The following is a 125,020-nucleotide window of genomic DNA, read 5'->3' as shown; positions in this document are numbered from 1 at the left end:
TTTCCAATACTGAATATCTTATGCAGTTATTAAGTAAAGGCGGAAATTTAATTTAAATAAAGAAGTATATTTCTTAGTCACGTAAATTCCTAGATATTTAAATTTTTCAGTGACTATTTTAAAGGGAGATTGTTGCAATGTATGTCGGTTAAGTTCTGTTATTGGCATAATTTCACTTTTGTTCCAATTAATTCTATATCCCGAAAATGAGCCAAATTGAGTATAAGATTTAACTAGTTTGGAATGCTGGTTTCTGGATTTGTATGTATAGTAATACATCATCTGCATATAAGACATTTATTAACTGTATCTTTAGTATTATACCCATATATTTCTGGGTGGACTCTACCATTTTCTGCCAGTGGTTCAATAGCCAGGGTGAATAATAACGGAGATAACGGGCATCCTTGTCTACAACCTCTAGATAAATTAAATTTAGGTGATAACATTTGGTTTGTCAATATTCTAGCTGTGGGTTAGTATATAAAAGCTTAACCCATGTGCAGAACTTCTCGCCCAGTTGAAAATTTTCCATTCACCGAAAATAAATAGGGCCATTCCACCTGATCAAATGCTTTTTCAGCATCTAACGAGATGACTGCTAAATCTACATTTGCTATTCTATTTGAATATATAATGTTAAATAATCGTCTCAAATTATAAAATTAATAAAGTTTTGGAATAAAACCTAAACTTAATCTATGGGCTAAAATTTTAGTTAATATTTTCTGATCAGTGTTTAAGAGAGTAATTGCTCTATATGAACCTGGATCCTCAAGGTCCTTATCTGTTTTTGTATAAGTGTTTGTTGATTCGTTTAAAGTTTCTGGCAGTTTCTGTTGAGTAAAGGCATAATTGGTGTAGGCGTGGAGAAATCAGGTCATCAATTTTTTAATAAAATTCAGTGTTTAGAGCCATCAGGGCCTGCGGCCTTTCAGTTTTTTAAAGATTTAATAGCTCTTCAATATATTTTACTGATATTTCAGCACCCAATAATTCCCTCTCTTTCAGATAAAAACCTGTAAGATTACATTTCTGTAGAAATGATTCCATTCTTGCAGAACGCTGTTGTTTTGGTTGAATAAAGTGTTTGATAATATGGTAGAAATCTGTCATTGATATCCTTGGGTAGTGTTAGTATTTCTCCCATATCTGATCTAATTTTATAAATTGTTTTTTCCCCATCCATTTTTCGGAGTTGACGAGTAATGGTTTTTGAGGTTTATCACCGAATTCAAAGTGTATTTGTTTTGTATGTTGATAAAGTTTTATGATTTGATCTGAATATATTTGGTTTAACTTATATTTAAGTGCAGCAATTTTATTGTGTTTTATCATAGAGGGCGCGGCAGCATTCTCTATATCTAATTGCCCTATTTCCATTTCCAATACCTGTTGTTTAGGCCAATTCTCTTTATTATGAAAGACTTGTGAGGAGATTAACGCTCCTCGTACAAATGCTTTGAATGTTTCCCAGAGAAGGGAGGCAGATGTTCCAGGGTGGTCATTGGACTCGAAAAACATATTGATCTGTGTAATAAGATATTTGTGACATGCTTTGTCATTTAAAATTGGGAGGTTAAGTCTCCATTGTGTCTGCTTCTCGATCATTCCATTTAGTTTAATCATGAATGTTAAAGGTGCATGATCCGAGAATTATGATATTTCGAATTATAAGTGAAATGGTATAAGTTTAGAGTCTACTAAAAAGTAGTCTATTCTTGAATAGGTTTTGTGTACCGGTGAGTAAATGAATATTCTCATCCGGATGGGTTTTCGATTCTCCAGACATCTTTGATATTAGTAGTATTAATGTATGAATTTAGTAATTCACTTGTCTTAGATTTTATTTTCCTTTGTCTTGATGATCTGTCTAATAGGAATCCAATGTTCAATTTAAATCTCCACCAATTATTAAATTATGTTGTGTAATTTCTGGGATAGTATTAAGTATTTTCTTGAAAAACAAAGGGCTGACAAAATTTGGTCCATAAACGTTAAGAAGAATCCCTTTTTAAAAATAAAACTCACCCACTAATATAATATCTACCATCGATATCCACGATAGTTGATATATGTTTAAAAGGTATACCTTTACGGATTAGAATTGCAACCCCTCTGGACTATGAGAGAATGAGGAGTGATACGTTTTGGCAATCCATTTTGCTTTCAATCTATGTTGCGCTTCATTTTTAAGGTGAGTTTCTTGAAGAAATATTATATCTGCTTTGAGTGATTTTAAATGTGCTAATACTTTACCTCTCTTGATGGTTCATTAATTACCCTTAACGTTCCAACTACAAAATGTAATTCCTTCACCCCAATTTCATATTAACATCTTGCATCTTATGGGTAGGGTGGTCTATAAAAGAGCAGATGGTTCAACACACTAAACCCGACATTCCACCCGAACACAAGATAGATGAATTTTAGATCTAATAAGTCTTCCTCCGGACATATCTCCTTAAATAAAACTTATAATTCAATTCAATATTAAGTTATAATTAAGTAAAAAATAAAGAAAGTAAAAAAATAATGATTAGTAAGTGCAAGAGAAAGAAAAAAAAACGACATCTACAATCAGTGTAGTTAGTGATAGCCACACTAACGTGGCTAACCATCTAAAGACTTCCGTAGCCTTAAAAAAAAAATTATTACTAGTTCCATGCTTTTAGTAAAAAATAAAATTATCAATAAAAACAATTTATAGGGGGAGGTGAAAAAACAGTTTTAGAGGTCCAAAGGATTTGTAATCCAGTAATGAAATATTATTATTCTCCTGAAAAAATATTAATCAATATTAGTCAATGTACAAAAAACAAACCATTTTAATAATAAAGTACCTAAATTAAACCTTATTTACAGTTCATATTTTTAACTAATTCTAAGTAAATTTAATTAATAATAATTAGTAATAATAGTGGTAATTAGTGCTAAAATATAAAGAGAGTATGTCAATAGCAAGAAAACTTGCTCAACTATCCATTATCAGGTTTCATTAGTCCATAAGTATACAATTTAAAGTTCAGTTTGTTTCTCTGCAAGATGATGACATCATGTGAATATTGCTCAGATCATCAGTCGAATTCTCAATGTCCTGGGCGAACTCCATGCTTCCTTGTAATCGGTGAAACATGTTCCTTCTGCTTGTAGGTGACTCTCAGTATTGCAGGATACAATCAGTCCATATCTCAGGTTCGTATCTTCTTAAGGATTCCTCTTGTCTCACGGAAAAAGCGCTCTCTCCTGGTCGACCTCTACAGGGATAATCTCTAAATATACTAATCTGTCTCCTTCAATAGAGATTTCTGTTGCCAGCGATTTTTTTCATAATGTCAGTCCAAAACATGGTCATATTGCACCTTCACTATCAGTTGTCTTGGGGGGGGCGACTCGCACTCGGGCGACGTCTCAGTGCTCTGTGTGCCCGCCTAGTAGAGGCTTTTGATCTAAATTTAAGACTTTTTTTAATAAGTCTGCAGCAAAATCCGGAGGTCTTTATTTCCCTCTGTTGCCTTCTTGAACACCACATTCTTAAATTCTGGCGTCTCTGACGTCCCTCCAAGTCAATACATTTTTCATTATTTCATTCAATAACTCTGCTAAAACGCATTCTCAGAGAGTTGTCTTTTTGGTAAGTTCAGGCATTTGTTTCGGCAATTGACTCTAATTCAATTATGGCTGCAGTACAGGTGCACAGACACTTTTCGTAATTCAGAAATTTGTCGGCCTTCGGAATGGAAATTTTTAGCGTAGAGTTTAATGGCTGGCTCAGTGGTAGAGTGCTCGGCTCATATCGCAAGGTCGCGAGTTTGCGCCTTGATCCCGGCAGTAAACTCGGTCGCGAGTTTGAGTCTTCAATGTAGTTTTTTCTTGCAGAATAAATGTTTAATGAAATGCAGTGTAGGAGAGGTGTACTGACTGTGTGGGCAGAACTTTGGAAGTGATTGCCCACCAGTCTAAAAAAGCCGCTGTGTCTCCCTGTCCCTGGGATAGCAGGGGGCGATCAAACAGCACAATACCCCCATCCCCCTCCAACTCCAGAGGAATCCGCTCCCCGATGGGCCGCTACGGCGACAAGTGGCAGTTTGCCCACAGCCCGAGCTGCGCCCCCTCATCCGCCACCCCAGAACAAGACGTACCTTGCACACCATCAGCTTCTGCCCCTACTGTGTTCCTCTGGAGTTGGAGCGGGGCTGGGCTGGAGTTGCTGCTGGCTGTGGGTCTCTGGGATCTCCGTGCTTGCAGTGGGCCTGGGGGTCGGTGTCCCGTTGGTCCTGACGTCTCCGGCCACCCCCCTGGACTGGAGCTGAGACTGGAACTGTACCGCCCTTGCCCCCTCCCTCTGCAACTGCAAACAACCCCACTCTCCTGCAAGGGCGGTACAGTTCCCGGAGGATGGCAGGTGGCCGGAGACGTCAGGACCAACAGGAACCCGCTCCCCGATGGGCCCCTACGACGCCCCGAGCTGCGCCCCGTCATCCGCAACCCAGGTTCCTCTGTAGTTGGAGCGGGGCTGGGCTGGGCTGCTGTTGGCTGTGGGTCTCTGGGATCTCCGTGCTTGCAGTGGGCCTGGGGTCGGTGTCCCGTTGGTCCTGACGTCTCCGGTGACTGGCACGGTCCCTGCTGGCATCGCCGACGTGAAGACAGTGCAAAGCCCCCGCGCCGGTGCAATGGGCGGGGAGCTGGAGAGGGGAGGGAAGGGGTCACACACATGGCCGGGGAAGCAGAGGGGTGTAGGTGGGGTGAAACTGAAGGAGCGACAATCTGCTGCTGCCTGCCCGCTGAGTTAAAAAGTTCCCACGCAAGACTCACGATACACTGTGTATCGTGAGTCTACCGTGGGAACTTTTTAACTCAGCGGGCAGGCAGCAGCATATTGTCAATTATTAACCCTCCCGCGCAATATACCCTCACCTTCTCTTTTATGAATGGGGATTTAGTTCCCCTTTCTTCGAGGACCGACCGGAGGTTCCGCTGTCACCTCTGCGGGCCGCCCTCGGTGAACGTTTTCAAGGACCTTTCTTCAAGGACCGAAAAAATGTCCGCTATTCGGAGGTTTTCGTTATTTGGATCTTCGGATAAAAGGTTGTGCACCTGTATGTTGAATTACTGTATCGATGATGGGATCCAACCTAGAGTTAAAGTAGTATTCCATCATTTACCTCTTCGATTTGTTGATTAAGATTTTCAGACATTTCTTCTTTCCAGATTCTTCACAAACAGAACAGTGATTTCTTCTTTAAAAACTTTAAAATTTCTTCTTTAAAAAATTTTCAGTTCTTCTTAAAGTTAATTTCTTCTTTAAAGTTTTTCAGTTCTTCCTCTTATACTTGCAGTTTTTTTGTAGATAAAAAATAACGAAGTTCCCTCCATTTCAGTTTTTTAGACTTGTCTTCTGGACTGTCTTCCTGGGACTACTTTAAAAATTGACCGGAGGCTTCAGTCGGGCCTACTTCTTCTCACCGGTGGCTTAATCTACCGGGTTTCTTTTGCCTTTCCTTTTGGGGGAGTATGTCGCACCGACATTGAACCACCGGAGTCGCGGTCTGATGGCGTCACTCACCCTCAATACAGGCTGCCGGTGCGATCTCTGCAGGTCAGTCCCGTTTTTAGTCGGGTTTTAGCATGGAGCTAGCTGGCGTTTGCCTCTACTCCACCATTGCGCCACCGGAAGTCGGGGCACATGTGCTTTGATCGGGCAGGAGTGCTGTACTTGGATTCCAGATGATTCGGAGAATATCACCAATCTCGTTGACCACATCCAGGAAACTGTGGAGAAGATTCGAAGGGTCAGGAGAACAGTACCACGATTACAACCCCCCCGGGAGGATGGTGGCCTTTTGGGATGGTTGGAGGCTGGGTGGACAACAGTGGTGCACTGGGGATTGACCATCGGGACAATCTTGTTGGCAATTTATATTAGTGCGGTTGTATTGCGGATTGGCATCACGACCGCGTGGACTTTACTAAGCCTGTGGGCCGATGTACGAGGTACACTTGCGGGCCGGATGTAACGAGGTAACGCCTGCGGGTCCGGATGTGACGGTAAACTAGACTGTTCGAGGGATGAATGTTATGCGAGAATTTTGCCCGAACAGTCTGTGACACATAGCACTAGGTTTAAAGCCCATAGCGCTGCTGCCTGTAGCGTTATATTTATAACCCATAGTGCTGCAAGCCGACAGGGCTGTTTAAATTCCCACGTGCTAAGCTCACAGCGCTGTTTCAAACTTTGAGCCCCAAACCGGCAGCGCCGTATTACCTTTATGCGCCAATCTGTAGCTGTGTATTACTTTACACACCCCTGATAGCACTTTGTTCCCAAATGGGCGGGGGGGGGGCCTTGCGCGGATGCAGTCCCCTGCCATTGGTTGTCGTTTGAATTTGGCAGCAGTGCTATTGGCCAGGACTTACAGGCAGTCATTTCAATAACTGATTTCTGCCTGTATAAAGCCATAAGTAATTCTTGATGAGGGGTTCACCCGACGGGTTAAGTTGCAATTAGCGCTGCAGACGGAGACCGAGAAGGAGGTGTGCTGCTGTAAGACGAGCCCTCGAGCAAACCGAGATAAGCATTTCTCGTGCCAATAAAACTGATTTGTAACTTAATGGACGTGTGTCTTTTTCTGTTCTATTAGTCAGATCCTTGAACCTGTTCCCTTGTAACCGGGCCCTCTATCAGGACTGATAGAGGGAGGATGTCGTGAAGATCAAGGACAGATGACTGGCATCTCTTAAATCTTTTCCACTATTTTACAATGAGTTCAAAGCCCAATGCTCATCAATATATATTTTAAATTTCATATGCGAATATAGCCTTTCATTTAAAAGAAAACACAGAACAAGCATGACATAATGTTTGATGTTCCTTTATTGAATTTAATGCAATAGAAATCGTGGCGTTTCTCAGTTCAAGCATGCTTCCCCCAGAGATCAATGGGATAAAACACCCTAGAAATTGATAGCATAATCATGGCAGTTCTGTTAGATATCATTTCTGCAGGGCTGTTTGCTTTATTGAAAAAGGGGCTTTGTACCCCTGCCTGCCGAATTGTATTGAGTTCCGAGTCGGTCTATCGGACTTGTACAGCATAGAACCAGCCTCTTTGGCCTACCTTCTTGTCCATTTATATTAATACTATTTGTCTGCATTAAGTCAATTCTGATAAGCAATCCTATCAGAATTAGTGGAGACAAAGAACAGCAGTCTTGGAATCTTCAGCAAAAATTAAAGTGCTGGAGGAACTCAGCGGGCCAGGCAGCATCTGTGGAGGAATAGGGACAGAGGTCCGTTTGGATCGGGACCCTTCTTCAATCTGATTGAAGTAGGGAGAAAGAAAGCTGGAAAGAGGTGGGTTTGGGATCATGTTAAAGCCCGCCACTTATAACATCATCCTGTCCCTATCTCCTTTCCATAGAGACCACGCCCTCCACAGCTCCTTGCCTCATTCATTCCTTTCCACCCAACCCCTGCACATGGCATTTTCCCTTCCAACCACAGGAGATGTAACACCTGCAGTTACACATCGTCTTTCACTTCCATCCAGGGACCCAAGCAGTCTTTCCAGGCGAGACAGAGGCTCCCATTCTGTCTGCCAACTGCTGGATTGCCCAACTACTAACTATTTTCATTTCTTTCCCATACTAACCTTTCTGTCCTTGGTTTCATTTGCCAGTGTGGTCAAACGCAAACTGGAAAAACATACTCATTTTACTTGGGTACCTTACAATCCAATGGTATGAACATTGAATTCACCTACAGTGGCTTGCAAAAGTTTTCATACCCCTTGAACTTTTCCACATTTTGTCACGTTACAACCACAAACGTAAATGTATTTTATTGGGATTTTATGTGATAGACCAACACAAAGTGGTGCATAATTGTGAAGTGGAAGGAAAATGATACATGGTTTTCAGATTTTTTTACAAATAAAAAAACTGAAAAGTGTGGCGTGCAAAAGTATTCAGCCCCCTGAGTCAATACTTTGTAGAACCACCTTTCGCTGCAATTACAGCTGCAAGTCTTTTGGGGTATGTCTCTACCAGATTTGCACATCTAGAGACTGAAATGTTTGCCCATTCTTCTTTGCAAAATAGCTCAAGTTTAGTCTGATTGGAGTCTTGCCAGATTTAGGTCTGGACTTTGACTGGGCCATTCTAACACATGAATATGCTTTGATCTAAACCATTCCATTGTAGCTCTGGCTGTATGTTTAGGGTCGTTGTCCTGCTGAAAGGTGAACCTCCGCCCCAGTCTCAAGTCTTTTGCAGACTCTAACAGGTTTTTCTTCCAAGATTGCCCTGCATTTGGCTCCATCCATCTTCCCATCAACTCTGACCAGCTTCCCTGTCCCTGCTGAAGAAAAGCATCCCCACAGCATGATGCTGCCACCACCATGTTTCACAGTGAAGATGGTGTGTCAGGGTGATGTGCAGTTTTCCGCCACACATAGCGTTTTGCATTTAGGCCAAAAACTTCAATTTTGGTCTCATCTGACCAGAGCACCTTCCTCCACATGTTTGCTGTGTCCCCCACATGGCTTGTGGCAAACTGCAAACGGGACTTCTTATGGCTTTTTTTTCCAACAATGGTTTTCTTCTTGCCACTCTTCCGTAAAGGCCCGATTTGTGGAGTGCACGACTAATAGTTGTCCTGTGGACAGATTCTCCCACCTGAGCTGTGGATCTCTGCAGTTCCTCCAGAGTTACCATGGGCCTCTTGGCTGCTTCTCTGCTCAATGCTCTCCTTGCCCGGCCTGTCAGTTTAGGTGGACGGCCATGTCTTGGTAGGTTTGCACTTGTGGCATACTCTTTCCATTTTCGGATGACGGATTGAACAGTGCTCCGTGAGATGTTCAAAGCTTGGGATATTTTTTTTATAACCTAACCCTGCTTTAAACTTCTCCACAACTTTATCCCTGACCTGTCTGGTGTGTTCCTTGGGCTTCATGATGCTGTTTGTTCACTCATGTTCTCTAACAAACCTCTGAGGCCTTCACAGAACAGCTGTATTTATACTGAGATTAGATTACACACAAGTGGACTCTATTTACTAATTAGGTGACTTCTGAAGGCAATTGGTTGCACTGGATTTTATTTAGGTGTATCAGAGTAAAGGGGGCTGAATACTTTTGCACGCCACACTTTTCAGTTTATTTGTAAAAAAAATTGAAAACCATGTATCATTTTCCTTCCACTTCACAATTATGCGCCACTTTGTGTTGGTCTATCACATAAAATCCCAATAAAATACATTTACGTTTGTGGTTGTAACGTGACAAAATGTGGAAAAGTTCAAGGGGTATGAATACTTTTGCAAGCCACTGTATTTCAAATAACAGCACCTCTATCACCACTACACTCACACTTTTCTTCCACCACACCAGGCATCCTGTTTTCTCCTCCTTTGTACACTCAACTCCTTCACTCGAATGTAGTCAAGCTCAGCCTATCACTCTCCCCACAACCTGATAAGTCTCCTCTATTCATTTCAGCACAATCATATCCTTCCTACAATTCCAGCAACCAGAATTATACACATATTCCAAGTGTGATTGAATTAGTGCTTTGAGACAATATCTCAACTCTTATATTTTATGCCAAGACCTCTGAAGGAAAGCATGAGATATGTCTACACCATCATATCCAACTGTGTTGCCAGATTTGGGAAACCATTGACTCCTAGAACACTCTGCTCATCACCTCACACCCGCTTTGCCATCTGATTCTTATCCCGCTCCAACCTATTAGAGCTCTTTCCTCCGTGTCCACACCAGAACCTATTTTTGTGTCATCTACAAACTTACTAAATCATACCTCCTACATTGACATCCAAGTCAAAAACTTTAAATTCCTGGGTGTGCATATTTCCTGCGATCTTTCCTAGACCCAACACACTGATGCAATCATAAAGAAAGCACATCAGCACCTCTACTTCCTGAGAAAATTACGGAGATTCGGTATGTCAGAGGATTCTCTTGAACTTGTACAGGTGCACAGTAGAGAGCATACTGACTGGTTGCATCGTGGCCTGGTTCGGCAACTTGAACATCCAGGAGCGGGAAAAGACTGCAAAAAGTTGTAAACACTGCCCAGGCCATTACTGGCTTTGACCTCCCCACTATCAAAGGGATCTATTGTCGTCGCTGCCTCAAAAAGGCAGCCAACATCATCAAAGACCCACACCATCCTGGCCACACACTCATCACACCACTGCCGTCGGGAAGAAGGTACAGGAGCCTGAAAACAGTAATGTCCAGGTTCAGGAACAGCTTGTTGTTAAACCCTACAATCTCATAAGCTATGAACTACAATAGACTATTATTATTATTGCACTGTTATTGTTTGTTCTTTTTTTCTGTTTTTGTTATATTATTTATTATGATTACATATTCTGTTGTGCTGCTGCAGCAAGTAAGAATTTCATTGCTCTATCTGGGACATGACAATAAAACACTCTTGACTTTAAGTTATTAATAAATCACAAATAGCTGAGAAAATAGTGTTATTATAGTGCAACTATTCTCATCTGTCCACAGACCAGTTCTTCCTTTGGTTATCCAAAGTTCTTCTATACCTTCCTCCTCCTCCTCCTCCTCCTCAATAAGAGCTAAGTATTCAACGGTTTTTCCTTAACTCCACTTTCTTATAGCATGAAATGAATTGCCCTTACTTCGATCCTTTATAATCAATCACATTACCCTAATTGTTTTCTCTTACTGTTCTCTAACCCATTCGTTCCCATTAAAGTAGCCAGCTTTTTGTGGACAAATTTGACATGTGGATATAAATCAATTTTATTTTCTGGATGTATATAAAGCAGAAATAGAATTGTTCACAAAATAGAAAAACAAATAAATTCTTAAACTCAAATGCCATATTGGAAATTTAATGTAAATACCATTTTGTAATAAATGAAGCATGGATTTTACTTTACAATGAAGCTGTCAATCGAAGAATCTGTAACTTGTGCATGACCTTCAAAGTTAGGAAATGGAATTCACAGAAGAGTATTAGATGTTCATTTTTACTATTGTTTATCCATAACTACTTTGGAATGAAGCAAAACACAAGCACATTCATGCCTAGACATCTCAAAAGCCACTGCAGATAGTAGGATATGAAATGCAATGGTAGAATTTAAAAAATCACAACTGTAACACAAAATATATTAGAAATGTGTGCAGTTTCCATTATATTTCTACATTGATGATCATTCATCACAGAAGTGCATAATACTATAATTATGCAAGTCAAGACTAAGTATTCTACAAAATGTTACATTTTAATCGAATACTAATCTGCATATCAATATTTGTTTTGGATATTAAAAATCTTAACTTTTTTTGGAAACTGCAATTTATAATATCTTCAGCTGAATAAATAAACTGCACCCAACATAAACATAAGTGCTTTAAAAGATTCAAATGCTGAAGTAACTCTGCGGGACAGACAGCATCTCTGGAGAGAAGGAATGGGTGATGTTTCGGGAAGAAGGGTCTCGACCCGAAACATTACCCACTCCATCTCTCCAGAGATGCTGCCTCTCCCACTGAGTTACTCCAACGTTTTGTATCTCTCTTTGATTTAAATTAGCATCTGCAGTTCTTTCCTACATGCTTGAAAAGATTGATGGCTCAAGATCAATTCATGAAGTACATAGATTCTGCTTTGTGACAGTAAAACTAAACATCCCAATTATACTTTTTGAGCAACACTTCACTTACCTTAGCACCACATCCCTCAAAACATTCTTTACTCCGAGTAAAACATAAATCTGAAAGCTTAGATACAAAGCCTGAAATAAAAGATTTTGTCCTAAATGTTGACAAGAGTTTTGGTAACAGCATTTCCGCAGTAGAATCAACAGCATTAATGAATTTTAAAGAAGTCTTAATCCAGTTTACTAACACTAATTATTACTTGAATCTTCTTTCCACAAAATACATATCAAATCTAGTTGTCAGGTCAGTTCAAGTACAGGTAAAGGACTATTTACACAAAAGGTTTTACAAATTAACTATTGCAGTAAGTTGTATGTATATTGGATCCCCTTGAAGATTCTGGTCCTTCAAAATTTTCTCTCCTTTACTAATTTGCTTGCATCAGCTGTCTGGCAGTTGTGCAGAAATTTAACATTGTGAACACCAGCTCAGGAAGATCATATTCATGCTTCCATCCCCAATCTTGCCGAGCATTATGGTCATCAAATTCCATTGGCCAGCTATCAGCTAAGAGGAGAAACAAATGTTAATATTTCTAACTCTTCATGCTATTAACCAATAAAAATAGGTAATTCGTCTCTTGCTTAGGCAAATGCAAATTAATAAAATATTTTTAGCAACCATTAAAGGCACTGAATCCCCAAAGGACAAGAAATTTGCCTCAACTTATCGCACACTACTTATAACTAGTAGTAAACTAAACAGAACGGAGTTGGTGCAAACATAAAAAGACAACCAATTTGGTGCAAGTCACTGAACCACAACAAATGGTAATAGTAAATATTGACTCAGATTTAAAATAAAAAATGATGCTGAAAGCATTTACTATGGAGTAAATCAAGTGCAATTTCCATCATGGGTAAAAGCATAGTTGAATACCAAAATGTAAGGTTATTTTGCAACACCAGTCTATGCTATAATCAGTCTGAAGAAGGGTCTTGACCCGAAATGTCACCCATTCCTTCTCTCCAGAGATGCTGCCTGTCCCACTGAGTTACTCCAGCATTGTGTCTTACCTATGCTATAATGGTCCTGCCGATAGACTTACCAATATCCTGACGTATTTTATCAACTTTGTAAGTGACCTTAAGGTCAGACAGGTGCTTTTGGACTTCAGTCACCAGCTCTTCAGGAGTAAAACTCATAGCACTTATATTATAGGTTCTCAGTTTAAGCTGCTCTGTTGGTGCTTCCAAGATTTCCAGCGTTGCACGCAGACAGTCATCAATGTACATCATGGGGAGCTTTGTGTCAGGCCTCAAATAACATTCAAATTTCCCTGTTTTTACAGCATCGTGGAAAATTTGAACTGCATAGTCTGAAACACAAAACAAACATCTAATAATTGAACAAAGCCAGCAAGCTTTCATACCTCAGTTAATCTGCAAAACATTTACACTTATATCCTATTATTATCGCATTTGATCTTCGCAAACTGCTGCTGATTACAAATGATCAGTCTAAAAATTTCAACAACCTTTTGATGAAGATAAATCCCCAACATTTCAAAATAGCTCTAAGGTTGAACTAGAGTTGTACAGCTCAGGTACAGGGCTTTTGGTGCACCATGTCCCAACTGACATCAAGTATCCATCTATACAAATCCCAGTTTCCAGTAGCTTTCTAACGCCTTGGTGATTACACAGAAACATAGAAAATAGGTGCAGGAGGCGGCCATTCGATCCAGCACCGCCATTCATTGTGATCACGGCTGATCGTCCCCTATCAATAACCCGTGCCTGCCTTCTCCCCATAACCCTCGCCTCCACTAGCCCCTAGAGCTCTATCTAACTCTCTCTTAAATCCATCCAGTGACTTGGCCTCCACTGCCCTCTGTGGCAGGGAATTTCATAAATTCACAACTCTCTGGGTGAAAAAGTTTTTTCTCACCTCAGTCTTAAATGACCTCCCCTTTATTCTAAGACTGTGGCCCCTGGTTCTGGACTCGCCCAAAATTGGGAACATTTTTCCTGCATCTAGCTTGTCCAGTCCTTTTATAATTGTATATGTTTCTATAAGATTCCCCCTCATCCTTCTAAACTCCAGTGAATACAAGCCTAGTCTTTTCAATCTTTCCTCATATGACAGTCCCGCCATCCCAGGGATCAATCTTGTGAACCTACGCTGCACTGCCTCAATCACAAGGATGTCCTTCCTCAAATTAGTAGACCAAAACTGTACACAATACTCCAGATGTGGTCTCACCAGAGCCCTATACAACTGCAGAAGAACATCTTTACTCCTATACTGAAATCCTCTTGTTATGAAGGCCAACATTCCATTAGCTTTCTTCACTGCCTGCTGTACCTGCACGCCAACTTTCAGTGACCGGTGTACAAGGACACCCAGGTCTCGCTGTACCTCCCCCTTACCTAACCTAACCCCATTGAGATAATAATCTGCCCCCTTGTTTTTGCCGCCAAAGTGGATCTCACATTTATCTATATTATACTGCATCTGCCCACTCACTCAACCTGTCCAGGTCACCCTGCAACCTCCTAACATCCTCTTCACAGTTCACACTGCCACCCAGCTTTGTGTCATCCGCAAACTTGCTAGTGTTGCTCCCAATTCCCTCTTCCAAATTATTAATATATCTCGTAAACAGTTGTGGCCCCAACACCGAGCCTTGCGGGACTCCACTCGTCACTGCCTGCCTTTCTGAAAAGGACCCGTTCACTCCTACTCTTTTCTTCCGGTCTGCCAACCAATTTTCTATCCATGTCAACACACTACCCCCAATACCACGTGCTCTAATTTTAGTCACCAGTCTCCCGTGCGGGACCTTATCAAAGGCTTTCTGAAAGTCTAGATACACTACATCCACTGGCTTCCCTTCATCCATTTTACTAGTCACATCCTCAAAAAATTCCAGATTAGTCAAGCGTGATTTCCCTTTCATAAATCCATGTTGACTTCGACTAATCATTTTACTGCTATCCAAATCCCCCATTATTCCCTCTTTAATAATTGACTCCAGCATCTTTCCCACCACCGAAGTCAGGCTAACTGGTCTGTAATTCCCCGTTTTCTCTCTCGCTCCTTTCTTGAAAAGTGGGATAACATTAGCTATCCTCCAATCTCCAGAACTGATCCTGAATCTATTGAACATTGGAAATGAACACCAATGCGTCCACTATTTCTAGAGCCACCTCCCTGAGGACCCTGGGATGCAGAACACAGACCCAGGGGATTTATTATCCTTCAGTCCCATTAGCCTACCCAATACTATTTCTCACCTAATTAAAATTTATTTCAGTTCCTTTACCCCCTAAGATCCTCTGTCCTCCAGTACATCTGGGAGATTGTTTGTGTCTTCCTTAGTGAAGACAGATCCAAAGTACCTATTCAATTCTTCTGCCATTTCCTTGTTGCCCATAATAATTTCACCTGTGTCTGCCTTCAAGGGACCCACATTTGACTTTGCTACTCTTTTTCCCTTAACATATCTAAAGAAGCTTTTACTGTCCTTCTTTATATTCCTGGCCAGCTTCCCCTCGTACTTCATCTTTTCAGCCCGTATTGCCCGTTTTGTTGCCTACTGTTGTCCTATGAAAGTTTCCCAATCCTCTGGCTTACGGCTACTCTTTGCTGTTATACATCTTTTCTTTTAGTTTTATTCTATCCCTAACTTCTCTTGTCAGCCACGGTTGCCTCCTACTCCCCTTAGAATCTTTCTTCCTTTTTGGAATGAAATGATCCTGCGTCTCCCGGATTATGCCCAGAAATTCCTGCCATTGCTGTTCCACCGTCATTCCTGCTAGGATCCCTTTCCAGTCTACTTTGGCCAGCTCCCCTCTCATGCCTTCATAGTCCCCTTTGTTCAACTGCATCACTGCCACTTCCGATTTAACATTCTCCTTCTCAAATTGCAGATTAAAACTAATCATATTATGATCACTACCTCCAAGCGGTTCCTTTACCTCGAGTTCTCTTATTATATCTGGTTCATTGGACAACACTAAATCCAGAATTGCCATTTCCCTGGTCGGCTCCATTACAAGCTGCTCCAAGAATCCATCTCGGAGGCACTCCACAAACTCTCCCTCTTGGGGTCCTGAACCAACCTGATCTTCCCAGTCCACCTGCATATTGAAATCCCCCATCACCTAAGCGGCATTACCTTTGTTAAATGCCAGTTTTAACTCCTGCTGCAACCTACACCCTACATCCGGGCTACTATTTGGGGTCTGTAAACAACACCAATTAGTGTCTTCTTGCCCTTACAATTCCTCAACTCAATCCACAGTGGCTCCACCTCGTCAATCCCTATGTCTTCCCTAGCCAGGGACCGAATTCCATCCCTCACCAGCAGAGCCACCCCCACTCCTCTGCCCACCCGCCTTTTATAGGATGTACAACCCTGAATATTAAGTTCCCAGGCCCGATCCTCCTGCAGCCACGTCTCAGTAATCCCCACAATGTCATATTTACCAACCTCTAACTGAGCCTCAAGCTCATCTACTTTACTTCTTATACTTCGCGCATTCATATACAATACTTTTAATTCCTTACACATCTCACTTTTTACATCGATCCCTATTACACTTGGCCATACTCTCCTATCCCTTTGTGAGCTTCCTTTCCCGTTAATTCTGGGGTAATTAACCATCCCTTTACTCTCTTTCCCTTTAACTCCATCCTTGACTATCCCATTTGAATCCATCAAATGCCTCTTTAGATACTAAAGAATTGTGGGAGTACCTGCCTTTACATCCAATTCCCCTCAGGCAGAGTGACCTGAATTCCGACCACCCTCTGCTTTAAAAATAAATTTCCTCGGATACCCTCTAAAACTCACTCCTTCAATGTTTTATAAAGTGGTATTACAACTACCTTCCTTTATATTTGAAGCCCTGGAAAATGAAGGCAAATAGCTTTTTTTTTTTTTTTAATAATGTGATCACATTATTCATCTTTGCTACATTCAATAGATAATAGGTGCAGGAGTAGGCCATTCAGCCCTTCGAGCCAGCACCGCCATTCAATGTGATCATGGCTGATCATCCCCAATCAGTACCCCGTTCCTGCCTTCTCCCCATATCCCCTGACTGCTATTTTTACGAGCCCTATCGAGCTCTCTCTTGAAAGAATCCAGAGAACCTGCCTCCACCACACTCCACGGAGAATTCCACAGACTCACCACTCTCTGTGAGAAATAGTGTTTCCTCGTCTCCGATCTAAATGGCTTACTCCTTATTCTTAAACTGTGGCCCCTGGTTCTGGACTCCCCCAATATCGGGAACATGTTTCCTGCCTCTAGCGTGTCCAAACCCTTAACAATCTTCAATGATATACCCTCTCGTCCTTCTAAAATCCAGTGTACAAGCCCAGCTGCTCCATTCTCTCAGCATATGACAGTCCCGCCATCCCGGGACAAATTTATTTTTGTACAGCAAGCACTTAATGCACCAAACTTATTACATTTTTCCTCAGAAATGTAACTCGGAAGAGTCCTGGATACTGCCACAAAACAATATCCAATAGTACAATTGGGTTCTATAATTGGTGTAAAATAGAATTAAAAAGTAAAAATGAAGCTGAAAGCAAGTGGTTTTATTAAAATGATTTAATACTCAATATAATTTCACATGTTGTAAAATCTTTTGAGGAATCCCAGGACACGTCCAAACTTCACGAAGAATCATGAGGCACAACAGATAACGTTTTTACAAACAGGATGTTTTGTAATGGACCTGTCCCACTTAGGAGACCTCCAGCGCAATCTCTGGCGACCTTAAGCGACTTAAAAAAAAAAAAAAAAAAAAAAAAAAAAAAGGTCGCGGTGACCTACGACCTCCCACAACTATGTGTACGACCTCCTACAACCATGTTGAAGACCTCCCTCGACTATGAAGAAGACTGGCTTCGACCATGTATGTTTTACTCGAGGATGGTCTCTGACAAATCATTCTGAACCGTGCAAGCAAGGAAGGAACTAGTTTGGAGGATGTTAGTAAAAATACAAAGACTGCTGTTTGCAGTAGCCCTTTTGCTTCAGCAGCCTTTTAAGAAAAGCAGAAGGGGAAGAGCAAAAGACGGAACTTTAAGCACACATGTGGGGATACTGGAACCATTCCTCAAGGTCCCCCTCCTGCTGCCTGGTGAAGGTGTAGGGCATAACCTTCCTCCAGCCCTCCCTCACCACCAATGGGGTATCTGCCTCTGATGCTGTGTCAGACACAGGAGAAAGGGCTGCTTTGCTGCTTTCAAATAAGGCAGTGAAGGTTGGGGTGGTGGCGGGGGCATATACTACCACCTTGGACTGCTCCTCCAGGGGTCTCTCATGCAGGGCTACCTCCTCCAGCACTATCATCTCCTGTGGCATCACCTCCTGCCACTCCTCCTCCTGGGTGCGTAACACCTGCATCGCAGGCTTTTTTTTTAGGGTTGTGCCCTTCCCCTGCGCTGCTGCCTTTTTGGTGCCATCTCTAAAACACAAGTCTCCTCTCCAGCTATGAATGAACATGCCCTGGAGTGACAGAGGTGACATGCTGCTGTTTAAATTACCATTTTTTTTCCAACTGACCTGTTTTTCACCCCGTAGCTATTACCTTAGACTAGCATCACGACCTACTAAGACCGACCTCGACTAAAAAAAATATTGATTTTTCCCACGGCGACCTATTTTTAGTCGCGGTCAATATTTAACATCTTGAAAAGTACGCCACGACCTAGCTAAAGCCTCGACTACGCGCAGACCACTTTCGACCATGAAGGAGCATCAATATGTCCATCCTCAAATATACAACCCACCAAGTGGCTACCGAAGACAAGACCGAAACATTTGTACCAATTTGCCTAGTGTCAAATGGCAATCCAGCTCAGCTTCGTCCCAAGGTCCTCACTTCTAATAAGCAAATTAAATTTGTTCTTCTAAACAAATGAGAACATTGGATACAGAAACAGCAACATGGTGGCTGTGGTGCTATAACTTACACTACGAAAGCAGCTGGCATCCAAACATGGAAATTTGCTAGGATATACCCGGTCTACAAAAATTAGTACTAATCCAATCGGATTAATAACTGCTGTTCGATTTTCAAAGCAGAAGCAATAGAAAGGGTTATTAACAGTGCTATCAGTGAGACCACACTGGTTATCAACAGTATTAACAGTGAGACCACACCTGGAGTATTGCGTACAGTTTTGGTCTCCTAATCTGAGGAAAGACATTCTTGCCATAGAGGGAGTACAGAGAAGGTTCAACAGGCTGATTCCTGGGATGTCACGACTTTCATATGAAGAAAGACTGGATAGACTCGGTTTGTACTCGCTAGAATTTAGAAGATTGAGGGGGGATCTTATAGAAACTTACAAAATTCTTAAGGGGTTGGACAGGCTAGTTGCAGGAAGATTGTTCCCGATGTTGGGGAAGTCCAGAACAAGGGGTCACAGTTTAAGGATAAGGGGGAAATCTTTTAGGACCGAGATGATGAAAACTTTTTTCACACAGAGAGTGGTGAATCTCTGGAATTCTCTGCCGCAGAAGGTAGTTGAGGCCAGTTCATTGGCTATATTTAAGAGGGAGTTAGATGTGGCCCTTGTGACTAAAGGGATCAGGGGGTATGGAGAGAAGGCAGGTACAGGATACTGAGTTGGATGATCAGCCATGATCATATTGAATGGCGGTGCAGGCTCGAAGGGCCGAATGGCCTACTCCTGCACCTATTTTCTATGTTTCTATGCTATCAAATGGCACTGACTGACCATAACCTGCATATCAAGTCTCAATTTGGCTATTCCAGGATCACTCAGTTCCAAACTTCCACTAACTGATTTAGCTAAACTTCCTGATGTTCTGAAATACAAGTGAACTCAAGCTCTTGAGTCAGGTCTTACTGTAATGATGTTGCCCAATTTCCCTTAATCAAGCAACAAAACACTGTAGATGACTGGACGATTGTTTTGATGAACACTTTCACTCAGTCCACCTGGGTTTACCTGATCTCCCGGTTGCCAAACACTAATTCCCCTTCCTATTCCCACACTGACCTTTCTGTCCTTGGCCTTCTCCACTTCTCCATTGTCAGAGTAAGGTCAAACGCAAATTGGAGGAACAGCACATCATATTTCACTTGGGCAGCTTACAACCCAGCAGTATGTATATTGGTTTCTCGAACTTCAAGTAACCCTTTCATCCCTTCTCTCTCCGTCCCTTCCCCACCTGTCATTGTATGGTTCAGTCGTCTTGAGTCTTATTGTCTGTAACTCATTTTCACCTTGCCCACAGCGAACAATGCCCATTTCCTTTATCATCATTACTTTTTTTGCATATCTTTCATTAATTTGTTCTATATCTCTCTATATCACCGTCTATATCTCTCGTTTCCCTTTTCCTCTGACTCTTAGTCTGAAGCAGGGTCTCAACCCAAAACGTCACCTATTCCTTTTCTCTAGTGATGCCATCTGTCCTGTGGAGTTACTCCAGCTTTTTGTCTAAAACACAGTAGATTATACAAATTTATAAAAAAACAGAAAATACTGGAAATACTTAGCAAGTCAGTAGTAGTTGTGAAGAGAGAAACAGTGAAAGTATATCACAGAAACATAGAAAATAGGTGCAGGAGTGGGCCATTCGGCCCTTCGAGCCTGCACCGCCATTCAATATGATCATGGCCGATCATCCAACTCAGTATCCTGTACCTGCCTTCTCTCCATACCCCCTGATCCCTTTAGCCACAAGGGCCACATCTAACTCCCTCTTAAATATAGCCAATGAACTGGCCTCAACTACATTCTGTGGCAGAGAATTCCAGAGATTCACCATTCTCTGTGTAAAAAATGTTTTTCTCATCTCAGTCCTAAAAGATTTCCCCTTTATCCTTAAACTGTGACCACTTGTTCTGGACTTCCCCAACATCGGGAACAATCTTCCTGCATCTAGCCTGTCCAACCCCTTAAGAATTTTGTAAGTTTCTATAAGATCCCCCCTCAATCTTCTAGCGAGTACAAGCCGAGTCTATCCAGTCTTTCTTCATATGAAAGTCCTGACATCCCAGGAATCAGTCTGGTGAACCTTCTCTGTACTCCCTCTATGGCAAGAATGTCCTTCCTCAGATTAGGAGACCAAAACTGTACGCAATACTCCAGGTGTGGTCTCACCAAGACCCTGTACAACTGCAGTAGAAACTCCCTGCTCCTATACTCAAATCCTTTTGCTATGAATGCTAACATACCATTCGCTTTCTTCACTGCCTGCTGCACCTGCATGCCTGCTTTCAATGACTGGTGTACCATGACACCCAGGTCTCATTGCATCTCCCCTTTTCCTAATCCGCCACCATTCAGATAATAGTCTACTTTCCTGTTTTTGCCACCAAAGTGGATAACCTCACATTTATCCACATTATATTGCATCTGCCATGCATTTGCCCACACCCAGCCTATCCAAGTCACCTTGCAGCCTCCTAGCATCCTCCTCACAGCTAACACTGCCCCCCAGCTTTGTGTCATCCGCAAACTTGGCGATGTTGCATTCAATTCCCTCATCCAGCATTTTGTTTTTAAATTTCACCTCACATAAGCCAATTTTAACTTCTGGTGCATGGCTTCGGCCTTGACACTTTAGAATTTAGTACTCTGTAAATAACAAAATTAACAAACCTGTTGTACCCCCACCGGGCTGGGTGTCTGCCGAAATTATGCCTGGGTACCTCAGACATCTGAAGTCCATGCCATACTTGTGGTGGTAGTACTAATGAGCAAATATATAACACATAAAATCAGTCTATACTCAAGTACAAAGGAAAATGGTTAAACAAATATCAGAACTATTTCATTTAAAGAAGCATAATTAGTTAAGTGCCCAGAATTTTGGTCCATTTGACCAAAGCTTCTTAAAACATAGTAAAAAGGCTGTATTTTCAGGCAATATGTAGGTGATTTTAGCCATCAGTAAATGTAAGAAAGGTAAATATATTGGATGAAAAGGATAAATGAAAGAATCAAGGGATTGAACATGGAGTATGGAATGGAAAAATACCATTGGGCTGTTACCTCAAGATTGTATGGATTTCAATTGGATTTTGTACAAACCTATCAAGTCCCTTCTCCTGTGCAAAAACAAACAAACTTTCAGAATTTCTATTCAACTATCATACTAAATAAGCCCTTTTCTTTTTAAACATTAGATCACATGTTCGATATAGCATACAATTCCCTTTGTATAGTCTTTTTTTTTTAAAATCAAAACAAATCAACTTGTCTACCTGTAATACAGATTCTTGTAAACCCTCCACTTTCCTTCCCTACAATTGGTATTGTGAATTACTTGCAAATTGTGGATTAGCATAGATCACAAAACTGCGGCAAGGAATTCCAAAACATACTGATTTTCAAGTAACTATTCTGCACTTCCATAAATCACTTATAAATTTCAGATAAGCAACAATACGTAAAATAGAAAAAAAAAAAATCCACGTCAGATGACTACAGTTTGACTAACAACCATAGATCAACAATGCCAGAGCACGGAGGGAGGCCACCCTCCCCATTATTTCCATGTCAACTCCAAACAAGAACAATCTAGTCAGGTATATTGATCTACCCTTTCCCCAAGCCCTGCATATTTATCCAGTTTCTTGCATAGTTAGCCTTTTTGAAAATAACAAATTAATTTGTCTCTACTACTCTAACTCCTCCAGATGCAAACTGCGCTGAATAAAAAAGTTACTTTTGCCGATCTCCTTCATTGTTTATCCACTTGTTCTTGATCTTTCCACCACTAGAAACCATTTATTTCCATCTTCTATCTACATCCTTCTTGATATTAAGTAACACAATTGGATACTCTCTCTGCTTCAAAAATAAACCTTTTTGAATCAAATAGAATAACATTTAATATATTATAACATAACAGTAAACGGTGTGTGTATATAGCTGTGAACAATATCCTGGCAGAAGGCTCATGCAACTGAATGCATTCAAAGAAAAGAGAGGATAATAATGGTAGGAAAGAATTGCAGATGCTGGTTTAAATCGAAGGTAGACACTAAATACTGGAGTAACTCAACAGGACAGGCAGCATCTCCGAAGAGAAAGAATGGGTAACATTTCGGGTCGAGACCCTTCTTCAGATAATAATGGTAGATACATTAAAAGATAGTCAATTTAGACTTTGTTAGTCCTAATTAGCAGAAAGCTTAAAAAGTATCCAGAAATTATTATTTTTTTATTTTTTTGACTAAACAAATTTGCATTCTATTAATAGAATTTTTTTTGCAATTCCACATACCTCACCCATTAACTCTGCATGAACCTTAGAGACCCCATAGATAGTCCTAGGTCGTTGTACACAGAGATCAGGAGTTGGATTTCTGGGAGAAGTTGGTCCAAATGCACCAATTGTGCTCGGAACAAACAAGCGAAGGTTATGTTCAGCTGCAATATCCAAGACATTGTGCAGACCTGCAAACAAAGGTATTAGTATTTAAAGTCTGAAAAGCACCATTGATACAAGTGTTTTTGTTATGCCAAAGTGAAGCCCAGAATTGCAAAGATAAACATGTGTACAAACACAAGTTACTTTTGATCTTAGTGACACTTTTCAGTTGAATTAAAACACTTGTTTAATGCTAATACTTAAATTCAATTAATTCAATTTTAGATGCAGATGCTTTGCAGAAACTACAATTGTCAGGTACTTCTCACCTGTTATATTGACACTGCGTGCCAAAGGTACATTTGCTTCTCCTACAGCACTCAGCAAGGCACTGTAGTGAATCAGCCATGTAATACGATTATTGACAACTATTTCACGCAGATTTTTGAAGTCCAAAATATCAGAATATATAAATGGCCCTGAATGGGGAAGACAGAAAATTTGTAAGAGTCTACATTATCTTTTCTATGCTGAAAGGCAAGCAATGTATCAATTATTTAGTGCTTACCACTGTGAAACACATCATCTGTGGGTTTTCTGATGTCAGAGAGTATTACATTGTTCTTACCAAAATGTTTCCTGTAGGAAAAAACATTCTGATAAATGCAGCAAAAACATATTTAATTTATTAAATTGAAGTTTATACTTCCCTCTACCGACACTAAAATAATCTGGACTGAAAACAATTTATCATCTGCAAGATCATACTTGTTTGAATTTAAAACAAAATGTTTACAAGCTCAAGCTGTACTTTGTGAAACAAGCAGTTGTACTGTACACATCATGAAAACACTTTGTTTATACAAGAAACTTCTGTATGGCCCTTTCAAAACTTTAGTCACTTTATTTGTAAATTTGTAGCTTGAAACATAATGAAGTGAACCCACTGTGGTTTTGACACATTCAAATGCAATGACAGTTACATACCTTAACAATTTAGCAAGCCCTATGCCAAGCTGGCCTAATCCACCTGAAAAACAGACATATTATGAGCATCATTCTGAAATGTTGCACTGTTTCGTGTGGTGGAAGACTACTACCACAAATCCAGCTTGGTCAAGATTAATTGCAGTTTAAATAGTAAAATACCTCCGAGCAAGACAACATCAGGTGATACCAATGAGTACATGCAAATGACTTATAAACCAGTACGCATAATATGAAAGATATTAAAACATCTTTTCACCCAAGCATGCAGATAATGCAACAAAGCCAGCACGCTATATCAGAATGCCGTGGGCTGTTGTGCAACAGAACACCCATTTGTCAAATACACATGAACTATTTGAACATCAGAAGCAAATAATAACCGAGTCATGCTGTGAGCATTATTACACAATGACAATGACTAGATTTTTGTAAACAAATCCAATGTCTTTGAGACAAGGAACTGCAGATGCTGGAATCTTGCGTAGAATACAAAATGGTAGAGCAACTCAGCAGGTACAGAGCTACAGGGTCTGAAGAAGGGTTTCGGCCCGAAACGTTACCTATTTCCTTCGCTCCATAGATGCTGCTGCACCCGCTGAGTTTTTCCAGCATTTTTGTGTACCTTCGATTTTCCAGCATCTGCAGTTCTTTCTTGAACACAGAGTAACTCAGCAGTCAGGCTGCATCACTGGGACACATGGATAAGCGAAATTTCAGGTCAGGACCCTTCTTCAGACATCTGATATGTGTCTGCAGAAGGATCCTGCCCCAAATCATCACCAACCATGTCCTTCAGAGATGCTGCCTGACCTGCTAAGTTACTCCAGCATTTTGTTTTCCACTCAATACAACCTCTTTGCTCAGGAGGTAACTGCAAAGTTTTATTCAATTTGTTTTAATTTAGTCAAATGGAAATCTGGATTGTTTAGACCAAAAATACATATTAAACATATCATCACTGTAATGTAATCCAAAGCAAGTGAGCTACCATTGTTATTGTACATAATGATTTGTGCTACACTTCATGAACTGTTGCATTTAATTTAAAATATGCATTGCACAAGAACACAAGAAAATAAGACAAGCTCCCTCAAGCCTGTCCTGCTATTCAATATGATTATAGTCGATATTTAAATATAATTTCAAAAATAACTATTTTTTAAAATATTATATTGGTAGCTGTATTCTACAAGTCAGTGTTGCAAACAAAGTTACAAATATTATTGTCAGCACAAATATACAAAAACATTTAGAATTAAGTCTATACTACTTTAGCCACCTTTTGTGTGTGTTGACAGGAGATTTTATCTAATTGGCCTAAAGCGTCACTGGGAATGGCTTAAAGTATTAGCGAAGCTTTGGCCTCACTTATTCAGTGCCTCATGCCAGAAATTCCCATGTAGATAAGGCACATTAATCAAATATTCTCATAGCTACAATTAATATTTGATCACATGTTCAGAGGGTGCTTGCTATCATTTTAAGATATTTAAGTCTTTACTTGTCATATGTAATGGATATGAACTAGAACAATGAATTTCTTACTTGCTACAGCTTTACAAGCACATTAAATGGAACAAAAATAAATATACAATAAATTATCAGTTACTCTAACTAAACCAATCCATGATAGTGTAAAACCAAAAGTATGTAGGGAATATGAATACATCTCTTCTGGAGAAGAAAGTGAAAATGGACAGAAATGAACAACAAAATATAATTAAAACCTTGGGCACAATTAGTCCCATGTTCTTACATTCACATTATTTAAGATGGAAGTTTTGGTAATTTATTTCCCTACAAAGTTATGTTGATCATCATGCAAAATCATGCCTAATTAACATGGAGACATTTTACACAAACATCCAATAAGATTATCAAAAGACTGAAGATACATACCAGTGATAAGAACGCAGGGGTGATCAGATTCAGCAAAAGATGCTGAGTGAAAGCTAGCATCTGCATTTAGTTGTCTGGGGCTCCAGCTCATAAGCCTGAAAGTCACGGCAGGAAAATGGCAACTACAACCATTGCTCAACAGAGCCTGTTTGGCAATCTTGGTCAAATTCCTAAAAAGTGGCATAATCCACACCTAAGCAAGAAATCATAGAAAGATTAGCTATGGCCAATTAGGTACTATATTCCAAATATTTTCATTAAATTCTATAACAATCTTCATTTGCACAATTATATTGGAGTCTATGAGCAGATAAACACGTTTTCATGCCCATGGATTTATTTCAAGTGTTTCTGCACCACAGAAACCTTCTCCCACTCCCCTTCATCCCTATTCCAGAAGTGGCGGCGCTGCCAAGCAGCTGCGGCTCGCCTGCAGTCCATCTGTCTTTTCCTTTTTGTTGTTGTTTTCTTTTGTCTTGTTGGACGTATATTTTAGTTTATTTTTAGTTGTGTATAGAATATAGAATAGAATAGAATAGTTTCTTTATTGTCATTGTAACATGAACCATGTACAACAAAATTGTAAAATGTCAGCCAGTCAGTGCACCATTCAAACATTTCTAAAAGCTAACGATACATACAAGGTAAAATATTTAAAAAGATAAACAACTAAAATAAATATCATAAAAATAGCACGCATAAACACCCAGCCCTAGTGAGGGATGGGGGGGGAAACTTGTTTTAGTCTCGTCCTTCGGGGGGATGCGACCTTTTCTTTGTCGTATCTCTCTGTCTGCGCTGAGGCCTAATCGCAGAGCTGGCAGCCTCCAACTGGGACCAACCTCGAGGCTCCGGAAGCAGAGCCAGGACTCACCATCACAAAGCTGGCCGATTTTGGGCTGTGGTGGCGCTGCGGCCCGACTTCGGAGCCTCGGTGGCATCGGCCGCGGGCCCAGTGGACGACAACATTGGGAGCTCGCAGGCCCCAGGTTGGTGACCGATTCTCCGGAGCTCTCGCAACAACAGCTTCGTCCGCTGGACTGGAGGGTGGCAGCTTCGTCCGCCCCGGGCCGCGGAGTTTGAACTGGCCCGTTCACGGAGCTCGGACTCGGCCGCGGGACTTACCATCACCCGGCGGGGGAGGCCAACATCGAAAGCCTGGATCGCCTCAACGCAGAGGGAGAACAAGGAAGGAAGAGATAAGGACTTTAAGACTTTTGCCTTCCATCACAGTGAGGAGGTGCCTGGTAGACTCACTGTGGTGGATGTTAAACTGTTCATTGTGTGTTCTGTTATTTTATTTTCTGTCATGACGGCAAGGTACACAATTTAATTCCAACTAAAAGTTTGAATAACAATAGGGTGATTTCACTAAAGGTCACTGGAGCGTAGATCCGCACCCACGTGACCGAAAATTTTAACTGGAGTACATGCGTCACTTCCGGTACATGTTAGTGAATGGGAAAACACGCACTTTCACACCCGTTAAAAACATCGAAACCGGCCGGTTTTTGAGCTGCAATTAACTGTACCAGTCGGGGTGACCGTGAGGCACAGCTACCTAAATTTACAGTAAAAAAAAAAGATAGAAACTAAGGTAAATTCAAGAGGGAGCTGAAGGTGTCAAAACGGCGGAAGTAGATAGCGGACATTTGTCGTGGAGATTTAAAGATCTAAAATATCGGGAATTATCGCGTTTGCTCGCTGCATTTCATCAAAAGTAAGGCATTATTGGCTTTGTTATCTTTATTCATTTGTTAGATGAAAAGTATTAAAAGTTAAAAATCCGTCATTAAAATTGCAAAATCGCTCATGGTTCTCAGGTGGGTTTTAACATGCAAAATGAAAACGCTTCTGAAGCTCCATTTACCATTTAAATAATCGTAAACTATCAATGCGTTTTGAAATAAATTTTACTGAGATGCAAGCTGTCAGCTGTTAGTTGGACAAAAGCAGGATATTTTATTATTTGCCAAAATATATTTCTCAATGTTTCTTGTTTAAAGCCTGCACAATCACCCAAACTACTTATTTATTTATTTATCATCTAATAACAGACAAGCCTGCAGCATGGAATGATGTCAACAATCCTGATTGGGCACCCACTGTGAGCAGGATAGACAATGTGCACAAGAACGCCATCAACTTGCAGAGCTATAGATGCTTGAGCTGCGACCAAATCTGCTTTAATACTCTCTTCTTGTTGCACGTGCATGGCGTTCTTGTGCACATTGTCTATCCTGCTCACAGTGGGTGCCCAATCAGGATTGTTGACATCATTCCATGCTGCAGGCTTGTCTGTTATTAGATGATAAATAAATAAATAAATAAGTAGTTTGGGTGATTGTGCAGGCTTTAAACAAGAAACATTGAGAAATATATTTTGGCAAATAATAAAATGTCCTGCTTTTGTCCAACTAACAGCTGACAGCTTGCATCTCAGTAAAATTTATTTCAAAACGCATTGATAGTTTACGATTATTTAAATGGTAAATGGAGCTTCAGAAGCGTTTTCATTTTGCATGTTAAAACCCACCTGAGAACCATGGGCGATTTTGCAATTTTACTGACGGATTTTTAACTTTTAATACTTTTCATCTAACAAATGAATAAAGATAACAAAGCCAATAATGCCTTACTTTTGATGAAATGCAGCGAGCAAACGCGATAATTCCCGATATTTTCGATCTTTAAATCTCCACGACAAATGTCCGCTATCAACTTCTGCCGTTTTGACACCTTCAGCTCCCTCTTGAATTTACCTTAGTTTCTATCTTTTTTTTGGACTGTAAATTTAGGTAGCTGTTCCTCACGGTCACCCCGACCGGTACAGTTAATTGCAGCTCAAAAACCGGCCGGTTTAGATGTTTTTAACGGGTGTGAAAGTGCGTGTTTTCCCATTCACTAACATGTACCGGAAGTGACGCATGTACTCCAGTTAAAATTTTCGGTCACGTGGGTGCGGATCTACGTTCCAGTGACCTTTCGTGAAATCACCCTATAAAGGAAACTTTATACCATATACTCCCATACCTTGTCCCAACAAATATTTATCTGGCTCCTGCTCAGAAACATCTATTACTATTCACCCAAAATATTCCTTGTATGTTCTATATTCCAAGTATGTTCCATATACCAAGTACTAACTAAAAATGTTTTCCCTTTGAACTATGCTTTTAAATCCAAATTTTACTCTTAGTTGACATTAATATTATTCAAGACGTTTTGCTTTACTTCAAAAAACAATTATAAAATGTATATTATGTATATATGCATTGTTAATCAAGATGACAAAATACATTTAACGGTCTGAAAAAACATGAATGATAAAAATCAGTGCGTCATGTACATACAAATAGGAATTCAAAGTGAGAACAAGTCAATGAATGACTTATGATAAAACAGTATCGACTACACTTCACTGCCAACTGATAACACAGATGGCATCACTGCATCCACGGTAACTTAGACTCGCTCCCCCTCGCCGATTCCTCCGACATCGCCACCCGACCCCAACTACCCTACAACGCCGCCGGACCGGGGCTATCCCAACATGGCCGCCGCTACGCACCCGATTCATCTCGCCGCCGACCCGCCGACCATCCGCCCACCGGGACCACCCACGCATCGCCCGCGGACCCCGACTCAACCACCACTGGACTCCGACCATCGGGTCCGGTGACCCGCGCCGCTGGACTCCGACCATCGGGTCCGTTGACCCGCGCCACTCCACCCCCCTCCAGCAACCCACAGCCGTCGCCTTACCTGGAGCCTGGACTCTGCACTGGGCCTGCAGCCTTCACGCTGCTTACTCCCACTCTCCTCGATTTAATTCCACCGGGTCCTAGCGCCCGTCTGCCCAGCCGTGCTAACCTCAGTGGCTGCTCCACTGACCCTCCCCCATCCCCCCCCAACCATGTCACACCCGCTCTTCCCCACCCACCTCACAGCCCTCTCTCCCCCCCACCCCCTGACCACCCACCACCCCTCCAACACCCACAACCCCGTACCCAGTCTACCCACCTGCCTTCCTCTGGCCCCAACTCCCACCCCTGCCGGGTGTTCACCATCCCCCCCGACCTCCCCCTCTCCCCCACCCAACGGTCTGTCCTCAGCAGAGGTCTCACCTTTGTCCCCCTCCGTCCCCATCTCAATGAGTTCCGCGCCCACCATGACTTGGAGAGCTTCTACCGTCGTCTCCGCCTCACAGCGCACTTCCATGGGAAGGAGTCCTCGCCCCCTAATGATGACCCCTTTTCCCGTCTCCAACGCACCCCCTCCTCGTGGAACCCCCCTCAGAAAGTCCCGCCTCTGGAACTCTTCAGTCAGAACTGCCGCCGCGACGTCAACCGCCTCAACTTCTCCACTCCCCTGTCTCACTCCAATCTTTCCCCCTCTGAACGCACTGCCATCGAATCTCTCCGCAAAAACCCAGACTGGGTCATCAAACCAGCCGACAAGGGAGGTGCCGTGGTAGTCTGGCGCGTCGATCTCTACAAAGCTGAGGCCACGCGCCAACTCTCGGACACCTCCTCCTACTTACCCTTGGACCATGACCCCACTGACGAGCACCAGGCCACCATTTCTAGCACCATCACCGACTTCATCAATTCCCACGCCCTACCTGACCAAGCCTCCAAACTCATCGTTCCCCAGCCCCGCACGGCCCGTTTTTACCTTCTCCCTAAAATCCACAAACCCGGCTCTCCCGGCAGACCCATTGTCTCTGCGTGTTCGTGCCCCACCGAACTCATCTCCACATACCTTGACACCATCCTATCCCCCTTGGTCAAATCCCTCCCCACCTATGTTCTAGACACCTCAGACACTCTCCGCCGCCTCCACGCATTCCACTCTCTGGGCCCTCACCCCCTCATCTTCACCATGGATGTCCGGTCACTCTACACCTCCATCCCCCACCAGGATGGCCTCAAAGCCCTCCGGTTCTTCCTCGACCAGAGGAGCAACCTTTACCCAGCCACTGACACTCTCCTCCGCTTAGCGGAGTTGGTCCTCACCCTCAATAACTTTACATTTGACTCCTCCCATTTCCTCCAAACACAAGGCGTAGCTATGGGCACACGCATGGGCCCCAGCTACGCCTGCCTCTTTGTCGGGTACGTTGAACAATCCTTGTTCAATGCGTACCAGGGCCCCATCCCCGACCTCTACCTCCGCTACATTGACGACTGCTTTGGTGCCACCTCCTGCACCCACACACAACTGACTGACTTCATCCACTTCACCACCAACTTCCATCCGGCACTCCAATACACCTGGACGATTTCCGACACTTCCCTACCATTCCTTGACCTCACCATCTCCATCGCAGGGGACAGACTCCTGACCGACATACATTATAAACCCACTGACTCACATGGCTATCTGGACTACACGTCTTCCCACCCTGCCCCCTGTAAAGACTCCATCCCTTACTCCCAATTCCTCCGCCTACGCCGCATCTGTTCCCAGGATGAGACATTTCATACCAGGGCATCGGAAATGTCCTCGTTCTTCAGGGAACGGGGATTCCCCTCCGCCACCATAGATGAGGCTCACACCAGGGTCTCATCCATACCCCGCAACACTGCTCTCTCTCCCCATCCCCGCACACGCAACAAGGGCAGAGTCCCTCTGGTCCTCACCTTTCACCCCACCAGCCGCCAAATACAACACATAATCCTCCGCCATTTCCGCCACCTCCAACGTGACCCCACCACTCGCCACATCTTCCCATCTCCCCCCATGTCTGCCTTCCGCAAAGACCGCTCCCTCCGCAACTCCCTCGTCAATTCTTCCCTTCCCTCCCGCACCACCCCCTCCCCGGGCACTTTCCGTTGCAACCGCAAGAAATGCAACACCTGTCCCTTCACCTCCCCCCTCGACTCCATTCAAGGTCCCAAGCAGTCGTTCCAGGTGCGACAAAGATTCACCTGTATCTCCTCCAACCTCATCTACTGCATCCGCTGCTCTAGATGTCAGCTAATTTACATCGGTGAGACCAAGCGTAGGTTGGGCGACCGTTTCGCCGAACACCTCCGCTCGGTCCGCCTTAACCTACATGACCTCCCGGTGGCTCAGCACTTCAACTCCCCCTCCCATTCCCAATCCGACCTCTCTGTCCTGGGTCTCCTCCATTGCCAGAGTGAGCAACAGCGGAAATTGGAGGAACAGCACCTCATATTCCGTCTGGGGTCCTTGCGCCCCTATGGCATCAACATTGAATTCCCCCAATTTGGCTAGCCTGTGCTGTCCCCTCCCCTTCCTTCACCCTCTAGCTGTCTCCTCCCACCCTCCCATCCGCCCGCCCTCGGGCTCCTCCTCTTCCCCTTTTTCCTTCTTTCTTTCCCCACCCCCCATCAGTCTGAAGAAGGGTTTCGGCCCGAAACGTCGCCTATTTCCTTCGCTCCATAGATGCTGCTGCACCCGCTGAGTTCCTCCAGCAATTTTGTGTACCTTTGGCATCACTGCAAGTTGACACTCACTTGAAATTTTTGTATAGTCAACTTCCCAGTTGCTTCCCAGCAGTTATCAGACAACACAACGGTCCTCTCATCAGGTCGAGTGCAGTCCTGGCCTCCCATCTACCTCATTGGAGACCTTTAAGCTATCTTTAACGGGACTCTATCTTGCACTATATGTTGTACCCTTCATGATCCTTATCAGTGCATTGTGGACGGCATGTATAGCCATTTTGACTGGATAGCACGCAAAAAAAAGCTTTTCACTGCACCCTGGATATGGATAAACTAAACTAAATCAAACCATGTTAAGTACAAGTTTAAAAACACTGCAGCCCTTTATACTTAAAACAGCCCACACAACCATATGCAATGTGATCGACTGATTTTTCCCCAAACTGTTTTTCCGAGCCAAAATATGTGGGATAAAATTGGAAATGGTTGGTAACAATTTGATGACACCTTTTTCTGACATAACCATAGTAAATGGGACAATACAAAGAAGGGCAGCGCGATGGCGCAGCGGTAGAATTGCTGCCATACAACGCCAGAGACTACGGGTGCTGCTGTCTGTACGGAGTTTGTACGATCTCCCCGTGACCTGCGTGGGTTTTCTCCGAGACACTCCAAAGACGTACAAGGTGAATTGGATTGGTATAAATGTAAAGTATCCATTGTATGCGTGTAGTGTCAACGTGCGGGCATCGCAGACAGTGGACCGAAGGGCCCGTTTCCATGCTGTATCTCTAAATTATAGCCATTGGAAATGCATAAAGTCAAAATGTCCATTTTAATCTTCTACTTACAGCGGCACAATGTACTCAGACTTAAAGATCTGCAAATGAAACACCACAAAATATTTTGCGACCCGAAAATCTTTTGTAAAGTATCAGCAAGAATGCACCTGGCAGGGTAGGTATGAACTCTTGGCAATTCCACGGAATGAAGCCTCTTCTCCAAATACCTATTACTTTCAGTTAATTGAGCAAACTTCAGCAAACTTATACAAACGGAAATGAAATCGCAAAAAGGCAGAACTGTAAAACCGAAAATGCTGGAAACAATAGGTTTGACACCAACGGCGATAAGATAAACTGAGTTAAAGCGATGAGTTTTGATCGGAAAGGTTTAGTTGCGTTTCTCTTCACAAACGCTGCTGCCCTGTTGGGTATTTCCAGTAGTTTTATTCTAAAAGGCGATAGCATGGGGCGGGGAAAGGGCGACTTTGTTATCTAGTATCAAATTGCACATATAGATGTCTGCGTCACACATTTGTACCTTCCCGTGATCTTCATTCTGTTTTCTAAGTTTAGTTATGATGGAACTCGTTTAGCACAAGGTTAAGTGCATGAAGTTACTGTGAAGATTCCCTACCCCAGCTTGACTTTAACTGTGCACGTCGTTCAATTTCCCAATAATAGACGATCAAAACAGCCGGTCACTCAAATCGGAACGAAATAACGGATACCAAGAGGGCCAATAGAGAGCACAGTGACCGATAAATATCAGCAGGGAAAATAGTTTGTTTGCAGCCCCCGGGACCCGCTCTCCCCGAACCTTGCGGGAGTCGGCGCACACCGAAGATAACTCAGCGGGACAGGCAACATCTCTGGAGAAAAGGAATATTTTGGAGGACCAGGACACCAAGAACCAAGAATGGGTGATGTTTTGGGTTGAAACCCTTCTTCAGATTGAGAGTCAGGGGAGAGGGAGGCGAGAGATATGGAAGGGTAAGAACACTAAGTCGCCCAAAAGAGAGCACAGGTTATGAAGAAAGCTCATCGACCCGAGACGTAATTCTCTTCCTCTTTCCGCAGATGCTCTCCGATCTGCTAGCCACCTCCAGCTTTCCCCTCCTTTATGTCAGACTTTCCGCCTCTGCGTTTACGTATAGAGGAACTGCAGATGCAGGTTTACACCGGATAGACACAACACGCTGAAGTAACTCAGTATCTCTGGAGAGAAGCATTAGAGATTGCTGCCTGTCCCGTGGCGTTACTTCAGCGTTTTGTGTCTATCTTCGGTTTAAACCAGCATCTGCAGTTTGTTCCGACACATTTCACCCAGATCCCGGCTCGAGCCGTGTTCCCGGGGCCGCCGCCGCTTACCTGCCCAACCGTCGTGCACGCGCTGCGATTCGGATTGCGTCAGCCGCCCTCGCGAGGCTTTTATCCTGCCGCACCCAGCACCTGCCCCGCACTATCATTGGTTACCGTTGGCAACGCCTCGACGATCATTGGTTCGATTCTTTGTCCGTCTGCCAGCGACTCTTAGCTCCAAAGATCCGCTATAGGATCTTTGCTTAGCTCTGCCCGCGGTCTCCTAGCAACCGGGCGCAGGTCCCCACGTGGCGCAGCTTGACGGATGCCCAGTGTCAGATGGCACTTAACGATAATGACGCGAAGCTTTACGAGCTTCCTCTTTTATTAGCGAGTTATTTCGTTTTTGCACAACATGACGAAGCATTGAAAAATAGGTGCAGGATTAGGCCATTCAAGTCAAGTCACTTTTATTTCTATAGCACATTTAAAAAACAACTCTCGTTGACCAAAGTGCTTTACATTGGTGGAGGTACTAACGTTATACAACATTGGTTCTTAGATTAAGAATTAATTCACAATGATTATGGCTTATCATCTCAAATCAGTGTCCCGCTCCTGCTTTTCCCCCATATCCCTTGATTCCTTTAGCCCTAAGAGCTAAATCTAACTCCCTCTATATATTATACTGCATCTGCCATGCTTCTGCTCACTCACCCAACCTATCCAAATCACCCTGCAGCCTCATAGCATCCTCCTCTCAGCTCACACTGCCACCCAGCTTTGTATCATCCGCAAACTTGGAGATGTTACATTTAATTCCCTCGTCTAAATCGTTAATATATATTGTAAATATATCGTAAATAACAGGTCCCAGCACCAAGCCTTGTGGCACCCCACTAGTCACTGCCTGCCATTCTGAAAAAGACCCATCAATTCCTACTCTTTGCTTCCTGTCTGCCAACCAGTTCTCTATCCATGTCAATACCCTACCCCCATACCATGTGCTCTCAATTTGTACACTAATCTCGTGTGGGACCTTGTCAAATACTTTTTGAAAGCCGATACACCACATCCACTGGCTCTCCCTTATCCATTCTACTTGTTATATCCTCAAAAAAGTCCAGAAGATTAGTCAAGCATGATTTTCCCGTCATAAATTCCATGCTGACTTTTACCGATCCTGTCACTGCTTTCCAAATGCTCTGCTATAACATCTTTAATAATCGACTCGGGCATCTTCCCCATTACCGATGTAAGGCTAACTGATCTAATAATTCCCCATTTTCCTCACTCCCTCCTTTCTTAAAAAGTGCAATTGGATCAGTTCCTGTGGACAGGAGGGCAGCCAGAGTCGAGAGAACATTGGAAAATGATCACCAATGCATCCAAGATTTCTAGGGCCACCTCTGGGTACTCTGGGAGGCAGACCATCAGGCCCTGGGGATTTATCTGCCTTCAGTCCCAACAGTTTACCTAACACCATTTCCTGACTCACTTTTTTCGATAATTACAGTCTGTGTGTGTGTGTAGTTTTTCTGCCAAATAGTACAAATGAGCATTGCTTGGATAAAGCAAGTTAAACAAATTCATCCCTAATAAAAATGTAAAGCATTTCACCAACGTGGTTTTCTCTACACCCGGGAAACTGGTGGAAACTGCGTACTTGCAAACGACCTCAGACCAATCACCAATGGTGATCTCGATCTTCACGCAGCCAATGTCTCAATTCTCCCTTCTGCACTATACCAATAAAACTTAACAAAAGCTTGAAAAGCTCGATAGGCTCATCTTTTGGGACGACAGATGGCACAATGGGCTAAGTGTTCGGCTGGCAACCGGAAGGTAGCCGGTTCGAATCCAGCTTGGAGTGCATACTGTCGTTGTGTCCTTGGGCAAGACACTTCACCCACCTTTGCCTGTGTGTGAATGTGTGTGAGTGATTGGTGGTGGTCGGAGGGGCCGTAGGCGCAGATTGGCAGCCACGCTTCCGTCAGTCTGCCCCAGGGCAGCTGTGGCTACAGAAGTAGCTTACCACCACCGAGTGTGACTGAGGAGTGAATGAATAATGCGATGTAAAGCGCCTTGAGTATTAGAAAGGCGCTATATAAATCCCATCCATTATTATTATTATTATCTTTCAGCCAGGCATCAGGAAAAGTGTGGAAACAAAGAATTTGGGGGGAGGGGGAGCCAGATCAGAACTTGTGAGACATATGTGAGGGTCCCATCTATGACAGATGGAGGGAACCCAAGTTTCCTGAAGATTGACGACATCCCAGATGTCAGTATGGAACACTTGGGCACAGATGCAGCGGAGACTGAGGAATTGAGGGATAGGGAACAGCATCTTTACTTGAGGCATGGTGGGAAAAAATGTAATTAAAATAGTTGTGCGAGTTAGTAGGTTTGTAATGGACATATGTTGATATTCTGTCTCCTGTGATGGAGACAGTGAGATCAAAGGGAGAGAGGAATCCAAGATATCCAGGTGAATTTGAGAGCAGGGTGGAAGTTCACAGTGAAGTTAATAAAGTCTATGAATTCTGTATGGGTGCAGGAGGTCGCTCAACTGCAATCATCAATGTAGCAGAGAAAGTGTTGAGCGCCTCGACGAAGGACTATTTGATGTAACCATAAAAAGGCAGGCATAGCTGGGGGCCATGCGAGTTCCCATAGCTACACATTTGATTTGGAAAAAATGTAAGGAGTCAAAGGAGAATAAGGACAAGTTCAATGAGGAGGAGGAAAATGTTAGTTGAGGGAAATTGATTGGGTCGTTGAGGAAGAAACTGAGGTTCTTAAGGCCAATCCTTTTTTTTCTCCAGAAATGCTGCCTGACTTACTGGGTTTTATCCAGCACTTTGTGTCTATCACCAGCCAGAGTAATATCAATACGAAGATAGATCCAGTAACAAATAACCACACAAGCTTAAAGTGGGGAGTGAATGTGGGGAGCAGGTCAGACACAAGAGACTGCAGCTGCTGGAATCTTGAGCAAAAAAAATGCAAGGGTCCCAAGCCGAAATGTGATCTGCCTATTTCCCTCCACAGATGGTGCCTGAATGCTGTTCAGTGCTATGCACAACTGACAAAATTCTGGTTTGCACTCTAAAGCACAAACGAGATGTTGAATGTCTATAATTCAGCAAGAAAAGTGACATTACACAAGATGAGGTCAGTACTTTAAATAATTTGAACATGGCAAGCATTGCAATTAATTACTTTAAACTAGACATAAACCAGACTCCATGAAATCCAGAAAAAGCTAGATCAGTAGAGCTGAGAGTTTATCTATGGGCAATTCAAATGGTAGCAGAATTAACATGATGAAGGTATTTGGGTGTGGTAGGATTGGGAAGGAAAACAACTCAAAATACCACATGATTCTATGACACATGATTAAAGGAGAAAAGGGCTTTGGCACAGGGCATCCAAATTAAAGAGTCACTTAAATCACTTCAGGAATTTGGAAAGAAAAATGTGTATCAATAGTTTTGTATCTTTCACTTACAGCAGCTGAAGAAGGGTTCAGAATATAATTTCATGCCCAATGTGGTCATCTTTAAGTTGATTTAAGTTTATTATTGTCATGTTTTCAAGCTAGTGATCTCTATACCTATAAAAGTGTGTGTGTGTGTGTGTGTGTGTGTGTGTGCGCGCATTGGATCTTCCTTAAAACGCTACGTGCTAACGCTTACATTTTTACATATTCTTACTCACATTTTCCCCCTCCATGACCTCATCAGGTTCACTTCAGATTTCATGCTCTATTTCAAAAGTTATTCGTGATTAAAGTTTAAAAAAGCCAAAAACCGCTTCTCACAGAGAGCCTTTTTTCAGCAGCTTCAAATGATGATGTCACAATACCACTCATAGTGCACCAATCACAATTGGCTCTCAAGCTGCCAAGTGCCACAATGGCATCACAATGGAACGTTGCCAACAGTAACCGCAGCAGAAGGAGAGGTTCCCAAAGGCAGGGGGGGCTCATGCCTGTCTTCAAAGGGATCTTGGTTTGGGGGCCTTCAAAATTGAAATTGGCCTGGGCCTCAGTTCATCTATGAGGGGCTGGCAGGGGGAGAGAGGGAGAGCGATCCTGTTGTTTGGACACAAGTAAGGGAGTGGGGAGGGCCGATTGGGGGGGGGGGGGGGGTCTTGAAGCTTGTGTGGTTATTTGTTACTGGATCTATCATCGTATGGGGTCTCCAGCGCAAATAAATAATGTGCATCATTGTGATTGTGGAAACTATCAAAACTGATTACTAGCTTATAACCAAGTTAAAGAAAACAAACCAGTCATTCCTAAAAAACCAAATATTCTAGAATTAAAAAAGATTGGAAACACAAATCTGACAGCATCTAGAGGTTAACATTTCCGATCAACATAGTCTCATACATTCTTCTAAACCTTCATTCCTAAAAAACCAAATATTCTAGAATTAAAAAAGATTGGAAACACAAATCTGACAGCATCTAGAGGTTAACATTTCCGATCAACATAGTCTCATACATTCTTCTAAACCTATCACCAGCAGTAAAAACATTTGAAGGTTTGATTTTTATTAATGCACTCATTCAGTGTTTCAAGCAATGCAGTTTCATGATGTCTATCGAATCTCAATAAGGTCTAAAATGAGTTTATTACTGCCTCAACAAAATTACATAAAGTTTTTACCTTTGTATTGATATTTAATTGTATATGATACGTTGATCGGCTGAAACATGATGTTAACAGTAGATTGAGAAACTAGTGATAATTTGTTTTTAAATGAGTTACTGCCGGTCCATGGAATCCCAGCCTGTATCTCACATTGTTATTATGTTGCCAACACTCCAGGATTTTTTCAGAAAATTATGATGAATCGTACAAATAAATTATTTGGAGGAAATAAATCATGGGATTATTACAAGGTGATATTTACCACTCACCTAATAGGTACAACAATACTGAAAACAATTTAGTACAGGTAGTTATAATATAATGCTTCATTTAATTTTAATAGTTTCATAAAAATGTTATTAGATTGTTATAAAAATGGTACACCGTGTACTTTTATTCAAATTCATCTGGAGAATGCTGTAAATTGCAGATTATTAAGTGATTTCATTGCGGATTTGATAGATAACCAGCAAAAAAATGTTGAATTTCAAAATAACTAATTTCGCAATATGTCTGCAGTTGTTTCAGTGGTAAGTTATACTCATCTTGTGGTTTCTATTAGGCACCAGCTGCAGTCCTTCCTCTGAAGTCTTTCTTTGACAAGGCCAAGCACTGATCACACAACTTGGCTGGGAAGGTGACCTCCCTCTAAACTCCAACACAACCCAATGCGGTCCTAGGAGCAGGTTCCACCAAATGCTGACTGCCCCTCACTAGATGGAGCCCATCACTTTCCTCATACGATGACAATTATCTACCTGTAACCGGATTCACACATTGAAACTAATATGCACATTTCCTTTTTGCCTCCACTGCTGTCTCGATGTCATTTCTCTCTCTTCTTTCATGACCCGGAGGTTGGAACAGTTCAGTATGAGATGAAGAGGGAAATGTAGTTCACTTTATGAAATGCATTTTAGGAGGGGCCTAATTGAATAAATACAACTGTAACTTGCAAGCAGAATACCAAAAGTACTAATACCCCCAAAAAACAGTACGATTTATTGGAAAAATGTTAATTCAATTTATGCATAAAAATTACAAAGCTTTCAGTTAACAAGCCCTTGCATTGTCAAACCTTGAGATATTTGGTTTTACAATATGGCCTGCAGGTACATCAAAATGTTCCTATTGTTGCATTGATCGTATTGGGCAAAGTGGGTTACAGATATTACCAGACACATAAACGAAAAGATTCAAGAATATGCTCAAAACTCTCCAAAAAAAAAAGCCACATCCACACTGACTCCTGGGAATCTATGGCCAATGAATCTCAAAGTTGAGCAGCATTGGGGACAAGATTAAAAACTTTAAAACCATGTATCCAGACTCAAAGACCTCGGCATTGAAGGCTCTGCACTCAGCTGGCTCCGTTCCTACCTTTCCAACAGATCCCACTTCATCTCTCTCCACAACCACACCTCTGCTACAGCCGCAGTCACTCAAGGCGTTCCCCAAGGCTCCGTACTCGGCCCCCTCCTCTTCATCATCTACATCCTCCCCCTTGGTCAGATACTTCAATCTGGACTTCCACTGTTACGCTGATGACACCCAGATTTACCTTGGCACCAAATCCCCCCACCACCCCCCCCCCCCCTCTCCCATATCAACTCCTGTTTGTCAGCTATAAAAACCTGGATGCAACATAATTTCCTCAAACTAAACAGCGATAAGACAGAATTCCTCCTCATAGGCTCCAAAGCCACACTCAGCAAAATCAATAACCCCACTCTCACCATCGACGGCACCACTGTCTCCCCATTCCCCAGGCCCGTAACCTTGGCGTGATCTTTGATTCCACCCTCTCCCTTGAGCCTCACATCCGCCATGTCATTAAAACCTCCTTCTTTCATCTCCGCAACATCGCCAAACTCAGACCCTCTCTCACACCGCCCGCTGCTGAAAGACTCATCCATGCCTACATCTCTTCCCGACTGGACTATTGCAACTCACTTCTCCTTGGCATCAGCTCCACCTACATCAACCGACTCCAACTGGTCCAGAACGCAGCCGCCCGACTCATCACCCATACCAGATCCTGGCATCACATCACTCCAGTCCTCAAACAACTTCACTGGCTTCCCATCTCCCACCGGATCACCTACAAAATCCTGATCCTCACCTACAAAGCCCTCCACCATCTGGCCCCCCCATATCTCATTGACCTCCTCTCCCCCTACCAACCCTCACGGTCCCTCAGATCCACATCAGCCGGTCTCCTCTCCATCAACAAGTCCAACCTCCGCAGTTTTGGGGACAGAGCCTTCTCCAGGGCAGCTCCCAGGCTCTGGAACTCCGTCCCCCAACTGATCCGCAATTCCGTGTCCCTCACCATCTTCCAGTCCCACCTCAAGACCCATCTCTTCACCTCTGCCTATCCTTAGCCCCACGTCCCCGTCCCTTTTCATCTGTGCATTAATTGCCTCATACTGTGTTTTGTATTGAATTCTGTCTTTACTTTGTGTACTAGTCATGTCTCTATTTATTTCATTCCCCTTACATGTTTTTCCTCTACATGATCAATTTTTGTAAGGTGTCCTTGAGACTCTTGAAAGGCGCCCATAAATAAAAAGTATTATTATTATTATTATGTATCATAAGGGCACAGCGACCCCATGTATATCGTAGAAGCAGCAGCAGACCTCCCTCTCAAATTAACCACCTGTCCCATCAGGGGAAGAGTCTATGGCTCACACATTGGGCTCACCAGGCTTCTCAGAAACACACAAACCACAGTGGAATAATTCCTCCTTGAATCTGCGGGACAACTAAAGAGGAAGAGAGCTTATTTTGTTGTTCCAATTCTTCAAATCGTGCGTAAGGTGGCTTCAGTATAACAAGACTAATTGAATGCCACAAATTTTAAAAATTCAAATAAAAATAAAAATCTCATTTAAATTCTTTTGCAAAATGTCCTACAATATTATTCAGTCATCAACCTCAAAATTTTTTTTCACTTCAGTTGGAAAACAACTTGTATACGCTCCAAAAAATCCCATTAATCTCTGAAAAAGCTTTACAGTACAAATATTTCCATCACATTTAGCTTCTCCTAAAGGAAAAGATTTCTTCTAAACAAATAATGCTTAATAAAAGGTGCAATTTTGGTTCATTGACTCTTATGGAAGAACAAGCTGAATCAGATGTCTAAACTTTGCTTTTGTAAGTCATCATAAAACCTTAGCAGCACAAGGATGAAATTACATAATCAGATTTACAGATCTGTACAGATCTTCTAAATGCAGCGATCTAACAAAGGATGCAGTTATCTGCAATATATATAGATAATAGCCAGAACATGAGCACAATTAAATGTCTGAAAACTTGGATTTAAGATCTATACTACAAGTGCTGGGGAGTCATGAGGTCCAGAACACACTCTGTAGATAACATGGTATGCAATTAGCTTATTTAGTTACACTGATGTATCATTCATAATATTTTCAATTAACTGATTATAAATAAGATTTCAATTAAAAAAAATGCAACTTATGAACAGAATTTGTAACTTTTATTTCAAAAAGACAAATTAAAATAATGCAAAGATGATTTTGTTGAACATATGTGTGAATGAACAAAGCAGATGGGGTCATGTACTTAAAATATTTAATGTCAAAATTAACATTTCCTGTCAATGCATGCATTGCGTAATTTAGTCAGCACATAACCATCAATAACAGTTCACAGAGCATAGCTTGTTCATGAACATATTTCAACACATGATTTAAAAAAACCCCACATAAGCGAAGTAAACAATTGGCTAAATTCGGAGAAAGACAACTGAAATTATCTTTAAATATTGTATCACCTCCAACCACCTGGTTCACATAATCAGACAGATTGAAGTCAGTTGTATTCATATGCACTACATTGGCCATACAGTACGACAGAATGATTTGATAGGATTTCAGAACTTAACATAGAATGTTTTACAAATATTGACACAGCCTTTTAAGGTTTACTCGAGTTCATCAGAGATTAATTACCGAGAATAAATTGCATCCTTTTTAAAATTCCCCATTAACACTGATAAGCAAGCGATAGCTTCCGAAGCAATCTAAAAAGAACCATTCACATCATGTTTGAAAATCATGTTGTCATGTGCAAAAATTACACTCACCAGTACTTGAACACACTCATCTTTAATCGAATATAAATGGGGAACCATACATTATTTTCTAAAAGTATTAACACGACTCTTCACAAAATTGTATCAACAACAGTCACACTAACTTCAAGTTATCCAGTTGTAGACTATTTGTAACCCCCAAGCTTTAAATTGAACTCACTCCTGAAAGGAAGAGGCCTCCGTTTATCCCCTTGGGTGATGTGGTAAGATTTAACAGTGGGAAGGGGGGGGGGGGGGGTCGTGAATAAATACAAATGAGAAGTTGAAGAATATCATTAATATCTCAATTCTATTGATGAGACCACACCTTTAAAAGATTTATTCTATTTTTCTTCAACTGCTCAAACATTTATTCAATTATCCGATTCATACTTTACAAATATTAGTATATCAAGTTAGTATACTGGGAAACAATATAAAAAAAACCTCCAAGGACATTTCTAATTTCATAGCATTACCTTCCAAAATACCCAATTTTAACAAATGTAGTGTAATTAAGGCATAAATATACTTAAAGTGTGCTATGGTTATTTCATTCAATGATTAGCAAAATAAGCACCTGCACAGATAAGGATGTGTTGTGTGATTAATGTCCTATACTAATGTCACTGCTTTATCATCAACTACTTCAAAATCCTTTCAAATATTTATATAGGAGCAATGCCAACAGAATAGAAGCAGCATATGCAAGTTAAAATTTCAATTTGGATCCCTCTGTTAGAAGGATAAAGTGCTAATACAAATAATGACTGGAAATGATTGTTTGTCAGAAGTGGGCATATAGTGTATTTTCAAATTCAGATAGCCACAGTCCCTTCATCAAAATGACTGTTGAATGGTGCAACTCAGGAGTCTATACAGATTTCTACAGAAGAGCAGAGTTACCACCAGACAATGATATAACTAAAGTATATTCTTCATAAAGTGCAAACAATGGTATCTCAATTCAGAAATATATTACATCCATGTAGATATTTCTGCCCATCTGAAGTTCTTGATATTATCAAGAGGTGCCTTTTATAATATTATTGTCGTCTTTGTTCATTCAACAACTTTCCACTCTAGCGGCTAGTTTGGTCCTCTTCCATATCAAACTAAAATACGATGATCAATTCATGTTTTCATTATAGATGATAATAGTAATCAAGCAATGATAATCATTTACACTATTCACTTAAACATAAAAATATTTTCCATTCAGTAGAATTATGCTCTTCAATGCCTCCGATTTCGCCCACATATTAGTATAATAAGCATTAGGATGTGTTTCTAAGGTTTCAAATGGTAACAAATAGGTCTGCACATCTGTTAATAGCAATTTGGCAGTGTTAGCAGAAATCATTATTTGTGACATGTAGTAGGTGCAATGTTTCTACATGAGCAAATTTCAGTAGATACTGGTTGAACCGTATTTTCCAAGGAAACCCATTTTGTTCCAAAGTACAGATACATTGAGGTGCAACAACTGAAGGCAAATTAAACTAGAATTAGACTGACAAATTCCCAAAGTATTAAGCAATTCAATAAATATTTCAATAACTCAGTGATCCTTCGGATTCAATAATTTGATTATTTAACTGTTCCCACATTCAGTAATTTGTTCACACTTTATATAAGGATGAAGCCAGAAGAAGCGACAGTACAATAAGATAACGAGAAGCAAAGGCAAGGTAAGGAATTGCCTTTCAATGCTTGTGCAGTATTTGACTGATTAATCAGTCCTGAAATTAAATGGTCAGCAACTCAATCTGCAGATTTCACGTTAAAACCGTACTGAAAAATATTCCTCCTCAAAAACTGTTTTAGGGCACCTGAATTATTACCATGTAACTAATAGCTAGGGTCCTACATTTAATCTTACTGCAGAGAATCTGATGTTCAAATGTGTTTAAGAACTAACCCATGCACAGCATCATATACAAAGTGTTACTTTTTCAAGAGAGTAAATGTAATAATTAATAAATTTGCAGTAGTTTAAGGACTTTCAAGTTCTCCATCGTCTGTTTGTAGTTCAGCTAGCTGGCGTCGAAGAGCATTTACTTTTGCTTGTAAATCCTTATTGTACTCAATAATATGAATTATTTCATCCCAGGCCTCATCCAGGTATTTTGAAGAACGATTCCATCGGAGAAATACACCTACAATTAAAAATTGAATAAATTACCATCAGAATATCCCCAATCTTTACAATTTTTGGCTTAATTGTCTACAGTCTACAGCAACTATAAATCAGGAAAGTGCCCTCTATAATTGACTTAAAAGTGCAGAATCAATTTAACCAGGATAGACAATCTATTGCCTTCTTGAAGAATTTGAAAATCTATCCAGCTTTTCTCTGTGTAATGCAAATTCAAGATATGCACATTCAAGGGGGGGGGGGGGGGGGAGTTACATATAGATCAGATAAGAGTGGCAGATTTCCTTTCAAGAAGAGCATTAATAAACGAGTTGGTTTTATTCTTAGATCAGGCCGCGCCCGCAAGTTTCTGCTATTTCTGCTCTTTCTGGGGTGTTTGTTAATTTCTATTGCAAGCATCTCCATCTTTATTTCATGGCTCAGAGGGCTAAATGGCCTCCTCCTGCACCTATTTGCTATTTTCTAATTGCCCATCAGTTTAAGAACCAAAACGTAGAGTCCATGTGAGAATTAAAATTGTGTCACTGGATTGATATTCTGGATTACTCGATCAGCAATTAAGCACTAGCACCACCAATCCCAAATGAGTATTGAACCTGACATGAAATTGTATGCATTACACTTATAGATATCAGCAGCCCAAGTAAGTGAATTTAATCCCATACCCCCATATATCCAAAATAACTACAATGTCATAAAACTAACTTCAAAACAAGTGGAAGCACTGGCTTCATGAAGTAGTAAATGACCATGTTTTACCCACACAACCCCATCTCAAAAAATATAAAATAATTGCATTATATGAATTAAAAGAACATCCACTGAATGTTCCCAGGCAATCCTTGGAAATAAAAATTGAAAAAAGTCGCAATTTCAAGTTGAACAAAATCACCTTCCCAAAGCTGTAAACTTTGTGGTGCCACCGAAGGCCAGATTACCAAGCTATTCGCTTCATAGAGAGGGTTAAAGTACTTTTCCAACACTTTTGGTCTATTCGCCCAAGACCACAGTGAGACAGTCTTCTGCTGAAGCTTTAGTTTTCGTCTGGAACAACAAGGAAAATAATATTTAATTACTCTTTGTATGTATTCAAATTATACAAATATATTTTACCAGAGCTTCGCTTTAATCAGGGCACACACAACAAATGAAATTCCCACTCTTGTACATCACACTTCATATCATACATCTGAAATTGCTCTCTCCTGAACCTCTTATGCTGGTGATGCAGCATTTAAGTTACACGTAATTCAGAGGCCTGAACAAACAAACCATACAGATATACCAGAGGCAGCATCCCTCTGGCACACTGATAAAAAGGAGTAGCCTTCCAATTTGACTTGAGACTTCATGTAGTCTCACGGCATCAGATCAAATATAAGCAAGGTTACCTTCTTTTTTCTTTCTTTTTTTAAAATTTATTTATTTTAAATCTTTTTTTTTTAATTTTTAATTTTATTTAATTTATTAGTAGACATATTATAAAATGTAGTTACATATTATAGTAAAAAAACTTTTCATATACATCAGTCATACATTATTAAAATTTTCCATTATCAATTACTTCTGCTTCTAGTGTTTTTATTTTTTATAGAAAGAGAGAAAAAGAGAGGGTAGAAAGTTACAAATAAAAAAGAAAGCAAAAAAAAAAAACACAACAGAAAAACAAGGGAGGTGGAATGGGTTACCTGTAATACATCAATGGAGATAGGTTCGTAGGTTATAAAGTATAGCTTTTCATCTATTCCTGAGTTCAAGTTTCAGTTGGGTCCTCGTGCTGTGCCAATCTATCCCTTCAGATAGTTAATGAATGGAGCCCAAATTTTATGGAAAAGATCTTGTTTGTCCATTAAGACAAGTCTAATTCTTTCTAAGTATAGGGTCTCCGACATTTCCGTAATCCACATTTTAATTGTGGGGGTTGTAGGGCCTTTCCAAAATTTTAATATTAATTTTTTTCCGGTTATTATACTGTAGTTGAGGACATTTCTTTGGTTTGTTGTGAGTGTTAAGCTTTGTTCTGATATTCCAAGTATTATTAATTTTGTGTCTGGGTCCAGTTTTGTATTAATAACTTCTGAAGTTATTTCAAAAATATCAGTCCAGAAATGTTTAAGTTTTATACAGTTTGCAAACGTATGTGTTAAATTAGCCTCTAAATGTAGACATTTATCACAAATAGGAGAGATTTGTGGGAAGATTCTATTTAGTTTTATTTTAGAGAAGTGTAGTCTATGTAAGACCTTGAATTGTATTAAAGTATGTCTGGCATTTAATGAACATTGATGTATTTGTTGTAAACTTTCGTCCCACATATCTTTCGTGATAGGATGACCTATTTCATTTTCCCATTTGTATCTATATGGTTCGGTCGGTGGTACCTCGTTGTTTAGTAGGGTGTTATAAATATAAGCTATTAGTTTTTCAGTATTAGGATGCTTGTTCAGACATTCATCAAGAATTTCTGATTCCCTATTCCTGTAGACTTGTGTATTAGATTTAACATAATCTCTAATTTGTAGATATCTGAAGAAATTATTTGAGTGCAGTCCATAATTCTGTTGTAACTCTTGAAATGAAAGAAAAGTGCCTTTCCCATAAAGATGTCCTATATTTTTGATTCCATAATTTTTCCATTGTGTGAAACCTTTGTCCATAAAGGATGATTTGAATAAAGGATTATTTACAATGGGAAGGCAGAGTGGTATATTATTCAATTTTAAATCTTTTTTTATTTGTTTCCAAATTCGTATTCCACTATGTATTATGAGGTTTTCTTTATAGGTTTTATTGTGCAGTTTTGTGGGGGCAAATATGATCGGTCCAATTTCAAAAGGTAGACAGTCTTCCTTTTCCATCATTAGCCAATCTGGTTGTTGATCCATTTCTTCCAGCCAGAAATTCATGTTTTTAATATGAACTGCCCAAAAATAAAATAAGAAATTTGGCAAAGCCAGACCTCCATTTATCTTTGATTTACATAAATGTTTTTTACTTATTCTATGATTCTTATAATCCCAGACAAAACTTGTAACAATGGAATCGACTTTTTTGAAAAAGTTTTTGGGATATATATCGGAATTAGTTGAAGTAGGTACAGCAGTTGCGGTAAAAAAATCATTTTTATAGCATTAATTCTCCCAAGCATTGAAATGGGGAGTGTTTTCCAGTATTGAATATTCTTATGTAGTTTATTCAGTAAGGGTGGGAAATTTAGTTTAAATAAAGAGGTATATGTCTTAGTTACATAGATTCCTAAGTATTTAAATTTATATTTAACTATTTTAAAACGGGATTGTTGTATTGTATGTAAATTGAATTTTGTTATTGGCATGATTTCGCTTTTATTCCAATTGATTCTATATCCCGAAAACTGACCAAATTGAGTTATTAGATTTAATAGGTTTGGAATACTAGTTTCTAATTTTGTAATATATATTAGTATATCATCTGCATATAAGGAGATTTTATTCCTTGTGTCTCTAGTATTGTATCCAAATATTCCTGGATGGTTTCTAACGCTTTCTGCTAGGGGTTCGATTGCAAGAGCAAATAATAGTGGGGATAGTGAGCATCCTTGTCTACAGCCTCTAGAGAGATTAAATTTAGTTGATAACATTTTGTTTGTTAATATTCTAGCTGTTGGATTAGAATATAACAATTTAACCCATGTACAGTACTTCTCTCCTAGTTGAAATGTTTCCATCACCGAAAATAAATATGGCCATTCTACCTGGTCAAATGCTTTTTCAGCATCTAACGAGATAATTGCTAGCTCTGCGTTAGGGATTCTATTGGAGTATATAATATTAAATAATCTTCTCAGATTATAAAATGAATACCGTTTGGGGATAAACCCTGTTTGGTCGGGATGTATTAATTTGCTGATCACTAAGCTCAATCTATTAGATAGAATCTTAGTTAATATTTTCTGATCAGTATTTAAGAGGGCTATAGCTCTGTATGAACCTGGGTCTTCAAGATCCTTGTCCGTTTTTGGTATAAGTGTGATTGTAGATTCATTTAGAGTTTCTGTTGAGTATAAGCGTATTTGTACATTGTCTGTAGGCGTGGGGAAAGCAAATCATATTTTTTTTTTATAAAATTCCGAATTTAGACCATCGGGTCCTGCCGACTTTCCGTTTTTTAAGGACTTTATTGATTCTTCAATGTCTTTTATCGTAATTTCAGCCCCTAGCAATTCTCTCTCTTTCTGATCTAGACCCGCAAACTTACAATTCTGTAAAAATGTTTCCATTCCCGTTGATTGTTCTGTTATTTTAGATGAATACAATTTTTGGTAGTATTGTAGAAATCTATCATTAATATCTTTAGGCAGTGTTAATGTTTCTCCCTTGTCTGTTCTAATTTTGTATATTGTTTTTTCCCCATCCAATTTGCGAAGTTGACGCGCTAATAGTTTTTGTGGTTTGTCACCAAATTCAAAATTTAATTGTTTTGTATGTTGATAAAGTTTTATAACTTGGTCTGAATAAATCTTGTTTAATTTATATTTCAATACTGCAATTTTATTGTGTTGTATCGTGGATGGTGCTGCTGCGTTTTCTGTGTCTAATTGCTTTATTTCCATTTCCAGTTTCTGTTGATTAGCCCTATTCTCTTTATTAAAAAATGATTGGGAAGAAATTAATGCTCCTCGTACAAATGCTTTAAATGTTTCCCAAAGAAGGGAGGCAGATATTTCAGGGCTATCGTTAGCCTCAAAAAACATTTTAATCTGTTTTACTAGGTATTCATTACATGATTTATCTTTTAAGATTTGGGGATTAAATCTCCATTGTGACTGTGTCTCTGCCATTCCGTTTACTTTGATCATAAATGTTAATGGAGCGTGGTCTGAGATTATGATGTTATGATATTGTGAGTTATAGGTAAATGGGATAAGTTTTGAATCTACTAAAAAATAGTCTATCCTTGAGTAAGTTTTATGTACTGGTGAGTAAAATGAATATTCTCGGCCCGATGGATTTTCAATTCTCCAAACGTCCTTAATATTAGTAGTATTAATGTATGAATTTAAAAATTCACTTGATCGAGATTTTAGTTTTCTTTGAGTTGATGATCTATCCAAACAAGCATCCAAAGTGCAATTTAAATCTCCACCGATTATTAAGTTTTGTTGTGTACCTTCCGGGATATTGTTAAGAATTCTCTTAAAAAACAGAGGGCTATCAAAATTTGGTCCATACACATTGAGGAGAGTCACCTTTTTTAAGTATAACTCCTCTATTATTAGAATATATCTGCCTTCAATGTCTTCTATCGTTGATATATGTTTAAAGAGTATACCTTTACGAATTAATATTGCAACACCTCTTGATTTATGTGAGAATGAAGAGTGGTACGCTTTAGCAATCCATTTTGCTTTCAATCTGTGTTGTGCTTCCTTTTTAAGATGTGTCTCCTGGAGAAATATTATATCTGTTTTCATGGATTTTAAATGAGCTAACACTTTGCCTCTCTTGATAGGTTCATTAATTCCCTTAACATTCCAACTACAGAATTTAATTCCCTCACCCCCAATTTTTAAATTCATGTCTTGCATCTTGTGATTAAGTGGTAGAGCAGATGATTCAGCACACTCAACCCTACCTTATACTTGAACTTCAGGTAGATGAATTTTAGGTCACGTCTGTTTTCCATCCGAACATATCTCCTTAAATAAAATATGCAATTCCATTCCAAATACAAAATATAATATGATATAAGATAAAAAAGGTGATAGCAAATAGGGTTAGTAAAGTGTGGAAAGTAAAAAAGAAAAGCAACTACAACTACAATTAGTGCAGTTAGTGATAGCCACCCAAATGTGGCTAAGCATCTATGGACTTCCGTAGCTTTTGGTTTATAAAAATACTAGCTCCGTACTTTCCTTGAAAGGAAAGTTTCCAATTCGATGCATACAATTTGTGGGGGGGAAAGATATATTGATTATATTCCATTAATGGTATAATTAGTAGTCTCAAATTGAAATGTTAGTTTTGTATAATATAAACATTTATCAAAGAATAATCAAAAACGAAAACATCAGAGAGAGAGCCACCAAACATTTCTCATTATAAAATACCTGAATCATACTTTACTTATATTTCATACTTTTAGTTAATTCTTAAATTATCTAAATAATCTTATTATCATTAGTTAGTGTTAGTTAATATTCTTAATTATTAATAGTTGTTAGAGGTTAGTACTAGAATGTTAGTATTATATATCCGTTGCAGGAAATATACCCAATTCTTATTGCGAATTTTAGGCAGCTCTTAAATATAGTAGTTTAAAGTTTAGAGTTCCATATCTTCTCTGCGAGATAGCAGTATCCGGGTAGGTGTTAAGAGTTGAATATTTTTCAATCTTCGATCTTGTCTTCGATGTTCTTGGCAAATTCAAATGCTTCCGTGTGCTTGATGAAGAAGTATTCCTTCTTCTCGTAACTGACTCTTAGTGTTGCGGGATATAACAGTCCATATCTCAGATTATTTATGTTCTTCAATATTCTTCTTGTTTCTGTGAACAACGCTCTTTTCTTAGCAACTTCCACAGGGTAATCTCTGAATACGCTAATCTTGTCTCCTTCATATACAAGATTTCTGCTTTTGCCAATTTTCCTCATCATGTCATCCAATACATGGTCATATTGGACCTTTACTATCATTATTCTTGGTCGGTCGCCCACCTTTGGGGGACGTCTCGGCACTCTGTGCGCTCGGGCGAGTAATGGCGCCTGGTCCAGGTTCAAATTTGTTTTCAGTACTTCTGCAGCAATTTCACGGGGGTCACGAGTCCCCTCTCTGCCTTCCTGGATGCCCACGATTCTTAAGTTCTGACGACTCTGTCGTCCCTCCAAGTCTGTACATTTTTCAGTTATTTGATACAATAACTTTGATAGGCGTTGATTCTCAGTGATGAGTTGTTTTGTAGTTGCGGTGCTTGTCTCAGCAAGTTCCTCAAGTTCTTTTACAATCTTGTGGTGTTGGTTTAATGTCAGGAGAATAGGTTCAAGTTTAGAATCAAATCTGGATTCCATCTTATTCAGTTTTTCATTTACTTCTTCAACATTTTGAGTCATATTTCTTTCCATATCTAATTTCCAGTCTTCAAGGACTTCGTGTACAATCTCTGTAACATCTTCTTTAATTTGTTCTTTAATTTCTTTTTTAAAAGATGCCAGCTCCTCTTTAACCTCTTGAAAGTTCTGTCTAAGATTTTTAAGTTCCTCCTTAAGGAACGTTTTTAATTCTTCCATCTCAGTCTTTTTCTTCTTCTTTGAGATGTCTTCTCGGGATGCTGTTAAACCTGAGGCCGAGGCTTCAGTTGGGCCTACCTCTTTAGTCTTGCCGTTTTTTGTCTTGCGGGGGGGGGGGGGGAGTATGTTGAGTCGACATACAGCCGGTGTCGCGCGCCTGATGACGTCACGGGCTTAGTGCAAAACAATCGGTGCTGTTTTCTGCAGGTAGGATCTGTCTTTTCCCCCCGTTTTTTCGTTTTTTTCACGGAGCTAGTTGGCGCGAGTCTCTCCTACTCCATAGCGCCACCGGAAGTCCAGCAAGGTTACCTTCTGATTGCGAATTCTGTTCTCCTCAACTGATGAGTCAGTGCTCCATATTGCACCACACATGGAAGAGGCATCAAAAGAAGCAAAGATAGGAGACACTCAATGTCTACCATCAAGAATGATGTCATCATCACCATTGACCAGTCCTGGACAGTTTTGCAGAACAGAGACTTGGGTACATGGTGATCTAACAGTGGTGAGTCAGGTGCAGAGTATGGTGAAGGCAGCGTTTGGCACACTTGCCTTAATAAGCCAGTTCGGTATTCGGAAAAACGCAAGGAATCATGGGATTTGTCAGTCAGTCAGAATAAAAAAAGCAAACGGGGTGCCTGGTAGCGGGGGAGAGCGGGGTATAACAGCGAGAGAGAGGAGGCAGATTCGAGTGGGAGACAGGGAGAGACGGTGAGAGGTGGGGGAGAGGTTTCAGTTAGACAGACAACCACTGGTAAAGCCATGGCTCGTTGCATCTAGGAGATTTGAGAAAATTTCCTCAATCGAGAGAATGCAACTTCAGAACCCTCTCGTCTCGACCGCGATGGAGATTTCTGCGGGCGCAAGGAACAAATGACCTAAAGTTTGCGTTGAGTGAACTGAGTGTTCGTACCGTCCTCGTAGTACACCGGCATTTTGTGAGAGTGGTTGGATCCCGGGATCGAGGAGTCAGCGCCCGACAGGTGAGCGGGCCGCAGTAGCTGGTGCCTCGCCACTGAAAGAACTGACACTTCTGTTCCCCGGGTCTCCCTCGACCCCGCTGCTGCCTCGACCCCGCTACTCAGCGGCAGCCGACTAGGATTCCAGAGCATCGCTGATGCTTCATATCAGCTCCTGATCCCACGCTGCCTATCCGGATAATGTGACCGACGTTGGTTGAGCTCAAGCTGGGATCCAACCACTCTTTGTTCCTTGCAACCGTGGAAATCCCCGCTCCCATCCATCCCAACCACGGCGCAAAAGTCTAATGTGTAGGAAGTCTGAAGGAGGGTCTTCTATCCAGAGGTCCGCGGACTCGAGTGTCGGCGCACGCCCGCAGCCAGCGAGGAGGGGAGGCGCTAGCCCCAGCTCGACTCTGCTTGTCCTGCCGGCGAGATGGCTGGGGATTGGTGCTCTTTTTCCGTGCCGCCTGCGGGCCTGGGTCGCCGCTCCGGCGGAACAGGCAGAGCCGAGCTGGAGCTGGAGCCGGCGCCCCCCCCCCCCCCCCTCCGCGCTTTGCTGCTCACATCCAGCTGCCGCCCCTGGACGGGACACTCGGGAATGGACAGGGACGGCCCAGCGCCGGTTGGTTAGGGACGAGACGCAGGTCTGCACCCTTTATCCCGAGCGACCCATGACCTGTGCATGCGCAGTCGGAATACCGAACTGGCTTATTGGGAGGGGTGTCGAGTGCAAAATTTGAGACATGATGCAGCTCTACAAGTAATTGGCGAGACCTTACTTGCAATACTATGTACAGTTCCAGTCGCCCAGTTACAGGGAGAATGTCATTAAATTGCAATATGTGCAGAAGAGATTCATTAGAATTTTAAATGGGCTTGTGAGCTTGAGTTATAGGGAGATGTTGGAAAGGCTGGGCCAAGAATGCACAAGGTCATGAGGAGCATTGGGTAAAGTGAATGCTCAATATTTTTTGCAGGGCAGAGAATTCTAAAACAATAGGTCATAGGTTTGAGACGAGAGGGGAGACATTTAAGAGAAGCCTTGGGGACAACTTTTTCCACTCAGATGGTTATCTATATCTGGAATGAGCTGCCAGAGGAAGCTACAGAAGCGGATACAATTATAACTTTAAAAGTTATTTGGACAGACACATGGATAGGGAGGGTTTAGAGGGGTATGGGCCAAATGCATCTAGCCCAATATGCCAACTTGGTCAGCATGGACAAGTGGGCCGAAGTGCCTGGCTCTATGACACAAAGCCTCAAACTGAGAACATCTTCCGTTATGTTCCACTCAAAATCTACCAAAAGAAACGTTGATCAAAACTGGATATCCAAGAGACATTGTCAAATACATCAGCAATGTATACCATCATAACCATCACAGGAATGTATACCATCATAACCTGTTTACTGGGATCTGTTTTAGAGTAAGGGAGAACTGTACAAAAGGGACGGATTGCACCTTAACAGGTAGGGGACCGGCATTCTGGCAGGCAGGTTTGCCACTGCGACACAGGTGGTTTTAAACTAAATAAGGGGGGGGGGGGGGGGGGGGGGCATGGGGTGTCAAATGGGATAGTCAAGGACGGAGTTAAAGGGAAAGGGAGTAAAGAGATAGTTAATGACCCCAGAAATAACGGGAAAGAAAGCTTACAAAGGGATAGGAGCGTATGGCCAAGTGTAATAGGGATCGATGTGAATGGTGAGATGCATAAGAAATTAAAAGTTTTGTATTTGAATGCGCAAAGTATAAGAAGTAAAGTAGATGAGCTTGAGGCTCAGTTAGAGGTTGGTAGATATGACATTGTGGGGATTACCGAGACGTGACCGCAGGAGGATCGAGCCTGGGAACTTAATATTCAGGGTTATACATCCTATAGAAAGGACAGGCAGGTGGGCAGAGGAGGGGGGGGGGGGGGGGGGGGTAGTAGCTCTGCTGGTGAGGGATGGAATTCAGTCCCTTGCGAGGGAAGACATAGGGACTGACGAGTCACTGTGGATTGAGTTGAGGAATTGCAAAGGCAAGAAGACACTAATTGGCGTTATCTACAGACCCCCAAATAGTAGCCCGGATGAAGTTGCAGCAGGAGTTAAAACTGGCATGTAACAAAGGTAATGCCACTGTGGTGATGGGGGATTTCAATATGCAGGTAGACTGGGAAAATCAGGTTGGTTCAGGACCCCAAGAGGGAGAGTTTGTGGAGTGCCTCCGAGATGGATTCTTGGAGCAGCTTGTAATGGAGCCGACCAGGGAAATGGCAATTCTGGATTTAGTGTTGTCCAATGAACCAGATATAATAAGAGAACTCGAGGTAAAGGAACCGCTTGGAGGTAGTGATCATAATATGATTAGTTTTAATCTGCAATTTGAGAAGGAGAATGTTAAATTGAAAGTGGCAGTGATGCAGTTGAACAAAGGGGACTATGAAGGCATGAGAGGGGAGCTGGCCAAAGTAGACTGGAAAGGGATCCTAGCAGGAATGACGGTGGAACAGCAATGGCAGGAATTTCTGGGCATAATCCGGGAGACGCAGGATCATTTCATTCCAAAAAGGAAGAAAGATTCTAAGGGGAGTAGGAGGCAACCGTGGCTGACAAGAGAAGTTAGGGATAGAATAAAACTAAAAGAAAAGATGTATAACAGCAAAGAGTAGCCGTAAGCCAGAGGATTGGGAAACTTTCATAGGACAACAGTAGGCAACAAAATGGGCAATACGGGCTGAAAAGATGAAGTACGAGGGGAAGCTGGCCAGGAATATAAAGAAGGACAGTAAAAGTTTCTTTAGATTGTTAAGGGAAAAAGAGTAGCAAAGTCAAATGTGGGTCCCTTGAAGGCAGACACAGGTGAAATTATTATGGGCAACAAGGAAATGGCAGAAGAATTGAATAGGTACTTTGGATCTGTCTTCACTAAGGAAGACGCAAACAATCTCCCAGATGTACTGGAGGACAGAGGATCTTAGGGGGTAGAGGAACTGAAATAAATTTTAATTAGGTGAGAAATAGTATTGGGTAGGCTAATGGGACTGAAGGATGATAAATCCCCTGGGCCTGTGTTCTGCATCCCAGGGTCCTCAGGGAGGTGGCTCTAGAAATAGTGGACGCATTGGTGTTCATTTTCCAATGTTCAATAGATTCAGGATCAGTTCTGGAGATTGGAGGATAGCTAATGTTATCCTACTTTTCAAGAAAGGAGCGAGAGAGAAAACGGGGAATTACAGACCAGTTAGCCTGACTTCGGTGGTGGGAAAGATGCTGGAGTCAATTATTAAAGAGGGAATAATGGGGGATTTGGATAGCAGTAAAATGATTAGTCGAAGTCAACATGGATTTATGAAAGGGAAATCACGCTTGACTAATCTGGAATTTTTTGAGGATGTGACAAGTAAAATGGATGAAGGGAAGCCAGTGGATGTAGTGTATCTAGACTTTCAGAAAGCCTTTGATAAGGTCCCGCACGGGAGACTGGTGACTAAAATTAGAGCACGTGGTATTGGGGGTAGTGTGTTGACATGGATAGAAAATTGGTTGGCAGACCGGAAGAAAAGAGTAGGAGTGAACGGGTCCTTTTCAGAAAGGCAGGCAGTGACGAGTGGAGTCCCGCAAGGCTCGGTGTTGGGGCCACAACTGTTTACCAGATATATTAATAATTTGGAAGAGGGAATTGGGAGCAACACTAGCAAGTTTGCGGATGACACAAAGCTGGGTGGCAGTGTGAACTGTGAAGAGGATGTTAGGAGGTTGCAGGGTGACCTGGACAGGTTGAGTGAGTGGGCAGATGCAGTATAATATAGATAAATGTGAGATCCACTTTGGCGGCAAAAACAAGGGGGCAGATTATTATCTCAATGGGGTTAGGTTAGGTAAGGGAGTGGCAGTGATGCAGTTGAACAAAGGGGACTATGAAGGCATGAGAGGGGAGCTGGCCAAGGTAGACTGGAAAGGGATCCTAGCCGGAATGACGGTGGAACAGCAATGGCAGGAATTTCTGGGCATAATCCGGAAGACGCAGCATCATTTCATTCCAAAAAGGAAGAAAGTTTTCAGGGGAGTAGGAGGCAACCGTGGCTGACAAAAGAAGTTAGGGATAGAATAAAACTAAAAGAAAAGATGTATAACACAGCAAAGAGTAGCCGGAAGCCAGACAATTGGGAAACTTTCATAGGACAACAGAAGGAAACAAAATGGACAATACGGGCTGAAAAGAGGAAGTACGAGGGGAAGCTGGCCAGGAATGTAAAGAAGGACAGTAAAAGCTTCTTTAGATAAGTTAAGGGAAAAATAATAGCAAAATCAAATGTGGGTCCCTTGAAGGCAGACACGGGTGAAATTATTATGGGGAACAAGGAAATGGCAGAAGAGTTGAACAGGTACTTTGGATCTGTCTTCACTAAGGAAGACACAACCAATCTCCCAGAAGTACTGGAGAACAGAGGATCTAAGGGGGTAGAGGAACTGAAATAATTTTCATTAGACGAGAAATAGCATTGGGTAGGCTAATGGGACTGAAGGATGATAAAGTCTCCTCAAAGTCCTCAACGACCTCCTCACCTCTGCTGACACTGGTTCCCTCAACATCCTTATCCTCCTCGACCTGAGCGCAGCCTTCGATACAGTGAACCATAACATCCTGCTCACCAGACTCAAAGACCTCAGCATTGAAGGCTCTGCACTCAGCTGGCTCCGTTCCTACCTTTCCAACAGATCCCACTTCCTCTCTCCACAACCACACCTCTGCTACAGCCACAGTCACTCAAGGCGTTCCCCAAGGCTCCGTACTCGGCCCCCTCCTCCTCATCATCTACATCCTCCCCCTTGGTCAGATACTCCGCCACTTCAACCTGGACTTCCACTGTTACGCCGATGACACCCAGATCTACCTCGGCACCAAATCCTCCCACAACCCCCCCCCTCTCCCATATCAACTCCTGTTTGTCTGCTATAAAAACCTGGATGCACATAACTTCCTCAAACTCAACAGCGATAAGACAGAATTCCTCCTCATAGGCTCCAAAGCCACACTCAGCAAAATCAATAACCCCACTCTCACCATCGACGGCACCACTCTCCCCATCTCCCCAGGCCCGCAACCTTGGCGTGATCTTTGATTCCACCCTCTCCCTTGAGCCTCACATCCGCCATGTCATTAAAACCTCCTTCTTTCATCTCCGCAACATCACCAAACTCGGACCCTCTCTCACACCTCCCGCTGCTGAAAGACTCATCCATGCCTTCATCTCCTCCCGACTGGACTATTGCAACTCACTTCTCCTTGGTATCAGCTCCACCTACATCAACCGACTCCAACTGGTCCAGAACGCAGCCGCCCGACTCATCACCCACACCAAATCCTGGCATCACATCACTCCAGTCCTCAAACAACTTCACTGGCTTCCCATCTCCCACCGGATCACCTACAAAATCCTGATCCTCACCTACAAAGCCCTCCACCATCTGGCCCCCCCATATCTCACTAACCTCCTCTCCCCCTACCAACCCTCACGGTCCCTCAGATCCACATCAGCCGGTCTCCTCTCCATCCACAAGTCCAACCTCCGCAGTTTTGGGGACAGAGCCTTCTCCAGGGCAGCTCCCAGGCTCTGGAACTCCCCCCCAACTGATCCGCAATTCCGTGTCCCTCACCATCTTCCAGTCCCGCCTCAAGACCCATCTCTTCACCTCTGCCTATCCTTAGCCCCACGTCCCCCTCCCTTTTCATCTGTGCATTAATTGCCTCATATTGTGTTTTGAATTGAATTCTGTCTTTACTTTGTGTACTAGTCATGTCTCTACTATTTATTTCATTCCCCTTACATGTTTTTCCTCTACCTGCTAAATTTTTGTAAGGTGTCCTTGAGACTCTTGAAAGGCGCCCATAAATAAAATGTATTATTATTATTATAAATCCCCTGGGCCTGATGGTCTGCTTCTCAGGGTCCTCAGGGAGGTGGCTCTAGAAATAGTGGACGCATTGGTGTTTATTTTCCAATGTTCAATAGATTCAGGATCAGTTCCTGGGGATTGGAGGATAGCTAATGTTATCCCACTTTTCAAGAAAGGAGCGAGAGAGAAAACGGGGAATTACAGACCAGTTAGCTCGACTTCGGTGGTGGGAAAGATGCTGGTCAATTATTAAAGATGTAATAATGGGCCATTTGGATAGCAGTAAAATGATTAGTCCTAAGTCAGCATGGATTTATGAAAGGAAAATCATGCTTGACTAATCTTCTGGAATTTTTTGAGGATGTGACAAGTAAAATGGATGAAGGGGAGCCAGTGGATGCAGTGTATCTAGACTTTCAGAAAGCCTTTGATAAAGTTCCACATGGGAGACTGGTGACTAAAATTAGAGCACATGGTATTGGGGGTAGGGTGTTGACGTGGATAGAAAATCGGTTGGCAGACAGGAAGCAAAGAGCAGGAGTGAACAGGTCCTTTTAAGAATGGCAGGCGGTGGCGAGTGGAGTGCCGCAAGGCTCGGTGTTGGGGCTGCAACTGTTTACCATATATATTAATGATTTGGATGAGGGAATTAGGAGCAACACTAGCAAGTTTGCGGCTGACACAAAGCTGGGTGGCAGTATGAACTGTGAAGAGGATGTTAGGAGGTTGCAGGGTGACCTGGACAGGTTGGGTGAGTGGGCAGATGCGTGGCAGATGCAGTATAATATAGATAAATGTGACGTTATCCACTTTGGTGGCAAAAACAAGGGGGCAGATTATTATCTCAATGGGGTTAGGTAAGGGGGAGGTACAGTGAGACCTGGGGGTCCTTGTACACCGGTTACTGAAAGTTGGCGTGCAGGTACAGCAGGCAGTGAAGAAAGCTAATGGAATGTTGGCCTTCATAACAAGAGGATTTCAGTATAGGAGTAGAGAGGTTCTTCTGCAGTTGTATAGGGCTCTGGGAAGACCACATCTGGAGTATTGTGTACAGTTTTGGTCTACTAATTTGAGGAAAAACATCGTTGTGATTGAGGCAGTGCAGCGTAGGTTCACGAGATTGATTCCTGGGATGACGGGACTGTCATATGAGGAAAGATTGAAAAGACTAGGCTTGTATTCACTGGAGTTTAGAAGGATGAAGGGGTGTTCTTATAGAAACATATAAAATTATAAAAGGACTGGACAGGCTTGATGCAGGAAAAATGTTCCCAATGTTGGGCGAGTCCAGAACCAGGGGCCACGGTCTTAGAATAAAGGGGAGGCCATTTAGGACTGAGGTGAGAAAAAACGTTTTCACCCAGAGTTGTGAATTTGTGGAATTCCCTGCCACAGAAGGCAGTGGAGGCCAAATCACTGGATGGATTTAAGAGAGAGTTAGATAGAGCTCTAGGGGCTGGTGGAATCAAGGGATATGGGGAGAAGGCAGGCATGGGTTATTGATTGACGGACGATCAGCCATGATCACAATGAATGGCGGTGCTGGCTCGAAGGGCCGAATGGCCTCCTCCTGCACCTGTTTTCTATGTTTCCATGTTTCTCTATGTTTCTACTCGTGGCCCATCATATCCTTCACTCTACAACATTGAGCAAGTCAGGAGATCCACCCTGGTTCAATGGAGAGTGCTGAAAGACATGCACCAAAGATCAGCACCAAACCTACCTAGAAATGATAAGATGTTTGACCAGGGAGTTGTTGATTGAGACATTTAAAATGAAAATGAGAAAGCTTCTAACTTAAATGTACTTTCTCATACCAATATACAATATGCAGATGTACACTCCCTTCTCTCTCCTCTGTCAGGTACGCATGAGAATTCTTCAATGTGATTACATGATAAGCTACTTTGATGACACAGCCGTTGCTGCAGGTCAGGGACTTTGAGTTGAGGCTTGAAAACTAATAACATGAGACAGGGATGTCCACACCACACAGAGTGCAAGATAACAGTGGGTTTCTGCTTGACATCAGAAATTGGTGCTGTTATTTCACTGCTGATCACAAAATCCAGCACATTTGCACCATAAAATTCAGAGCTTTGCCCAATGATACTAACATGAAAGCTAACTAATGTTTCTTTTGGCAGGTTGCTGGAATGCCGAGGCAAAATTGTGGTTAGGGTGGTTCAAGAGGCTGATGATTGTTGGGAGGAGGCTATTCTTGAACATGGTAGTTTCTTCCTGATGGTAATGGTGAAACAAGAATGTGTGACTGATGATATAGGCATTTTTCTGGAGGCAGTGGTTCCTGTGGAAGTCTTCAATGGTGGAAAGGTCAAAAAGTGATGGACTTTTTGTAACTCCCTTCATTCTTGGGTGTTTCAGCACTTTCTGTAACATCCTTCATTCTTTGGCGGTCGAATTACCCAACCAGGCCATGATGCAACAAGTCAGTATGCAATCCACCACATTACTTCAAAAGAATATTCAGTGACACACCAAATTTCCTCAATCTTCTAAGAAGATGCGTTGATGATTGCATCAATCTGTTGTGTACAAGACAGATCACAGATGTGCACGCCCCAGGAACACGAATAGTTTAATCTCCCCACCACCGTCCAGCCAATGAAAACAAGTGCGTGGTCCATCAGCTTTCACTTCCTTAAGTCAACAATCAGTTCCTTGGTCTCGCAAGATTATACTGACACTAGTCAACCAGACGTTTTGACAATATTATTAGCTTTTTCTTTTGATCCAGTGCCATCTTTTGGCTGCTCCACTGGCTGCTCCTTCAGCATTTCTATTTTTGTTTCAAATTCCTGCATCTTCTATTTTATTGGTTTATCTTTATCTTCTCAACAGCGACAGGCAAACAAATGCACCCGCTGAGTTTCTCCAGCTTTTTTGTGTACCGACAAATTTACCCGGTGGATTTGTGCCTAAGGGGTACATAACTTGTAATTAAATTTTAAACATTCAGCTATTACTATTCCCTGTCGAGAGTCATATTTTCATGTGGTTTCCTGTCTACCATAACCAATAAACATTCATGCCTTCATCATTTGTTTCTTAGATTTGGGCCTAATATCAGATACAATTGATCTCTTTCAATCCTTAAAATTCTATTGCAACAACCACTCTCTAAAGTTCCCATAATTATCAGATCAATCATATGCATTTTTGGATCATGGAAGTTGGGCTACCTTTCGTACAGAAAGCTTGATGAGAAGGCTGGACATTACAGGAGAAGAGGTTAAGATTCTATTGCATACCATGAATGAGGAGAAATCCTGCGATAGTCATTACATTACAAGTATAGTAATATCTAGTCTGGATGAAGACAATTTTATACCAATATCTAAGGTCTTTACATGGGACCATGCCTGTTTGTCATCAAAATATACCCAGACATGAGGACTTGAAACAATGGGCTTACTTGAAGGATGTCAAGATACCTAAAATAAATTCTCGTATCGACCTACTTATCAGAAGGAATGCTTTGAATGCATTGGAACCTATACAGACTGTGAGGAGCTAAGAGGTTGGACCGTTTGCTGTGAAAACCCTACTAGGATGTGTCTCCTTGAGATGGAACAACGAAAGCAGGAACCAGAAGAACTACCCTACCGCTGCTGTTAATCAAATATCTACTGGTAAATTAGAAAAGCTGTTGATGAAGCAGTATAATCATGACTTCAATGAAAGTACCAGTAAGGAATCTGAAGAAATGCCCAGGGAAGAGTTAAAGTTCTTGGATATTATGAACTACTCAGTAAAGATGATAGATGGACACTATTGTCTGGACTTACCTTTCAAACAAGAAAGCGTTAGTCTGCCGAATAATCGTCATATGGCAGAGCAATGCACTCAGAATCTGAAACGCAAGTTTGGCAAGAATACGAAATTTCATGAGGAATATATACATCTTTCCTAAAGGATATTATTGACAATGATTATGCTGAAATGGTACTAACAGACCAGCTGAATCGAAGTGATGGAGAGCTTTGGTACATTCCGCACCATGGGCTGTATCACTTGAAGAAAGGGACCTTGAGGGTGGTCTTTGACTGTGCAAACTGGGGTGTAAACTGCCCAAGCGAAATATGAGGTGCTGCTCCTCCAATTTGCAGTGGGACTCACTCTGGCAATGGAGGAGGCCCAGGACAGAAAGGTCGGATTCGGAATGGGAGGGGGGGAGTTGAAGTGCTGAGCGGAGATCAGGTTGGTTAATGCGAACTGAGCGGAGGTGTTGGGCGAAGCAATTGGCCAGCCTGTGCTTGGTCTCACCGATGTAGGGCAGTTGACACCTAGAACAGCGGATGCAATAGATGAGGTTGGAGGAGGTGCAGGTGAACCTCTGCTTCACCTGGAAAGACTGCTTGGGTCCTAGGATGGAGTCGAGGGGGAGGTAAAGTGACAAGTGTAGCATTTCCTGCGATTGCAAGGGAAAGTACCAGGAGAGGGGGCGGTTTGGGTGGGAAGGGACGAATTGGTCAGGGTGTTAAGGAGGGAGCGGTCTCTGCGGAAAGCCAAAAGGGGAGAAGATTCGAAGATGTGGCCAGTGGTGGGATCCCGTTGGAGATGGCGAAAATGTCTGTTGTATGTGACGGCTGGTGAGGTGGAAGGTGAGGACAAGGGGAACTCTGTCCTTGTTACGAGCAGGGGGATGAGGGGAGGGGGGGGGGGGGGGGGGGAGCGGAGCTACGGGATATAGAAGAGACCCTGGGGAGAGCCTCATTTATAGTCGAAGAGGAGAACCCCCATTCACTAAAGAATGAGGACATCTCCGTTGCCCTGGTTTGGAACACCTCATCCTGGGTGCAGATGCGGCGTAGACGGAGGAATTGGGAGTAGGGGATAGAGTCCTTACAGGAAGCAAGGTGGGAAGAGGGTTTGTAGTAGATGTCGGCCAGTAGTCTGTTACCTGTGATGGAGATAGTGAGGTCTAGAAACTTATTAAATTCTGACAAGAACCGGTTGCTTTGACGGCTGATATTAAAGCGATGCTTCATCAAGTCAAAGTATCAGAAAACACATTGACTACTTGCGATTCTTCTGGTGGCCTGATGGTGATGCACAACAAGATCTCATTGAATACCGAATGAAGGTACATCTCTTTGGAGCAGTGTCATCGTCAAGTTGTGTGAACTTTGCATTAAAGAAGACTGCAGAGGACAATAAAGCTCACTTTCCAGAAGAAGTGATAACCACTGTGAAGAATAATTTCTATGTGGATGATTGCTTAAAATCCATGTCTACGGAGCAGGAAGCAATTCAAATGGTAAAACATCTGACTTCCCTGTGCAATTAAGGGAGGATTCACGCTTTCCAAGTGGCTCAGCAACAGCCGTGTTGTATTGGAAAGCATTCCACCAGATGATAGAGCCAAGGAGACCAGGGAGCATTGGGACTGCACTGGTGCGTTGAAACAGATGTGTTCAAGTTCAGAATCTCGATTCAAGAGTGACCATGTACTCGAAGGGGTATCCTATCCGTGATTGGTTCAGTTTACGACCCTTTGGGATTTCTAGCACCGTTTACACTGCCAGCCAAGTTGATTTTGCAGGATCTGTGTAAGGAAAAACTTGAATGGGATGAAAGTATAACGCAAACTTCCTCTCAACGATGGCCAGAATGGTTGTCAGATCTTAACAAGATCTCAGAGTTCAAAGTGGATCGGTGCATGAAGCCTACAAGCTTTGGTAAGATCAGAAGTGCACAGTTGCATCATTTCTCAGATGCCAATGAAAGTGGCTACGGTGCTGTTTCCTATCTAAGTAGAAAATGATAACAAAGAAGTACATGTTGCATTCTTAATGGGAAAGGCCAGAGTGGCACCATTGAAGCAAATGAAAATTCCCAGAATGGAATTTACTGCCGCAGTCTTAGCTGTTAAAGAAGACATATTTCTGCAAAAAGAACTACAGCTTCAACTGGAAGAATCTATCTTCTGGACTGATAGTACTGCGGTGCTTAAATACTTCAACAATGAGAACAAAAGTGTTTTGACATTTGTAGCAAACAGAATCACTTTTGTATTGGGAGCTACTAATGTTTCACAATGGAAATATGTTAACATAAAGGAAAATCCTGCGGATGAAGCTTCCAGAGGACTAACAGCAGATCGCTTCTTAAGCACCAAGCATCAATGGACCAGAGTTTCTCTGTAGGCCAGACAGAGAATGGCCAAAGCTTGAGCTGGGATTTTAAATCACTGCTAATGATCCGGAAATTAAACAAAACATCCCAGTGAGCGTCGTTGCGGAAAATCCTATTATTCTCTCGAAGGACTTTCACATATCAACATTATTGTTACGACATATCCATGAGTTGAAAAAAGAGAGAGACCAACTATTTGGTTTATCAACAGGCCTTGTCGATTCACTTGGTCACAATCTGGAATAAAGTCCCTCCATTGTAACACGTCCCTTTTAAATCACTGCATTTGAGTGCCCCATGAATTAAACACATCTCTCATACCACCGAGCTACACATTCAGTTTTCTGATCTTATTTATCCCATGGCTCAGAAAGCAATACAGAGATTAAGCCGTGGTTGAGCTTATTTTTTATTTTATATTTTTATATAAATCTGTTATTAAATTTTTATGTTATTAACTGTCTATGTCACTGTTATAAATTGTATTTTTGTTTAGACCTGTGTTTTGTGAAAAGCACTTTGGGTTGCATTCAATTGTATGAAAAGTGCAATACAAATAAATTTATTATTATATTATAGTCCGAATATTAAACTGCAATGGTATTCTGACATCACGATCTAAAATACAACAAAATCTCTCACCTTTCATTTTCATTATTTCCCAAGAAGGTCCCAAATTGAGAGGCATAAGCATGTTCAAACAACACGATTAGAAACTGTTCATTAAACTCAAATGAACATGGAAATTGGTGCTGGATCTGCCAGCAGCAATCCAAAAAGAGGAGAAATGTAGGTGCTTCATTTTTCTGCTTGGAATTAGAATAGGCTGACTGAGCACAGCGCTGCTGGAATGGATGGCCAGCCTGCAATACATAAGCAAGTTAGACACAATTTTTTCAACAGTTAAAAAAATGCTCCATACAATACAAAAGGTGATAATGACAAGACAGTCAGAGGTGAGATGACATTTTGCAGGCAGCATGCAGGAATACTCGAATACTTGTATAGGGTGATTTCACGAAAGGTCACTGGAGCGTAAATCCCCACTCACGTGACCGAAAATTTTAACTGGGGGACAAGCGTCACTTCCGGTACATGTTAGTGGATGGGAAAACACGCACTTTCACACCCGTTAAAAACATCGAAAACGGCCCGTTTTTGAGCTGCAATTAAGTGAGCCAGTCGGGGTGACCGTGAGGAACAGCTACCTAAATTTACAGTCCAAAAAAAAGATAGAAACTAAGGTAAATACAAGAGGGAGCTGAAGGGGCAAAATAAGCAGAAGTGCTAGCGGACATTTTTCGTGGAGATTTAAAGATCCAAAATATCGGGAATTATCGCGTTTGCTCGCTGCATTTCATCAAAAGTGGCAATGGGATAATTCTCAGCTGTTGGACAAAATCAGGAGATTTTATTATTTGCCAGAATATATTTCTCAATGTTTCTTGTTTAAAGCCTGCACAATCACCCAAACTACTTATTTATTTTTCATCTAAGTAGTTTGGGTGATTGGGCAGGCTTTAAACAAGAAACATTGAGAAATATATTCTGGCAAATAATAAAATGTCCTGATTTTGTCCAACAGCTGAGAATTATCCCATTCCTTAGCTTGCATCCGAGTAAAATTGATTTCCAAACGCATTGAGAGTTTACGATTATTTAAATGGTAAATGGAGCTTCAGAAGCGTGTTCATTTTGCATGTTAAAACCCACCCGAGAACCATGGGCGATTTTGCAATTTTACTGACGGATTTCTAACTTTTAATACTTTTCATCTAACAAATGAATAAAGATAACAAAGTCAATAATGCCACTTTTGATGAAATGCAGCGAGCAAACGCGATAATTCCCGATATTTTGGATCTTTAAATCTCCACGGCAAATGTCCGCTAGCACTTCCGCTTATTTTGCCCCTTCAGCTCCCTCTTGAATTTACCTTAGTTTCTATCTTTTTTTTGGACTGTAAATTTAGGTAGCTGTGCCTCACGGTCACCCCGACTGGCTCACTTAATTGCAGCTCAAAAACGGGCCGTTTTCGATGTTTTTAACGGGTGTGAAAGTGCGTGTTTTCCCATCCACTAACATGTACCGGAAGTGACGCTTGTCCCCCAGTTAAAATTTTCGGTCACGTGAGTGGGGATTTACGCTCCAGTGACCTTTCGTGAAATCACCCTATACTCGAATTTTGACCTTTCAAACCTGAAATCAGCAGCCAGACCAACAGCAGTAGGAAATGGGCTTTTAAGCCGTTTAAATACTTTAGTGACCTGACAGATCTAACTCTTCTGCATTAGGGACAAGAAGTGGAAGCAATGGTAAGAGCTCCATTGTGCTAGAAAATGTGATCACCGGGGAGGCCTAAAGTGCTAGGGATCATGACAACCAAATCCCTAATTTCCCTAGCATCCTTCAGGTCAATGTACAATCACCAGTGAACAAGATAGAAGATCAAGAGCAAGACAGCTGGATCAGAGGGACATGAGGAACTGCTGTGTACTATGTTTCACAGAGAAGTGGCTCACTCCCATGTCTCTAGATATGATGCTCCAGCCTGAGGGCTTATCCACTCACCAATGTCAGAAAAAGGAAAAGTACCCAATTCATGATGAACTCTTTGTGGTACTTGGATGTTGCAAGGTCTTGTCCCATGCCAGCCCCCATGACCTGAAACTGACAGTGAAGTGCCAACAGGTCCTCCTACTGACAAAGTTCTCCGATGTCATCCTGACTGCAATTTACATCCCACCTCAGGCAGATATCAAGCTAGCACTTGAGGAATTATGCTGCTCAATCAACACGCACAAAACATCATACCCCATCACCTTCCCCATCATCGCTGAGGTCTTCAACCAGGCTAGCCTGAAGTACCTGTCCAACTACCATCAATAGAAGAGGACCCAACATAATCAACCGCTGCAATGCTTTCATTCTGAATGGCAAATGCTTCATCCCACGCCCAGGGCCGGCCTTAGGAGGCGCGGGGCCCAATTGGGAACAATTTTAGTGAGCCCCAGGTTCCCAGCCGAGGTCTGTCAGCCCTGCTATTTAGTATATGTTATGAAATTGTACACTAAAGTGCTATGGATTATACACTGTCTGAATCTCTCCTGCTCACTCCTGTTTGACTGTCAGTAGCTCCGCTGGCTTCCAACCTTTACCGTAGCTGCTAATTACCATTAAACTGCATTATGTGATTGGACACAATGCCCTTAGAGACAGCGGTTGATTGGCCACCAAATAATCGGGCACAAATTGACAAATAAGAAAATAATAAAATCGCTGGTTGGTGCGAACTCAGTGGACTATCTGCGCTGCATCTCCAAACTAAACAGTATAACATGCAGGTACATTAATTTAAATATAATTTGGTGAATATTTCACATGATTTCTCACTGTATCTGACTGTTTAAGATGTTTGGTCAGCCTTGGGCATTGACTCTGAACTAAAAACCTAAACCAGACTCAATTGTATCGTCACATTGGACTCAGAAAACTCACACATCTCTGCATTCAGGAGGCTGCCGTGGTTGGAATCACCGGCTCTGAGACCAGAGTGGGAAAAGCGACCCGAGATCAATACATAAGATGATAGCTCTTCTCAATAAAAAGTGAAGTTTTTCACTCTAACCGTGATGGCTAGAGCTTCTTGCAAGGTGATCTATGACCTCGTTAAGTAAATATTGTCGTAACGCTCAGTTGAGGTCAGATGAAGAAGATATTCATTATTGTTCAGTGGAGCCCATGGATGTGTCACTGAAAGCAGTGAAGAAAGCAATCTTCACACTGCTTGTCCCCGTGTTTAATGAAGTGACTTTTAAATTACTTGAAATAAAAGTTGATTTCTCTTTGTAACAAATGTCAACCGTGCTTCTATTGAAAGAGAAATCAATACACTTCTTTCTCTAACCTTCCGTAATTCAGTTGACTTTTATTTATAGTGGAAGATGCAAACATTGTCAGCTCCACCTGGACTTGACCCAGAGTGACTGGGGAGTCCAGAACAAGGGGCCACAGTTTAAGAATAAGGAGGTAGGCCATTTAGGACTGAGATGAGGAAACACCTTTTCACCCACAGAGTTGTGAATCTGTGCAATTCTCTGCCACAGAAGGCAGTGGTGGCCAATTCACTGGATGTTTTCAAGAGAGAGTTAGATTTAGCTCTTAGGGCTAACGGAATCAAGGGATATGGGGAGAAAGCAGGAACGAGGATACTGATTTTAGATGATCAGCCATGATCATAAAGAATGGCAGTGCTGGCTCGAAGGGTCGAATGGCCTACTCCTGCACCTATTTCCTATGTTTCTGTTTCTATGACTGATAGAAATGCATGCTCCATTCTTGAAGGTATCTCGTGCTGGACTTGAAATCCCCATCAAGTCATAATGTACCAATAAAGATGCTCTGCTTTCTTTCCATAGTTTATCTGCTCAAGTTTAGTTTAGTGATATAGCACGGAAACAGGCCCTTCGGCCCACCGAGTCCGCACCGACCAGCAATCCCCGCACATAAACACTATCCCACACACACTAGTGACAATTTACATTTGTACCAAGCCACTTAATCTACAACCTGTACGTCTTTGGCGAGCGGGAGGAAACGGAAGATCTCGGAGAAAACCAATGCAGGTCACGAGGAGAACGTATAAACTCCATACAGACAGCACCGGTGAGGCAGCCACTGTGCCGCTGCGCCACCGTGCCGCGAAGGTTTGTCGTGCGAGATTTGAATTGGAGGTCTGTGAAACAGTGCAGGGCAATGCACCTTCTAGTTTTGTCCAGCACATTGAGGAAGTGAGTTATGCTTTACTCTAAAACCTTGGCAACAAAAGTCAATGACGACCCCCCCCCCCCCCCCCCCCCAACAGAAAGGAACCGCAGATGCAGCCGTCACTGCAAAACTTCAATGATTCCGGGAATGCCGAGGCGACAGAACGAGAGAGACACACAACGTGGGTCGGTAGCTGAATGACTAACCTGCACACCAAGAAGAAACTCGCGGTCTGAGCCCTCAACCATGATGATGAGTTTTAAGAAATTCTCAATGTCGTCAATGCATCGGTCTACATTCTCAGTGTAATTGTGTTTTGACCAAGTATTAATGACGTTGCGTTCCTTTGAATAAAATTCACAGGGCGTCATGAATACTTGGTCAAAACACAATTACATTTACTGAGGAATGTGGATCGATTAATTGATGACACATTGTATAACGACGTGTTAACTACTGGCTGTTAACGTGCTACTAGTTAACACATCGTTTTTGTCTGATGGCCGGTGCAGTGGTTTTTATCCATGTTCGTTTAAAAATTAAAATAAAAATCCGTATTAGATAATGTTTAAACAAAAAATACAAACAAAAAAAAATTGTATTTAGCAACGCAAATTCGTATTTCCGTACGAAATACGGAAAATTAGCGCGGGGCCCCCCATTGGCGCCAGGCCCAATTGGGAGCAATCGGTCCAATCGGCTTAAGGCTGGCCCTGCCCACGCCCTCACTTCTGACCACCTGGTCGGGCTGCTGCTTCCTGTGTGGAGACTGAAGTGTGAGGCACTGATGAAAAGGATCACAAAGAACTGGTAAGGCGAGGCAGAGGAGCAGTTATGGGACTGTTTTGAATCAGACGACGTTCAAGGTTTCATCATCAGACCTGAATGAATATGCCACCGTTATCCCCAAATTCAAAGAAATGAGTGGATGAGTGTGTTATCGACAAACACATTTCAAGCTTTCTCCAATCAGATTATCTATATTACTAAAAGTCTGATCTTGACCGCTTTTGGCCCACTGTGCTGCGATTTCCGAGAGAACGCCTACGGCCGTCATTTTTGGCCACCTCGCTCAGAGCCCCCCTCCGCCTTCCGGGACCAGATGATTTTTCCCATCGATGACAAATCAGAGAGATATTTATGTTTTTTCTTTAATTAGCCATTCTCTCTGCTGCCCCTGCTGGAGGGAGGGGGAGGGACTATAAAACCAGGAAGTGGTGTGCCTCACTCAGTCTCTGCAAGATGGAGGAAGCCAGAGGGTCACGTCTCTGAGCTCTGAATAACACTGAACACATGTCTACTCAACTGTGAGTGCCCTTAATGTGGTTTGAAAATGAAAATATGGTTGGTTTGAAGTAAAAATGCACTGCAAATGGTTGTTTGGGTTGAAGTAAAAATGCACTGCAAATGGTTGTTTGGGTTGAAGTAAAAATGCACTGCTAATGGTTGTTTGGGTTGAAGTAATTGGTGGAGAGGTGGAATTGGTGGAGAGGTGGAACATTGCGTCGGGGGACCAGCCCTCCTGTGTGAACATGGGACCCAACGGGTCCCACTTAGTCTAGTAGACATTATATTTTGTACCTGCAAATCTTTTCCTCAATGTGGATAAGTACTAAATATAATTATTTTTTCTAACTTCTTTTCTGTAACCCACTCAATGACAAAAATGCTAATTATATTTAATCTTTTTTAAATGATGCAATTCCATTAGCGCAAGCAGCCAAATTAGATCCATTATACCTGCAACCATTCACGCTCAATTAATGCCTCAAATCCATTAATTGTTCTTGATTGTGGATCTAGGATGATGCGAGCAAGAGAGGTAACTTGCAAAGTGGAGTCGATCCCTTCACTGCCATGAACCAATACAGATGCACCTTCCCTAAAACGAGAGGAACACAATGAATGTTTGGAAAGAAAAGCATAACGTTGAATACTACGGATCTACATTTACTGATCCTAAAAAGCACTGAATTATTAACTATTATTGGTATAAAGCTTCTTGCAGTGCAAATAAATTACGTTTCTGTTGTTAAATTGTATGATACTAGTACTATAATACTAATAGTACTAATCCCGTACAAAATTGAGTTTCAACATTGTATTTTATAAACTCAAATCATAATGTCATTAAATATTGTGTGGCCTACACAGTTTATGAAATGCTCAACAAATTTAGGAGTATGAACATGTATTTTAATATTTTGCATCTCTGGCTTTCGCAGAACTAGAAAATAGAGATGCACATTAATTTTAGTAGGAGGGAGGTGGGGATGGATGCTCTGACCTGAGAAAGAGAAATAAGTTTATTTAGACAGCAGCAAAATGGGTGAAATCAAGAAACAGTGAAGGCAGGTGGAATATGGTCAAGTTACTATGGCTGTGTAATTAGTTGCTGAAGAAGAGACAGACCAGATTGTAAAGGAGGAAAAGGAAAAAGGATGGCAGGTAGAAATGGATCATATGTAGAATACCTAATATTGTCTGGAAAGTTGCAACATACCGAGATAGAATATGAGGTGTTGTTTAGTTTAGTTAGTAAAAGGAACATACAGAGTGCATAACTAAAAGCTTTGCAAATGACAAAATATTCATTGACAATGGAGTGGGTAATAGAAAAGAGCATTGCTGAAAAGGCAGTTGCACAAAAAATAAATTAGCACAGAAGCAGTATTTATTATTAGGAAGAATAGAGGAAAAAATGAATTAGCAGTCTGAAGAAGGGTCGCAAACGTCACCTATTCCTTTTCTCCAGAGATGCTGCCTGAACCGCTGAGTTACTACAGCATTTTGTGTGTATCTAACAGTCCATTAATATAGGGGGAGAGGAAATAAATGACCACAATGCCATATGAACAGAAATCCTTGAAGGAATTTTTTTTCCTAAATATCCTCTGAGTAGTTCCTATTAAAAATGAGATATGAAAAGGTTATGGAAATGGATTCAAGAATATTAATGTCTCTAAATACAAAATCAATTAACTAGATAGGTTTGCCCAAGAGTAGTTCCCAGCATGATGTGCAGTTTGAAACAAGTTCTTACCTGTCAACACACTGTGCAGCTAGGCAAGCAGTGGTTAATATTTCTTTTATGTGGCTCAACCAGCTGGAAGCCTCCAATTTGCTCAGCCACCTATCCATATTGTGAGATTGGTCATTAGAAGCTTCAACCAGTTTGATTAAACTTTCCTGAAGAATGTGGTACCTGATTAAAATAAATAAAACATACAACATGCAAATTTCATACACTTTGTATATATAACAATACTGATGGATCTGTGTAACAAAGTATTTTTACACAACGATCTGAAAGCAATCAACATCACAAAATTAATTAACTACACTAGTCATTTTTTGTGCAAGACAATACTGTAATATTTACCACTACAAAGCAGTTACCGTATAAATTTGTAGACATTAAAATTTCCACCTTTCAGACTGACGAAGGGTCTCGACCCAAAACATCATCCATTCCTTCTCTCCAGAGTTGCTGCCTGTCCTGCTGAGTTACTCCAGCAATTTGTGTCTACCTTTTATTTTTGTATATATATATTTTATTTCTAACCATCACCATCCTCTGACAGATACATGCAGTATAGTTTTGCCAGTGGCTAGGTGATGAGCAGTGCCTTGTTTCCTCCAAACGTGGCGCTTGGCATTCAGGCCAGAGTTCAATCTTGGTTTAATCAGACCAGAGAATCTTGTTTCTCATGGTCTGAGAGTCCTTTAGGTGCCTTTTGGCAAACTCCAAGCGGGCTGTCATGTGCCTTTTACTGAGGAGTGGCTTCCGTCTGGCCATTCTACCATAAAGGCCTGATTGGTGGAGTGCTGCAGATATAGTTGTCCTTTTGGAAGGTTCTCCCATCTCCACAGAGGAACTCTGGAGCTCTGTCAGAGTGACCATCGGGTTCTTGGTCACCTCCCTGACCAAGTTTGGCCGGGCGGCCAGCTCTATGAAGAGTCCTGGTGGTTCCAAAGTTCTTCCATTTAAGAATGACGGAGGCCACTGTGCTCCATAGGACCTGCAAGGCTGCAGAAATTTTTTATACCCTTCCCCAGATCTGTCTCTCGACACAATCCTGCCTTGGAGATCTACGGACAATTTTGCTCAATTTTGAGTGTCATAGCAAACGGTCTGAATACTTATGTAAATGTGATATTTCAGTTATTTCTTTTTAATTACTTTGCAAAAATTTCTAAAGACCTGTTTTTGCTTCATTCTGGAGTATTGTGTGTAGATTGATGATAAAAAAAAAGAATTTAATTCATTTTCAAATAAGGCTGTAACGTAACAAAATGTTGAAAAAGTGAAGGGTTCTGAATACTTTCTGAATGCACTGTACATGGAATGAAGCAGGTTGTTGTTTTGTTTTGATTACATATTTTTCTTTCATTACAATTCACAAGTGGATCCTGGTTTGTGGAGCTCAGAAAGCAATGTTTTATTTCGTGGTTCTTTACAGAGAAATCTAACCAAAGGAATTGATATAATTAAACATTTAAATTCAATTGCAAGCTTGCAATTTTAAGCTTGTTAGCCACAAAGTCCCCCCCCAAAAAATATCCTTCTGCATATCATAGAGCACGAACAAATGCTTATAAAAATCAATATGAATTGAATAGTTGTGCTTTTTACTGACCTCTCAATGGACTTGTGAATTCGTCTCCACTGAGGATAGTGTGCTTCCTGCTCAAAGCCACCTCCTTTGGCTCTGGCTTGCTGAGCAGCAGTAATCGATCTGGTGTCAATTATATAACCACGTTTCCCAGGCCGTAGAGTGGCATTAATCAATCTTTCATCTTCCTTACACCTTCTTCCATTGGTTCCAGTCAGTGGTTGCGCACTATACATCATTACCTAAAAATGGTTCATCATTAAATAGTAAATTGAAAAAATGGTTATGGTTGCATAAATAATATTTTAAGACCATCAATCAAAAGTAACGTTGTGAATTTGAATCAATTGTTAAAGTTTTGTTTTGCCTGCTCACGCATTAAATTACATAATGACAGGATTTTATAGTCGGTATCATTGAAGCTCGCTGTTGACCTTGATTAAAACTGCCCAGTGAATGGGAGTTGCAATCTGCCTTGTTGACTGCATTGCCAATCACGGGAGTAATTCCACGATTAGCAAATTGTTCCAAAATAGTCTACTGCACTCGCATGCAAGAGTTGCCATGTTTTAGCACCAGTTAAGGTCCAGTCCACACTCTAGTTGTTAAGAGTGGTGATTGTTCCAGGCAATACTAAGGCTGTCGGGGGGTCTCCAGCCATCACCTTCCCTTGGACATCTAGATCGACCAGCGAACTGCCGTTGTCTCCTCTCCCATCCACCTTTGTTCACTGGGGAGCCTCCAACAGTGGATCTTGATGGTGTGGTAGGCCACATATCAGTACCTCTCCTACCGGCCTTGCTCACGTCGTCATCACCGGCTCCATTCTCTGGTTTTTCGAGGTTGAGCAGACGGCCGGCTTGGCATGCTCCTCCTTCCAGGTCACCAACCGCTGGGTCCGATGAGCAGGCAGCTGGCAGTCCGCCGGGTTTCGCATTCAGCCATGGCAAACTGGCTCGGCAACTACCCCCTGCAGGCTGCTGTACACCCTGGTCTTGAATTTGACCGTGTGGGACCGGCTCAGCGGCTTCCCCCCGCAGCTTTCTGCCCAATTTCCTACCAGCAATCAATTTAAGTATGATGGCTCTTTTTATCCAGATAGATATCCAAAAAAAGCACCCAAAGTAAACACGAGGGAACACCAACACAGGCAACACATTTTCAAGTAGTATGCTTACAAATTAACTGAACAGATATGTTATTTTCCCTCTTGCTTCTATTGTGTGTTTGTGCAAACAACTGAAGAAAACATCGGCATATTGATCTCTTTGGCCAAATCATACCGCCTCTCAGAAATGAGCAAAGTTCACTGTCCACTAACGGACACTCCACCCCAAAATACTTAAGATAGGAAGAACATCCTACATGAAACTGAAAAACAAAATGTTGACCCCCTGTCACTCAGCAGCGTTTAAATAACTGTTCTTCCACACTGTGACGATTGTCATTTCCGTTGGCCACTGCTCCAGCAAACTTGTCAACCACTGATGTTCAGCTCGCAGCTTGTCACATTGCTGGGCTCAGAACATATCAATCTGCTATTTTCCTTATGCTAGGCTGCTCCTTGCTTGAACCGGATATAAACCCTATATTCAGGCATCTTTTCATGGTGGTTAGATTTTCACCATTTAGCTAAAACCATGCTGCTAAAAACTAAGCAATCGTCTCAAAACCTATTTTCTTAAATTTCTATTCCCAGAAATTTCATTAACTATTAATGTACAATCAATTATTTTTTTTTGGAATCAGCAGTTTGAGGAGGCTATAAAGCCATCTTCTCTCACATTATTGCAAAGGTAGGTCTTTGGGATAACAGATCCAATTTAGCTGTACTTGGTAAATGTGGATTAGCAAACAACCCTCCTTTGTTTCACATTTCTCAAACACAGCTGAATATTAGTTGATTCTGTACTTTGAGTGTAACTGATCCGATCCCAATGAAGCAGAACAAATTGCTGCACATGACCCAGGAATGCCCCTGTCAACTGTTGCTCAAAATACCCAATAGTTTTAGCTCCAGGACAATCTCCCACTCGAGCGAATACAACAGATATCATTTGGATGCATATTATTCAGACCTATCCTCAGTTGAAAAATGAAAACTGGGTTTTATGTTACACAAAACTCAAATGGTCACTTTCCACCTGAAAAACTAAATCAACTTTCAATACTGAATCTCAAACACGAGTTTCACCAAACTCTAAATCACATTTGTAAGAAAACTATAGCGCCATCGAGTGCGAGGAGGGACCGAGAGAAAGGTAGACTGGCGAGAGCAATGGGGGAAGAGGGGGTGGGGTGGGGAATTGGCGGAGTGGGAGAGGCCTGCTGCTATGTGCAGCGGCTGACAGTAGATACTGTAGAACTGTTCAGTACTTTTGTAACTTTGTCAGCGCCAACACGTCAGGACACTTGTGTACTGCCTAGGTTGTATGCAAAACAAATCATTTCACTGTACTTGGGTACATGTGACAATAAAGTATCATTCATTCAAAATCGCATAAACATATCACTCCCTCATTCACAAAAGATAATCAGCTATTGCGGCAGAGATGACCAGCACCATAACCAGATAGTCCATTCCTATCTTCGCTGATTTAGCCACCAGTTTACTTTTCCCCTGCCTTTCCCTGCCCTTCAATTTTTGCATCTCCTTTCACCAATTCACATTTTTACCCTCAGCTCCCATTTCTCTCAGTCCATCTCCTCTCCCACAAAACACCTCCCATCCATGGTGGAGAAATATTAAAATGACATTGTGTGACTTTAAAATGGGGACTAAATTACATCTGCATACCCACATCCAATTAGCTCAGCATTCTAAGTTCCTTCACCTAAAGACTTGCACAATCAACTGCGATGCTATTCTTGTACTCATTCCACTGAAAGCTGCCTAACTATTTCCAAAGATGGGCACAAAAAGCTGGAGTAACTCAGCGGGACAGGCAGCATCTCTGGAAAGAAGGAATGGGTGACATTTCGGGTCTCGACCCGAAACGTCACCCATTCCTTCTCTCCAGAGATGCTGCCTGAAGAAGGATCTTGACCCGAAACGTCACGCATTCCTTCTCCCCAGAGATGCTGCCTGCCCCGCTGAGTTACTCCAGCTTTTTGTGTCTATCTTCGGTTTTAAACCAGCATCTGCAGTTCCTTCTTACACATAACTATTTCCACGATGAACGCCATCATGGAATACAATATTATCTTGGACAGGTAACTCTGATGAGTTTAAACGTTAACCTCATAATTCACCACAACTTGTTTTCACCCATTTCTGGTAAAACAGCCCAGTCCACCACGGGTTCTGACCTACCCACCATCTAAGGGATTTATAGGGGTCGCTGTCTCAAAAAAGCAGCCAGTATCATCAGAGATCCACACCACCCTGGTTACATTAATTTCACCCCTGCCATCAGGAGGAACAGGAGCCTCAAAACTGTAACATTCAGGTTCAGGAACAGCATTTTCCCAACAGCCAAAGATAGACAAGATGCTGGAGCAACTCAGCGGGACATGCAGCATCTCTGGAGAGAAGGAATGGGTGACATTTCGTGTTGAGACCTTTCTTCAGACTGAAATTCATGGGAAAGGGAACGAGAGATGTAGACGATGATGTCAAGAAATATAGAACAAATAAATGAAAGATATGCAAAAAAGTAACAATGATAAAGGAAACAGGCGACTGTTCGATGATTGGACGATCAGCCATGATCATATTGAATGGCGGTGCAGGCTCGAAGGGTCGAATGGTCTACTCCTGCACCTACTTTCCATGTTTCTATGTTTGCTAGGTGAGAACGAAAAGCTGGTGTGACTTGGGTGGGGGAAGGGATGGAGAGAGTGGGAATGCAGGGGATTCTTGAAGTTAGAGAAATCAATATTCATACCCCTGGGTTGCAAGTTGCCCAAGCAAAATATGATGCTGTTCCTCCAATTCACGTTTGGCCTCACTCTCACAATGGAGGATGCCTAGGACAGAAAGGTCAGTGTGGGAATGGGAATTAGTGTTTAGCAACCGAGAGATCAGGTAGGTCCAGGCGGACTGAGCGAAGGTGTTCAGTGAAACGATCGCCCAGTCTACGTTTGGTCTCGCCGATGTTCAAGAGTCCAAATCTTGAACATCAGATGTAGTAGATGAGGTTGGAGGAGGTGCAAGTAAACCTCTGCCTAACCCGAAAGGACTGCCGGGGTCGCTGGATGGAGTAGAGGGAGGAGGTATAGGGAGGGACAGGTGTTGCATCTCCTGCAGTTGCAGAAGGTACCTGGGAGGGGTTGGGAAGGGATGAGTTAACCAGAGTGTTTGCGGAGGGAGCGGTCTCTGCGGAAGGCCGAAAGGGGTTGAGATGGGAAGATGTAACTAGTGGTGGGATCCTGTTGGATGTGGCGAAAATGTCAGAGAATTATGTGTTGTATGCGACGGCTGATGGGGTAAAAGGCAGGGACTAGGGGGACGATGTACCTGCTGGGGAGCAAAGGTGGAGCTCTCATGTCAAGCTTGATTGTGATGCAGGATCTTGGCTGTTATCAACTTAAATATGTCTAGCTGTTTCATCTTTCACCATGTATTATTTATTTTTAGCTGAGAATTTAATATTGCAAACTTGGCAAATGTAACCATGCGCTTGAAAATTAAGCTTCCAAGGAGACAAAGGGCATTTACATCAGATAGACATTATCAGATACTTCCATCAATTATCAAAGATAGATACAATAAGTTGTGACCCTTCTCGACCTGAAACTTCACCCATTCCTTCTCTCCAGAGATGCTGCCTGTCCCGCTGAGTTACTCCAGCATTTTGTGTCTATCTTTGGTTTAAACCAGCATCTGCAGTTCCTTCCTATGCATTCCACCAATTATTATCCTGTCAAGTTGATGCAATCCTCACTGTAATCAAACATGTCACAATAAACCTGGTGAAGAGATGTCACAAAAGTGCCTTCAAGAAGTAGACTTTTAAAATATTATATTTTAACGATAATTTTAATGTAGCTAATTATTCTGTAATGATTGCACTTAGTAATTACAGTACAACATTGCTTTGCTGTGATGGTGAATCTATTTTCAAATTTCAAACATGCATCTATCAATTCCTGCCAATTTCAGCATGCCAAAATGGATTTGGGCCCCGAGCTAAAGAGCTTAACATGTAATTATGTAGATATGCAGTGTGTGTAATTACAATGAAAATATTCAGTGTAGCATTAAACAGTATTTTTTATATTCTGACATTTAAGCAGCATTATTTTCATAATTGCGATGCAAACTGTATTTTGTTCTCTTAAATGCATTTTAAAGACAATGACACCATGATAATCATCTAATTTCTTTAATCTGCTGAAATCAAAAGGAATCTAGTAATCAGATGTTAAAATCACATGAAATGTAAACAGTTTTGGTTAAATATATTTCAGTATTCTTGATAAAATCCAAATCTAAAAATCAATGACAGGAAATAGGAAATTGCTCAATTATTAAACAATTGGTCTGCATACACAGACATTGTTTTCTCCACCCTTCACCACCCTCAGTAGCCCAAAATATTTGACCTTCAATTATTCATGGCTGTGATGATAGACTGAAGTTAAATGATCCCAGTTTCTCGGTCTAGAAATGTTGGCTGACCTGCTTTGTACTTCCGCATTTTTATTTTTTATTTTTACACAAGATATTTAAGAATGCAGACCTACAGCTTGGTCGGCTTAAAACAAGATTAAAAGGAGAACAAAGACAGGGAGGTTCAGGGAGGCAATTTCACATCTTGGAACTTCAGCAAGCTAATGGGGCTTTTTCACGGGGCGACTTGACGCAAGATGTAACCAGAGTGAAGTGGTCGTGGTCTAGCACGATATCACACGATATAACGGGGGGGTAGATAAAGAGTTCCCACGGTACTCGGCATTTCTGTTATTTGTGCGAATGACTTGTCCGTCTCCCGAGCTTTCCCGTTAAATCTTGAATGAACATTGTGAAGTGTAGTTAAATCATCACGTGGCACAAATGATGTCACTTTTTTTTCACACACTATAAATATCCTCCCTTGGTTGAATTGGCTCATTTGGAGACATGTTTTACTGTGTATGTGGGAGACACAGATGGACTGAGCACAGTACCTCGGTCTTACTGTGTGTGGGAGAGGGGGAGAAAGAGACGTACACTCACAGAGGCAGAGTCTCTCAGCCTGTGTAAGAGGGAGGGAGGGAGAGAGAGAGAGAGAGAGGCACACACAAGGTGGATGTGAAATCTCACCTGCCTGTTTCAGTGACAGACATCCGCCGCCAGTAAATGAAGACACCCCCATCTGTCTCCCCCTCCTCTCCCTCGACTCCCCCACCTTTCCCTCCCAACTCCAGTCCCGTCCCGACCCCCTGGGAAACTGAATAGAGCAACAATCAACTGCTGCCTGTGCGCTGATATGACAATAAAGGCTACTTTACTTTACTTTACTGAGTTAAAGAGTTCCCACGGTAGACTGTAAAACTGGGACCCTGGTTCTGGACTCCCCCAACATCGGGAACATTCTTCCTGCATTTAGCCTGTCCAATCCCGTAGATACTGATTAGACCGGTATCTATTTATTTACTTTATTAATGATTTCAATTAAATATTGGGAACATCAGGCCGCAAACGTTATTTCTTGAGTGTTAGTGCTGGACTTTGACTCGACCTTCCTAGTTAGCCGGCGCCTGAGACTGAGCCAAGCAATGTCCAGACCTGACTTCAACACAAAGTGATGGAGGAAATCAAAGGGTCAGGCTCGTCCAACGCTCTGTGTTTTGCTCGTGATTCCTGCGTCTGCAGTTCCTCGTGTCTACATAGAAACATAGAAACATAGAAATTAGGTGCAGGAGTAGGCCATTCGGCCCTTCGAGCCTGCACCGCCATTTAATATGATCATGGCTGATCATCCAACTCAGTATCCCGTACCTGCCTTCTCTCCATACCCTCTGATCCCCTTAGCCACAAGGGCCACATCTAACTCCCTCTTAAATATAGCCAATGAACTGGCCTCGACTACCCTCTGTGGCAGGGAGTTCCAGAGATTCACCACTCTCTGTGTGAAAAAAGTTCTTCTCATCTCAGTTTTAAAGGATTTCCCCCTTATCCTTACGCTGTGACCCCTTGTCCTGGACTTCCCCAACATCGGGAGCAATCTTCCTGCATCTAGCCTGTCCAACCCCTTAAGAATTTTGTAAGTTTCTATAAGATCCCCTCTCAATCTCCTAAATTCTAGAGAGTATAAACCAAGTCTATCCAGTCTTTCTTCATAAGACAGTCCTGACATCCCAGGAATCAGTCTGGTGAACCTTCTCTGCACTCCCTCTGTGGCAATAATGTCCTTCCTCAGATTTGGAGACCAAAACTGTACGCAATACTCCAGGTGTGGTCTCACCAAGACCCTGTACAACTGCAGTAGAACCTCCCTGCTCCTATACTCAAATCCTTTTGCTATGAAAGCTAACATACCATTCGCTTTCTTCACTGCCTGCTGCACCTGCATGCCCACTTTCAATGACTGGTGTACCATGACACCCAGGTCTCGCTGCATCTCCCCTTTTCCTAGTCGGCCACCATTTAGATAATAGTCTGCTTTCCTGTTTTTGCCACCAAAATGGATAACCTCACATTTATCCACATTATACTGCATCTGCCAAACATTTGCCCACTCACCCAGCCTATCCAAGTCACCTTGCAGTCTCCTAGCATCCTCCTCACAGCTAACACTGCCCCCCAGCTTAGTGTCATCCGCAAACTTGGAGATATTGCCTTCAATTCCCTCATCCAGATCATTAATATATATTGTAAATATATATTAATGATCATCTACAGACCAGAGTTGCCACTTGACTCCGAGATGACCATCACAGAGCATACGGAAGATAGACACGAAATGCTGGAGCAACACAGCGGGACGGGCAGCATCTCTGGAGAGAAGGAATGTGTGACGTTTCGGTTCGAGACCCTTCTTCAGAGTCTCGTCCCGAAACGTCACCCATTCCGAGGGTCTCGAACAAGGTAGGTAGTAGTTCAGGAATGCTCTGTGGTTGGTGTTAGGATGGTTCAGTTACATAAGTGCTCAAATGTAGGCACCGTTTTCGTAGTGGAAGCTCCGAGACTGTGCAGCGGGCGATTGTCCTGTTGGCTGGGACTCCTGATTGACCTCAGTCTGAAGAAGGCTCTCGACCCGAAACGCCACCCGTTCCTTCTCTCCAGAGTTGCTGCCTGTCCGGCTGAGTTGCTCCAAGCAACTGGTGTCTATCTTCAAAGGACTGACCACCGGGCTGGATGTCGGGGCTGGCGTGTTGCGTTTCACAGACCGAACTGTCCAATTAATGGTAACAGATGGGCACTGAGGGAAGTCCCCCCCCCCCCCCCCCCTCTCTGTTTATCTGCCCTTTCTTTAACTTTTGTGCCTCTATGCAAGTATCTCGCGAGCCATCCCAGACTGCCCATTTCTGCTCCCCCTCGTCTTTAATAACTACATTTCCCTAACAATTACTATCTTTGTTAGTTATAGGAGCAAAATTAGGCCATTCGGTCCATTAAGTCCACTCCGCCATTCAATCGCGGCTGATCTATCTCTCCCTCTCAACCACATTCTCTTGCCTTCTCCCCATAACCTCCTGACAGCCGCACTAATCAGGAATGTATCTATCTCTGCCCCTATTCTTCACCCTTTTGACAGTAGTTTTGTTTTATTGGAGACGCGGGAGACAGCGGATGCTGGAATACTGAGCAAAACACGAAATGCTGGAGGAACTCGGTGCATTTGTGTTTAAGAAGGAACTGCAGATGCTGGAAAATCGAAGGTACACAATAATGCTGGAGAAACTCAGCGGGTGCAGCAGCATCTATGGAGCGAAGGAAGTAGGCAACGTTTCGGCCTGAAACGTTGCCTATTTCCTTCGTTCCATAGATGCTGCTGCACCCGCTGAGTTTCTCCAGAATTTGTGTGTGTGGGTGGAAGTAGGGGGGGGGGGGGGGGGGGGAAAGATAAGGCAGCCTGAAGAAAGGGTCGCATGTCCATTTCCCTCCGTAGATGCTGCCTGGCCCGCGGAGTTCCTACAGTCTTAGAAACTGCTTTAGACAAAAAGAGACACAAACTGCTGGAGTAAAAAAGCTCAGCAAGTGAGGTACCTTAACACTCAAAAATGAAAAAGAATGAAAATGTGATTATTTCACCTCCCTTCAACTATTTTGTGTTTCAGCATGAGAGGGATTATAACATTAGAGACATTTATCTTGCAGTGATGTATTAATGAAAAATTGCAGACATCAATCTGATAGTAAAAAATATATTTATTTAACAATGAGGTAAAACAAGCACTGACAATCAAACTGCTCAGTTACTCACCGTTCGCAGGAGTTCCCACGGTACCCGCAAGAGTTATTACGGATATCGCACGGATATCGCACTGGCCACTATGTTCATACAATGTTGAAATGCTCAACCACAAGTGTACAAGTCACTCTTGGAGAAATTCAAACTTTCTTGAATTTTCTCCCGAGTGACCAAGTTACACGATTACCTGCCGTTAGCGCTACGGTGGTCCACGGTGGTCCACGAATGCCGTACTGTTATCGCACGAGGTTCCCACGATGTTAAACTCTGGTTAACTCTTGCGTCAAGTCGCCCCGTGAAAAGGCTGCTTAAGGCACAATCACAGAATGACTGATGCAAATTCAAGTAGTACAGTTTTAGAAACAAAGCCTGTAGTACAAGAGGGCCATATAACTATTTCCCTACCAAGGATGATATTCATCCCATGATAGGAAAATAATAGCTTGAGAAGCCAACAGTTTTTCACAAGTGTTCTGAGCAAGAGAAAGCATCCTCATTCTCTCAATTTAATAATTGCAGACCCAATAGTTCTCGCTTCGAAGCACTTAATTTTTTTTAAATGTTGCAATTTACATTGAAAATCTGGAGTTTGCTAAATATATTTGCAAAACACGAACCTGTCGTTCACGTTGAAATACTGAACCACTGGATGGCGCCAGCAATGGCTGTCTCGCCAACAGTCTGTCTGTCCCTTCCTTCTTCGTTGTTTTAGAGTATGTGTTAAATGTATGTTTTAATGTTCTTTAGCTTGTTTTATGTGGTGGGTGGGAAACTTAAAAAAAAATCTCTCACCTCGACGGAGATACGAATTTTTTCCGTATCGTATCTCTGTCCGCACTGCAGCCTAACATCGAGGAGTTGGCGGCCTCTGCTGGAGACCGACTTCGGGAGCTCCAACCGCGGGAGCCTGCGAACTCACCATCGTGGAGCTCGCGATCCCTGTCTGGGATCGACCTCTGAGCTCCAACCGCAGGTGCCTGCAGACTTTGGAGCTCACGGTCCCTGGTTATAGGTATGTTGCAAAGCCTACCTGAAGCGTCTTTGAAAATCTGCCGCTACGGGTGTGCGCGATTTTGGCGCCGTTTAGAGGGGGCGGGTTTAAAACGCGATTTTCTCTAGGCTGTTCAAATCGAAGATGTTCAGCCTAGTTAATTATTAACGAAAAATCGCTGGAAGACCCCGTCGCAAAAGCTATTATTAGTTTTAAAGGCCTCGTAAAATAGTTATAGTAGTTTAAAAATCAATCTCTAAACCCGTGACCGCCAGCAACCGCAGAGTCTCATAAAGCAAACAGCTGAAGTTAGGCTGTATATATTTACATTAAAAAGGGCTTCTAAAGAACCCTTTATACAAAATTTAATATTGCGAGTAGCTCAATTTGGGCCCATTATATCGCGCAGTATTTTTCTGGGCATTTGGGGCACAAATCTACCGCAATGTGAACGTTCTAAACCAGCGCGTTCCACAGGGACCCACTAGAAAGCTGATTTAAATGGGCATTTATTTACAGCAATTGAACACTAAATTCCTTCCATTTGGCCTATAAATTAATGTAAATGAGATTTAAAAATCATGTTTTATTGTGAATTATTTGTGAATATTATTTGGACATTTAGGCTATTTAAAAATGTTAATCATTTATTAAGAAATGGATAGATGTTTAGATCTAGTAATTGAAGTCTGAAATTAGCTACAATTAGGTAACTAACTAATTATATGCTTTAATTTCAGGTCATCCAAGTAAGATTATTTTATATTTGTTTCAGAATGCTTCAATCTATGATAACTGAAAATTTCATTCAGTTTTCTTAATTTTTAAGAAAGTTATGGGCTTTTGACTGTTCAAGATCACAGCTTTTTTGTTATGTCCATAGAAAATCAATAGGGAACAAGATGCTCATTTCCGAGTATGAAAATGGCCATAACTTTTTAAATACTTGAGATATGAAAGTGAATTAGGTGTCAAATTAAACTTATTTTTATGCTTTATCTGATGGGATAAATTACAGACTTGATTTTTAAAATCTCAAAATTTTGTAACATTGCTACTGGTTAGAGACGGACTTCGGGAGATCCAAGCCGCAGGGGTTTCGATCGCCCCGACGGGGGGGGGGGCTTCAATCGCCCCGACTGCAGAAGGTTCGACTGTCCGGACCACGGGAGAATAAAGAGGGAAAAAGATTAGACTTTATTGCCTTCCATCACAGTGAGGCATGTGGGGAGTCCACTGTGGTGGATGTTTATGTTAAATATTATGTAGTTGAGTGTCTTGTCACTTGTTTTTAGTATAGTTGGATAGTAAATCAAATATCACTGTACATTAATTGCTACACGTGACAATAAAAGACCTTTGAAACCTTTGACATACTAGAGTTCATTTTTAAATTGCGACACAGAAATGGGAAAATGTAATTCTTTACTTAAATTCAGTCATAACATAAATCCATTCAGTCCACCCAAACAGATAGATGAGTGGATATCAGAGGCAGAAAAAGCCATTAGAGATATCTTTGATGAAAAACAGAAAATAAATAATTGAATTCTAGGGAGAGTACCAAAATAACTGTGCGGCAAGTGAGAAGATAAAAAAAAGGGTATAAAGATATCACAGCCTGATCATGCCATTTTTTCTTAAAGCACAAGCTATTAGACTGATTGAGAAAAAAAACTAGAGAATAAACCTCCTGCAGTGCCCTAAAGGCTATAAACCCGCAAAGGTTTTAGATATGATCTCTTAAAGAAATGCAAAATTATACATTTATGTAACAAAGTCAGAGCATACTTCAAATTTTAGCAATAATTATAACTACTGGATTTACAAGTATTTCATAAAATTCTAAAAACCCCAATCTAAATTCTACAAAACATTGTTAGTAAATGTCAAGTACTTAAACTCGGGTCAGATTGAACATTTCTGGAACTTTGTAATTGCAATAACTTCTGTTGAAGTGCACATATCTTTTAAAAGCTGGATACACCCAGGTTCCACAAGGCAAACGATTCCTGCGTCAGCAGTTTTTAAATTTTTTTTATCAGCTGCTCCCAAATAAAGTTTGAAATCCTGAAAATCTGATGTATGCCTGGAGAAGGTGTTTTTGGTTCCTAGTATTAGTAACCATCATGATTAACACTGCATGTGGCGAGTCTGGCCTGGGTCAGTACAGGCAGGAGCTTTGAGAAAGAGGGGGTCGGGGATCTGCCAGCAACTCACTCACTTCTGTGCCAGTGCGATCAAGGGACCAATTGAGGTTACTCACGCTGACACAGAAGCTCCACCGCCCGCTGTCCTGTTATCCATCGCCCACTAACCCGCTCCGCTCTATGATCTTTGCTCTTGAGCTGGTCCCCTACATTGAAAGACATGGACCAGGAAGTGAATGCCATGCAGTGTCACCTAGCGCAGCAAGCGAGGCCACGTCAGGACTCGAAATTAACGGTTGCCCGGGTGCCAATGGTCACCTAACGTCCTGCCGGGCAACCGAAAAGTTGTGTCATTTTGCCCGGCTTGGCAAGCACCCAGGACACTGTCTCTCACTCTGTCACTCCCCGTCTGCGCTCGCCATCCGTATCCGGGTCACTGCTCTCCGCTACTCATCCGCTGGCACGGCTGGCCACCTTGCACATCCTCCCCCTGCACATGCACACAACCACAGCCAGCACATCATCGGCTGCCCTGCATATGCGCACTGCCACGGCAACTGGTCGGCGCTGGACACTTTTCCCCTCACTTTGAATTGTGGAAGATCTGGCCGTCATTGCTGTCCGACGCCGCCTCGCCGCGACTGCTGAAAACCAACGCAGAATCATTTCCTGGAGCTGGAGTAACTCCCTGGATTAACTCTTGCTTCTGGTTTCCTGGTCCTCCAAAAATATTCTAAATGGAATTTAAACTGGAGGTGGTGGAGGGTCCATCACCAAACTCCAAACTGAACAATAACAGCCTATTGCATTTTATCTGTTTATTTATTGTGTATATATATGGTCCATGGTATATAAACACACTGAACTTTTATCTCCTGTTCTGTATTATGTTTATATATTTTGTTGTGCTGCAGCAAGCAAGAATGTCATTGTCCTATCTGGGACACATGACAATAAAACTCTCTTGACTCGGGCTTAAGCAAAAAAGGGGCTCTTGGGGAAAAAAGAGCTACCTTAAATTTAGTTGCGTCAGGTTGGGTAACTATGCAAAGGTGAAGACAATTCCATGCTTTAATTGTGCGGGAGAACTCCATGGAGCAGCCAGCCAATATGGATAGAAGAAATTGGGTGACGTTTCGGGTAGAGACCCTTCTTTAGACTCCCTCTGGTTTTAGTGTTTTTAGTTTAATTTAAAGATACAGCATGGAAACAGGCCCTTCGGCCCACCGAGTCCACGCCGATCACCCGTACACTAGTTCTATCTCACACATTAGCGACGTTGGTCAAGAGTCAAGAGTGTTTTATTCTCACTTCCCAGTTAGAACAATGAAATCCTTACTTGCAGCAGCACAATAGACATTAGACCATAGATGCAGGAGTAGGCCATTCGGCCCTTCGAGCCAGCACCGCCATTCAATGTAATCATGGCTGATCATCCGCAATCAGTACCCCGTTCCTGTCGTCTCCCCATATCCTCTGACTCCGCTATCTTTAAGAGCCCTATCTAGCTCTTGTTTCCTGTCTGCCAACCAATTTTCTATCCATGTCAGCACTCTACCCCCAATACCATGTGCCCTAATTTTGCCCACTAATCTCCTATGTGGGACCTTATCAAATGCTTTCTGAAAGTCCAGGTACACTACATCCACTGGCTCTCCTTTGTCCATTTTCCTAGTTACACCCTCAAAAAATTCCAGATTAGTCAAGCATGATTTCCCCTTCATAAATCCATGCTGACTCGGACCGATCCTGTTACTGCTATCCAAATGTGCTGCTATTTCATCTTTTATAATTGACTCCAGCACCTTCCCCACCACCGATGTCAGGCTAACTGGTCCATAATTCTCTGTTTTGTCTCTCCCACCTTTCTTAAAAAGTGGATAACATTAGCTACCCTCCAATCCACAGGAACTGATCCTGAGTCTATAGAACATTGGAAAATTATCACCAATGCATCCACGATTTCTAGAGCCACTTCCTTAAGTACCCTGGGATGCAGACCATCAGGCCCTGGGGATTTATCAGCCTTCAGTCCCATCAGTCTACCCAACACCATTTCCTGCCTAATGTGGATTTCCTTCAGTTCCTCTGTCACCCCAGATCCTCTGGCCACTATTATATCAGGAAGATTGTTTGTGTCCTCCTCAGAATATGTAAACATAGTACTCTGTAAACAATGTTATAAACGAGTAAACAAAACGGTGTATATTTTTATATAAATATATAACTATCTCTATATATATGTGTGTGTGTGTGCGTGTGTGTGTGTAATATATATACCCACACACGATTTCCCTCCTGGGATTAATAAAGTTCTATCGTATAGTATCGTGTGTGTAGGAAGGAACTGCAGATGCTGGTTTAAACTGAAGATAGATACAAAAAGATGGAGTAACTCAACAGGTCAGACAGAATCTCTGGACAAAATGAAAATATTAAATTCTGGGTTGGGTTTGAAAAAGGTTCCTGCATACCTTTGGAATGTGGAAGTAAATAAGAGCACCCAGAGAAAATCCATGTGATCAACGGTAAAAGGAGCAAACTCTATACAGACAGCACCCATATTCAGGATCAATTCCGGGTCTCTGGCACTTTTAGTCAGCAACTTTATGGCCAATGTACTGCCCAATAGTCCTGAACTGAATTAAAACATACAGTAGCTGTAAGGGGAACATAGCGTCACTTGGAGATTTAAGACCGAAATGGATATTTTCAATTCTTTAGTAACCAAAGTTATCAACGTATAATTTTTGTGTGTTGGAAAACAAAATATAGTGGCACAGCTGGTAGACTTGCTGCCTCACACGCCAGAGATCTGTGTTCGATCCTGTCCTCGGGCACTGTCTGTGTTGAATTTGCACATTCTCTCTGCAAGCATGTGGGTTTCCTCCCACATCCCAAAGATGCATTGGCTTCGTAGGTTAACTTGTCTCTGTAAAATTGCCCCTAATGTGTAGGGAGTGGGTGAGGAAAGTGGCATAACAGAACTTGTGTGAATGGGTAGACAAAAATGCTGGAGAAACTTAGCGGGTGAGGCAGCATCTATGGAGCGAAGGAAATAGGCGAGACACTTATTCAGACTGATGTGAGGGTGGGGGGGTACGGGAAGAAGAAAGAAAGAGGTGGAGACAGTGGGCTGAGCGCGAGCTGGGAAGGGGAGGAGAAAGCAGGGACTACCTGAAATTGGAGGTCAATGTTCATACCGCTGGGGTGTAAACTGCCCAAGCAAAATTTGAGGTGCTGCTCCTCCAATTTACGGTGGGCCTCACTCTGGCCATGGAAGAGGCCCAGGACAGAAAGGTCGGATTCGGAATTGATGGGGAGGTTGAAGTGCTGAGCCACTGGGAGATCAGGTTGGTTATTGCGAACCGAGCGGAGGTGTTGGGCGAAGCGATCTCCAAGCCTGCGCTTGGTATCACCGAGGTTGATCATATGCTGAATAATCCAACCACATATGTTTGGAAGTGGAAAGAAATAATAGAAATTGCATTCATTGCAATGTGTAAAGAGCTGAGATACTGTATTATAATTTTGCTGTATGTCATTGTGGTATGTATCATGTCTTGATTGGTGAATATGTTTAATTTGTGACTTTGAGACAGAAATAATATGTGAATGCTTCATTGAGCATAATTCCGATTGGTAACTACGCACTTCGTCCGAGCACATTATCGCACGCGTTATGCAAGCCGTCTTAAATGACCACCTAAACTGTCATTTGGCAACTTAAAAAGCTGCCAAGGTTGCCCGGCTGACAACAGAGAAAAAAAGTGAGAGCCCTGCATGTCCTGCTCCCGGCGGCAGTTGGAATTTAAGGACCGGCGGCCGCTCGCAGCCACCCGAGCTACTTCCCTCCCCGGCCACGATGCGGTGGTTCCACGCCCGGAGCGCCGTAGCAGCAGTGAGCGAGGGAGTTGCTGGCATGATCCCCGACCCCCTCCTTCGCAACGCTCCTGTCCGTGCTGACCTGGGCCAGACTCCCCACATGCTGTGAAAGAAACTCTCCCCCCAATTGGTTCCTTGAACTAGTATTGTCATTCAATAAGATCACAACCGATTCAACTTGTCCCGGTGTGCTCCCATTTTTTCCCACCATCCCTCCACCTGCTGTCACCCTCCATCCACCACCCATTCAGAATGGAGGATACCTGGAAGCCTTGGGCAAATTGAATTGTAACTTTCTTTATTTTTTATTTTTTAGAGCGTGAGAAATTTCTGTGTCCCGCCAGTCTTTTTTCAAAATTTAGCAACTCAAAATGGGGGTGCGTCTTCATTGCCAGGAAATACGGTAGTTAAAATTAGGTTAAACATCTACTTTTGATCTAGACTCCATAAATAGAAGACTGAATGAATATATTTTAGCAATTTGCTAATGTTAAATGTTCCAACAACTTAGGCTGGACTATGATAAATACAGTAGTAAAGCGTGCAGGTCAAGAAAATGTTGCATATTCTTTTTCTACATTTTCAATCTCGACATACACTCAAAGTATCACAATGACAGCAATAGATTTTAAAAACATCCTATTTTACACAATTTTGTAAAGCCCAAGTATGTGAATCTATACACGAAGGTAAGGTTGGAAAATGACAGTCATTAATGTGCTTTTCAAGTCTACGTTACAATACAAAAGGTACAAAAATCTTTGACGCTCACCATTCCATTCTTTTTGTGATAGTAGCTGAGGACAGGGAAGCGACCACCTTGACGAAACGTAGCAACTTTTTTCAGAATCTCATCGTCAATTGATTTTGGCACCATGACAATGGGAGGATAGGACGGGCAGACATTGAAATCTTTGTTAACATAACTAAGACGCCATTCATCTGTCTGATAGAAGGAATGACAGTTATTTTAAATTTAAAATGTTCCCTTACAAATTAAAGAATTGCAACATTAACAGACTATTTCAGGTTTCTGAAAGATTTTACATTTTACACCAGCGATTTTTTGGAGAAGTAATGTTTGCAAAGAAACAGCTGTGCATACATGCAGAAAAATTAACATTGTTTATAGCTTCAAATGGTAAAAAGGTTTTTCCTCAACACAAATTTCTCAAAAATAATCTTTCTGGAGAAAAAGAGTCAAAGAAAACTTGGATCATCCAACCAAAAGAAATACCTGTCCTATTCCCAAGATTATGCTCAAGTAACAATAGAATATTTCTTTAAAATAGTCTTCACCAACTCTTCTTAACAGCATGCTTGTGGCAAGCAAAACAGTGTTAAAACGCTATATGCTTTCAAGCAACACTAAAGGTTGACCTGTTTAAGGGAAATAAAACAAATGGGTAGAAATATTCTCTTCCCATATTTGACAGCAAACATTTTATATCACAGCACCATTACCAGTGGTGTGTGCAATTCAGCCATTTTTGGAACAACTGCTTTGCTTAAGCCAGGTAAATGTATGGTATGGTACTTCATTTGTAACATGTGAAAATCGCTTTTGTATGTAGTACAGTACACATAACACCATAGATAAGCACTGTACAAGAGTTGCCAGTTTGGTGGCATATTCAAGTCCCAGTTGTAAGTGCAGGGGCCTTGCAATGACTGTGAAGGCCCATTGTCCTGGCTGTGTTGCAGCGTCAGCCTGGCCAAGCATAGCTATGGTGTCCTCCACCGCTGCTCCACACTGTAGGCCATATCCAGTCCACGTGTTTGGCCTCTTGGACCAGCTGAGCCTCAGGCAGCAGCAGGGCCTCCAGCTGTCCGCTCCACCATCGAGGCGGCACTACCTCCCGTAGCTGGTCTGCCCACTGGCCATCTAAGTGGGTCCAGGGTCTTCGATCCACAGCGGGCGAGCCGGGTCACCAGGTGGGTTCTCAGTCCACGACACAGGTCCTTGATCTACAGTGGCCAGGCTGGGTCTACCGGGTGGATTTCGGTCTTCGACGCGGGTCCCCCATCCAAAGCGGGCAGGTCGCGCCTACTGGACAGTTCCCGGCGGGCGAGTCCCCTACCAGGAGGGAGGATCCGCCGTCCGCAGTGGTCAAGTTCCCTGGACTCTGGCAGGCACGCTGGACCTTCCGATCGGGTCTGCTGTCTACAGGTCGCAACTCATGCCACGCGCACGGCTCCACAGGATATGTTGAAGTGACACAAAGTGCTGGAGTAACAGTGGAACAAGCCTGCAATTTGTGTCGTTTGTTTGTAAACCAGCATCTGCAGTTCCTGGTACCCAAATGTTGAAGTGATATTGAAACCTGGAAATGGGTTCCACCCGACAACTTCCTGGATATTTCCCCCAGTACATCATCCACTTCCTAACTTGCACACAAGCATGTCGTTGCCAATTACTTAAATGGAAGTATCCATGTTTTCTCTGGTATATGGAACCTCGACTCACCTGGACTGGGCCTTGCCTCGAAGGAAGCGTCGCCGTCGCCGTGGAAAGCGCGGAGGTCGACTGGTGAGTTTTAGACTGGGTGCGCCCGGGCGCGGCCATCAGCAGCTCCCTTGTCAGCGACTTCTTCGTGGGCCTCGCCTTCGGGGTCTCCAGCCCGGTGCTTTTCAGCTGCCACCGGACCACCTCCTCCCAGAGGGTACAGAGCGCTGCCTGCCTGCTGCGGCCTGGAGAGCTGCCCGGACACGCCGCCTCGGAGGGGACGGGGGCGGTCGCCGGGTGTGCCGGCTGCTTCAGGTTGCTCCTTGCTCCCCCCCTCCCCGCTTACAATCGGAGGCTGCAGCGGGACCGGCTCCGCTCCCCCTGCTCTCCTCGGCCCCGCCATCGCGGGGTGAATATCCGGAACCTGCGGACACTGCCCCGGGCTCCCCGATCTGCAGACCTAAAGAGTCCATCCCCTTCCCGGGTTGGCCTGGTGAACGCCAGATCGCTGGCAAACAAAACTTTTATTTTGAGGGATTTCTTCTGCTCCTGGGCCCTGGACTTCCTCTGTGTGACAGAGACTTGGATCGGTCCTGGTGAGTGCAGCGCTTTTACTGAACTTTTGCCGGCGGGCTGCTCTTATTTCAACTCGCCACGGATGTCGGGCCGTGGAGGTGGAATTGCAGTCATTTATAAAAGCAATTTTAAATGCAAACAGTGCACTGCATTATCAACGTTCTCCAGCTTTGAGGCTACTTTATTTGAGGTGGGTCGCTCCGACACGGTGCTTTGTGCTGTCATCTACCGACCCCCCAAATACCGCAAGGACTTTGTGTCTGACTTTTCTGAGTTTCTGGCTGGGATTATGCCCAACTATGACCGTGTCCTTATGGTTGGGGATTTTAACATACACGTGTGATGTCCTGATAAGCCGTTGGCGAAGGACTTTTTAAGTCTTATTGATTCTTTTAATTTTGTGCAGTGTGTGTCTGGTCCCACACACGAACATGGACATACATTGGACCTTGTTCTCTCCTATGGCTTGCCTGTATTAAACTTGGAGGTCTGTGATAGTGTGTTTTCTGATCACATGCCTGTACTGTTTGATGTTGGTTTTTCCAGTGCTGCAGTTAGACCTGTAGCGTCTGCTCGGCGCTGTCGGTCCTTTAACCCTTCTGCTGCTGGCCAATTCTCTGCTGCTTTTGATCAGCTCTGTGCCCCCTCTGCGTCCACTCCCCTTGGTACGGAGGAGATTAGTTCTTGGTTCCACTCCTCCTGCACAACTATACTGGACTCTGTGGCTCCTTTAAAAACTTTGCAGCCCAGAGCTAAACCCGAGCCCTGGTTCAGTGACGCAACTCGTACAGCTCGACGGGATTGTCGCAGAGCTGAACGAAAGTGGAAGGACAGGCTGCAGGTTTCATCGCAAATCCTAAAGGACAGCTGGCGAAATTACCAAAATACTGTTAAAGAGGCCAAAAGATATTACCTGTCTAATATAATAGTGTCTAAGCGTCACGACCCACGTGTATTATTCAAAACTATTGATTCTGTTTTAAATGCCCCACAGCCTGTTTGCTTGGAAGCATCGTCCGAATTGTGCAATGACTTCCTGCACTTCTTTATCAATAAGGTTGTTTCTATAAGGGCTCTTATCTCAGCTCCTGCCTCTGACCCCTCTGTTCCGGCCCCATGCCTGGTGGCATTTGATAAGTTTGTGCCTCTGACATTGTCGGGTCTAGAGGATGTGGTTAGGCATATTAAGCCGTCGGGTTCCCCCTGTGATGCTGTCCCTCCTCTTCTTTTTAAAGAGGGTTTCCCGAGTATAGGGCAGTCGGTTCTCGCCATCATAAACAGTAGCTTGTGTTCTGGGGTTGTCCCCAGAAATTTTAAACATGCTGTAGTGCAACCACTACTTAAGAAACCAGGCCTGGATCAAACTGATCTGGCCAATTTTAGGCCGATCTCCAAGTTGCCTTTTATCTCTAAGATCATGGAGAAGGTAGTTTATGCTCAGCTGAAACTCTTCCTGGATGAGCACAATATTCGGGAGGTTTTCCAGTCTGGATTCAAGGCTATGCATAGCACAGAGTCGGCTCTGCTAAGGGTCTTCAACGACATCCTCCTGGCAAACGGCTCTGGTAATTATGTGGTTCTTGTCTGCCGCCTTCGATACAGTGGACCATGGAATTTTAATTTCCCGATTACAGCACCAAGTGGGCATTTGTGGCAGTGCCCTGGGATGGTTCAGGTCCTATCTGGCAGACAGAACCATGCGTGTAAGCCTTGCTGGCTTTGAATCCTCCTCCACTCCCTTGGTATATGGGGTTCCACAGGGCTCAATTTTAGGGCCCCTGCTCTTCTCTTTATACCTACTTCCTCTGGGCTCAATTTTAAGAAGGCATGGCATCTCCTTTCACTTTTATGCAGATGATAGCCAGTTATATATGCCACTCAGGAAAGAAGACGACTATTCTCTAAAATCACTTCTGTCTTGTCTTGAGGACATTAAGTCCTGGATGGCCTTAAACTTTCTGGGACTTAATGAAGAGAAGACAGAGGTGATTTTGTTTGGCCCCAATGGCTGCCGTGAACCTTCCTTTATTGACTTGGGTCCACTGGCATTGTCTGTAAAGCCAACCGTTTTGAACCTGGGTTTTAGGATGGATGGTGATTTTAAACTAGATAAACAAATAGGCGCGGTGGTTAAGTCCAGCTTCTTTCACCTAAGGAAGCTGGCAAAGGTGAAGCCCATTCTCGAGCGGCAGCATTTTGAAACAGTAATCCATGCCTTTATTACATCTAGGCTGGATTACTGTAACGCACTCTACTCTGGAGTCGCACGAGCTTCATTGGCTCGTCTCCAGCTTGTTCAAAATGCTGCCGCTCGCCTTTTGACCGGAACTCGAAACAGGGAGCACATTAAGCCAATTTTGGCCTCCCTTCACTGGCTCCCAGTGCACTTTCGAGTTCATTTCAAAATTCTTTTATTTGTTTTTAAATCGTTGAATGGGCTCGCCCCGCCTTACCTCTCTGAGCTGCTCCACCTATATGCTCCTGCCCGGTGCCTCAGGTCAGCTGATCAGCTGCTCCTTGAGGTACCAAGGTCTAAGCGGAAGCTCAGAGGGGATAGAGCCTTTTCTGTTGCTGCTCCGGCACTCTGGAACACCTTGCTGCTGCACATCAGACAGGCCCCCTCACTGTCCATCTTCAAATCCTCCCTAAAAACACATTTTTATTCTTTGGCTTTCGACACTGGCTGAGGCATTGCTCCTGTTTTTAGTGCTTTTAATGTCTTTTAATTTTTAGTGTGTTTTTTATAGTCCTTCGTTTTACGGTTTTTAATGGTTTTTAATTGTTTGTAATAGCTTTTTGTTCATGAGTTCTCATGTACAGCACTTTGTGGCAACTGCAGTTGTTTAAAGTGCTTTATAAATAAAGTTATTATTATTATTATATCTGCTGCTCGCCTTACTTCAGCCCTCAACCATTTCCACATTCAGCCAATCATGGTCCATCAGCACATTCTTCAGACTCGCTAGCCAGCCCTTTCCTATGGTCAAACCACTGCCCTAATCTGCAAGAAACCCAAGAACTCAGTCCATCATGAATTTGGCAATTTTCATTTCTCACAAAAGATCAGCAACATGTACTAGCTTCCCAATACATTTTCTTCTTCGTCTTACGTTTGAGGCAGCAGAGGCTATGTAACGCCTTCCAGGCACTTTAGCCCGTTCAATGTGCTGTTGTCAAGGGCCGTGAGGTCTACCCCTCCACCAGGGAACGGAGGACAGCGCAGTCGAAAATGACGTGCTGCTCTGTTTGCTGGTCTGCTCCACACACGCAGGCTGCTGATGATCTCAGCCTCCAGCGATGCATGTTGGCGTTGAACCGGCCGACCCCTGTACGGAGCCGGTTCAGGGCAACCCACTCTTTGCGGGGCAAGCTCGAGCCAGGTGGGGCTGTGGTGTTCGGTACAACAGTGAATTGCGGAGGTCGTGAAGTCTGTTCCCGGCTGGTTCTCCATGCTCGTAGTCCTAGTGTGGTGAAACCGGAGCCACAGAGGGTCGCTGCGTTACGGGAGAAGGGGCGACGAGATGACAGGCGTTGAGGTCCCAGTTGCTGTGAGTCTTGGGCAAGGTGGTGCAAAGGATGTTTGGCATCCGATGGGGCCTTGCACACCAGCCTGTGGGTGAAGTACTCTCTGCGAAGCTTGGCGGTTGCGATACCTGCGAGCACCGGCAGAAGATCCGTTGGAGTAGGGCCGTAGGCAGCCGGTGATGATCCGCATGGTGTCGTTGAGGATGGCGTCTTGCTTGCCAGTATGAACGCTGCGGCACCATGCTGGGGCAGCGTACAGCGACGCTGGATACATTTTGAGATCTTTTGTCAAGAATTTTCTGTAATCTTTACCATCCAGCTCACAATTGCCTCAATCACAACGTACAAACCTAGATTAGCATAATTTGTTACGGCTTTACCCTGTGTGTACAAGAATCCTTATTGTGACCAGGAAATCTTCATTAGTGATAAATATTTCATAAACTGATTTTGTTTTTGCATGACACATTTGCATGAAGGCCCAAGCAAAGAATAATCAAGAACATCTGTGAATAGCCACCTTCAGAAATTTATATGACAACATCACATGTGATTGAATGGGCCATTTCTGTTCCCAAGAATCTAACAGCAATTCCAGTAATTTCAAATAGTTCAACAATCTTGCATTTTGCAATCAAAATGGTAGAAAACTCAAAACACATAAAATTCTACAACAAATGCATGTATTGAATATGTAACCTACTTTATTTTTGAAAGTGTGGACTCACCATTGCAGACAGCAAAGTGTACTCATGCTCTGGGAGGAAGGAGTGCCAGCCATCTTCTAAGACCTCAAACATAGGTCGATAAAAGAAAGGATACATTAACGTAGTGGAATCCAAAGTGGACAAAGCCTTAAAGGAAAACAAGGAAATAAAATTTACAAATTCAATTGACAAGACAATTCCATCATGTTTTTGCAACGCCTGCATTCAGCAGATGTGTAAATGAGTCTACAATTGTAAATGCTTTTGTGACAAAGCTGTATTTTTGTTTGATTAAATCACATTGCAGTACACTAAAACCCCCATACATATTACTGCAGATGTCACGAAAGATGAACATGAACAAAGGCCCAGCTGCCTAGCCTTCCAGGCCAACTGCAATGTTCCAACACCAAATAACTTGGTTCCATTTATTAGCAAGCACAAACTAGGAACGGAAGAATGAATAGTACATCCCTGGGAGTTGTCTCACAGGATTAAGTTTTAGAATACTTATTCACATCTATTTCCAATTGTATAACAATATCTGACTGTGTCTATGCCTCATATTATCACTTGCAGAAACTCTTGTCCACCATCTTCCCATGGTCATCCAGGGAGTGGATACACTGGAGCATTATGGGTTGAACTAAAAAAATGAGAAAGGAGGAATGGGATAATGACATTAGATATGTGGACAGATAATGGAAGGATGCAAATCCATATGGTGAGTTTTCCCCAATATTGACCGGGTCTTGATCAGGCCAAGAGGATTAGACGGAGCAGAGTTTATTAGTGTACCCAAGATTAAGGTTTCCTTAAACAGCAAGTTGATATCCAACTCAAGGAGGAACCATACTGGACCTTGTATGGGGAAACGAGTCTGGCCAGGTGACTGGTGTTGCAGTGGAAGAGAAATTTGGAAGAGGAGTGATCACAATTCCATAAGTTGTAAGATTGTGTTGAACAGGGATAGGCCTGGATGTTGGAGAAGGTACTTATTTGGAGCAAGGCAGATTACAGTGTCATTAGGCAGGAGTTAGGAGGGTAAATTGGGAGTAGTTGTTATTGGGCAAGTCCACAGACTTATGTCACATCCAAATGCTACGTGAAAGTCATTTAAAGGCTAGCTGATCAATGTGCAAGATCAGCATGTTCCAGGAAGGAGAGATAAGGACAGCAAGATAAGGGAAGCGTGGATGGCCAAGGAGATTGTAATGTTAGTCAGGATGAAAAAAAGGAATCATATGTCAGGTTTAAGAAAGTGGCATCAGACCTGGCTCATGAGGAATATAAAGCCATCTCAAGTGGGGGATTAGAAGGTCCAAAAGGGGTCATGAAATGTAATTGGCGAGACAGATTAAGAAAAAATCCTAAGGATTTCCATACACATTAAAAATAAGAGAGTGCCCAGAGAGAAAGTGGGACCACTTTAAAGTTAAGGGAGGGAATCTATGCTTTGAGTCAGAGGATGTAGGTGAGGTACTAAACAAGTTTGAGATTGAGAAAGAGTAAGGGGGGGGGAACCGCTTTCGGTCACCTCCTCCACGGAGAGGCTACTTTTTCCATGTCACCTCCCTCGTGGCCTAACAATAGATTAGTGCGGCCTTTCCCGGAGACGGGCCCGGAGCTTCAGCAGCGGGCGCAGCGTGAACTTTTCATCAAGGAGCACTCGCCGGGGGTCGCCAGAAGAGAGTGCTCCGATCGCTGGCCCACGGCAGCCTGAAGCCGTGGTCTGCGGAGATTCCAGCTGGCGCGGCGTCCGGATCCTGGGATCCCATGTTGCGGACCCCGGACGAGAAGCGCTCCGACCGTCTGACCTCGACCTACATCATCCAGAAGCCGCGGACAGCGGTGCTTCTAACCGCGGGCGTGGCGGGGACTTGCCATCCGGAGCGGGATCCCTCGCCAGGGATCCCTGGAGCAGAGCTCCGACCGCCGGCCCACGGCCTGCAACAGCTTGAAGCCGCGGTCTGCGGTGCTTCTAGCCGCGGGTGCGGCGGGGACTTACTTACTTACCATCCGGAGCGGGATTCCCTCTCCGGGAATCCCTGGAGAAGAGCTCTGACCGCCGGCCTGCGGCCTACGTTATCTTCAAGCCGTAGTCTCCGGTAGGGAAGCACCGATTCAGGACTTACCTTGCCTGTACATCTGGCTGCCCGCAGCAGCGATTGCGGAGGTTTATGGTCCCGACCACGGGGGAAAAAAATGGAGGAGTTCGGACTAAACTTTGTGCCTTCTACCACAGTGATGAATGCTTTGGTGGATATTTTGTGTTAAATTTTTTATTGTGTACTGCGTGTTCTTTTTTTATTGTACCGCTGCTGGCAAGTTCATTTCACTGCACTTCATTGTGTGACAAATAAATCTGACTATTGACTACTATTGTGATATACATAAATTATTTGGACCTAAATGTAGATTGTTGATGAGTTAATTTATTGACGAACCAAAATTGGAGGAGTTGCAAACAGTGACGAATGCTATCAGCAGATACAGCGGGATATAGCTTAGCTGCAACAGTGGGTGGAGAAATGGCAGATAGAATTTAACCTGAGCAGTGTGAGGTGTTGCATTTTGAGAAGTTGAATGCAAGTATACAGTTAATGGCAAGACCCTTAACAGCAATGATGTGAGGAGGGATCTTGGAGTCCAAGTTCATAGTTCACTAAAGATAGCAGCACAAATAGTTAGGGTGGTAAAGAAGGCATATGGTATGCTTGCCTTCATTGCTTGGGGCATTGAATACAAGTCATGAGGCAGTTATATAGGACTATGGTTAGGCCACATTTGGAGTATTGCGTGCCATTCTGGTCGCCCCATTACAGGGCAGATGTGAAGGCTTCTGAGAGGGTGCGGAGGTGGTTTACCAGAATGCTGCCTGAATTAGAGGGTTTCAGCTCAAAAGAGGTTGGATAGACTTGGATTGTTTTCTTGGAACATCGGAGGTTGACGGGAGACATGACAGAAGAATATAAAATTATGAGAGGCATAGATAGGGTAGACAGTCAGAACCTTCCCTCCCATGGTGGAAATGTTCAAAACTAGAGGGCATAGCTGTATAGGTGAGGGGTGGAAAGTTTAAATGGAGATGTGCCAGGCGTTTTTTTTTGTTTTTTTTTAAAGCGTGGTAAGGGCCTGGAATACATTGTCAGGGGTGGTAGTGGGGGCAGATATGAAAGGGGCATTTAAGAGGTTGATAGGCACAGTTTCATAAGCCATAGGAGCAGAGTTAGGCCTTTCAGCCCATTGAGTCTACTGTTATTTAATCATGGCCCATTTATCTTTCCCCCTCAATCCCATTCTTCTGCCTTCTCCCCAAAACCTTTCACACCCTCAATACTCAAGAATCTGTCAATCTCTGCTTTAAAAATATCCAATGATTTGGCCTCCACAGCTGTCTGTGGCAGTGAATTCCACAGATTCACCACTCTCTGACTAAAGTAGTGCAGGGATAGAGGGATATGAATCAAGTACAGACAGATGAGATCAGTTTGATGAGGCATCATGTTCGGCACAAACATTGTGCGCCAAAATGCCAGGTCCTGTGCTGTACAGTTCCATGTAACTTCATACTCTTGGGTAATCTCTTTCATTGGCCAATGCTTAAACAAAGATTCAATTTTAAAGCTCACACATTTAACTCCCCTTCTTGCTTTCTTCCTCCGCATATCTAATATACTCCATACCAACAATCTGTACATTCTTTCTGTGACCACATAGGTTTTCACCAAGTGCTCTGGTTTCCATCCCGCTTCTCCTCCAAAGATGTGCAGATTTGTAGGTTGGCTTCTGTAAATTGTCCCTAGTGCATAGGATAATGTTAGGTTATGGGGTGATCGCAGGTCAGCTTAGACAGGGGCCCCCCAAGGGCCTGTCTCCACGCTGTATATCTAAAGTCTTAAAGTCTGACCAATAGACCACAATTAATGAGGATAGTCATTGACGACCAAGAGACGAGTCAAGAGACCTGGATCCACTTCAACTTGCCCAATGACACAATAGATGCCATTTCATTGACTACATCTCCAAGTTCCGAGACCTAGCCCTTTGTACCACCCTTTGGAACCGGTTCAGACTTCAAATCAGCAAGGTTTAGTAACAACATCTCCTCCTCATTATCAACAAAGATGCACCTCAGGCCTCTGTGCTTAGCTCTCTGCTCTACTCTCTTTACACCTTTGACTGTGTGACTAAACACAGCTCCAAATCCATCTACAAATTCACCAACTGTTGTTGGCCAAATCATGGGTGGTGATGAGTCTGTAGAGATAGAACACATAGTTGAGTAGCACCACAAAAACAACCTTTCGCTCAATATCAACAAACCAAGGAACTAATTCAGTTGGGAAACCACATGCCAGTTTTCACTGCAGGTCAGCAATGGACAGATATTCTTGGGTGTTAACATCTCAGCTGACCTGTCGGGCCTAGCACATAGATGCAAATGACAAAGGTGGTGTACCAACACCTCCAATAAATTTAAAGATTTTCTGCACATCACAAAATACAAATCTCTACAGATGCACTGTAAAAACGACCCTCCCTAGTATCATCGTGTATCCTGACTGGTTGCTTCATGGTCTGTTACAGTAATTACAATTCACAGAAACGCAAGCTGCAGCAAAGAGTGGTTGACTCAGCCAGGATCACAGACATTGCACTCCCTGCCATCGAAAGGATCTATATATGACATTATCACATCAGCGGCAACTGCTATCAACAATACCCTCCACCTGGGCAATGCCCCCTTCTCATTACTACCACCAGACAGGAGATATAGAAATACACCTACACCGCCTGTTTCAGGAATATCTACTTTCCTGTAACCATCAGGTTCTTGAACTGCAACCTGTACAACCCTACCCTATCTTGGCAATGGAACACTACAAACAACCTCTTGTATTACCATGGATTTGTTTTCCTAATTGTATTGCAAGAATGTGCGTCTCCCCCGTCCTGCATAATTTATGCACAATTTATGTTTTATGCGTTGTCCAAGTCTGTGCCAGAAATGCTGCTGCAAGCAAGATTTTTATGGTACCTGTACTTCACCGCACCTGTGCAGATAAACTCAATTTGGCTTGAATACAGTTTATGACAAAACAGGTTTGTCTCCTTTAGCTTGGGCCAATCTTATTTGGATTGTGCCCCAGAAAACAGGTTTGTCTCCTTTAGCTTGGGCCAATCTTATTTGGATTGTGCCCCAGAAAACAGGTTTGTCTCCTTTAGCTTGGGCCAATCTTATTTGGATTGTGCCCCAGAAAACAGGTTTGTCTCCTTTAGCTTGGGCCAATCTTATTTGGATTGTGCCCCAGAAAAACAGCACTTTTTTATGTACATAAAAAATAGAATTGAAGGCCACATGACCCCTTGAGATTACAAAGTTATTCAATTAGATAATGCTTAATGTTATCTTGGCCTCGACTCCACTCTCCTACCCAATTCCCATAATCCCAGACACCTGGGAGCTTAAAACAAAAAATGTCAAATTGAATATTAGATACAGACAATAAAAGAAGGGTTAGAGAATTCCAGAGATTCATTAGACTCAGCATAAATTCATCTTCAGTTTCATCGTAAATGGACAACGCCTTACTCTGAAACACTCTCTCCAATTAAACACCTCCACCCCACAGGATACATCCTTTCAGAATCAGGCCCAGGAGCCGTTGGTGAGGGAGGAGCGACCTCCGTGCGGTGAGTTAAAAAACCCATCGCGGGGCTTGTTTCAGCAGAGGCCCAGGAGCCGTTGGTGAGGGAGGAGCGACCTCCGTGCGGTGAGTTAAAAAACCCATCGCGGGGCTTGTTTCAGCAGAGGCCCAGGAGCCGTTGGTGAGGGAGGAGCGACCTCCGTGCGGTGAGTTAAAAAACCCATCGCGGGGCTTGTTTCAGCAGAGGCCCAGGAGCCGTTAGGTGAGGGAGGAGCGACCTCCGTGCGGTGAGTTAAAAAACCCATCGCGGGGCTTGTTTCAGCAGAGGCCCAGGAGCCGTTGGTGAGGGAGGAGCGACCTCCGTGCGGTGAGTTAAAAAACCCATCGCGGGGCTTGTTTCAGCAGAGGCCCAGGAGCCGTTAGAGGGAGGAGCGACCTCCATGCGGTGAGTTAAAAAACCCATCGCGGGGCTTGTTTCAGCAGAGGCCCAGGAGCCGTTAGAGGGAGGAGCGACCTCCGTGCGGTGAGTTAAAAAACCCATCGCGGGGCTTGTTTCAGCAGAGGCCCAGGAGCCGTTGGTGAGGGAGGAGCGACCTCCGTGCGGTGAGTTAAAAAACCCATCGCGGGGCTTGTTTCAGCAGAGGCCCAGGAGCCGTTGGTGAGGGAGGAGCGACCTCCGTGCGGTGAGTTAAAAAACCCATCGCGGGGCTTGTTTCAACAGAGGCCCAGGAGCCGTTGGTGAGGGAGGAGCGACCTCCGTGCGGTGAGTTAAAAAACCCATCGCGGGGCTTGTTTCAGCAGAGGCCCAGGAGCCGTTGGTGAGGGAGGAGCGACCTCCGTGCGGTGAGTTAAAAAACCCAGCGCGGGGCTTGTTTCAAGCAGAGGCCCAGGAGCCGTTGGTGAGGGAGGAGCGACCTCCGTGCGGTGAGTTAAAAAACCCATCGCGGGGCTTGTTTCAGCAGAGGCCCAGGAGCCGTTGGTGAGGGAGGAGCGACCTCCGTGCGGTGAGTTAAAAAACCCATCGCGGGGCTTGTTTCAGCAGAGGCCCAGGAGCCGTTACAGAGGGAGGAACCAAAATCTGCAACGTTCCATTCGCAGATCACACTTCAAATTAAGGGGGCTGGTGGAAGCCTGATTGGTCAAACGGACTAGTGGAAGCAGCTGATTGGCTTGTATCCCGGGTAAGGCTTTATTGTATTGGGATAAGGGGAGAATGAGGACCGGGGCAGTTTACTGTTCTGGATGTCAGATGTGGGAAGTCATGGAGTCTGAGTGCCCTCCAGACGTCCACATCTGCGCCAGGTGCGTCGAGATGGGGCTCCTAAGGAACCGTGTTAGTAACCTGGAACAGCAACTCGATGACCTCTGTCTGCTCAGGGAGAGCGAGGAGGTCATAGATAGGAGTTACAGGGAGGTGGTCACTCCAAGACCACAGGAGACAGAAAACTGGGTCACAATTAGGAAGGGCAACGGGCAGAGGCAGGGACTGGTGAGTACCCCGGTGCCTGTACACCTTGAAAATAAGTACTCATGTTTGAGTAAGGGTGGGGGAGACAGCCTACATGGGGGCAGCGACAGCGGCCGGGCCTCTGGCACAAAGACCGGTCCTGTTGCTCAGAAGGGTAAGGAAAAGAAGAGGAGGGCAATTGTAATAGGGGACTCTATAGTCAGGGGGTCGGATAGGCGATTCTGTGGACGCAGACAGGAGACCCGGATGGTAGTTTGCCTCCCTGGTGCCAGGATCAGGGATGTGTCTGAACGTGTCCAAGAAATCCTGCAATGGGAGGGAGAGGAGCCTGAGGTTGTGGTACATATAGGTACCAACGACATAGGTAAAAAAAGAGAAGAGGTCCTGAAAGAAGAATTTAGGGAGTTAGGTAGAGAGTTAAGGAGAAGGACTGCAAAGGTAACAATCTCAGGATTACTGCCTGTGCCACTCGACAGTGAGAGTAGGAATGGAGCGAGGTGGAGGATAAATGAGTGGATGAGGGACTGGTGCAGTGGGTATGGATTCAAGTTTCTGGATCATTGGGACCTCTTTTGGGGAAGGTGTGACCTGTACAGAAAGGACGGGTTGCACTTGAACTCGAGGGGGACCAATATCCTGGCGGGGAGATTTGCAAAGGCTACTGGGGAGACTTTAAACTAGTATGGTTGGGGGGGAGGGACTCAAATTGGGAAAGCTAGCAGTCAGTGTGTGAGGCAGGAGGCAGAGAATGGTAGCACTGACCCAAAATGTAGGGGAGAGAGAAGAAAAAGACAATAAACAGAGAATAAGAGAGGGTGGGTTTCTTAAATGTGTATATTTTAATGCTAGGAGCATTGTAAGAAAGGTGGATGAACTTAGAGCCTGGATTGACACCTGGAAGTATGATGTTGTGGCGATCAGTGAAACATGGTTGCAGGAGGGCTGTGATTGGAAACTAAAGATTCCAGGATTTCGTTGCTTCAGGTGTGATAGAATTGGAGGGGCAAGAGGTGGAGGTGTTGCATTGCTTATCAGGGAAGATATTACAGCAGTGCTTTGGCAGGCCTCTAAGCTCGTCTAGGGAGGCTATTTTGGTGGAACTGAGAAATGGGAAAGGGGTAGCAACACTTATAGGGGTGTATTATAGACCGCCAAATGGGGAGCGAGAATTGGAAGAGCAAATATGTAAGGAGATTGCAGATATTAGTAGTAAGCACAAGGTAGTGATTGTGGGAGATTTCAATTTTCCACACATAGACTGGGAAACACATTCTGTAAATGGGCTGGATGGGTTGGAGTTTGTAAAATGTGTGCAGGATAGTTTTTTGCAGCAATACATAGAAGTACCTACTAGAGAAGGGGCGGTGCTGGACCTCCTGTTAGGAAATGAGACGGGTCAGGTGGCAGAGGTATGCGTTGGGGAACAGTTCGGGACCAGTGATCACAATACCATTAGTTTCAATATAATTATGGAGAGGGTCAGAACTGGACCTAGGGTTGAGATTTTTGATTGGAGAAAGGCTAACTTTGAGGAGATGCGAAAGGATTTAAAAGGAGTAAATTGGGACAGTTTGTTTTATGGGAAAGATGTGGAAGAGAAATGGAGTACATTTAAAGGTGAAATTTTAAGAGTACAGAATCTTTATGTCCCTGTTCGGTTGAAAGGAAATAGTAAAAATTGGAAAGAGCCATGGTTTTCAAGGGAAATTGGATACTTGGTTGGCAAAAAGAGAGAGATCTACAATAATTATAGGCAGCATGGAGTAAATGAGGTGCCTGAGGAGTATAAAGAATGTAAAAAGAATCTTAAGAAAGAAATTAGAAAAGCTAAAAGAAGATATGAGGTTGCTTTGGCAAGTAAGGTGAAAGTAAATCCAAAGGGTTTCTACAGCTATATTAATAGCAAAAGGATAACGAGGGATAAAATTGGTCCATTAGAGAGTCAGAGTGGACAGCTATCTGCAGAGCCAAAAGAGATGGGGGAGATATTGAACAATTTCTTTTCTTCGGTATTCACCAAGGAGAAGGATATTGAATTATATGAGGTAAGGGAAACAAGTAGAGTAGCTATGGAAACTATGAGATTCAAAGAAGTGGAAGTACTGACACTTTTGAGAAATATAAAAGTGGATAAGTCTCCAGGTCCGGACAGGATATTCCCAAGGACATTGAGGAAAGTTAGTGTAGAAATAGCAGGGGCTATGACAGAAATATTTCAAATGTCATTAGAAACAGGAATAGTACCGGAGCAGTGTTGTTCCATTGTTTAAAAAGGGGTCTAAGAGTAAACCTAGCAATTATAGACCTGTTAGTTTGACGTCAGTGGTGGGCAAATTAATGGAAAGGATACTTAGAGATAATATATATAAGCATCTGGATAAACAGGGTCTGATTAGGAACAGTCAATATGGATTTGTGCCTGGAAGATCATGTTTGACTAATCTTCTTGAATTTTTTGAAGAGGTTACTCGGGAAATTGATGAGGGTAAAGCAGTGGATGTTGTATATATGGACTTCAGTAAGGCCTTTGACAAGGTTCCTCATGGAAGGTTGGTTAAGAAGGTTCAATGGTTGGGTATTAATGGTGGAGTAGCAAGATGGATTCAACAGTGGCTGAATGGGAGATGCCAGAGAGTAATGGTGGATGGTTGTTTGTCAGGTTGGAGGCCAGTGACTAGTGGGGTGCCACAGGGATCTGTGTTGGGTCCACTGTTGTTTGTCATGTACATCAATGATCTGGATGATGGTGTGGTAAATTGGATTAATAAGTATGCAGATGATAGTAAGATAGGTGGGGTTGTGGATAATGAAGTAGATTTTCAAAGTCTATAGAGAGATTTATGCCAGTTGGAAGAGTGGGCTGAAAGATGGCAGATGGAGTTTAATGCTGATAAGTGTGAGGTGCTACATCTTGGCAGGACAAATCAAAATAGGACGTACATGGTAAATGGTAGGGAATTGAAGAATGCAGGTGAACAGAGGGATCTGGGAATAACTGTGCACAGTTCCCTGAAGGTAGAATCTCATGTAGAGGTGGTAAAGAAAGCTTTTGGTGTGCTGGCCTTTATAAATCAGAGCATTGAGTATAGAAGTTGGGATGTAATGTTAAAATTGTACAAGGCATTGGTGAGGCCAATTCTGGAGTATGGTGTACAATTTTGGTCGCCTAATTATAGGAAGGATGTCAACAAAATAGAGAGAGTACAGAGGAGATTTACTAGAATGTTGCCTGGGTTTCAGCAACTAAGTTACAGAGAAAGGTTGAACAAGTTAGGGCTTTATTCTTTGGAGCACAGAAGGTTAAGGGGGGACTTGATAGAGGTCTTTAAAATGATGAGAGGGATAGACAGAGTTGACGTGGATAAGCTTTTCCCACTGAGAGTAGGGAAGATTCAAACAAGGGGACATGACTTGAGAATTAAGGGAAAATTGGCCACTATATTCTTATATTCCAAGTGTGGTCTTACTGACATCTCGCATAACCGCTGCAAAACTTCCCAATTTTGTACACCATCCGCTTTGCAATGAAAGCCAAAAACATGAGTTTTCTTATTTTTTACAGTACCGATATGCTAACTTACTGTATTATTTGTAGGACAATATCTACTAACACTAGCATTTAGCAAACCCTCACTTTTTAAACAAATTCTGCTTTTCTATTTTATCTACAAACCATTCCATCTGCCATTGTTCTGCTTACTCACTTGGCCCATTTATCTCTTTGCAGTTTGTATGCTCCTTTTGACACCTGCCTTGTATTAGCAATGATGCATTGAGTGCTTTAATCCAAAGCAATATCATAAAGATTATTTTACAGCAGGCCATTCAGCCCACTATATCCATGGCAGCTTTGATCCCGTGACACCCTTGAATGCTACCCGAAAATGATTTGGGTGTAATTGCATGGCCTGGCATGCTGAAAGGTCTACATTTGTAGATTCTTAGTAGCCAAAGATCAATATTTTAAATATTTGAATCATATGGTACTCGTCACAACTTCCCGAATAGAAAAATCATTAAACTTGTTATTCTGCTATCACATAAAATGATTGCTGTCGACCAGTTGGGATTTCAATCAAGGTAACCTCTCATTTTAGAAAATATTCAGTGCTAAACATCTGAAGTTGGTCTTAAATTAACGATGATCTGAACAGATGAACCTACTTTTTGCCATATTCCCTAGGGATGTCTACAAAAAATGAATCATTCAAAATTAATGTACACCATTTGGCAATAGTATTTTCCAACATTAGCAAATCATTGTTATGCCAAAAAGTTGTGTTATTAAAAAAACGAACAGAAGACTGAAATGCAGCTCAGAAGAGTTATTTGCTCTCCTGGTGTACAATTAGAAGCACATGAAAGAGCAACATGTTCCGCTGAATGAACATTAACTCTTTTCAAATTTAGATATTACAGAGGACGTTTTGGGGGCGGTAGTAGAAAATCATCTTTAGCAAAGTAACTCTTAAGGTTTACTCCCATCATAAAAATAAGACTACAACTAGGTATGTTACAATACTTACCTCCAGCGACGCTGCAATTCTGCCACTGGGCTTGTGCGCGATTTTGGGGCTTTTGAGGGGGGTTAAAACGCGTTTTTTTTTCCGACCTGGTCCTAGATTATATTTTGTTGGAGTGCAAGATTTTGCTAAAGAATCGTTCCGACGGCCATTCTGTGTGTTTTTTAAACGGTGTAAGATTTTTTCCCCCAAAGAACCGGCAGTGTATTTGCTGCCGATATGGGGGACTAAAATCACTGCAACCGCAACGTTCCAAATGGTCGCGTTCCAGAAAAACCCACTCGCAAGCTGATTTAAATGGCCATTAATTTACAGGTATTAAACATTAAATTCCTTCCATTTGGCCTATAAACCCATGACAATGAGATTTAAAAATTATGTTATATTCTGAATTCTTGTGTGAATGTTATTTGGACTCTTCGGCTATTTAAAAATGTTAATCTATTCTTAAGAAATGGATAGATATTTAGATCTAGTAATTGAATTTTGTAATTAGCTACAATTAGGTAACTAACTAATTATATGCTTTAATTTCAAGTCATCTAAGTAAGATTGTTTCATATTTGTTGCATGATGCTTCAATCTATAATAACTGAAAATTTCTTTCAGTTCTCTTAATTTTTAAGAAAGTTATGGGCTTTTGACTGTTCTCGATCACAGCTTTTGTGTTAAGTGAATGAAAAAGCAATAGGGAACAGGATGCTAATTTCCGAGTATGAAAATGGCCATAACTTTTTAATACTGAAGATATGAAAGTGAATTATGTGTCAAATTAAACTTCTTTTTATGCTTTATCTGATGGGATAAATTAAAGACTTGATTTTTTAAATCTCAAAATTTTGTAACATTGCTACTACAACTTAATTATATTTTCACAGAAATATTTTTTAACTTTGGCCATCAGTACAACCCTGCTCATTCCAGCATATATCAACACTCCTTTTCCTTCATATGATGAACTTCTGTTCTAGACACCCAACCAGCAGAGGAGACAGACAGCTGGAGGAGAGCATGTAGGGATCAACACACATGGATATGGGGATTTAATCCTAATCCAGTCAGTGAAAAGACATGATTACAATCAACCTACCCAGATGCAAATACAGATGCACTGAAGTGAATTAAACAACTGGTCCAATCAGAATACCCCCTGAAGGGAATGGAAAGGCTACAATAATGAACGGCATAGGAAGAGTAAATATAGAGAAACTCAGAAGGAGGTGGTGGGGTTGAATGCAGAAGACATCCAAACATCCATAGCTTCAAAGTAAATGCTTGGAAAATAACAAATTTTATACACTTGCTTAAAAAGTCCTTCTGCGGATCCCCTGGTTCCTCTACACTACCTGCACCCCCATTTATCTTTGTGTCATCCTCAAACTTGGCCACAAAGCCTTCAATTCCCTCATCCAAATCATTGATATACAATGTGAAGAGCAGCGACCCCTAGAGGAAAGTTGGATTACATTCTTGGACCACAGCAGACCTTCCAGGTGAGAGCGGTTCACATACCTCAGCTAATGCATTTGGTGCTCCTGATGTGACTTCCTTTACATCAGCGAGACCAAAAGAAGACTTGGTGAATGTTTCGCCAAACACGTGCTCTATCTGCCAAAGTCTGCTGGATCTCCCAACTACTAATCATTTTAAGTCCCTTTCCCAGCCTGCCTTTTCTGTCCTGGTCTTCCTCCATTGCTAGAGAGAGGCCACACGCAAACACACCACCGTATACTCTCCACTTGGGTAGCTTACAATCCAATGGTATGAATTCTGAATTCTCCAATTTTAAGAATTATCCTCCTCCCTTTACTGTGCCACCTCCCCTCCAGTGCGCACCCATTTCTCCCACTATCCCGCCCCATCCTCCCCTCCACAGTCCACTTCCATCTATATCTCTGGGCTTACATCTCACTTCTCTTGTCTTCATTGAACACCCATTTGTTTCCTCTTTGTCACTATTTCCACCCATCTGCCAATCAAAACCTTCCTCACCTGTATCCACCCATCAGTTGCGAGATTTTGTCCAACGCCAAATTATTTTCCAGCTTTCTCCTCCCTACTAGTCACCTGAAATGCACCTATCCTGAAATACTGCCCGAGTTATTCCTACACTTTGTGCTTTGCTCAAGATTCCAGCATCTGCATTTCCATGTGTCTAGATTATATTCTATAGTACAGCGATACCGTGACAATCATTGCAACATAATACAGTAGCTGCTCAACTGTAGTCATCAATGCATGTTGTAAGCTAAACTTGGACGATTTGACATTGAACACCTAGCAACTTGAAATCTTTTATTTATATAAAGAAAATCAAAAAGACCCTGAATTTTAAAATATAATAATTATTAGGTATAATAATTTTTCAGCACATTTTAATACTGTATTCTCATCTCAATTGTTATTGACATTATCACTCCAATGAAACACAATCCATTGTGTGGAACTTAAAATATAAACTCTACAAAAATCAACGTATTTAGGCCATACAGCTTTCAGCTGTTCTAATACACCATGGTATATTCAAATTTTAACCCAATCTTTACATAGTTTTGAAGCTATTTCTCAAAAAAACTTGACAATGTTATTAAAAAAACTTGAAAGGTTCACCTTAATACAATAAGGGTGGCCTGAGTTCAATCCAAGGTAAATGTTGTACCAGAACAAAGAATTATTCACCTTTCAAATCTATGCTAGAATCTACCAAACCACTGAAGTGATCCTTTGTACAAAGTTACATTAGAGAAGTACTGTTTCCATAATAATTGGAACGCAGCAATAAAAATAAATCTCACCTCAATAGAACTGGCAATGTTTAAACATTCTTCCATGCCAGGAATGTCCAGCTGGATAATACGCAGATCTTTACATTTAATCGTAATTGTACCCAATGTTCCAACAAACCTAAAGTTTAAACAAACACATTCACATAGAAAATTATTTTTGTAAATATTTAACCTTCTTAATTAATGTACTATTGACTAATAGTTATCAGCACTAAGTCTCGGCTCCACCAGAATTGAACGCTATTTGCTCATTTATCCTCTATATATACTTCACATAATTTGCAGCTCATTTGGAAAGTGGTGAAATCATTGGACAAAAAGTCAGCATGGATTTACGAAGGGTAAATCATGTCTGACGAATCCTATAGAATTTTTCGAGGATGTAACTAGTAGAGTGGATAAGGGAGAACCAGTGGATGTGTTATATCTGGACTTTCAGAAGGCTTTCGACACGGTCCCACATAAGAGATTAGTATACAAACTTAAAGCACACGGAATTGGGGGTTTAGTATTGATGTGGATAGCAAATGGCTGGCAGGCAGGAAGCAAAGAGTAGGAGTAAACGGGTCCTTTTCAGAATGGCAGGGAGTGACTATTGGGGTACCGCAAGGCTCAGTGCTGGGACCCCAGCTATTTACAATGTATATTAATGATTTGGACGAGGGAATTGAATGCAACATCGCCAAGTTTGCGGATGACACGAAGCTGGGGGGCAGTGTTAGCTGTGAGGAGGATGCTAGGAGACTGCAAGGTGACTTGGATAGGCTGGGTGAGTGGGCAAATGCATGGCAGATGCAGTATAATGTGGGTAAATGTGAGGTTATCCACTTTGGTGGCAAAAACAGGAAAGTAGATTATCTAAATGGTGGCCGATTAGGAAAAGGGGAGATGCAACGAGACCTGGGTGTCATGGTACACCAGTCATTGAAAGTAGGCATGCAGGTGCAGCAGGCAGAGAAGAAAGCGAATGGTATGTTAGCATTCATAGCAAAAGGATTTGAGTATAGGAGCAGGGAGGTTCTACTGCAGTTGTACAGGGTATTGGTGAGACCACACCTGGAGTATTGTGTACAGTTTTGGTCTCCAAATCTGAGGAAAGACATTCTTGCCTTAGAGGGAGTACAGAGAAGGTTCACCAGACTGATTCCTGGGATGTCAAGACTTTCATATGAAGAAAGACTGGATAGACTCGGCTTGTACTCGCTAGAATTTAGAAGATTGAGGGGGGATCTTATAGAAACTTACAAAATTCTTAGGGGGTTAGACAGGCTAGATGCAGGAACATTGTTCCCGATGTTGGGGAAGTCCAGGACAAGGAGTCACAGTTTAAGGATAAAGGGGAAATCCTTTAGGACAGAGATGAGAAAAACATTTTTCACAGAGAGTGGTGAGTCTCTGGAACTGTCTGCCACAGAAGGTAGTTGAGGCCAGTTCATTGGCTATATTTAAGAGGGAATTAGATGTGGCCCTTGTGGCAAAAGGGATCAGGGGGTATGGAGAGAAGGCAGGTACAGGATACTGAGTTGGATGATCAGCCATGATCATATTGAATGGCGGTGCAGGCTTGAAGGGCCGAATGGCCTACTCCTGCACCTATTTTCTATGTTTCTATAATTTGGAAGAAAAACAGGAAAATGTCCCCGGTGCGGACATCGACTGCCCAGCTGGACCGTCTTGGCTGGGCCCAGGAGCAGACGGATGGGGAGATCTCTCCCAGTCCTCCCCCCTCTGTACCGGGTACACTGAGGACCGCTCCCGCCGTCGGGTGGTGTTGCGGACCGAAATAAGAAAAAAAAATTGCGAGTAGACTGTGAGTCGGGAAGCGACAAAATGGCTGTGAGTTGGAGGGGGGGAGGGGGTGGGGGAGGTTAATGTAAGTTCTGCAAAAGCAAGCCGGGGTGCTCGGGAACGCCCGTGTCCTCGGGATCTGCAGTACAAAGCCCACTTGCTCATTCTTACTATGTCTTTTGAAGAAGGTGGGGGGGGGGGGGGGTGACGTCACTCCTGGAAAACAGTGACCAGCAGGCAGTACGTTGAAAATTCTGCACCGCTCAGTCACTCAAGCCTGTTGTGCTGGCAGCTCACTCACGGCTGGTGGGCTGGCAGTTGACTCACGGCTATGCCTTGAAATTCCATTTCGAGCAGGGTGCAAGGCCACCAAATTCAAGTGCAGTTTCTTTCCACTTCAAGCAGGATGCAAGGCCACCAAATTCAAGTGCAGTTTCATACCATTTCAAACAGGGTGCAAGGCCACTAAAGACAGCGAGTCGTGACCTCTCCCTCCACCATCTTGCAGAGACTGAGCCACGCCCACACTTCTGGGTTTTATAGTCCCTCCCGCCCACCAGAAGGGGCGTGGCCTAAATGACATGATTGACAGGAGAGAGAATCTCAACATTTTTAAAACACTAATAACTCTTTTATTTTTCATCGATGGGAAAAATCCTCTGCACCTGATGAGCGGAGGGGGACTGAGTAAGATGGCCAAAAATCACAGCCCTACGTGGTAGCATGTTTTCTAAAATCAATATAAAGCGCAAACAGGAAGTGGTCAAGATTAGACTTTTAATTATATAGAAGGCGAGGCAACTTTAATCAGGCGAGGCAACTTTAATCAGACGAGGCAACTTTAATCAGGCGAGGCAACTTTAATCAGGCGAGGCAACTTTAATCAGGCGAGGCAACTTTAATCAGGCGAGGCAACTTTAATCAGGCAACGCAGCTTTAGCATTTCGAAATCAAAGGCAACACAGCTTTGGCATTTCCAAACCAAAGGCAACACAGCTTTAGCATTTCCAAACCAAAGGCAACACAGCTTTAGCATTTCCAAACCAAAGGCAACACAGCTTTAGCATTTCCATACCAAAGGCAACACAGCTTTAGCATTTCCAAACTATATTTTTAAACCACATTAAGGGCACTGACAGGTCAGTAAAACCACACAGTTTAGTAGACATATATGTTCAGTGTTATTCACAGCTCAGACTGAGAGACGTGACCCTCTCGCTCCCCCATCTTGCAGAGACAGACTGAGGCACTCAACACTTCCGGGTTTTAGTCCCTCCGGAAGGAGCGTGGCCTTCAGGAGAGAGAATCTCAACATTTTAAAAACATTAATAACTCTTTTATTTTTCAGCGATGGGAAAAATCCTCTTGGATTCCGAGTAAGATGGCCAAAAATCACAGCCGTAAGTGGCAGTGCTTTTTCTAAAATCAATATACAGAACAGGAAGTGGTCAAGATCAGACTTTTAGTAATATAAGATTATATACACAACACCTAAACCTTAAAGGCAAGTGAAACTGCATGAATTGTTTGAAAAGGTAACATTCAATGGAAGAAAAACTGATGTCATAAATAGATTTTCAATGGTTCTTAAAAAGACACACTACATATAGGTATGTTGCAAAGCCTACCTGAAGCGTCTTTGAAAATCTGCCGGTGCGGGTGTGCGCGATTTTGGCGCCGTTTAGAGGGGGCGGGTTTAAAACGCGATTTTCTCTAAGCTGTTCAAATCGAAAATGTTCAGCCTAGTTAATTATTAACGAAAAATCGCTGGAAGACCCCGTCGCAAAAGCTATTATTAGGTTTAAAGGCCTTGAATAATAGTTATAGTAGTTTAAAAATCAATCTCTAAACCCGCGCCCGACAGCAACCGCAGGATCTCATAAAGCAAATAGCAGAAGTTAGGTTGTATATTTTTACATTAAAAAGGGCTTCTAAAGATCCCTTTATACTAAGTTTAATATTGCGAGTAACTCAATTTGGGCCCATTATATCGCGCAGTATTTTTCTGGGCATTTGGGGCACAAATCTACCGCAATGTGAACGTTCTAAACCAGCGCGTTCCACAGGGACCCACTGGAAAGCTGATTTAAATGGGCATTTATTTACAGCAATTAAACACTAAATTCCTTCCATTTGGTCTATAAATTAATGTAAATGAGATTTAAAAATCATGTTTTATTGTGAATTATTTGTGAATATTATTTGGACATTTAGGCTATTTAAAAATGTTAATCATTTATTAAGAAATGGATAGATGTTTAGATCTAGTAATTGAAGTCTGAAATTAGCTACAATTAGGTAACTAACTAATTATATGCTTTAATTTCAGGTCATCCAAGTAAGATTATTTTATATTTGTTTCAGAATGCTTCAATCTATGATAACTGAAAATTTCATTCAGTTCTCTTAATTTTTAAGAAAGTTATGGGCTTTTGACTGTTCACGATCACAACTTTTTTGTTATGCCCATAGAAAATCAATAGGGAACAAGATGCTCATTTCCGAGTATGAAAATGGCCATAACTTTTTAAATACTTGAGATATGAAAGTGAATTAGGTGTCAAATTAAACTTATTTTTATGCTTTATCTGATGGGATAAATTACAGACTTGATTTTTAAAATCTCAAAATTTTGTAACATTGCTACTACATAGTTTAGGTACATGTGCAAGAGTAAATAGGACATATTGGACAAAGCCATTGAGTCAGAGACAAAGGTTTGCCAACAGTGTCGGACAGGTGAAAATACTGGGCTTAATTTTGTTCATTATATATTTAGGATGCCTCAGAAACCATCAAAGTGTTGATGAAACAAAATAAAACTGCAGAGGACTTCTTATAGGGTGTACATCATCTATAAAATGCATTAAAACAATTTACCAATGTCTCTTTGCCTGCCAGGCCACAGAGGGTTCCAGCAATGCCAGCATTTACTGGCCATCTTCAAAGTTGTGGAATGCCACCTTTTAGAACCTTTAATTTCACTGTGTGTAGTGAAAGTACTCAAACTGTCAAATACAATAAAGTTACACAGTCAATACTTCCAAATCAGCATGATTGGAGACAACAGTGATTTTCTGCACATGTGCATCACTCCTGTCATGCCAACTGGTGAACATCATGGGTTAATGAGTTACAGGCAAACAGTGGTTAATTGCTCTAATGCATTTTATAGATGATCTACACCCTATTGTTGTCAGTGGCAGAGGTGTGCCCATTCACAAATTACTGTCTTCTTGCAAGTTGTGAACTGTTTAAATTGCACTCTTTATGTTTCTGAATTGTTCCTTAAAGATGAGGGAAATAACAATGGCAACCTCAGGTGGCAAATATTGTTTTCCCCAATAACAGTAGCGGGATTTTCATTGTGCTTGCACTTTTATGGCAATAAACTCGACCTAAACATTTATAACAGGGATACATCATTTAATTTGCTCAAGGGATTAATTACTTTTGACAGAGATTTAGTATCAGGAATAAAGGAAAAAGGATAGGTCAAATTAACCCCTTGACCCTGTTCGGCCATTCATAAAGGATCAACGCTGATCAGGAACCCAACTCCAGGTCGCCTTAAATTTCTTTGTTTTTACCGCCGATATAAAATAATTAGGCACAAAAAAAACTGCAAGAGGAGCTCAGCGGGCCAGGCAGCATCCACGAAGAGAAATGAATTCATTCCACAGATGCTGCCCGACTCACTGAGATCCTCCAGCGCTTTGTTTTGCTCAAGATCTCAGCATCTGCGGTTCCTTGTGCTCCATTGAACATTAGCTAGCCCTGAGGAAGAATTCGCGGTTCTAACACCCTCCGTGTGCAGATGCGTTCCCTCTTGTGCAGGGAAAGCCGGCCGGTATATTACAAATCAGCGGCGGGCCGGGCCGGGCACGGAGACCAAGACCAAGGACAAACCTCTTCTCGATGGCGTCGATGTTGCTGTGCAGCAGCCAGAGCTCCTCGCTGTTGTCCTGGCGGGACGAGAGGATCAGGTGGTGGCCGGTCAGGCACAACGTTCCCTCCACCCTCGGCAGGAAGGGTCGGTGAAGGAATGCACCATCGACCCGCGGAGTCTTAATCAGCTCCGCAAACTCCATCTCCGTCCGTCGCCAGTCGCCAGTAGCCAGGCCGGACCAAAACAAGCCGCGCACCAGTCGGCCTGCAGAAATGGCGACCTGTGCAACGCGCCCAGCGGCTCCCCCGACCGCGAAGTCCGCGATAAATGGTTCCGCCCGGTCCCCGCTGCTGACAACCACTGACTGTGTTCACGAATGGTGGGGACGTGCTTTGACCCTCTGCCATCAACATAAAGAGCACAGGGCGACACAGCTCTTGCAGAACGAGTCACTCTCTCCCTGTCTCCATAATTCAGCCTCCAAAGTTCAGCACAGCAATGGGCAAAACCTTCTCCCGAAGCAGCAGAATGTCCGACCACCTGCTCAATGTTATCTCCTGCAGACAGGGAATGGAGTTGGTCTATCAGAAGCCAAGGGGACGTTTCAGTGCCATTTTAATCCAATCCAAAAATAATTCCTACAATAAATCAGTTTGCTCTTTTTTTTAAATGAACCAAGTTCACTATAATTGGAAAGAAAATGAAAAACAAATCTTAAACCAAATCTTGTCTCGTCGTTCGGTCACCATTTTTTGAAGAGCAATTGGAATCATAATAAAGACTTTCAGATAAAAGTCACTGATTTAAACAGAGACCTGCTTAATCAGCCATGCACTCTCACTTGCATTTTCTGGCACCTTCCTCACACATGACCACTGCAACTGCCTTTACAGTTCACCTTTGGCCCAGTCAGATTGGTAACTAGCTTTACCAGGTCCCATGTGCTAAATCTATTTTTGTTACTCCATCTGTCTGTGGCTCAGCCCTACTTAATGGTTTCCACCAAATTAACCAGCTGTAGCTTTATCTGTTCATGCTCACTCTGCCAAAACACTCCACAATTTCATCATAAACTAGGTGAAACAAGTAATAGGAATTCCTCGTATCCACGTTTCTATGACCTCTCACATGTGAATCAAATGACTGATTAGTTCCAAGTTACAGTATAGTGCATTGAGAAAGTATTCAGACCCCTTCACTTTTTCCATATTTTGTTACGTTAAACCCCTGTCTCACGGTGCGAGTTGACCCACGAGGTACCCCGAGTTTAAAACAAATTTAACTCGTGGTAATCACGTACAATTAACGTAGCGGGAACATCGGAACTCGTGGACGCAACTTAGCGACTCGTGGCGCTTACGGCAGGTACCCGTGAAACTTGATAACTCTTGAACAAATTCAAACATGTTTAAAGTTTTCCATGAGTAAAATGTACTGTTGAAGTTAAAAATTGAAACATTTCAACTCGTTGTAAGAACTTGGTGGCCTTTGAGTTAAACTTAGTGATTCTTGAGTCTACCGTGTTAACTCGTGGGCACTCTGAACTCGGCAGCTGGACAGAGAAAAAAAAGTTTAAATCAGATTAAATCGGCATTCTGTAACTTGCAGTTGATGCAGACAGCAGTGTGGGGAGGAATTTGCAGTGAGCGTGTTGTGCTGGAATTAGTTGGTCCAGGCCCTTGTCTCACCTTTCCTCCTCCCCCCCACCACCTGATCATAATAAGCCCTCGCGATTTGGAACTTCCTGAGGTCCTTGCTGAAGACGGAGGGGATTGTCAGCAGAAACTGGGACAAAGGCAGCACAAAGCAAGACCTGGTCACGCTTGTGACTGAAAGCCTACAGAAGCACATCTGGATTCACACAGAAATAGCCCTGGGACGATGCCTGAGCACAGTTGAAATTGTACTGGAGCACAGCTGGAAGCTCTCTGGACGTCTTCTTAGACCATACTCTGACACATCAGGAATCAATAAGATGGCGGCGCTGCCTTAGCAGCTGCAGCTCGCCTGCAGTCCGTCTGTTTTTTTCTTTTTTTTTGTTGTTCTTTTGTCCTGTTTTAGTTAATTTTTGGTTTATTAGGTTGTGTATGTGTGTGGGTGGGGGGGAGAAACATGTTTTTGGCCTCTTCCTTCGGGGGGATGCGACTTCTCTTGTCGTATCCCCCGTCTCCGTCTCCGCCGAGGCCTAATAGCGGAGCTGGCGGCCTCGGAGCTGGGGCAGCGTTCCAGCAGCAGCGGTCCGACTCCGGAGCTGGGGTGTTCCGACAGCAGCAGCGACCCGGCCTCGGAGCTGGGGCAGCGGCAGCGGCGACCCGGCCTCGGAGCTGGGGCAGTGGCGACCAGACCTCGGAGCTGGGGCAGCGGCGACCCGGCCTCGGAGCTGGGGCAGCGGCGACCCGGCCTCGGAGCTGGGGCAGCGGCGACCAGACCTCGGAGCTGGGGCAGCGGCAGCGGCGACCCGGCCTCGGAGCTGGGGCAGTGGCGACCCGGCCTCAGAGCTGGGGCAGGGGCGACCCGGCCTCGGAGCTGGGGCAGCGGCGACCCGGCCTCGGAGCTGGGGCAGCGGCGACCCGGCCTCGGAACTGGGGCAGCCGCGACCAGACCTCGGAGCTGGGGCAGTGTTCCGGCGGCAGCGGCCACTCGACCCGACCGGGGGCCCAGTGGACGACATCGTCAGGAGCTCCTGGGGCACAGGTGACCTGTTTTCCGGAGCTCCCGCGACAACAGCTGCGTCTGCTGGACTGGAGGGCCGCAGCTTCGACCACCCTGGGCCGCGGAGTTGAACCGGCCCGTTTGCGGAGCTCGGATTCAGCCGCGGGACTGACATTACTTACCATCGCCCGGCGGGGTCATAACATCTGAAGCCTGGATCGCCTCGGCGCAGAGGGAGAATAAGAAGGGATGAGACAAAGACTTAAGATTTTTGCCTTCCATCACAGTGAGGAGGTGCCTGGTGAACTCACTGTGGTGGATGTTAATTTGTGTTTATTGTGTGTTTTTGTCATTTTTACTATATGTAGGACTGCAAGGCAACAAAATTTCGTTCAGACCGCAAGGTCTGAATGACAATAAAGGCTACTTGACTTGACTTGACTTGATCATGTGCAGGAAGGAACTGCAGACGCTGGTTCAAACCAATGATAGACACAAAAAGCTGGAGTAACTCAGCGGGTGAGACAGCATCCCTGGAGAAAAGGAATAGGTGATGTTTCGGGTCGAGACCCTTCTGTGAGTCAGGGGAAAGGGAGACGAGAGATCATTTTCTCCTGACCCTCAGACATCAGGAATCACATTGGATTAGACCTGGACCATCTCCGCTGCATGGTGGTACAGCAGTTAATGCTGCTGCCTCGTGGTCTCGGGTTCGATCCTGAGCTCAGCTGCTGTCCGTGTGGCGTTAGTGACCAAGAGGCTTTGCATCAACTCATTGAGAGGACTGCTGACATTTTGATCCAGCGTTGAAGTCGGTTCTTCCAGCAGATGTAATGTAATCGGATAAAACTGGCTATGTTGTCTTTGGGAGCAAGTTGTAGGATGATGGCTAATTGGAAGCAGAAACCCCCCCTGAGAAGCACATAAACACGCCAAGCAGGACCCCAATCCCTGCGGTTAGAAGCGTCTACTTTTTGAATTCCCACAAATAGCACAAGGTTTAAGTCAACATTTAAAAACCATTTTAAACAACATAGGTTACAATACAGTAAAGAATTATGTTTAACCCAATCACTGGGCGCTAGTGTTATACAATTAGGAAAATAAAAGTTAAAACGTGCTGCGCCTCTGGTCAGTACAAATATCTCAGAAATAAAGCAGCATTTATTTGAAAATGAAACATATTTATACAGATTATTCCTGAAATATTTGAGGTCTATTTATTTGTAGACTATTTCTGCTCGGGAAGATACGCCAGTAAAATGGCTCTGGCTAAAATCAACACTTCACACATTAATAATAAGAGTGAAAAGCAAGTTAAGCTTATACTGAAAATCAGAAAAAGATAGAGAAAAGAGTAGAAAATGCTTCACAACTCAGGCTGTACAGAGAGTGAGTCATGCACACACAGACACGGGTCAACGTTAATTACATCTCAAAAGAACTGCAGCTGCTGGAAATCCGAAGTAAAAACAGAAAGGGCTGGAATCACTGAACAGGTCAGTGGTGAGAGAGAAACAGAGTACTCTTTCCCTTCTGCCTTCATTGCACTAACGTCCTTGCATGACATAAAGGGCTGCTGCATACAGCACTCGAATAAAAAACATCACCATCCTGGACTCCAATTGCCTGCTTGCAGCCATGTTTCCAAATGAGCCGATTTAAATAAGGGAGGCTTTTTATAGTGCAAAAAAAACAGCATGACATCATTTTTACCATGTGATGATTTTTCAACACGTCGGTAGACGTTTTTGGCTCAAGAGTAGCTCGGGAGAGGAACTTGGTAACTCTGGAGACGAACTTGGAACATCGCAGAAATGATAAGTAAACGGCAAACTTAGTCATACCAGTGGGAACTCGGTTAAGCTCTTGATCCACTGGACCCAGACTCGTCCAATCTTACTACGTTCGGCAGCCCCTTCGGCCGCTACAAAGATTCCTGAGAGTTTCCTTTGGCATCAACTCCACCAGCGAAGTTTTCCAGCGCACGATGGAACAATTGTTTGCTGAGTATCCATGTGCCATCATTGTTGATGATATTCTCATCTACGGACTCGATCTGGCTGAACATGATGCTAATCTGAAGAAAGTACTAGACCGTGCCAAAGATGTTCAGCTCAAACTCAATCCCCTGAAGTGCAAGTTTCGTGTCCCGGAATTTACCTACGTCGGACATGATGGGAGGGAATACATCGAAGTCCCTCACCCTGAGCACAGGATCGCCCCAGGGTTGCGTCCTCAGCCCCCATTGTACTCCCTGTACACACATGACTGTGTGACTAGGTTCAGCTCCAACTCAATAATTAAGTTTGCTGATGACACTGGTGGTGGGCCTGATCTCAGACAACGACGAGAAGGCCTACCGGGAGGAGGTGGCTGGTCTAGCACTCTGGTGCCAGGATAACAGCCTCCTCTTGAACATCAAAAAAACGAAGGAGCTGATCATGGACTTTAGGAGGGCACATCATCCGAGGACGTACACTCCATTGAGGATAAATGGGGATCCTGTGGATAGGGTGAACTGTTTTAAATATCTGGGAGTCCACATCTCCGAGGATATGACATGGGCATCACACGCCTCAGCACTCGTGAGTAAGGCAAGGCAGCGCCTTTACCACCTCAGGCAATTGAGGAAATTCAGAGTGTCTCCGAGGATCCTCCAGTGCTTATACGCAGCGGCGGTGGAAAGCATCTTGTCCGGGAACATTACCATCTGGTTTGGGAATTGCTCTGCCAAGGGCAAGAAGGCTCTGCAGAGAGTATTGCGTTCGGCCGAACGCACTATGGGAACTTCACTTGCCCCCCTGCAGGAACTATACATCAGGAGGTGCAACTCCAGAGCCAACAATATCATGAGAGACTCCTTCCACCCCTGCAACGGACTGTTCCAGCTGCTACGGTCAGGCAAACGCCTCCGTTGCCATGCGGTGAGAACGGAGAGGTTGAGAAGGAGTTTCTTCCCAGAGGCCATTCGGACTGAAAACGCCTATCTCACCAGGGACTAACTTTACTGAACGTTTTTCCTTCCATTATTTATTATGTAAAAGAATATGTGTGTTATGATTGTGTTTATAGTTTGTTTGGTTGTTTGGTTGTTTGTCTTTTGCACAAAAGTCCGCGAGCATTGCCACTTTCATTTCACTGCACATCTCGTATGTGTATGTGACAAATAAACTTGACTTGACTTGACATGTTTTCACAAGTGATGGTCTCAGGCCAGACATATCAAAAACTGCAGCTATAAACGAGATGCCAGTTCCTACTGAGTCTGCAAAGGTTCCTTGGAATGGTCAACTACCTGGGGAAATTTATTCCCAACCTCAGCGACATATCTGCCCCCCTGCGGGAACTGACACATAAAGACGCTGCATGGTTCTGGTATCCGCAGCACCAAAGGGCTTTCAACACTCTCAAGTTGCAACTGGCTAGCGCACCTACTCTCGCGTACTTTTCTTTGGAGTTACCCATAACTCTCACCTGCAATGCGTCCCAGTACGGGCTTGGTGCTGCTTGCCTGCAGACCACTACCAATGGCGACTGCAAGCTTGTTTCTTACGCCACTCGCACACTAACTGACACTGACAACATTACGTCCAGATCGAAAAAGAATTGCTCGCAGCG

The 125,020-nt window shown here is 42.9% G+C and overlaps 2 protein-coding genes across 2 annotated transcripts; both read right to left on the bottom strand.

Moving 5' to 3' along the window:
• Positions 1 to 10,861: 10,861 nt before the first annotated feature.
• Positions 10,862 to 34,621, bottom strand: LOC116973375 (L-threonine 3-dehydrogenase, mitochondrial-like). The gene is made up of 9 exons (XM_033021371.1): positions 34,508 to 34,621; positions 25,939 to 26,131; positions 24,037 to 24,079; positions 23,618 to 23,688; positions 23,379 to 23,528; positions 22,963 to 23,135; positions 21,333 to 21,423; positions 12,775 to 13,044; positions 10,862 to 12,233 (listed from the first exon to the last, which is right to left on the bottom strand). Exons 2-9 carry the CDS (start codon positions 26,120 to 26,122, stop codon positions 12,094 to 12,096), a joined length of 1,122 nt encoding a protein of 373 aa, XP_032877262.1. The 5' UTR covers positions 26,123 to 26,131; positions 34,508 to 34,621; the 3' UTR covers positions 10,862 to 12,093.
• A 7,972-nt stretch (positions 34,622 to 42,593) lies between these two features.
• On the bottom strand, positions 42,594 to 119,039 carry mtmr9 (myotubularin related protein 9). Its single transcript, XM_033021370.1, has 10 exons — positions 118,768 to 119,039; positions 113,080 to 113,188; positions 98,664 to 98,789; positions 92,161 to 92,334; positions 75,046 to 75,263; positions 73,449 to 73,610; positions 72,146 to 72,287; positions 66,281 to 66,501; positions 46,260 to 46,411; positions 42,594 to 45,368 (listed from the first exon to the last, which is right to left on the bottom strand). Exons 1-10 carry the CDS (start codon positions 118,947 to 118,949, stop codon positions 45,205 to 45,207), a joined length of 1,650 nt encoding a protein of 549 aa, XP_032877261.1. The 5' UTR covers positions 118,950 to 119,039; the 3' UTR covers positions 42,594 to 45,204.
• Between the last annotated feature and the right edge of the window lie 5,981 nt (positions 119,040 to 125,020).

The sequence above is a fragment of the Amblyraja radiata genome, chromosome 5, assembly GCF_010909765.2.
Source record: "Amblyraja radiata isolate CabotCenter1 chromosome 5, sAmbRad1.1.pri, whole genome shotgun sequence".
Lineage (NCBI taxonomy): Eukaryota > Metazoa > Chordata > Chondrichthyes > Rajiformes > Rajidae > Amblyraja > Amblyraja radiata.
This window is presented reverse-complemented; position numbering and strand designations above follow the sequence as displayed.

Excerpts from the sequence above, each read along its gene's own strand:
- LOC116973375 (XM_033021371.1), bottom strand. The coding sequence starts at position 26,122 with ATGCCACTTTTTAGGAATTTGACCAAGATTGCCAAACAGGCTCTGTTG. Across the intron at positions 23,689-24,036 it reads GGGCTTGCTAAATTGTTAAG|GAAACATTTTGGTAAGAACA; the intron begins GTATGTAACTGT and ends TTTTTCCTACAG. Across the intron at positions 13,045-21,332 it reads GCCCGGTGGGGGTACAACAG|ACTATGCAGTTCAAATTTTC; the intron begins GTTTGTTAATTT and ends TTTGTGTTTCAG.
- mtmr9 (XM_033021370.1), bottom strand. The coding sequence starts at position 118,949 with ATGGAGTTTGCGGAGCTGATTAAGACTCCGCGGGTCGATGGTGCATTC. Across the intron at positions 113,189-118,767 it reads ATCGACGCCATCGAGAAGAG|GTTTGTTGGAACATTGGGTA; the intron begins GTTTGTCCTTGG and ends TTTAAACTTTAG. Across the intron at positions 66,502-72,145 it reads TTGAGCGTGAATGGTTGCAG|GCTGGCCATCCATTCCAGCA; the intron begins GTATAATGGATC and ends TATGTATTGCAG.